At 36.4% G+C, this 136299-nt stretch overlaps 4 protein-coding genes across 10 annotated transcripts; all 4 read right to left on the bottom strand.

The window, feature by feature from the left end:
- Positions 1–4497: 4497 nt before the first annotated feature.
- On the bottom strand, positions 4498–9079 carry LOC127807248 (protein LSD1-like). Its single transcript, XM_052344944.1, has 6 exons — positions 8770–9079; positions 7716–7829; positions 6434–6546; positions 5180–5260; positions 5014–5088; positions 4498–4896 (listed from the first exon to the last, which is right to left on the bottom strand). The coding sequence occupies exons 2-6, from the start codon at positions 7825–7827 to the stop codon at positions 4855–4857; spliced, it is 423 nt and encodes a 140-aa protein (XP_052200904.1). The 5' UTR covers positions 7828–7829; positions 8770–9079; the 3' UTR covers positions 4498–4854.
- Positions 9080–9637: 558 nt separating this feature from the next.
- On the bottom strand, positions 9638–63009 carry LOC127807247 (vacuolar protein sorting-associated protein 52 A). 2 transcript variants are annotated; one of them, XM_052344942.1, is made up of 21 exons: positions 62755–63009; positions 61943–62009; positions 61701–61795; positions 50338–50395; positions 49357–49452; positions 49121–49222; positions 47994–48077; positions 43773–43853; positions 41586–41729; positions 40710–40801; positions 29995–30076; positions 24805–24987; positions 16305–16420; positions 16123–16181; positions 15645–15745; positions 13551–13601; positions 11137–11316; positions 10906–11040; positions 10599–10673; positions 10237–10294; positions 9638–10123 (listed from the first exon to the last, which is right to left on the bottom strand). In XM_052344942.1, the coding sequence occupies exons 2-21, from the start codon at positions 61967–61969 to the stop codon at positions 9819–9821; spliced, it is 2124 nt and encodes a 707-aa protein (XP_052200902.1). In that variant the 5' UTR covers positions 61970–62009; positions 62755–63009; the 3' UTR covers positions 9638–9818. The 2 variants fall into 2 exon arrangements, with proteins under 2 accessions (XP_052200902.1, XP_052200903.1); XM_052344943.1 differs by lacking the exons at positions 61943–62009; positions 62755–63009 and having other exon boundaries at positions 49357–49427; positions 61701–61774.
- A 1368-nt stretch (positions 63010–64377) lies between these two features.
- LOC127808074 (uncharacterized) lies at positions 64378–108605 on the bottom strand. 5 transcript variants are annotated; one of them, XM_052346421.1, is made up of 8 exons: positions 108448–108605; positions 84218–84362; positions 69596–70184; positions 69288–69514; positions 69012–69176; positions 65449–65540; positions 64991–65059; positions 64378–64851 (listed from the first exon to the last, which is right to left on the bottom strand). In XM_052346421.1, the coding sequence occupies exons 2-8, from the start codon at positions 84348–84350 to the stop codon at positions 64402–64404; spliced, it is 1725 nt and encodes a 574-aa protein (XP_052202381.1). In that variant the 5' UTR covers positions 84351–84362; positions 108448–108605; the 3' UTR covers positions 64378–64401. The 5 variants fall into 5 exon arrangements, with proteins under 5 accessions (XP_052202381.1, XP_052202380.1, XP_052202378.1 ...); XM_052346420.1 differs by adding an exon at positions 84823–84901 and having other exon boundaries at positions 69288–70184; positions 108448–108521; XM_052346418.1 differs by having other exon boundaries at positions 69288–70184.
- Positions 108606–123629: 15024 nt separating this feature from the next.
- LOC127808073 (alpha-glucosidase) lies at positions 123630–134387 on the bottom strand. Of its 2 annotated transcripts, none has more exons than XM_052346416.1 (6): positions 134273–134387; positions 127312–127635; positions 126327–127027; positions 125878–126108; positions 125128–125774; positions 123630–124690 (listed from the first exon to the last, which is right to left on the bottom strand). In XM_052346416.1, the coding sequence occupies exons 2-6, from the start codon at positions 127602–127604 to the stop codon at positions 123818–123820; spliced, it is 2745 nt and encodes a 914-aa protein (XP_052202376.1). In that variant the 5' UTR covers positions 127605–127635; positions 134273–134387; the 3' UTR covers positions 123630–123817. The 2 variants fall into 2 exon arrangements, with proteins under 2 accessions (XP_052202376.1, XP_052202375.1); XM_052346415.1 differs by lacking the exon at positions 134273–134387 and adding an exon at positions 130318–130397.
- Between the last annotated feature and the right edge of the window lie 1912 nt (positions 134388–136299).

Raw genomic sequence — 136299 nt, 5'->3', positions numbered from 1 at the left:
GTCTGATTTAAACATTAGAATGTTTGCACGACAACCTCCTCCTGCCCTTTAATTATTTTCTTTTTTGCAAGTTTAGTCGACTTAATGATAATGTTTCCAATTAAATAAATTTATTATTGTATTTCAACAATAACAATTATAATTTAAAGAAATCATAAGTTTAAATCTTTTTAAAATAATTAATTTTGTCTTTTAAATAAGATATTAAAAAGTATTTTAGGAATAAAAAAGTTTGACATGGTGCCACGAACCAAATTGTTTGCTCACTTAATAATGAAAGAATACTATGATAATTTAAGAAATTGACAGGGTTATTTTGTAAATTTACTTTATTAATATAGTTTTCTAACCTCAAAATTTCATGTGTTTCTTATATGTTTCTTATATAATGGAATAGAAGATGCGAGAGCGGCATTTTGAGAATTTAAAACAAAAAATTAACAAGAGTTTGCTATAAACGAGGTAATAAGTGATTTATATTTATAAAATTTAATAGATATACATGTTATTTTAAAAAATATAGAGGCGATTTTTAGTTAAGCGTTAAAAGTAGCATGTGAAATTTATCTATATTAATATATAAATTAAAAAAATATAAGATATACCTATATTAATATATAAATTAAAAAATAAAAAAACAAGAAAATGAAAAAAATATATAATACCAAATATTTAAAATAAACTCGCCAAGGATACCTTGGACAATATAGAGTAAAATACAAATACCAAATAAGAAACAAACTTAGTTGTATTTGCGAAGTGGAATTGAAGAATAAGAAAATGAGGTATGAAAAACAAAATTCCAAATTTAGGGATCCTTATTTTGCATTTAGGAGCGAGAACCTTATTTTGCATTATTAGACTTTCTATTTGCATCTATTGAGCTTAATCAAATTATCAAGTCAAATAGCAATCGTTGATGCCCAAATCAATTATGAAAACCCTAACTTTAATAAATCATAGCAAATCAATGACAAATACACTACAAAAATAGGCAATATTCACACATCAACTACAAAAACCCTAACTTTAGTAAATCCAAACAAATCAATAACAAACACACTATAAATAACTTTAGTAAATCCTAGCAAATCAACGACAAATACAGTACAAAAATAGGCAATATTCACGTGGATTCAAAGAGAAAGATAGAAGATGGATGAAATATCATCTATGCAACACATAGGAATGGACAACAACAACACCACATATAACGGCAACAATTAGATTGTTATAGGACAACAATAAATAGTTAACACAAAGAGAAAGAAATGGGAGAGGGGAATGAGAGATGCATCAGAAAAACGTACCAGGAAGATAGAAGAGTGCGATGTTCCATCGATGGAGATGGAAATGAACAAGAAAATGAAAGTGAGAAGAAGAAGAAAGTAATAAAAGCACTATAAAGAAATTGGAGTCGTCCTCATTTCTCTTTTTCTTTCTCTTACTATCTCTTTCTACAACCTTCTTTCGTTTATCTCTCTCTTAGTCGTCGTCCATGACAAAATCTCTCATCAATTTTGTCATTTTATTTATTCCCATTTTTATCTCAAATTTTTTAATTAAAATCAAACATACAATGAATTTCAATATGCATATAAAAATAGGCAAAACAAGGAAACAAAAATTATAATACCAAATATTTATAATAAATGGATCCACTTAAAAATTTAGGTTTCACACACCAAATATAATATTTACTTAAATAATAAATAGAATACTCGTGGCACTCAGGAAATAGCTTAATGTTTTGTCTCGAAAATATCAACACATTAAATAATGAATACTTATCGAATACTCTAATTTGTTCAATTAAAATTAAAAATAGTAAATCTTACTTGACATATTAAGATTTGGCAAAATGACATATTGTACCCTATATTTCTAAAAATGACAAATCTTCCACATCTCTCTTTCTACAACCCTTTTCCATTTGTCCCTCAAATCTCTCACTAATTCTTCCTCTTTCTCATTCTCTCATTTTTATTCAATTTTTATCTCAAATTATTAATCAAAATTTGACCTATAACATATTTTAATATGTACATAAGTCACGTCAAAAAAAAGAACTAAAAAAAATTATAATATCAAATATTTATAATAAACTCAACAGAGAGTTGGATAGACTCATAAACATTTGTTTACACTTTGCATCCAAGGCATGTATGGATAAATATAGAATAGAATAGAAATACAGAATAAGGAATGAAATTTTTGTGTTTGTGTTTGTATTTGTGTGGCGGAGCGAAAGATTGAAGAAGGGAGGAACAAATTTTAGATTTAGGAAATAGGTTTCAAAGTTTCAAACTTTGTAAAGAAATTTAATAAATGCACTTAAATACCTTAGGAAAGAGTAATTTACTTATAATGGTTGTTATTTGTTATTTCATGGGCAAAAGTTCATTAAAAGATTAAAAAAAGTTCAAAAGCTCAAAATATCTCTTTGGGCTAAAAAATATAAATTTCTCCATAAAAGCGAGAAGGAAAGTTCGCACAAACCCGCAAACTAAATAATTTCGATATTCAAAAATTTCTCTGAATATTTCAAGAATAGAATAAGCAATTATTCATAAAAAATTAAAAATTAAAAAGATTTTAAAATATTAGGATAAATAGTTATCTATAAAGAATTTTAATTCAAAAAAGATTTCAAAATGTAAGAATCATAATGCTAACAAGATTAAGAAAAGTCAATATAAACGTTTTCTGTAAGAATTTTAATATCGGATTATTTAAGATTATTTCACATCTCTTTATAAATAAGTAGACACTCATTACAGAAGAGGTACGTCTTTAATACTGATTTCAATACAATTTTTATAATTTTCAGTGTCTGACTTAAATATTGGAGTGTTTACGTAAGGACCTTCCTGTGGCATTTGACTGTTTTCTTTCTTTCAGATTTAGTTAGTTTGACAATGACGTTTTCAATCAAATAAATTTATTATTATATTTTGACGATAACATTATTCAATAAAAATATTCTATTATATTATTCATGTTATTTCCTTATAATTTAAAATAGAAGATTGCAAATGAAACCTTATCTTTAAAGATAGACATTTGATAGTTGCATTTTAATTTTTTTTAGACAAATTTCAAATGGAAATAAGTATTAGCCTAATGGAAAATTTACTTTTATTTAATTTTGACTTGGAGGTCATATATTTGAATCAAGAAATAAATTTTTTGGTTATTTTTTAAAAAGCATAATATATTATGGCATTTTGAGAAATTCAAGAATTTGTGGACCAAATCTAGTATTTGTTTAAATAATAGAATAGATAATAATAGCATATAATAAAATTAAATAAAATAAATATACATTAATAATTATATAGGTTAGGGAGCTATTTTTGTACACGCATGAATATTTTATCTCTACCTACAACTACTTAATATAATGAAATTTAAGTTTACACCCATCCTAGTTAAACCATATTTTTTAAAGTAGTGTTTGTTAAAATGAGTAAAATAAGATTGTATTAAAATAACTTATCTATAAAGTTCAAGATAACTTATTCAAATGAGGGGAGAAAAATTTATCTGAAAAGTTTAAGATAAGAAGTTACATGATTTATTTTTAAATAAATTTAACAAACATAATTGAAAGTACTTTTGTCCGAAGTACTTTTTCATATCCCATTTCTTTTTATCTATATCTTAATTAACAAACACTACCTAAATAGTTGTCAAATCGAGTACAAATTTAGATAACATTAGCCGCCTTTGTTACCAGGGCTCAAACCTTTAAAGATGAATGCGGTACTCAGATCTTTATAGACTTAATGTGTATAAATTATAAATTATTTTATATGTCTATAATGGGTTTAGTGCATACTCAAATTGGTAGTTGCGAGTCTTATCATTAGAAAAAAATATATTTTTTGCCTTTTACTTACCTGCTTTTTGTAATGGGTAAATGATCAAAAAGAGTACGAAATTTTAACTTAGTGTTAATTTTAGGACCAATTTTTATTCTTTTTTAATAGTCATACCAAACTTATCTCTTAATGTTAATTGTACAACATCCTTCTAATGTGCTAGATTTTATCTTTAAATGCTAATGTGACACAAAGGAAATGGTGACATATTTTAGTTATAAGAATTTAATTATAAGATATATTTTAATTTCAAAAGATATAACTATAAATAAAAATGACAAATTATGGCTGTTGAAAAGAAAAGTTAAAAGCTCAGTTTATAATTAAAACTAACCTTAAAGTTTAATATTTTTTAATAGTTTATCTAATTAACAAGATAAAATTCATATAATTCATCCCCCTAATGAGATTAAAACTTGATCCATCATTTTATTATTGTAACAAAATACTAGAATACAGTTTCCATTAAGAGAAAGAAAAAAAAAACACAGACACAATACTGAATGCAAATTCGTCATTAGACATACTATTTTGCAGAAGAATCTATTTTCTATCATAATCACATCCTAAAACTAATTACCACTATGAGAGCTTACTAGCATCACCATAAACATTTATTTAATCTTACAATATGATAATATTATTTGGTAATATCAAATACCAAATCAATGATATTAATGTTAAGAATATTATAAGACTATTCTGAGAAGAGTTTGAATAAATATGTATGCAAACAATTACTCAGACTGGTTTCAGCCATGATAAATACATATTCTTCAATTCTTGTCCAATGACTATCCTCCCCATATATATTATACACACACACACACATATATATATATATATATATATTACCTGCATAATTCTAATGTCCACTGGACTTTCATATCATTACGACCACCATTTCTCAGATTAATCTTTGCAGCAACAAAACGATGGTTCCTTGGATGAATACCAGAATTTGGTTTGATCATCTTTTCTCTGTTGTGATGCCGACGACAACATTGCTCACCTGCAAAGTTTACATGAAGCCGCATTCATCAAACCAGAGGGGTAAAGCCCGGCAGGAGTTATTTACAGAAAGAAGAAGCCCCGCAGGAGAAAGAAAAATGTAGCAGGAAAAGCATACCAATTTGCCGCTTGCGTCGACAGACATAGGATTCTCAACAACAACAGTTTGGCTATGAGATTTAGTAGGCATTGCCTGCAGCAAATTCAAGTGTCTTAGAAAAAGTAGACATCAAGTGACAGAAGATGACTGCATTTAACATATTACTAGGCAATTTAGAACTTACTTTTGAGGCGGAAGACATTGGTGCAGGCGCAGTTGTCCCATTCGGTCTGTGCATGGGAAACGGAACTCTTGCATTGCCCATCTGGAAGACGCTCAAGAAATTTTTAGAGTAGTTAGATATAAAAGTTGGCATAGTGACAGAAAACAGTAGCAAAGAAAAAACTGATGTACTACTTAATGTGGAGTGTGGGCTACCCTTCCACACCTTGATTGGAAGAGCCACAAAAAAGTGATCATTTCCGTGATTATAGACATGGACCACTCAAAAACACTTGAACGCATGTTTGTACGTAAATAAATGGGATTGCAGCTTGTCTGTTAAGTGTCAAAAGACTCAAACTATTAAATTATATACAAGTCTTATGCCTCCACAGAAGAGAGTGGATTTGAAATCTATTCTACTATGACTTGGAAAAAAAAAATCTATTCTACCATGAATGTCTCAGAAACATAAGCTAATAGGGGATCGTCAATATTAGGCACCCTGCACTGCTTGTCATACCTAAGGATTGGATTCAAGTCTTAGAAAAGAGTTTACTTATTTACCATCTTTATCCACAAACCATGTATCTAGACAAACAAATAAAGCAAGTCCAATTTCACGACAGCTCTTTCTTCAATCATGACTCTAAAACCCCTGGCCCATATCTGCATTTTCTTGACGGAAAACATTTATTTTATTTTTTGTAATCAGTGAACATTACAAACCATCTTGATTAGGTTTTTTGTGCTTTATATCCATCATCATAAGTGGGAGACAAGAACAATATATCACCATACTACAAGTCTAGGAAATGACTAAGAGACCTCCACAAGTATCTGCGGTATTCAAGTGCTTAATGATCTTTTCAAATGTTTTTAAAAAAGAAAAGAAAAATATTTTCCATAGCCATGTAGTTAATTGTCAGAAGGTTGACTTAGCACAACTATTACCAATCAGTTAGAGGAACGATTTGGGAACCAGGTTTTTCTCAATAAATGGTGTTCTACTTCTAAACCACAGAAAAAGGAAAGAAATCAGCCTCTCATATAATTGAATCGGTCAAGAGTAAAGACATATTTAGGCAGCAAATATTTGAACCTCCAAGCAAAGAGATTGTACCATTAAGTGGAAAAGAAAATACTCCACATTTGTCAAGAACACATCACTCTTAGCAATTATTGAGGCAATATCTCTATCCCTAAAATGTATCAGACAATATATCATGGAATGATTTAGCAAAGTTGGAGTGATTAAACAGATGCCTTTACTTACATTAATATTTGTAATGAAGTGGCAAACCGCACATTTTACTGAAGGGGCTCCACATGGGTACATCAACACTGTATGGCAATTCCCACAATTGACATAAGCAAGCTGGTTTGACGCTTTGCATTCACAAGACATCCCAAATCCAGACAAAAATAGTCAGTTAAGGAACTTGGAAGAAGTATGATACAGCTTTACCCACACTAATAAAAAAGCAAAATTATAAATCGAAAAGTGCAAGATGTAACCTAGCCTAAAATGACAAAGCTGTATTCTGATAAGACACGGAGTACAGAGGGGTAGAGGGAGTAAAGAAAGAGAGAGAAAAATAGAAATAATGATGATGATGACAGCTAAATTTGCTTTCAAAATAACATGTCTTAGAAATAGAGAAATATATTATTTTCTTTCCTTCTGGTGGGGAGGGAGGGGGGAGACATGTTTCTATTTAAAGGCTTCAGCCATCAAACTAGGTCAGAATCATCCGGAAAAGTGAAAATGATATAAACTAGAATGTGAAGGGCACTTCATTCTTTTCTATTATTTTCAGTTATTAATGGAAGAGTGTTACATGATTGAGCCACATACTCAAGGGAATGTGTCTGTTGAGTAAAATATTCCAAGGATATAACTCAAAAAGAAGTCATTGTTGTGAAGAAATGTGTTTAATCTCCTCTTAACCATTAATATTAGACACTATCTTCAGAAGCTAATCTCATGGTTCAATTACCTAAAAGAATATAGTCCATTATTTTTCTTCAGGGGCAAGGAAGGGAGAGGAAACTGCCAAATCATAGACCACGCCCTCCCCCCACCCACAAAAAAAAAAGAAAAAAAGAAAAAAAATTTGAAACAAGCTGCGTTAAAGTTCATAACAACATGCAACCAAATTCACTCATGACCTATACATTATAAACAAGATGATGTTATTTACAATGATATATAAATCCACATAGTAGGATTAAAGCATGATATGTTGTTGTTGTTAAGATGATGTGTATATCAAGTATTATAAATGTTCAGTTGTTAAGTATACCTAGTCAACTTCATAGTTTAAACTTAAGAACTTGCACAACTCATTGCATTTGCATATAAGTTACAACTTTTTTCACCTTTACCACTATGAAAAACTAACACAAAAAATCAAGTGGTGTCCCTTGCAAGGATCGTATTTATACGCAGCCTTCCTCTTGTTTTTTCTCACACAAAAATAAATAAATAAAAATAAATTAACCTTGTAGCATGTGTAACAGATAAGGCGATAAAGGGAACTTGTATTTGAATTTACCAGGAGCTGGAACCGAGGTAATTGAACTGCATAATGCACAACAGACAATCGTAGCTCCACTAGGATAAAGAAGAATCCTCCTACACCCAGTGCACGCTAGTTGGCTCTGCATGTCTGTGATGTCACAAAGAAAAATGTTCTAAATCAAGTCACGATTTCATTACCCAATTGGAATGTTTAAAGAAACATAGAAAATCCAATACAAATACTAAAGATATTTAAATATGGTATCTATACAGCAATGAAGTTTATCTAAGTAATCTTAATTAATTGAAATTTAACTCATGTAAAAAGCAGTGGCAGAGTATATTTTCTACCACATTGGTTGGAAAAGTTTCCCAAAAAATGAATCTAAAAGAATGACAACAAATATTTGCGCGCAGCAGTTTAACGAAAAGAAGTCATAATATTGATAAAATCTTAACCAGGAGCTCTGCACTGAGGTAACTTCAACCAATTGAGCAAAAGATAAGGCACAACAAGATAATAGCAAAAGAACGCATTTTGTCAAGCTTAGTAAAACCACAGCAACCTTTGTTCTTTTCTTTCTCTTTCTTTTCTCGATAAGTTTGCAACCATAATGTTACCAACTCATTTGGAGTACCAACGGAGGGTTTCTTTGGAGCACCAAATGTTGAATGATAGTACTTAATGTACAAACTCATTTTTCAGCTAGCTTATAAAGCCTTACAAACTACCAAAAAGCAAGTGAAGTGCAAAATTGAAGAACAGTACCTAATTCTAACTTGTCTGAACATAGGCCTTAACAGCCCATTTGCAGTTTATTTTGTTTTTTATTTACTACCCTTGGACAGTTGAGAACTATTCCTTATCTTCGTGGTCTGCCAGAAACCAGTCATATATATAAGGTGGCACGGAATATGATCAAAGCATAGGGACAAGGTACTTTCAGAAATACAAGATGGCAATTTGGATCTCAGTTCAGAAAGAAAAGAACTGAAATCCATATTCAAACCAACAGCTCTTCAGCTAGAATTAATACAGAAAAACCGAAATCAAAACAAACCAAAAGGCGAAGCAAAAGCAAACGTACCAGTTGATAGACACCTGAATTGGACAAATTGAAAATTAAAGAAGAGGTAGTTACGAGAAGGGATTCAGAAAGTGGAGGGGTTTTGGGGGTACGATTGGTGGGTGGGTGCAAGGAAATGGAATTGAATTTGAATCTGCAGATTGGTAAAAAAGCGATTTGGAATTGGAATATGGTTGTGGAGATATTTTGATTGTGGGATAATTGCACAAATTGATTCCTCTTGACGGTTTCCAAATTCTTTCCTTTCTCCGCGTTGCTGACTTTTTGGAATTCTTCAAGCAGAAAGAATATAAAACATTCTTTCGAGTTTCAACTAAGAAAAGAAAAGTAATAGGGTTTCATTTCACCAGAAGAAAAGCCCAACAAAATTTTTTATTTTTTATTATTTTTTATCTCAGTAAAGTTCTATTAAAAATACAAATTTTCACCTAATAAAGATTAATGTAAAATTTATTCATATTTAATAGCAGGATAAATAAGAATAAATTATCGAGAAAATCAATTACGCATTTGAATTTTTAATTTGATAATGCTTCAGCTCAACCGACAGAGCCTTTCATTTGGTTGACCAAGCCCCTTCTCTTCAGAATATGCTTTTCTTTTCCTTTTCTTACTTTTGTCTCCATTATTAAAGTTATTTTGTGTAAATATGCACACACATACACACACACACACACACACAATAACCAAAATTTGATCTTTAATAATTATGTGTTGATGAATTCATTCCAATTAGCCCAACGGCCGAGAGAGGGAGAGAGAGTAGTAGACTTAGTTTGGATTCCTACATTCTCTTTTCCTATAAATTTTCCCTCCCCAATCTCCATTCCTTCCAAATTCCAAACAAAAACACAAGAAACAAGAATAGTTCGTTCAATCGCACTGAAGCTCCTCATACCACGAGCAAAACAAACATGTATGTATACCTTTAGAAAATACAAAATTAAGCTCAAAACTCTCCGAAAACAGAACAAAAACAAAATTTAAATTTTCTACTGCAAATCTAAGATATTATTGTGGGTGGTGGGTTTTGGGTTCAGGTGATGTCTTCAGAAAGTCCTAGAGTACTTCCTGATCTCGTACATAATGGAGGATATGGAAACAAGATCCTTGTTCAGCGCAGGCCCACCCTCAGTCCTCTTAATGCAATCTGACAGCCTGGTATAGTAAAGCAGCATCTGCGTCAATGCGGCTCTTAATATCTCCATTCCACACAAGAAGTTGCTGAAAGAAGTTATCACATCGTTATGCATAAGCTCTATCGCCGCTTTCCATCGACTTGCAAAGTCCTTTACCAGTGGCTCAACCTCCGATACGCTTATTGGCCTTTCGGAGACAGCTGTTAGGTCCTCGGCTGACAAGTAGTAAGTAGCGGAATAAGTCCCCGTGTTAACATATTAAGATGCCTTTGCATGCTGTTTCAACATGTGTATATATATATATGAATGTATGTACGAGTACACTTACAGGCACTGGGCTTTAGAAACTTGATAAGATTACTGAAATGCTCTAGCAGTAATTCCTCCTGCAATAAAAAGTGAAAGACAAGACATCAAAGGCCAGTTCCCTGGAAATTGAGAAATATCTAATGACGTCTGATATTCAAGACCTGCAACTTGGGTGACAGAATCAAAATTAACAAGTCAAGGGTTTACACTTGGTTAATTAGAGGGAACTAGACGGCAAAGGCTCCTCATCATCTTTAATGGCCAACTCGACAGACATTAGATTTCATAGATATGAAATTCAATTTGAATCTCATCAGAATCCATTTATTGTCACCACTAAGAAGTATTTTCTTTTTGTATATCGTTTGGTGTTTTACTTACAACAAATATTGCTGTGTTGTTCTTCAACAGTTCCTCAAAGTGCAGTTGAATCTTCCCACCTTCAGGACCAGCCTCCTGGAACAAATGATGAGTATTGAAGCCATCCAAGTCCCCAGAAATAAAACAAATTTTGAGCATCTTAATCATTTATATGTTCATTCCATCGGTATGTGATATTTGGAACAAACTTCTTTGCATGGTCTTTCATCAAGCATCGGACATCTGACTACATTGGTCATCTTTGTAGTCAGTGTCACCTTTAATGGATGCAGAGCCAACATAAGAACAATAGATACAAGTTAATTACCTTCAGCACAGCAATTGTCATGTCATAATTGTTTATCAGAAAAACTGTCTGCAGTTTTGGCTTCGGAAACATTTTTGCAAGCTTGACAAGCAAGTCATCAATAGCCATTCTGAGCCTTTCCAAGTTTAGGTCAAGCTGGAATTTTAAAAAGCAGAATTTTAAGTAATCATTCTGATCAAAATACAAGAATAAAAAAAGTTGAGACACAAAAACTTCCAAAGTATGCCTAACCTGACCATCTCCATATTCAACGTTAAGGTGAATAAGTGAGGCAGTAAATTCAGCATAGCGCCGCATCACATAATGAGGATGAACATCATCTTCCCATAATGTCCTCACATTTGCATTTCGCAAGCTGCTCAGGTGCATGTCAAACACTGTCTTGAAACGAGGCCACAGTGAAATGTTGACCTGCTCAGATTCAGAAGAGAATGTTTCCGTTTATATGTACTTACATGATTCCATAGTAAAGGTTAAGAGGATCAAAGAAAGCTGATAGTATTACTTCCCATAAATATCTTGTGCACAGGGAATGCCCTTTTTACTTTTCCATAAATAGCTTTACAGAAAGATGGCTCAGTGCATTGAGAGAACATTATAATATATGGGGAATTTTCTGACTTCTGGTGGAGGGATACATTCAACAAAATCTCAATATAGACATCATACAATTGTAAAGCAATTAGTATGAACAAAAAATCCTATTTGTCGGGTTACAATTTATGCTTATATAAGTATCAATTCTCAACCATCTATAGATGCAATATTCCTCCTGCATGGAATCAGAAGCTAATGGTTGATTGACTAGTTATCACAGTTGTCAAATGCTCAAAGTGCATGAGAAGCAAGGCGTAGGCGACTTTTGGATGCTAGGTGTAAATTTAAAAATCTGTATAAAAATACTTAAATCATTATTTTCAATATATACCTATAAAGATGTAAATGCAAACTTATAAAATAATCAATAAAAAATAATCAACAGAATTTAATAAATAATGGGGTGTTCTATTGTTTTTCTCAAATTTCTTATAATCTTTTCTGATTATTAGTGGTTAATTGATGCAGAACCCAAATAAAAAAAAAAAAAAAGAGTAATCCTGATTACTCAAAACTAATAACAATATTCAATATTATTCATCAAAGTTTATCTTTCAATACTTCACTAAAGGATTATTTATGGACAACTAATAGATAGAAACCTATTCTAACTACGAGTTGTTTGTGTGGCTGGTCATTTGGGGGAAAATTAACACCAAGGATAATTTGGGTAGAAAAGGGATTCCGCAGGGGGATGATCTGCTTTGTGTGTTTTGCACCTCCGTTTCAGAGTCTGTTGACCACTTCTTCATTCACTGTGAGACAGCCTTGTGTTTGTGGCAGCAGATTTTTAGGTGGTGGGGTTATCTGTGGGTTTGTCCGAGCTTGGTTGGGAGGCTATTTGATCAGTGGGATTTTTTTGCTCGAGGTAAAGTGCAAAGGAAGATTTGGAAGTCTCTTTTGTATGCGGCGCTAGGGTTGGTGTGCTAGGTACTAGGCTTGGGTTAAGGCGGTGGAGCCATCTTTCCTTTTTCAACGGACCAGGTTATCATGTCTGCTTCAGCTCTTGGTTGATAGGTTATGAAGTCTGATAGGGTTCGCTGAGTCCTCCCTAACGGCTGGTGTTTTGGGGGGGGGGGGGGGGGGGGGGGGGGGCAGTTGTTTTTCTAGGTTTCTGTTTTTTCTGGTTTGTTGGTGGGTGGGGCCGGTGTTTTCCTAATGTTTGTTGTACAGCTCTTTTGGTTTCATTAATATCATATCACTCCTCACTTATTTAAAAAAACAAAACTAAGATTCCTTGGTATAATCTAATTAAGATTATAAAGGTAATCCCTATCTAGTTAGGATTCTAGGAAATAAGCAAGCTTAGGAAACAAATAACAATAAAGAAACTGGTAAACAATAAATAATATTAATTTCTACTTTTACGCCTAAAATATTGTTTCTTAAAATATTTGTCTCTATGATCTTCATCATTAGGTTTTAACAAGTCCATCAAAAAACAAATAAAAAAAATTACATAGTAGCAAAGGCATGCAACTTGCACCTCAAGGAGAGGCGCAGCTTAACACCTAGGCATGTGCCTCATAGAGCGAGGCACCCTCAGCTGAGCCTTGAGCCTGGCTGCACTTAGGCATGCCTTGGGCGGGCCTCCAACAACCATGTCAGTTATATTGCCACTCTAATTGTTGATAACAGTTATCTGCAAAAATTGCATCCGTTACCCCTCACCCCTATAATTTGATTACACCAGTTCTGAACTTTGGGGTGAGGGGGGCTGCTAGTGAATTCCTCAGTATCATGAAGAAATAAGTGCATTAAACAAATATGGAATGTATATCCTCTAGCACAGAAATGCTGGAGCTAGTTACATAAACCTACAAGCATGAGACAGTGCTATAGCAACCACAGAAACCAATAAACAACTTTGAAAAGCACTGCTAAGTAGGAGGTTACTGAAAAGTTGTATTGATTTGTATAAGTTGCTCTCATAAATAAAAAAAACTAAAATGTAGAACACTAAGGTTATGTACAACAATGAGAGAGATAATATGGACACCATCATGTACAGAAAATGTAATATACTGATGCTTCGAAAGATATGATACCTTATCCAAGTATGAATCCAAGCATGGAATCCGTCTTCGAGACATAGTGAGCTTGAAATGGGAAGAACGTAAAGTGTTAGGCAGTGCAAAATGCTTCTTTGTCAAAAACTTAAACTAGATTCTTAAACAAACACAAATCATTGTGAGGTCAACATTCAAATAGGCCTTGGCTAAATTAATTTGCATAAGTGATTATTGATCACAGATCAAAAAGCAATTACTTGGAAGTACTTCGTATTCCAAATGGCTAATGCAATAGATCACAAACACGTGTATGAAACTGAATATCATCAAGCAAATACAACAGATACAGCAATTTTGAGCTGATTGGCAATCCCAATCAAAGAGCTAAATTTTATCATTTTCAAAGGGAAATGTTAGAAATCAAGGGGCAGTAACATTGTAGTAAGTGGTTTTACAAAGTGAAAATGGGGAAATTTTTATTTATTGCTTTAAAGTTGAATCTACAGTCCAAGCTCGTTCAAGAAAAAAGAAAAACCAAGAAGGAAATTCTTTTTACAACCAGAAAAGGCAGTTGATAGAGAAACATCCAATTTGGGACTATCTAAAGCGGACAAAGACGCTTCTTAGAGGGTAATTTGGAAGGGTCAAGGGGTTTAACATTTAATCCTTACGGTTTGGAAGAGCATAGACAATAAATGACTAACTATACATATATAAAAACAATCTTAGTACCTATATATAAAATATGGGAGACATTCAAACTTCCAACAGCAGAGGGGCATTATCATCTTATGATGCTCAGAGAGAGTGACAAAGCATACTTAAAGATTCAAAACAAGTATTGGATAATCAATTTGAGGGTTTGTGCTTGGGGACAAATATTAAGCAAACTCAGGCAAGGGCAGAGAAAAGAGAAGCATCTCCATGTGGTGTTTATACACTTCTTGGGAACATACAATAAAGGGTCCCTAGTGATTTCATATCATAAACAGCATAGTGAGGACAAACATAGGAGAATCCAGCAATTTTCCTATAATTGTAGGTTTGCGATAAGAATCATCAAGCCCTTAGCTATAACTAAATTATTAAACATCTACAATATGGGAACCGTGAGTCCAACTTAATATTGTTTTACTAGATAAGAAAAAAGGGGAAAGACCATATTAGAATTTGATAAATAGCATTAGAATCCAGAGATATTAAGATAAATATGATAATGCATGGAAAGTAACTTAGTAAAAATCAAATTAGTAATCAAGGAGTATTTTGTTTATGGGCTACACATTACAAAGCACAGAAACCTCGTATAGGATAGCATTCCTGTTTTGGAAACTAATGCATTGGGGACACCCTTTCAAGGGAATTACCCCATCATATTCAATAGAATGGATACTGAAGACGAAATAGAATACTTCAATTTATTATGAAATGCCCCAATTAGATGTATCACTATCAAAAGTGACAATAATGTCAATCAATGAGGAAGGCAAAACTAACTTTGATAGAGATAAGGACATGACATAATGACTCTTGACAGTTGACAGAAGAGCATAATAGAGGAAGATGATCCATTAGAATCAACCCCAATAAGTTGGAAAAATGGGTAGTTGAGTAGAATAGAAATAAGGGCATTCTGTCACTAGTGTCATATGTTATCCACATTATGACAAACATATAGCATAACCTGTGCATGGGAACATGAATAGGCAGAGACCTAGTCATCTTCTTAAATTAATGCCCCTAACATTTGATGATTATAGAGAAAATCACTTGATCAGGAAAAAATGTGCTCTTTTCTGAATGATTAATATGAGCCTCCCCTGAGCCTTGCAAAGCGGGGAACCAATGCACTTGGTACATCCTATTTTCTTTTATCAAAATCAAGATAAAAGTACCTAACGTGGTGAAATACACAAAACTAACATACTATAATGTGAACCAAATTGACACGTCTATCATATGAAACCAGTGTTTATTTTCTCAACTGTTTCCTTGAATGTTATGTAGCTTTCCAAGAAAAACCAGTGCATATTTTTTCAATTATATGAGCACTGTTCATACAAAACCTAGGAGTTAAGACTACATATTCAGAGAGTTCAAATAAAGAATTGACAGATTATCAAACATTACCTGGTGTTGGTGTATAATACGGATCATTAGCATTAATCCAATTGCATCAAAACAATTTGGGAGGATTGAATTGAAGTGTTCATCAATTATCAGAAACGGACCTGATGACATCAAAGTTAAAAGTATATTTCAAAATGCTATCATGGTTCAAATATTCCATATGATCATTAAATGCGTGATAATAAACCCGAAGTGTTGTTCTATCAGAAGAGAATGTGCAGAGGGAATAAAATCTTTCTGTTGTTGCTACACAATATCATAATTGCAACAATTTTTAATATGGTGCAAGTTCTCTTCCTGACCTGATAAATGTGTAAGAAAATCACAAGAAGACAGCAAGACAACTTAGATTCACCAAAATATATCATAAAAAGTAGGCCAACCCAAAATTGCTTGGAAAATACTATGCAACACATTCATTTTTATATACAACAACAACAATCAAAAGCCTTAAAAGGATCATTGGATACACTAGTACCTGCAAATATATCAGAAAACATGGATTTTTCCCCAAAGAAATCATCACAGAAAAGATACCTGTATGATGAGAAAACCAAAGGTGAAAAACAATATCTCTGGTGTATTAAAATCAGTGTTAGGTTATGAACTATTATTGATCAATGTTCACATTAGATATCCAGGACAGAAAGTAGTGTGTACTCTGAACTAGCAGTATCCATAAGTAGCTTCTGCAAGCTCCTAAATAGGACTTCATAAGGATACTTGCGGGAGCTGGCCTCAGCTATATGTGGAATTAAGGCAGGTTCATCAATTTCCTGAAATAGTAGATATTCAACAATGAAACCAATTTCCTTATGTTAGGCCCAACAAAAAACTATACCAAATTTTTTTTCTTTTCCCAATGCTTTTACATTATTGTCCTTAATAAAGACATTAACTGCCCAGTAACAAAAATTTTCTGTAACTCTCCACCATAGTTTCACAATTACACTTACAAACTTAATTCCCCTACAGCTAAATTAATTTTCACGGATGCAAAGTACCCAAAAACTTAGCAGTCATGTGTTGGAAATCAATGAGTGGATTATTCCTTCCTATGGTGGATTCTTTCCTATTACCATGTGTATTGTATCTTGCTGATTACTTGCTGCTTATTGTTCTGATTTGTTTCCTTTGTTTTTGTTCTGATTTGTTTCCTTGTATCTCATTGTATTTTATCTTTGTAGGATCTTTCCTTTACTGTATATTTTTCCTAAGTTTAGGAAACTATCTCTCTTTAGGAAGCTGCCTATTCAGATTGATAGGCATGTATATATATGCTGTACTCTATGATTGAATAGAAATAAGATTGGATTATTTCTGTTCTTCTTTCTAACATGGTATCAGAGCCTTAGGTTCTATACTCAATCCAATTGTTTTTCCCGATTGCTTGAAATCAAAACTTTCTTTGATTCAAACTCGTCCTTTCTCGATTATTTGAAACCGAAACCCTCTTTATTCCAATCTTTTTCATAACCTAGAGCCATGACTGAAAGCGTTGAATCTGGAAGTACCAACGAGGTTCCTTTCTCGGGTAGTTCCAATAGTGGTGGAGTTACCAGTGGAGAATTGCAGAATATACAAGCTACATACCGATTGAATGGTAAAAATTACCTCAAGTGGTCCCAGCTAATTAGGACGTTCCTTAAAGACAAGGGGAAGTTAAGTTGCTTGCTTGGAATTGGGTCAAAGGAGAGTGATCCGGCATTTGCCTCGTGGGATGAGGACTCATTGGTAATGTCCCAGCTCTGGAACTCGATGATTCCAGAAATCAGCGACACAATAATGTTTCTTTCAACTACTAAAGAGATCTGGAAAGTTGGTGAAGATCACCTATTCTAAGGTAAATGATACTGTCGAAATTTATGAAATTAGGACTAAAGTGGCAACCACTAAACAAGGGACTCGGTTTATAACCGAGTATGCAAATTTATTGCAAACCTTGTTGCAAGAGTTGGATGACTATCAATGCATCCAAAAGAAGTGTAGTGAGGATGCTGCCATTCAAAAGAAGTTGTGGAAAATGAGAGAACTTATGACTTCCTTACAGGCCTTAATGTAGAGTATGATGTAGTGAGGGTCCAAATCCTTGGTAAGTCTAAGTTGCCTTCGTTAAATGAGGCAATTTCAATAGTCAAGGCTAAGAAAGGTAGAAGAGGAGTAATGCTGGAGGTACATCCTTTGGAGAACTCAGTCTTGTTGACTCTAAAGGGCCCTAGTCAGGAAAGATTGGCAAGGGTGGAAAGAAAAACTTCAGATCTAGCTAAAACCACAAACAAGGATAATCTATGGTGTACCTACTACAAAAAGCCCAGGCATACAATTGATAAATGTTGGAAACTTTATGGTAAACCAGCTAAAGAAGGGCAATCAAAGGGGCAGGCTTATGCAGCAAACAACCAACAAAGTGCAGATGGTGAGGCTGTAGATGAGGCTGTAGATTAGGCTGATCCAGTAGAACTGAACAAGGAGGAAATAGAGAAGCTAAGGAGCTTGCTTGGATCTCTTGAAAAAGGATTGGGTGCAAGCACAAGTTCATCTAGTTTAGCCTTGACAGGTATAACTTCTACCTCATTTTATTTACATGCTTTAGACATAGCCCATGAACATTCTTGGATCCTTAACTCCGAGGCAACCAACCATATGACACCCTCTTCTACCAAATTTTTTTCCTATAAATTATGTCCTAGTACCAAGAAAATTGGGTTAGCTGATGGATTCTTAACAACCGTGATAGGCCAAGGGGATATTCCCATTGACAACAACCTAACCCTAAGAGATGTCTTACATGTCCCTAAACTTTGCACAAATATGCTTTCTATTCAAAAGTTAACCCATGATGCTAACTGTTGTGCCATCTTCTATCCTTCCCTTTGTGAATTTCAGGAAAAAGAATCAAGGAAGATGATTAGGCATGCTAGGGAAAAGGATGGTCTCTATCATCATGAAGATCTTAGTGGTCAAATTAAGAGGGGGCAGTGTTTTCCTATATCACTTTTAGCTAAACCTAATAAAGATGTACTTTGGCTTCACCATTTTCGTTTAGGGCATCTATCTTTTAAAGGTCTCCAAGTTATGTATCCCTCTTTGTTCAATGGATTAGATGCTAGGAACCTTCAATGTCATGTATGTGAGTTTGCTAAACACAAAAGGGTTTCATTTCCTCTCAATGATAATAAGAGTTCTCATCCTTTTGACTTAATCCATAGTGACACCATCTTTCCCATTTTTTGTAATATGAGTAAGACTCAATTTGGGGCCAAAATCAAGAGGGTAAGGACAGATAATGCTAAAGATTTCTTCAATCACACTTTGTTCGGTTTCTTTCAAGAAAAGGGTATAATTCATGAGTCTTCATGTGTCTATACCCCTCAGCAAAATGAAGTAGCTGAGAGAAAAAATAGGAATTGACTAGTTGTTACCAGGGCTTTGCTATTCCACAATAATGTTCCTAAACATGATTGGAGAGAAGCAGTCTTGACAACAACTTATCTTATTAATAGACTTCACTCTAGAAATCTCAATTCCGACAGTCCAATTCAGCTTCTTTCTAAAACTTTTCCAGAATTCAGGCCCTCTAATGAAATCAGTCCTAAAATGTTTGGTTATATGGTTTTTGTTCATAACCACTCACTTCATAGAAGTAAGCTAGATCCTAGAGCCCTTAAGTATATCTTTGTCGGTTATTCCTCCACCAAAAAAGGATATAAATGTTTTCATCCTCCATCCAAACATTTCTTTGTCTCAGCTAATGTTAGTTTTGTGGAGGAAAATCTCTATTTTAGTAGTTCTCACCCTAAGGGGGAGACTAAATTCTTGGAAGAACCGAATAGGGAAGTGTTTCTCCCTACCCTCTATGAACCTCCCTCAAAGGATTCTTCATCTCAGCCAAAAGATATCTCAAAGGATTCTCTAAATGTGATACACAGGGAAACACTCCAGCCTTATTCTAGTCCACTAAATGTGTATTCAAGAAGAAAGGCTATGGTTCATAACGCCATGCAGGCTGAATTATTTGAATCAAATCTAGACTTCTGTAACCTCAATTTTGAACCTGCTTCATCCCCTGTTCAACCTATATTGTCCCTTAACCTAGCTGCATTTGAACCTGACTCAATTCCTTATACTCAAGTTGAACCTGAGTCTAACAACTTGGATATTCCTATTGCCCTCAGGAAGGGGACCCGGACTTGAACAAAACACCCTATCCATCTGTTTATGACCTACTCTCACTTATCTCCTATCCATAGAACTTTCTTAACCAACCTAAATTCCATCCCCATACCAAAAACCTTGTCTGAAGCATTAAATAATGAGAGTTGGAACGATGCCATGATGGTGGAGATGGCAGCCCTTGAGAAGAACCAAGCTTGGGAGTTAGTTAAATTACCAAAGGGCAAGCAACCTGTAGGATGCAAGTGGTGTTTACGGTGAAGTACAAATCTGATGGAACTCTAGAAAGGTACAAAGCCAGGCTGCTGGCTAAGGAGTATACCCAAACCTATGGGGTAGACTACCTAGACACTTTTGCTCCAGTAACAAAGATGAACATTGTCCGCGTGTTATTGTCATTGGCAGTTATGTATGACTAGCCATTATATCAATTTGATGTAAAAAATATTTTTTTACATGGGAAATTGGAAGAAGAGATCTATAGGGAAATTCCACTTGGATTTGGGTTGCAAACAAGAGAGGAGAATGTTGTGTGTAGACTAAAAAAGGCTCTCTATGGGCTGAAACAGTCCCCGAGAGCCTAGTTTGGGAGGTTTGCCAAAGTTATGCTTGGATTAGGCTATAAGAAAAGTCAAGGTGACCATAACTTGTTTGTTCATCATTCAGTTTTAGGAAGGATAACAACACTTTTGGTGTATGTTAATGACATTATAGTTACCAGGAATGACAAAGAAGGAATGGAGCATTTAAGGGGATGTTTGGCAAGAGAGTTTGAGATCAAGGAGTTAGGGAAGTTGAGATACTTTCTAGGCATTGAAGTGGTTCGGTCTAAGGAAGGAATATTCATTTCCTAGCATAAATATGTGCTGGATCTTTTGACTGAAACAGGCATGCTCAGCAATAGGGCAATTAAGCCGCCTATTGAACCAAATAATAGAATTGGGGCTAATTCTGAAGTAGGGCAGTGGATAAGGGTTCATATCAGCGATTGGTAGGGAGACTTATTTACTTGTCTCAAACCCGGCCAAACATAGCCTATGGTGTGAGTGTGGCTAGCCAATTTATGCATGATCCTAGAGATAGCCATCTTAAGGCCGTGCACAAAATTCTTCACTACCTTAAGGGGTCTCCAGGTAAGGGTGGTCTGTTTAAAAGGGGCAGCAACTTGTCTTTGGAAGCATTCACAAATGTTGATTATGCCGGGTCACTTATTGTTAGAATGACCCTCGGTATTGATAGGATAAAAAATTAGGAACAAATGCTAATCGAAATGAAATGTACAAAAAACATAACACAAACCACACAAGAACACCCAGATTATCCTAGTTTAGATAATTCGTTAGAATGACCCTAGGAACCTCTTATTTATCCTAGTTTAGATAATTCCCTCTACCTTATGCTGCAACTCTTTTGAGTTTAGGGCACCTATCACATCATCTAAGGTTAAAGTGCCCCTGCCATGTTTCAAGATATCCACAAAAGTTTCATACGATTTTGGCAACAAATGCAATAGCACTAAGGCCTTATCTTCATCATCATATTTGACTTTAATATTTTCAAGGTCAAGACACAGCTTATTGAAATCGTCTATGTGATCTTGAAGCCTTTGCCCTTCATTCATTTTAAATGTGAAAAACTTAGTCTTTAGATACAGCCTATTAGACAACGAATTGGTCATGTATAGACTCTCTAACTTAAGCCAAAGTTCTGCCGTTGTCTTCATTTTGGAGATTTCTCGCAGCACCTTGACTTAATATTAATGTATTAAAAGCTTTCTTACCAATTTCTTTCTTCTTTTCTGTGAAATATGAGGCAAGCATTTTGGTTTCCCCCTCTAGTGCTTCTTCCAGTCCAAGATTCCCTAATAAACCCCTCATTTTCATCTTCCATAACCCAAGGTCATTTTGCCCATTGAATTTCACTATATCATATCTAGTGACAAACGCATTTGAAGCCATTATCGTGACTGGGATATGACTCTAATCGATTCTTGGCTTTCCTTGATCTATTAATTGTGCTCTGATACCAAGTTGTTAACTGGGGAGCACTAGAATACACTAGTTTAGGATTGGAAACACACACACACACACACACGGTATTGATAGGATAAAAGTTCAAGAACAAATGATAACCGAAATGAAATGTACAGAAAACATAAAATAAACCACACAAGAACACCAAGATTATCCTAATTAAGATCATTCGTTAGAATGACCCTACATCCAGCTTTCAAACCCCTCGAGAGTACAACTTGATCTTATGAGACTACAAAGAACTACCAACATCTACCCTTTCCTTTCACAGTATTGCACTCGCTAATCATGCCTCTTTAGCGACTACCCCCCTACCCTCTTATTCATAGACATAAGGGCGAATAGATCAATACATTAACCGGGTTAGTTATTACCAGTTTTATCCCCCAATACATTAGTTGCCGTTGGAAGATATAACTGCCTGACTAATTATGCCGCTTTGACAAATAGACTTGCTTCACTGACTCCTAGGACTTACTCGATGCAAACTAGACAACACTTATGGATAGAAAATCCACCTCAGGCTATTGTACCTTCTTGGGTGGAAACCTTATTACTTGGTGGAGTAAAAAACATAGTGTGGTGGTAAGATCGAGTGCTGAAGCTGAGTTCAGATCTATGGCCTTAGGTATTTGTGAACTTCTTTGGATAAAAATTATTCTAACAGATTTGAAGATTCAATGGGCAATACCTATGAGACTTTATTGTGACAAGAAGTCTTCCATAAGTATCGCCCATAACCCGGTCCCCCATGATAGAACCAAGCATGTTGAGGTTGATAGGCATTTCATCAAGGAGAAGCTTGAGAGTGGACCAAAGGCTTACCAGGTCCAATTTTCCACAAGATATTGAACAAGATAAGAATGCATGATATACACTCACTATCTTGAGGGGGAGTGTTAGAAATTAACGAGTGGATTATTCCTTCTTATGGTGGATTCTTTCCTATTACCATGTTTATTCGTATCTTGCTGATTATTTGCTGCTTATTGTTCTAATTTGTTTCCTTGTATCTCATTGTATTTTACCTTTGTAGGATCTTTCCTTTACTGTATATATTTCCTAAGTTAGTTTAGGAAACTTTCTCTCTTTAGGAAGCTGCCTATTCAGATTGATAGGCATGTATATATATGTTGTACTCTACGATTGAACAGAAATAAGATTGGATTATTTATGTTCTTCTTTCCAACATCATACAACATTTCTCTTTAGATAATTTCATTAAGTAGTCTTGATTGCTACAACACTTGCATTTCCTAGACATTTTCAAACCACATGAGGAATGCCTCAATATGGTTCTCATGGATAATTCTAACCAAAAGTTCAAAGATTTATGTAAATTTCAAGGATCATGAAGCTTTAAAGTCATGGTTTACAACTATAACCCCTTATTAAAGTTATGGTATATGTAAAATTATCACCAACTCATCAAAAAATTTAAGCCACTAGAGAGATGAGTAAACTTTATATTTTATATTAATATTTAGAATCTCAGCAAGGCCCCCATAGGTGGTCACAGTTTCATTCAAAACTAAGCAACACACATGCAATTGTTTAAATATTGGATTGGATATGAGATTTTAACACGTAACCTTTTGGCTGCTCCACTACCATGTCAAATTATTGCCCATTAACTCATCTCAAAGCTTAGGCTAACATATACATATATATATAAGAGAGAGAGAGAGAGAGAGAGAGAGAGAGAGAGAGAGAGAGAATTATTTTTTTTGTATTAATATGTGTACTTTCAACAGTTTAGAACCATGACGTCAAGCTAAGCAATGGCTAATAGATTAAGGTTTAAGGGCACCAGATTGGATTGCAATACTACACTTGCAGGATATTGAAAAGAATCATTTGTTCATCAGTTATTATACAGGTCATCATATGCTTTAAATTAGCATCTCAAAGTACTTCTTAACTGCTTTCATCACACGTTACATCTTCCAAAGATTTCCCTGTCATTCCAATTTCATCGAATTCTATAGAAAATATGTTTTGTTTCTGCTACATTTTCAACATTCTTGTTCCACCATGATATCCTTCTGAATGGATGCTTCTCTCTTCATTCTTCAAGAAATTTGGACCCGTTCTTCCTATTCTTTTCCCACATTATATCCACCTCAATCTCTATGCCTGATGCCCTCTTCTAATATTATCTTTAAACAATCTTATTTTTTCCTTTTCAAGTTTCACCACCTAATTCTAGGATTAACATTGTTCATCTGTTTTTTATACACATCTAACAAGGTTGATGCATACTGCCATGTTAAACTTTTTGCATACTCAATCATTTGACCAATTTATAAAGGTTTGGACAATTATTCCCTTCTTAAAAGTAAAACAAGTATGGATAACCCACGAATGGAATATAATAAAATATACGATTGTGGATAGAGATGACTAATGAGCCAGAATCCACCATGTAGTCAATTTCACTTATCCTGTGATTGGATGGGTGGGGGGCTCTTGTTCTTTCTTCTTCTTCTTCTTTTTTTTTTTTTTTTTTTTTTTTTTTTTTGTGGGGGGAGGGAAGGCCGTAAAAGCTTACCCTTGTTCGGGAAGGAATTTCTAAGTGGCAAGGAAGGGACACCCTCCCTCCCTTTCATACCCCATTTTTCCTTCCACCCCAATTTGGGCTATAGGGATAGGGAAGGAGAATGAATCTTACTCTTTGTTATTAATTTGGCAATTTTATCCCTACTATTTTTTGTAAAATTCCAATTATTCTTAACTCAAATTTTACCATTACTTTATCGGGCCTGCATCAATATTCTAAAATGGCAAACATACAAGATGAATACAAGGTCCAAGTAGGAGCCAAAAGGAAAGATGTAGCAAACAACATAAAAGGAGTAACAATTTATTGACAATAAATCATGAAAATAAGAGTTCAAATGCAATATGCTTTCAGGAAATAGCAAAATTGTACATCATTCAGAGTAGTGAAATACCTTTAAAATATTTATCCTCTCTCCAAGAGCAAAAACAGCAGAACGATTCTTCAGAGGTTCTCTTCCTAATGAAAAGAGACCAGCACCTCTGGTTTCAACACCTATCAGATCATTAGGTGTTGCTATATCCAGTTGCAATTTCTCCAGTGCTTGAATATAAGCACGAAAATGTGCACTTAAAACCTGCATATTAAACAAGTAAAAATTCAGATATCCCTTAAAATTCAGATATCCCTTATACTCAATTCTCTAGATAGAACAAAACCATGATCATTTTTCATTGGTGATGATGCGGTCACCAATCAAGACTCGGCCCAAGGCCGACCCAACCAAATTGGAACAATATTACCAGAATAGTATTGCCAGAACAGTATTTTAATACTTCATAAGTTTTAGGATTCTACTTCATATTTCTACTTGATTTAGGATTCTAGTTCATGTTTGATTACAGTTTTATTTTTATTAGAATTCTAGTTGAATTTTACTTAGGATTTATTTCTATTAGGATTCTAGTTGACTTTTACTTAGGATTTATTTTTATTAAGATTCTAGTTGGATTTTAGTTACAAATATTAGATGGATTTGGATTAGCAAAACATTATAAATATACTTAAAAGTTTGGGGTTGTAATCAAGTTTTCTCAATATAATTTCAACAACCTATTTAGGTTTTTTTAGAAAAACAGTCTTGTTTTTGCATTTTCTTGAAAGCCAAGCTTCAACTAATGAAGTTTGTTCTTTCAAGGGTTTATTTTGGTGTGTTTTTTTCACACTCGTGCTACACGTTGCGTCTGGTGGTATCAGAGCAGTTAATTAGCCAATCAGATGGCCAATTTTGAAGGTAACGGTAGCAACCAGTCTCGTGACGGTGATTGAGGATTGCCTGTGGTTTGGAGAGTAATCGAAGAACAACGGGAAATAACTCATACAATGAAACAACAATTGGAGTGAATCTGCAATCAATTGAGCGTTTTACAACGATTTAATGATAATCGGAACCGGACTAATGGCGTGAATCAAGCCGGCTATGTTAAACCGAGAAGACCAGCCATTAATCATGTCCTCATTAATCCTAGAAGACCAATGATGGATGATAGCGACGATGAGGATGATCTTGGTCGTATGATAGCCAACCCTAGTGGTAGAGGGGTTAGGAGGAAAACGAAGCAACACAACCATTGGGGAAATTATGAGTATAAACTAAAGAATGGTTTTTCGGTGAGTTTGGAGCTTGAACTCGAACATTATGTTGTCCCAACAACCTCAACGTTTGCAAACTCAGGTCTAGTTTATACTGCTAACATGATAGAAACTCCAAGGTTGTTGACTCATACTGGGGTATTTTCCAATCCCGAGGGCTCAGGCATTGCTTCGCAATTCAAGGAAAGTGGTGTTTCATCTGATCGGCTTGTGACTGTAAAGGAGATGGAGGCCATGGTAACAAATCCTTCTACAGTTTATTCAGGCTCTAGCATGGTTGAATCGAAGGCAATAGGAACATATTCATTTTTGCGATTGCAAAAGCAAGATGGTCACAAGGATCTCTTTGTGGATAAAGGTGTTGGATCTCCCAGGTTAGTTAACTCGAGTAGTGCAACTATTTTTGGTATTGATCTGAAATTAGATTCCAAAACTAAGAATGTTGTAACAGCTGCTGCTATAGCTAATCCAAGTGCTTAGACCAAAGGAGGTGTTAACCTACAACTATGCGGAATTAACCTTAGATGATATAGGCCTTTCTCAATACTCCCAAATCCTCCCAGTGATAATAGGAATTGAAACATAAAACTTAAGCAATCAAACAGAAAGAAAAATAAGAACAAGAAACATAAAACAAACCACACAACGCAAAGATTTATCCTGGTTTAGTTTCCTTTGAGGAAACCTACATCCAACCTTCAAAGAGCACCCTAAGCAGTCTTATTTATCAAATAAATCCGACCCGAACAACAGCAAGATCTCCCCCCCTATTCCCGAGTACAAACAACTTCTCTCCCAATATTACAAAGCTAAATCAAAACTCTAGCCTTCATCTCAGAGAATAAAATGCACTCGTTACAATAGAAGAGAATAGAATGGCGGCACACACCCCCTTGCACTCTATTTATAGAATGGGTGGTTATCCCTAGAGAAGACATTAGATATTTATAGTTTAACCCCCCCCCCCCCCCCAAATTTCCATTAATTATTGTTTGAGATATAAACTTCTATCTAATTCTTCAATGGCCCTCTAGCACACTGCCATCATTCACTTATTTCATATACTCAAGACAACATTTCAACAGGAGGATTCAAGCATCAATATTTTAAGTGATGGAGAGACTATTGGTAGTCATAGAATAAGCCTATATCCAAAACAGTTGCAAAAGAATGCTTATCCAAGCAAGAAAAATCTACGGATGAATTTGAAAGCTGTTGAAGAGTCAAAATCAAAAAAGCTGATGAAAGGAGAATGACCTATGATAAGATCTATCAAATTAGAGAAGCGCTCAAGATGGAATGTTCAACGACCTCAATCTAACAATAATAATACAATTGAGGCAGAGGGCAACAAACATGGTGATGATTGGACCTATGCCAATGAAGATAGGGCTAAGAGGGGAAGGAATGTCTTTGCCCATGTTCCCTTAATAGAAAAGTTCAAGCGGTTTAGGACGATGTCAAGCAAAACTTGCACAAATAATAAAAAGTACAAGGCGACAGTTAACAAGCATAAGAAGCACAAGGTATTTGAGGTTGGAGATGAAGTCATGATATCCTTGAAGAAGGAACGGATTCTAGCAGGAAAGCAGAACAAACTCAAGCCAAAGAAGTATTGTCCTTACAAGATTACAAAGAAAATCAATAATAATACTTATGTTGTGGATTTGCCTAATCATATGGGTACTTCCAAACATTCAATGTGGCTAATCTCTCTTTGTACTTGTCGGACATGGATTTGTTCTCTGGATCAAAATTCGAGGTCAAATTTTTTCTCAAGTGGAGGTGAATGATGCGGTCACCAATCAAGACTCAGCCCAAAGCCAACCCAACCAAATCGGAATAGTATCACTAGAATAGTATTTTAATATTTCATAAGTTTTAGGATTCTACTTCATGTTTCTACTTGATTTAGAATTCTATTTCATATTTGATTAGAGTTTTATTTTTATTAGGATTCCAGTTAAATTTTACTTAAAATTTATTTCTATTAGGATTCTAGTTGACTTTTACTTAGGATTTATTTCTATTAAGATTCTAGTTACAAATATTAGATGGATTTGGATTAGCCAAACATTATAAATATATACTAAGAAGTTAGGGATTGTAATCAAGTTTTCTCAATATAATTTCAGCAACCTATTTGGGCAAAACAGTCTTGTTTTTGCGTCTTCTTGAAAGCCAAGCTTCGGCCATTGAAGTTTGTTCTTTCAAGGGTTTATTTTGGTGTGTGTTTTTCACACTCGCGCTACACGCTGCATCAGGTGACAATCAAATAGGTATTTCTTTGTTGGCAACCATTTTGGCCACACTAGTTAGTCCGGTGCCCACTCTCAACTGTGTCTTGTTCTAGGTACAACCTTAATTTTGTCATCACTGGTTGACTCAGACATTGATCCAAGGTCATAGGCGTGTTTCAAGGAGCATTTATCACCCTTAGGACCATCAAAAAGTCACTACAGGCCCTGGCATCACTTGTAGGTGCAAAATGACCAATATGAAGCTAGTTGGGAACACAATGACATTCATTAGAAATAAATAATGACATTAATTTCTATTTATCTTTCCATTACATCAAAATAGTAGATAATAATTTAATATAAATATAACTTCAAAGGAGAAATAAAGAGCCAAAAAATATGGATATGATTAAAATAGCTTATCCTCTTGCTTTGATACTACAGATACCTTCCTCTTAAAAATACTATACTTGGAGCATTTTTTTTCTCCATTCCTACTATTACTTGAATGAGAATTTTTTTATCAGCCCATTTCACTAACTAATTGTTTAACCATCATCTATGAGTATCTAATTTGTTGACATTTCTTAAACCTTATTCTTGTTCTCATAAAGAAAAGAAAAAAAAAGGGTTTAGCATGTTACATGAAGGATCTTCAAAGCTCTGGAAATAACTAGCATGTTCTTCACTATCAATATTCTGATTGTCACTATTTCTAGTAATATGGAAAATTTTATTTTGGGTAAACTGCCCCCCAAATCCGTTGCAGTTTGTGCCAATTGCACGGAGACAATAGGTGATTTAAGAATGTCTCTAGAGGTCCCTACGGTTTACATCACCATCATCATCTTCTTCTTGTTAGATGATTGATATCATTATCCATGACGGGTTTTGTTATTTGTTTTGTATTTTTATTTTTACTTTGGTAAATTTATCTTAATTTGACTTCATCAAGGTTTAACTAACCCTGTCTATGACAAAGGAGATGTCCGAGCAAAAAATATAAACCACAGGAACCTCCAAAGACATCTTTAAACAATAGGACATCTTTGTGCAAATGGCCCAAACCATAGGGCCTAGGGGCAATTTACACTTTATTTTACTAGAACCTTCATATCCATTTGTGCTAGATCAAATTTAATGATTTAAATCATACTACTGTTTTGTATTGAATTATTTCAAATTGTTCAGTTGTACCCTAATATAACAGCATGTCTAAGCTTCAAACATGAACTAAAGTAGCATTTGTGAAGTTCTTTAGTTTTTTATCTCCAAACACACTCATTTGCTTTTAATAGTTTGTCATTCCCCCATGATTCCAAATGGTTCCATTTTCAAGCTAACAGAAACAACGCATTAAATGGTATTTTGATCATTGGCAATAACCTAAGCATGAAGTCCTAGCAAGCAGAATCTTTTATGTATTTTAATGGTATGACTGCAATCTAATCATCAAGTGCAGACAATGTGATCTTTAACAATCAAACAAGTTTTACAATGTTATATAGAGAATTCTTCCATAGTAATTTGTATTATCTTTTCATGCCTCTACTCCAAGAATAAGGTGTTTGTGGTTCAACAGAATACAGAGTTACATCATACATAATGAAATTGGTAGCAACAAATGCCGAACAACTTGCCATTCACAATATGAACTGCAAGTGATCCAAGTTCTTAGGAAAGGAATGTAATTATATGTTCAAGTCTCTAAATCTCCACTATATGTTGAAACAGGATTCCAAGCAATTTACCTTGTTCATTGTGTCAATATATGCTGTACGAACCTCAGTATAAACATCTTTGCCATGCTCCTTGAGAAACAAAATAATGTACCTGCATGTTAAAGAATTTAGCACTGATTCCCTCAACTCTAGTTAATCAAAATATCAACAGCGGTAACTAATAACCTTAAGGCTCCACTAATGAAAACAATTGTCACAGAGCAAACAAAAGGAATATCTGTTGACAAAATTAAATAGTCTCCTAAATTCCACTTGCAAGCAATGACATTCTAAATGTAATGCATAAATTCTAAAGATACTTCTAAGCTCCACTTTGGTTAATGGTTTGTTTCTCCAAATGATAGAAATTTTGTACCTATCTATGTAGCATTTGCAATATTTTAATAAAGTGAAATGTGTGTCTTATCTCTATGAAAACCTTTATTACTTTGACTAATCTTCAATTCATGTAATGCTACAGGTCATCACCCGAAAGTACTAGTTAAAGGTGACTTATGGGTTTATGAGACCAAGTAATTTACTCAAGATTTTGCCAGTATACTACTTGTGTGGGATTGGAATTAATGATTAATTAGTTCTGCATTTTAACATTCCAGACCATGCAAGGGATGGGGAGGATGACCAACCTAGGGTATGAAAGATATGCATGCCATCATGTGTGTACTTTTGAAGCATGCTACCTTTTAGTGGAAATTAAATGTCAAAAGTGTACCAAGATTTATATGTGATACAAAATGAAGACAAGGTTATGTTTTTGGAATCGTGATTAAAGTTGTTTTACTTTATATCTTATGAATAAGCTCGATTAGAAACCGAAATTTAGTGTATGTAACATAGGCAGGGAAGGACCAGTTAACTGAAAGTCAACTGGCATGGCAATTGATCAATAGTTGACCAGTAGGTTGACTATGAAAAATAGAAGCCAAGAACAATCGGCTAGTGAATAGGAAATTCAACTTGAGAGTCAATTGTCCACAACTGGGAGGCTAAGAGAAGAAAATTGATTGTTTCCATCAACTATTAAGCTTAAGGGGGTCAAAAATAAGAAGAAACACACTTCCAAACAGGAGGGTATTGTAAGGGCAAGTCTTACTTATTGAAGGAAGGACTTCCCACAACTTCACAAAGCCAAGGATGTACCTCAGCCTAGTAATATGGATCAGTCCATGGGACGTGGTAGGTCACAACCACGTTAATACACAGCAAGGTAAGCCAACAATATGGGCATACCTTGTGATAGAGATAGGGAACCACAAGATTATTGTAATAAGATTGGAGTGGCTCCTATTAAGTTAGTTTGGTTGTGTAAGAAGAAGATCAATAGAGACTTAGGTGAGGACAGTGGGTAGAATGCAAGAAGGTTTAGCAAAAGAGGTAGAAGAAGACTAAGAAAAACTTGATCAAAGACTCGTAGGTACGAATATGAGTTATAAGAGCCTTATAGAAGAAAATGCCACAAACAGAAATGAAAGGTGAACTAGAATTCATGAAATTAAAATTGATATGTTATTGGTGTTAATGTACAAAATTTCAAATAATACACTAAAACAATTATTATACAAAATAATACAACATATTTTTATACTTTCAAATTTTGAAAAATAAAGAGTTATAATTTACAATGATTAATTTTTATAATTTATAGATTTTTTAAAATTTTGGGACCATGGACTGAGTCAGTCAAGCTTAATGGTCAGGCCTGGCTTGGTCTGGTACTATTCACCACAGGCCATGGCAAAGATAGGCGAGGCCACCTGTGGACATCTCTACCCTAAATGAATCACCATTTTCCTAAAACAAAAGAGGCACTCCAACCTAAATATCACAGGCTATTGCTAGCCTAAAGACACTTCTCATTATGGATTTTTCATGCATATAATATCATGCCAAGAGTTTCCAGCTATAACAAGCATGCATTGTATACGATCTATCACAATACTGAAACATAATCTACATATATAATGCTCCACTACCATACTCCCAAGACAATTTCGAAATTATGCATCACTTCTCCTTCTTCATGCAACTAGCAGTTTCTGATACTAAAAACAGAACAGTCTACCAGTTCTGCTGAGATATGGGGGAAAAAAATTAACTACGTTGAGAGAAGTAGTTCTATTCATCCTATACAAAGGAATATTAGCTGCAGTTCTGTTAAGTATTGTTATAGTTTAGTTAAGTTTGTTAGTTAGGACTCATCCACCTATATTTGTACAACTGTCAAGGTTAGTTGTATCTCTAACAGAATCAGTTTGAGTTCACAGTCTATAAAATATTCAACTGCTCTTCTGTTTCTAATGTCAAGAATCATTTTCAGCAAATTTCATTTTCAGTTTCTTTTTCTTCATAGAAGCTCTCACTTCATGGTATCAGAGCCAACGACCTCTGTCAATGGCTGGAAATCAAGAACAATCGAGTTCTTCTTTGAGATCCTACTCCTTTTCTTCTGCCTCGGAATATGGTTTCTCCTCAATAGCAAGAGCTTTCAATTGCAGTCCTATCAAACTAGATAGTAATAACTATCTGTTTTGGAAAGCTCATATCTTGGCAACAATTAGGGCTTTCAATTTGATCTCCTTTATCAACAAATCAGAAAAAACTCCAGTCAAATATCTACCAGATCCAGATTCTGGTGATCCTAATGCACAGAAAGTAAATGAAGAATATCTTGCCTGGCTCAAATCAGATTACTTATTGTTGTGTCATTTGTATTAGATTAGAATAAATGTAAACAAGTATTATTGTATTGCAGCATGGTTCATTTCTGTTGTAGTGTTAGAATTAAATATCTCTTCTAGAAGGCATGTTTCTAGAAGGGGCAGCTGGCCAATTAGTTACTTTCGGTCAGTTGGGCAGTTAGTTAAAAGTCTTGTAACCCATGCCCCTATATCTTATAAATAGGGTTGGTGGGATAGGGATAGGGTAGAGCTTAGTGCGCCTATTTCCGAAAAGGATAGGTTCCGGTTTTCTGTCTTGTATTCTGGATTGAGTGCGAGAGGTAGAGAGTGGCTGGGATAGCTTGTATTCTCTAGGATCCTGTTAGCTTTCAGTGCATATGGGCGAGGTGGGATTCGAGTTCTCATTGTAATCATCCTATGGATGTTTTCAAGATGGTGGATTGATAGGTGCTAAGCAGTTTGGATGCAGGTCTTGTTTCCAAGACCGAATCAGGATAAATCGGTGTGTTTTCTTACTGTATTTATTATCTGTGTATGTGTTTCAAAAATCGGTGTGTTTTCTTGCTGTATTTATTATCTGTATATGTGTTTCAAATATCAGTGTGTTCTTGAATACGGTAGTGAGGTATTTGAGTTGAGAGAATCAAAGGGAATGCTACGAAATACTCTAATAGTTACTCCTAGGGTAGCTTTTCTCTACAATTGACAAAGAAATTCTAGCTGAGGTGATGTTGGAATCCAACCGATAGGAAGGATCTCCAATGGATGAAATGGATTGAATTGCACTTCAGGATTGGAATTACAGAAATTAAAGGTAAGTACAGAAGCAACTGGGCATTCGAGAGGCCCAGAACTCTCCTACAATTACTCCAAATTCTTCACACCCTCTACCTCTCCTCCTACCTCTTTTATATGTTGTTATTCTCCTCTCTCTCCTGCATAACTGTATTTGGTTATGCAGGCATGTCTGCTGGTTTGTTACACAAACCAGCCAAATGTCTATCCTATCCCTCGCGCACATGCTGGTCGAGGCTTCCTCCAACTGTACTTCCAACTCCCTTCAGCTGCTTGTGACGCCTAGAGTAAGTATGCAAAACCGGGGGCCTAACATCACTCCCTCCCCCAACTTTCACCTTGTCCTCAAGGTGAAAACCTAGAAACTACTGTTGAATGAGGTTGAAGGGCTCCCAAGTGGCTTCCAATGGTGGTAACCCTTTCCATTGCAGTAGAACGTCCAAACCTCCCCCATTATTTCCTTTGTCTGGTCTGACTCCCAACACTGCCTCCGGTTCAACCAGCATCTCCAGCTCTGCACTTAACTGATTGGGAATATCTACCACGGCTTGCAATGCCCCCTTGGCTTCTCGCAGCTGGGATACATGGAATACTGGGTGAATGCTGCAAGATGAAGGTAACTTTAACCTGTAAGCTACAGGTCCAACCTCCCTCTCCACCTCAAACGGACCATAAAATCTAGGAGCCAATTTCTCATTAGTACGACCAGCCAATGACTTTCGACGATAGGGAATTAGTTTTAGGTAAACTAAGTCCCCTACATCAAACTTCACTGCTCTTCTCTTCATATCAGCCCCCTTCTTCATGATAGCTTGAGCTCTTTGGAGCTGTGCTTTCAGTTCCTCCAGAATGTGGTCTCTCTCGACAAGCTGTTGTTCCACTACTGAAACCGGTGTGGAGCCCCTTTCAACTGTAAGTATTGCTGGCGGTTCACGCCCATAGACGGCCTGGAAAGGTGTAGTTCTAGAGGCTGTGTGGTATGAAGTATTGTACCACAATTCCGCCCACGGCAGCCACACAAACCAAGATTTAGGCTTGGAAGAAGCAAAGCAACGAAGGTATGTCTCCAATGTCCTAATCAGCACCTCCGTTTGACCATCCGTTTGTGGATGGTAAGCTGTAATGCGTAGGAGCCTGGTGCCTTGGAGACGAAACAGTTCCTCCCAGAATTTGCTCATGAAGATCTTATCCCGATCAGATACAATGGACTGTGGTAGACCATGAAGCCTTACAATCTCCTTGATGAAGACTCCTGCCACTTCTCCAGCAGAATAAGGGTGTTTCAGCCCAACAAAATGGCCATACTTGCTGAGTCTATCAACCACCACTAAAATCGAATCTATTTTTCCTGACCTGGGTAAGCCTTCGATAAAGTCCATTGCAAGGTCTTCCCAAATTTGATTTGGGATCGGTAGGGGTTGCAAAAGTCCCCCTGGCTTGAGTGCCAAAACTTTGTTTTGCTGGCAAATCGCACAGTGGCTTACATACCTGTGAATGTCCCTCTTCATTCCCAGCCAATATACACTTGCCGCAATCCTCTTGTAAGTCTTCAAGAATCCCGAGTGCCCCCCAACATTCCCATCATGACCCTCATGTAAGAGCAATGGGATGAGAGAAGAACCCTTCGGTAGATATAGCCTCCCCTTGCAGAAGAGAAAACCATCCACTAACTGAAAATAGGGTCTGGAAGTAGGATCCTGTTGGAGATCTTTGACCACCTTTTGCAGTCCTTCATTGTCAGCTATCTCCTTAGCTAGCTTATCTAGTTGGAGAATCTGGGGAACGGTTAAAGCGAGGAGGGCAACAGAGTGGCTGATGCGGGACAACCCATCAGCTGCTTTATTCTCTAACCCAGGTCTATAATGGATTTCAAACTGAAACCCCATTAACTTAACCATCCACTTCTGATATTCTGGACTCACCAATCTTTGTTCCATCAAGAACTTGAGACTTTTTTGATCTGTCCTGACCACAAATTTCTGTCCCAAAAGGTAGTGTCTCCACTTTTGCACCGCAAATACGATAGCCATAAGTTCCCTCTCATACACTGATTTCCTCCTTCCTAGCTAATTAAACGCCTGACTGAAGTATGCAATAGGTCGATGGTCCTGCATTAATACTGCCCCCATGCCATGTCCAGAAGCATCCGTCTCCACCTCAAATGGCTTGTCAAAATTCGGCAAAGCTAACACCGGCAGTGACACCATGGCGGCTTTGAGCTGTTGGAAGGCTTGCTCAGAAGCCTCATCCCAGAAGAAATTACCGTTCCTAAGTCTGTCCGTGAGTGGCCATGCTATCTTGCCATAATCTTTAACAAAACGCCTGTAGTATCCAGTGAGACCAAGAAAACCTCGCAACTCCTTCAATGTGGCAGGGGAGGGCCACTCCAACATGGCTTTTACCTTGCTATAATCAGCCGAGACTCCTTCTTGCGATATAATATGACCCAGGTACTCAATTTCCAGTTGTCCGAATGAACACTTCTTCTTATTCGCAAACAATTGGTTAGCTGCCAATACCTCCAGAACCGAGCACAAGTGTTGTGCATGCTGTTCAAAATCTTTGCTAAAAACCAAGATGTCATCAAAGAAGACTAGCACGAAACGTCTCATATGTTCTCTGAAGATATCATTCATCAGTGACTGAAACGTGGCTGGCGCATTAGTCAAACCAAAAGGCATTACGAGGAATTCGTAATGGCCTTCATGTGTCCGGAATGCTGTCTTTGGAACATCCTCAGCCTTGACGCGAATTTGGTGATACCCGGACTTAAGGTCGAGTTTGGAGAAGACCTTGGCCCCATGAAGTTCATCCAGCAACTCTTCAATCACTGGAATTGGAAACTTGTCGGCCACTGTCACCTTATTCAATGCCCGATAATCCACACAGAACCGCCACCCTCCATCCTTCTTCTTGACCAGCAAAACCGGACTAGAAAAAGGGCTGGAACTGGGTTGTATGATCCCTGCTGCTAGCATCTCTCCTACCATCTTCTCAATCTCGTTTTTCTGCAGATAAGGGTAACGATAGGGCCGCACACTAACCGGAATGGTGTCTGGTAGCAGGTTGATGGCATGATCCTTCTTTCGGGAAGGAGGCAGCCCTTCAGGTTCTGAGAATACTTCCTCAAACTCAGCTAACACCTTTTTAAGGAACGGTGGGACCTCGACCGTTTTGTCACTGTAATCAGCTACTATTGTTCCCAACTCAAGCAACATTCCTTCTCCATTCTCTTTGAAAGCCTTCATCATCGCTTTCAGGGATACCAAGCTTTTGCTCAATCTAGGATCTCCCTGCAAGGTCACGGCCAATCCCCCCACCTGGAACTTCATAGTTAAGGCTTTCCAATCCACTCTCATCTTTCCCACCGCCGCCAACCACTTCATCCCAAGAATTACATCCGAGCTACCCAGCTCCAGAGGTAGAAAATCTTCCACTATTTGCAAGTTTTGTAGGTGCAACTTTACCCCCATGCAAATACCGGCCCCTTGCACTGCCATCCCGGTTCCCATGATAACACCATAACCAGTCGTTTCTGTTCGCGGCAACCCCAATTGTTGAACCAACTCTGTCGCTATGAAGTTGTGCGTCGCCCCCCCGTCAATCAGAACTACCACTGGTTGCCCTTCTATGACACCTTGTAGCTTCATGGTCTGCGGTGTTGTTAATCCAACCACCGAATTCATGGAGAGTTCAATGATTTCGCTGCCTTGGCGTACATCCTCTCCTTCCTCTTCTTCCCTCACTTCCGTGGTTCCCCGTTCGGATCCTTCCCGCTCTTTATCGTCATCATAAATCATCATAACGTGCAGTTCCTTGTTCTTGCATCTGTGACCAATCGAGTACTTCTCATCACAACGGAAACACAATCCCTTCTCCCTCTTGGCTTTCCACTCAGCCTCGCTGAGTCGTTTAAAGGAAGCATTACTACCACTCTCGGCCACTGGTAGCTTACTGCTCGCCTGATTCGAGACTCTCGAATAAGAAGTCGGGCTTCGGGATTGAGTGGGAGAGATTCTAACAGTGTTGGAAGTAGAGTAGGTGGGAAATTTACTTCCCACTGGCCCGAACCCTTTACTGCAGGTTAGGATGGCTGCATTTTTATCCTCAATACATTGCGCCATTAGCATGACCCGATCCAATCCCCTGGGTTGAAGTACCCTGATCTCAGCCTTAATTTCAGGCTTAAGACTGTTGATGAAATGTCCTTCCAAAAACGCCTCAGAGACGCCCGACACTGGTACCGCCAACGTCTCAAACACCAGCCTATACTCCTTAACCGTACCTTCTTGTCGCAGAGCTAGGAACCTCTCTTCTAGCGACCCTTCTTGAGTAGGGCGGAATCGGTTAAGAATTCCTTGCTTGAGCCCTTCCCAGCTGCGGATCCCCCTGCGCCTCGACTCCCACTGGAACCAAGGGAGGGCCCCTGCCTCGAAACACAAAGCGGCTGACTCGATCTTCTCGTCCTCCAACAGCTGGTTGACCGTGAAGTATCTTTCCGCCCTGAAAATCCAGTCGTCTGGATTGTCTCCTTCGAAGGTAGGCATTTCCAGCCGCCTACCTCTCCCCTCCGGTCGCCATGCAGCGTTCATGTTTCCTTCCATTCTGTGACTCATACCCGCTCCTGGTGTCACTTCGGAATCTGGGGTCAAATCCGGTGGCCAGTCGTTCCCATGAGCCTTAGCCTTCCGCTCCCGTTCCTGTTTGTCCCACCTTGTGCGCATGATAGCGAACTGCTCCAGCATCTCAGCTACGTTCCGATTTATGGTTTGAACCTCTCCCCTCATCGTGTCAACCTTCCCCTCCAGGTCCCCCACTCTCTCGGTTAAGTTTACCATGATGATCGAAGATGCTCTGATACCAAAATGTTGGAATCCAACCGATAGGAAGGATCTCCAATGGATGAAATGGATTGAATTGCACTTCAGGATTGGAATTACAGAAATTAAAGGTAAGTACAGAAGCAACTGGGCATTCGAGAGGCCCAGAACTCTCCTACAATTACTCCAAATTCTTCACACCCTCTACCTCTCCTCCTACCTCTTTTATATGTTGTTATTCTCCTCTCTCTCCTGCATAACCGTATTTGGTTATGCAGGCGTGTCTGCTGGTTTGTTACACAAACCAGCCAAATGTCTATCCTATCCCTCGCGCACATGCTGGTCGAGGCTTCCTCCAGCTGTACTTCCAACTCCCTTCAGCTGCTTGTGACGCCTAGAGTAAGTATGCAAAACCGGGGGCCTAACAGGTGATTCATTGTAAATCCTCAGCAGGAAAGTTATTTCTTGAGAACTTATATTATCACCAAACTATTGCCAAATCTTTTCAGTTAAAACAACAATTAAGATCTATCAAGAAAGACTCTCTATCTGTGAATGACAATATCTTGAAGATTAAAACAATAGGACATACTCTTGCTGCAATTGGTGAACCAAACAGAAATAAGGATCTTTTATTGGCCTGGATAGTGATAGTGATTATAAAACTGTTGTTAGTCTAGTTACCTATCAAATGGATGATATTAACCTAGTGAAGATTCAGTACTTCCTCAAAGGTTATCTGTTCAGAATTCTTCTTCATCTTCTGCCCTAAATTTTGGATGCATAAAGAATGCAAATGTTGCATCTCACTGGTCAAAGAATGACAGTGGTCCTACTAACAGTAGAGAAGGTTTTTCTAACAGAGGAGGTAGAGGTCAAGGTAGATCTAACACCAGAAAAATATATTGTCAATTGTGTGGGAGAACAGGCCATTTTGCTGACAAATGATACCATAGGTTTGACAGAAATTTTCAATGTTTTCCCAGTCAATTCTGGCATAGAAGGATCATCTCAGTCTAATTCAAAAGCTTATCTTGTAGCTCCTAGTGATCCTAGTGAAGTATTTCTAAGTGAGACTGGTTCTATTCAAGGTTCTCACCATAACAATTTTTTGGATAATCAATTTACTTCTTCAGCAACTTTCAGTGATCCATCTTGGATTGCTGACTCTGGAGCAACAAACCACATTACCTCCAATCTTCGTAACCTTACTCTTCACTCTCCTTACCAAGGCTTTGACAAAGTTGCAGTTGGCAATGGTAAGAAACAATATTTCAAATGTTGGCCTTGATCAACTGTATACTCAAACCAAACCTGTTTCTATTGTTTCTTTATCTTATGTGCTTCATGTTCCTCACATGATGAAAAACCTCAAGTGTTTCTCAGCTTACAAAAGACAATAATATGATAGCTAAATTTCATTCTGATTCCTGTTTAATTAGGGACGGGGGCACAAAGAATTATACTACTCCAAGGTCTACTTAAAGATGGTCTTTATCAATTGATACCTGCATCCAGTTTTGTATTTGCTTCAGCTTTTTTGTCTCATTTATCTGAACGCTATAAATCTACCAAGTTTAAAATGTCAGTTTTGCAATCCCTATCTTGTCATGCCTAGTCTCTGAGTAAAAGCAGAGTAACAAATAAAATTGTCTGATTAGTGGCATGCCAAATTGGGACATCCTTCTTTTTATGTACTGCAAATGATCTTGAATAAAATTCATATTCCTTGTTCCAATTCTTCTCTTTCTTTTTGTGAACCATGCAAACTTGGTGAACTGCATCAGCTTCCCTTTTCTAATTGGGAAATTACAGCCAAGAAAAAACCTTTAAGAATTAGTTTATTCAGATCTTTGGTGTCCAGCTCCTAATTCATCTACGGAAGGCTATAGATACTATATCATCTTTGTAGACGCTTATACCAGGTATACATGGCTATATCTATTGAAACTAAAGTCTGATGCTCTTTCTACTTTCATTGCCTTTCACAAATTTGCTGAATTACAATATCACTCTAAAATAAGGGCTCTACAATCTGATAATGGAGGGATATTTCAAGCCTTCTTGCCATATCTTAAATGTCATGGCATTCAACCTTGTTTGACTAGTCCTCATACTCATCAGCAAAATGGGGTTGCTGAGAGGAAGCATGGGCATATTGTTGAAATGGATCTTACACTGTTAGCTCATCATATGCCTTTAAAATTCTAGGTGGAAGCTTTTCCAACAGCTGCTTATACAATTAACCTTTTACTAGTTTCTCCTCTCAAATTTGTCTCTCCTTTTGAGCTTCTTTATCACAAACAACCCAATTATCTATCCCTTCAACCATTTGGAAGGATGTAAAATTTAATCAGGTAAAACCCAAAAATTTCAAAACTAGGACATTAAGTGATATGGCAGCCATTATAAACACAAAGGTGCAGCTTACTTGTATTTTAGAAGAACACTCTGTTGAAGGATCTGGATATTTGTTTTAGGCTTTCTCAATGCATAAAGCTTCTGAACAATGAACTCAAACACCTGAAATAAGGACACTAGGGAAAATGAGGGCACATGACATGCTAATAAGAAATTAATATTTAATAATCATTTCAGAGAAGGTATCTGAAATAGAATTTCATTAGATATGGTTCAGATAATATCATCAAGCACCCTAGGAAAGATTAAATGAAAATTGGTATAAGGTATAGTTGGATTATAAAATTTTGGATAAATTACCACAAAAAATAATGAATTTTTATCGAGTTTTCAAATTTAGAATGACTTTTAATTTTTTTAATGGCCATACCCAACTTATTAAAGCATTTCAATAATAGACCAACTTCTGACCCCTGTCAATTTTTGCCATTAAACGATGATGCGTCAAGCTGAAATGGATAATGAGGTGGCCAATGACTTGCCACCTAAATTACCAAAAAAATACTAAACTTTTACCATGTTTGCAAATTTAGAATGACTTTCTAATTGTTTCAATAGTCACATCCAGCTTATTACTAATTCAATTGGTTAGCCAAACTTGCCAAGAACATAAATTAGGAGCAACAAGAAGTTAACTCTGAATTTTAAAATGTCATTTCTATTTCAGGGGGAAATTTTGAATAACAGTTGTTTCATTTTTTTTCATGATATCCCTAAAATTCAAAATCAGATTTTTCTCTGATCTCAACAACAGTTTTTTCTTTTTTTAATGCCTAACAAGAAATATGACTTCCATGATGGAATGATGGAACATATAAGTAGCACAAATTTGGAAATAACCAACAATAAACAAAGGCACTTCCTTTTTCTTAATTTAAACAATAACCTTTGAGACTGCTTTCTGCTGGAGTCTCTCTAGCTCAGGTTGAACATCTTTGAGAGCTTTTGAAGTTTTAACTGTAGGATCTATTTCAACAAATTTCAGCTTCTTACTCAGAATCTCAAGAGTTCTCATATATTCATCATTAACCTGAAATGAACTCCATAGCAGAGAGGTTAGTAGGGAATGAAACTACAGGCACAATAATTCCATATTCAATAACCAAATCATTAAACGCATACCTTTTGATTAACTACAGTATATAGGCATATCTAATGAAGATAAACAAAGAAATATGTCCACATATATATGTGTAGCACATGCATGCATACTTAGAGAAACAGAGGCATAGGACGGGGGAGGGGCAAATAAGGAGCATAGGATGAGAGAGAACACATTAGAGAACATAAGGGGCTGTGTTAGTGGAAAATGATTTCTAGTTTTCTATCTCCAATTTTCTATAAAATCTCTAGTTTCATTTCCATAGAAAATTAGAAATACAGAAAACTTATTTTCAATCTAAAAAATTGGAACATATGTTCAAACAAAGGAAAGATGTTTTAATTTCTTTTGTGTAATTCATGTCTTTTGTGTAATTTATGTTAGAGAAGGAGATAGAGATGCTTTGGGAAAATTTTTGGAGAAGTCGTTGTAGGAGTTCTCCAAGTTCGGTTCAATTTTGGAAAACCATGTTTTCCCAAATCTCCATTTTCTATTTGGAATTTTTTGTATTTGAACAAATTTCCTTATTTTCCATTTTCTGTGGAGAAATTTTCTGGAAAACTGGGGCTGTTTTCTACAACTAAACAGCCCCTAAGACTTCCATGCTTAAGCTGAAAAAGAAAATTTCCGTATATGCTTCTATCTAGCAAACAAGAGGATTAAAGATGCGGCAAAGGGGCCACCCACAATTTTTCAATAAGCACAAAAGGCCAACCACAACTAATGGAACCATAAACAATGACATAAATTGTTCAATTGCTAACCACCATTCCATTTAAAAGCTTAAGTTGGTAGACAGAGGATTAACTTTATCTTTTATACTATTATTTTTTTACTCTCAGCATGCCCCCTCATGTGTTGTCAGGTTTCACTGCATGACTCCACCAAACAAGTGCAACAATTTAAATATTGGATTAGCAATGAAGTTTGAACTCATGTCTTTTCCCTGCTCTAATACTAGGTTAATTGTTAACCACCATTCCATCTAAAGACTTAAGTTGGTAGACAGGATTAACTTTATCTTTTATATTATTATTTTTACTCTGAACATAAATTACTTAATCTAGCAAAATGCCTAAGAGATGAATTTGTGGTAATTAGACTGATGAACATGTAGTCCACCAGTGGCTGACACATACAATGTGAAAACAGTTGAGAAGGAGGAATGCTTGGACATCCCTAAGATAAAAGGCAAGGTCTTAAAAGAAATAGATTTAAGAATAGGAACAACTGAAAACAAACATTCTGCAATCTGTCCTTTTTCTTTTTCCTAACAAAAGAAACTTTTTAATGTGTTTCTTCTTGCTTCTGTGTTGTCCCCTTGTTATTGAACACAAATCTCCATTGATGCAAAATTTTTTAATGCAAAAAAAAAAAAAAACAAAATTGATAGGAAACATTTTACCGCATAAGATATGACCTCTTTTTTCAAAATATAAATAAAACCACATAGATATAATGGCCTTAAAAAGGATATGGCCATGGATAGAGATGGGTGGAGGTCCAAAATTTGCATAGCCAACTCCACATAATGGGATTAAGGTTTGTTGTTGTAATTGTTGCATCAACAACAGCACGTGTTGTGAAAATAACATATTAACATGTACAGGTACAAAAAAGGTTGCTAAGCAAACAAGTTACTACTTCTTGGTTAAAAGAAGGTAGTCAAGCTACTATATCAACGCTAGTTGAGAACTTCCTTTACAAAAGATGAGGTTTGAACTATGCATGCAATGCAAAGAATTTTATTTGAGGTAGAATGAACAGAGCACAAAGCAAAACATCCTCTATGCCATCAGTGTCACCATGCTATAGCTTATTAAGGGGTGAGTCATACCATTGTCTAATTTCAATGTAAAGAAAACAATGGGGAAAGATGTCCAAGATACATTAGTAAAAGAGGCTGCAACTTCAACAATATGAACTCTTGTTAAAGGAAACAGTAAACATATACCTAAAAATCAAAAGTACCTCTCCATCAACAATTATGTCAATCATCCTTGGTGGGACAATAATGTCTTCAACAAATTTTGCTAGTTTAGATTCGGCCACCTGTCAAACAGGGATCAATCTGACAAATTATTACATTAGAAAATAAGTAAAGAATATAGAGGGGTGGCTTTTCTGATGGTAGGATAAAAAGGGAAAGATAAGACAATGGGAATAGTAAAAAGAAGGTTGTTAAACTAACACATTATCCCTTACTGGTAGATGGGGTTTAAAAATAGGTTAAAGAAGCCAACAAAAATAAAAAACACATATGAGAATTAAATTAATCGATAAATAATAAAAAAATAACTGGGTAGTAAAGCTTTTGTAACTCCAAGCCTCTTTATAGTGTTTTTCCTACAACTCGACAACAAAAAGGATATGCTAAATTCTTTCTGACGGAAAACAGGAGAAACATAACTTCTTTTTCAGCAAAGTGAGTGAAAAATACAATTCATCTAGAACTACACTTGAATGATTTACATGGTGATCAAAGGTCATTCAAATATGAGAAAGATGAGAAGGCATCTGCTGTCTTTTCTACCCCCTAATCCCAAGCATCACATCAAGAAACAGCAAGTGGAACATGTCCACCTGATATTTAGTTGCTGAAAGTAGAGTCTTTTCATGTCATGTATGAAGAATAACCAAAACCATCAAGGTAATAGTTCCAACAAATTTTCACCACCCAGAAACATATTGGACATTAAAGAACTTTTTAATGGTACGAAAATGAGCATTTTTAACAGTAGAAAGAGGGCGAGGAAAAAGCAGTAAGAGAGAGTCATCCGCTTTACAATTTTTGTAAAACAGGAAGCTGATTCAGGGAACAGAGCCTCTCCTAACCTTTTGGTTTCAGGAAGAGATTGCAGGGACGGCCCCATCACTGATGTAATACCCGAAAATTTTCAAAGGACTCAAAAGTAATTTATCCGGAGGCGAAAATGAAATTATTAGAAGTTTTGGGGTTTAAGTATAATTTCTTAGAGTTATAAACAACCGAATCAATTAAAGGGAATGCCCCAAAACATAAGTATCTCTGAAGGCAAAAAGTACGTTGTGGATGAATATAATATCCCATGTTTTGTTTGGTTGCTACATTGTTTGAATGAGTCTGGGATACTAAAAAATGGCTGTGATAGCAAAATAAGTCGCCAAATCAGCGACAGGGAATGCCTCGGGACTTAGATGTCTAAAAGAAAGGGTATGAAGTCATCAAGCATATCAAAACGTGATTTATGACATTGAAAGAAGTCAAATCAGAGACAGTTTTTTGTACAGCTTCGATTCAGCCTAAATTATCGAATTGTCATAGGAAATCTCCGAGAAATCAACGGAACCCTGAGAGGGTTTCGATTTTTTATAAGGATCAACCCTGAGGTGGTTTTGGGAAGAAACAATAGACCGGTGAGGACTCTGGGGCAAAATCGTTCTTATCGTCATGGAGTTATTAATTTTGCATTTTCGGTATCGTATTGCAAATTAATTTGAGGTTTGAGGATGTGATTGTTATTAGAGATTTTCTCAAGTGAAATTAAGAGGAAATTTAGGGGGGTTAATGTGTAATTTCTTTATATTAATAGTGTAATATATAGATATACATATATATATGTACATACACGTGTGCGTGTGTGCTAGTGGAAGCTGTCAAGAAGCTTCATGGCCGAATTGCTTGGAGTGGTGGCCAAGCTTGCTAAAGGCTACTGGCGGTGCGAAGGCTATAAATAGAGAGAGAGAGAGATTGAGTGGAATGAGGAGGGGAAGTGAAGATGGAGAGGAAGCAGGGAGGTTGAAGGAGATCGAGAGATATAGATGGCAACTGAGAAAGTGGCCGGAGGCAGTCAGAGCAAGCCGCAACAGCAAGCCGCGGCCATAGCTGTGAGCTTGCTGCGGCTGGGCAGCATCCATGGCGATCGGAGCAACCGCGATGATGGCTGCTAGAACGTGGGGCGGCGACCGACGGGGTCGGAAAAGGCCGGTGGTGGCCGGCAATGGCGATAGCAACTGGCGGCTGGCACACACAGAGGGCTGGCCAAGAAGCTGGTTCGCACACGGGAAGAGCAGGGGAGCAAGAAGAAAGAAAGAAGGAAAAAAGAAAAAGAAAAGAAAGAAAAAGGAAAATGGAGGAAAAATGAGAAAATGGGAAGAAAAATTGGAAAAATTAGGAAAAAGGCTTCAAAAAAATCCCCAAAAATTCTGAGGATTAATTTGAGGCTAGAGGAGCATGCCAAAGCCAGGAATTTATTCAGACGCACATTTTGAGGCAAGACACGCATATCGAGAAAGCCTGAGAGGCTAAGATAAGGTGAGTGGTTCTATCCCAAAAGCTTAATTTGGTTTTGTATAAATGTTTTGCCAGAATTACTCTTGATTCATTAGCATGTTGTGCATATCGGATTTCTTGAATATTGCATCAACTAGTTATGTTTATAAAATGCATGGCATGTGAGATTTTCATGACATTGTTATATCTGAAATCATGTCATCGTTATGATATTTGGTGGGACGGGGTGGGGTCTTCTTGAGAATGAGACAAGGTTAATCCCGGCAATCGGGTGACGTGGATGGGCACCTGAGGATTAAGTATGTCCTAGTAAGGTCAATCCCAACGGTGTGTGGAATGAATTTTCAACAGGAGATTGAGTATGCCAAGGAGATTTCTTAAGTTAGATGTGTTGCATGTTGTCATAGTCTGTATATGTTATGCTCATGAACGTACATGCATTCTGTAAGCTGTTTTTATGCCATCACTTAGATGATTCAGCATCTAATCTAGATTATCCCCTAGAACATTCAAACGTTCTAGATGAGGGTTGCGGCAAAGGCAAGGATATGGTCAGTTAGAGCTGATGGAGTACGAGCATGACAGTCGTAGTTTACATTTTTGAAGTCATGTAGTCTTTATTTGATTTGGAGACAATTTGTATAAACGATTGTGGTTATCTATGGTATTAAGTTTTATTATTTTTGCTGCGTAATGATATGCTTTATTTAGCTTGGATTTATTGATCTTGATAGTTAGATAGGCATGGCTGGGATTCTGGGATTTTTGTGAGCACGTGAAGATTTTTCTTTTGTTACACCGTGGGTGTTGATTTTATGTATGGAGAGAAAGAAAATCCTGGTAAATCCCTTATAGTGGCACGTCCGACGAGGCAGGGTGTTACAACTAACAATTCAAAGGAACTCCTGAGAGTTCATAGGAATTTCCCTCTACAATCTACAACCAATCCAATGGAATAATAGGCAAACATGTGCCAGCCTTTGAATTGATCAATAAGACAATGGTGATGTGGATCAAGGCCGGTGAGATCATTAAACTGGAAAAGGAAACAGATTAAAAAAAAAAGAAAAGAAAAGTAAAAAGGAAAAAATAATGGCGCAAAAAATATGCATGCATGACAAGGCCAAAACAACCATAAATCTAGAAAAGCAAACGTGTCAGATGTGAGCATGACAATGCCAACACATCCTTGAGCAAACATGTCTGATGCCAATATCTTGCAATATTCTCACTACTTAGGTTCCATATCTTTTTCAGAGCCTCCAATAAGTATGCAAGGGAAGGGTCATAAGGTCTAATCAAAAGCAGCAATTTATAAAATAATCATCACAGTAATAAATCCCAGAAATATAAGCCATCCTATTGTAGAATTCACTTCTATGGCATCAACGATTCAACTATTTGCAGCTTAGCAACATATAAAGAGCCCAGATTCAGTGAACTGATATTGGTTGCAATCCAAGGAGGACTTCTCATCCTGAAAATGCATGACTAAAATATGTCATGTACTATATGACAGATAAAAAGTAATAATAGTTTTATTATTGACCCATGAAAAAATAGATTGTACTAGGGAAATAAATTATTCCACTTCATTAAGTTAACAACATTTTTTTTTTAGTAAGATGCAGTTAACAACATCTTTTACAGGGCATACATGACTGCTGTTTGGAAAGATTTTCCTTATCTTTTAAATTTTTTTTACAAATTCAGCATAATACAATTTCCATTTCTCACTCATCAGTCTACAAAATGAATTAGATAACAAGAAAATAAGAATACATATATAAACCAAAACATACAAGGACAACAAACAAACAAACAAAAGAATAGCCAATTCAAGTTGGCTTCATAGAAAGAGTCCTAACTACTAATACCGTTTCTGAAATAACATGTGGAGGTTATGTAAAAAAGGTTACCTTACGATTTTTCAGCCTCAATCCCATGTCCATTGACTTCTCCTGAAGAACTTTTATGTCCGAACTTATAGAGCCAATCTCAGCCTAGGACAATTCCTTAAGGAGATTAATTATTTTGATGACACAAGGTCTGAAGATAATGAAAGTAAGCAAGCAAGAATCCCCCCCCCCCCCCCCCCAACGGGGGGGAGAGAGAGAGCATAAAAAAGGGTAGTATAATTCTCCATAATTTACCCCCAAAAAAGCGGACTATCACAGGAGGGAGTGTGAAATTAGAAGAAAAAACATGCATTAGAAACAGAAGAAGTGATATTTATTCTCCATCCAATCCTAACTTTTCCTTGCAGTAGAAAAAACTAGAATTATAGGACCAGTAAGCCCATGTACACTTAGTTCTAGGCATAGCATGCTTGTGAAAGTGAACTAAAATGTATATGAGCAACATGTTAGTCACTAAAGATTTCTCATGGGAGGTCATTCAAGTAACTACCAAAAAAGGTGTCCTTAGTGCACGAGGCTCCCCACTTTGCAAGGGCTGAGGAACTGTCATATTCTTACACAGCCTTCCCCTTCTAGAAGGTCACAGGTTCAACTTTTGGAAACAACCTCTTTGTGAGCAAGGGTTAAGATGCATAAAAAAGCAACCATTCTTCCATCACCATCAGAGATTTTCTTTTCTTTTCTCTCCTCAAGTTCACATAAGAAACATTGGAGCAAAGAAATCACTGAATGTAGGTATCACCCCTTCTGTTTCAAAGTAGGCAGTTGAGACTTTCCCTGACCCCATGCACATATAGCACTAATTTATCAATATTTTTCTCTCTGTCAAGTTGTCAACAAATTTAATTGACAGATAATATTCTAATTAAATAACAATCAATTATGGATCTAAAAGGGTAGAGAAAATTGCAGCAAGGAAGGCCAAGAGATCAAGCAAAACTATTACATGTATATCACACAATCAGTGAGCCAAAGCAAGATAGTAATTGCTTCCAGCTCCATCCCATTTTCAGCATATAGATTGATAATTCAATTGGGACATGCAATCCTACCATTCATACTGCATACCTACCATCAAAAGGAATAATAAAGATGCATTCTATGTAATTGAATATGTCTTAGGATACCTGAAATCCACCTAGTAGGGTTTCCATTTGTGACAGAATGCTATCACAGTCACGAATCTGATCATGAAGTGAGACAAGGTTATCACTTTCCTTTATGTAATCCTGTTATGGAAAAAGAGGACGCTAATTGTAAGACTGAAGATGATATACAATAAATTTTACAAGCACACGCTGGTAATTATAGTAAAAGGGAAAACTATAGCTCCCAATATAAAGTCTGCAATCTGTTCACCAACCTGAATAGAGTCCAGCTCAACTTGCCTTAAATTGTTCTCGACACCCTTAGTGTACTCCCTCAACTTTGTACCTTTAGACAGTATGTTTGCAACAACCTTTACAACAAATATTTGAGATCTTAATGGAAAAGGAATAAACCAGATCTTCAAAACGGCAAATTTTTGTAGAAGAAATAAAAGCAAAATGCTAATCCTAATAATAGAAGTCATTGGCATTATATAAACACACATGCATGTGTATATATAAGGAGAGAGTTTGCATACATGCCACCACTGCTATAAAACCAATTGAAGAACATCGGCACTACATTGGATCAGCTTAGCATTGACTTTTGAGGGCCATAACTTAAGTTGATAAATGCTGCCATGCATTTCATTTTAGCATCTATATAAAAATGAACAATTAACTAGATATAGTTTCAATTCATCAAAACAATTCTACACCAACAAAACAATACAGGTAGGGTCACTATACTTCTCCTGACTACTTCCACCACCAAAAAAGGAATCAGCCACTGACAATGGCTATTCTCATTACATGAATGTACTTATCTCCCTTCTGTTCCTTTATTCCTGTGTTCCTCTTATTTCAACACTATTTATAGATTTCATGTTACTGCACATTTCCTACCTTACAGGTAGGATAGCCTCTCATTAGTAGTAACCGCCAACAAAAATCTAAAACTTGAAATTCTTGAATTGTTAACCAAATAATACACAGCATAAGGATTCCCAAATAAGATCAGTACTTTATTAAGAAAAATAAAAATACTAGGATTCATCTGAATGGGGGAAAACAAACCATTGAATATGTAGCTATAAATAAATCAGTACCTCATTAAGAGCAACAAAAATATTAGAACTCATCTGACTAGGAGAAAACAAACCCAGTGACTATACAATTACATATAAGTGCAAGCAGCAGAAACCTGAAGCGGACAATTATGCATCAGTGAGTGAATAAAGTTATAGTTTTCTTACATCATCACTTTTACATTCTTCTAGCTCTTGCTCTAGTCCTTCAAGTGATATATCATCACTGCAACAACACAACAAAATGCCAACTCAAGATGGAAATGTGAAATTGATAGTAAACAAAGGGACCCAAAATGTAGTAAGCAATGGTTGTGCCAATAAAAGAATGTGCAGCTAGTCATAATATAAAACAACAACAACAATCACAAGCCTTAATCCCACTAGGTAGGGAGATATGATATAGCACAAGCAAGCATAAATTCAAAACAGGGGAAGCAAACTTGAACCAAAAAAGTATGCTTTCCCAACATTATATATATATATATATATATATATTATAACACTAAGAAAGCATGTATTTGGAGCAACTTCACAAAATTTTAGAATTTTTCACATGCTAGATGTTTCATTTCTCAATGAGTTGATTCAGGAGGGTTGATTCTAGGCAAGAGAAAAATCAAACACAATCAGTTCTTGAAACTCTAACCCAAAAGCAAAGATAACTTCTAGAGAACCAAACCAAAGTACCATAAAGTCATAGTTTAGTTTGTTCCAATCATGGGTTCTCATGCTAAGAAGCACTTACATGGGTACAAATACAAAAATGGATATAGTAAAAGGACGCCATCGCCGGTGGACAAGGCTCCACATTTAGTGAGTGTTGTTTTTGTACAAAACAAAAACAGATATAGTGATTTGAAAAAATAAAAAATCAAGTATATGGACATAGCATAGATATGGAAGAAGGTAATTTTTTATATTCTTTATTAGCATGCTTATGAATAAGTAACCAGAAAGTACTAGAGACATTGAAGAAGAACCACTAGGATAACATTCAAGCTGTGAAAATGACAATATAAAAATATTGAAAAAATTACCACAAATCCAACTCTATGTGATACTATCAAATCCATGGTAATGATTGCATAAACATTATTCCTCACTGTAAAAAATTATGTATTCATAAATTTCTTCAAACTACTTTCCTCAAAATATTATATTCAGAACTGCCTCACATCTTAAGACATGTGCAAACCATAAAGACACATGCCTGTTGCACATCATAAACACCAAAAACAATGATATAATTACATTGACCTCCCCTGAGGTTTAGTGAAATTGTTGGAGAATATAGCAACAGATAGTATTTGTATTTGTGTTGCTGCGGCTTGTGCTGCTTGTTTACTTTGTTAGATTACGGTTTAATTGCTGTATAGTTTGCTAAGCTGGTTTGTTATATGTTAAGTAGTGTCCCGCCTTCTTGTATTGATAGCTGGGTATAAACACCAGCTACTTTCTGTTTTATCATTAAGTGATTAATGAGAACTTGATCGAGGTACTTTTAATATTTCTCTCTTTTCTGATCTTCAAATCTCACATGGCATTAGAGCCATGTCATGGCATCCGATCCAAACTGTAGTGCTTCATCTTTCTCTAGATCTTCTAAACGATCTCTTTCTGATTCGCAACTTGAATTCTCCTCGGTTGCTAAAGCACTCAATTACAGTCCGATCAAGTTAGGTACAAGTAATTACCTATCTTGCAAGGCACAAATCCTTGCCACAGTTAGGGCATACGATCTTGCGCAATTTCTTAATAAGCATCCTCCTCCTCCTAAATATCTATCAAATCCTGAGTCGAATTCGAATCATGAGTCGAATTCAAATGCAAAAGATCCAGATGCCTTGGTTCCTAATCCCGCCTACATGAACTGGATTAGATCTAACCAGCTCCTTCTTGGTTGGTTGTTTTCAACAATGGAACAGGAAGTACTCACTCAGGTGATTCACTGCGAGTCTTCATCAGAGGTATGGATTTCGCTTGAGAATTTGTATTCTCAGCAAACAATGGCAAAATCTTTCCAATTGAAACAACAGTTGAGGTTAGTAAAGAAAGATTCTCTTTCTGTTAACAACTACATTCTGAAAATAAAAACTATTGGACATGCTTTGGCTGCTATTAGTGAACCCCTACGAGACAAAGATCTATTGTTAGCTCTACTGTTAACTATATTGAATGGATTGGATCATGACTATGAAACTATCGTTAGCTTGATCACTTATCAAATTGATGAAATTAACATTGAGAAGGTGCAATATCTTTTGCTTATGCATGAGCAACGACTAGCAGTTAAGAATCAATCGGTTCTTTCTTTTGTCAATTTTGATCTGCCTAGTTCAATGAATGTAAATGTTACCTCATATGGATCAAGAGTCAGTGATAGATTAGCTAATAGTTGATGCGGTCACCAATCAAGACTCGACCCAAGGCCGACCCAACTAAAACCGGAATAGTATCACCAAAATAGTAGTGTCATAATGTTATTTTAATACTTCTTAAGTTTTAGAATTCTATGCGGTCACCAATCAAGACTCGGCCCAAGGCCGACCCAACTAAAACCGGAATAGTATCACCAAAATAGTAGTGTCATAATGTTATTTTAATACTTCTTAAGTTTTAGAATTCTACTTGATTTAGGATTCTACTTTATATTTCTACGTGATTTAGGATTCTATTTCATGTTTCTACTTGATTTAGGATTCTACTTCATGTTTGATTAGAGTTTTATTTTTATTAGGATTCTAGTTAAATTTTATTTAGGATTTATTTCTATTAGAATTCTAATTGGATTTTGTTTTCCAAATATTAGATGGATTTGGATTAGCCAAATACTACAAATATGCCTAGAATCTAGAGTTTGTAATCAAGTTTTAATCAATCAAATTTCAGCAACCTATTTGGGTTTTCTTAGCAAAACAGTATTGTTTTTGCGTCTTCTTGAAAGCCAAGCTTCGGCCATTGAAGTTTGCTCTTTCAAGTGTTTATTTTGGTGTGTTTTCTTCACACTCGCGCTACACGCTGCGTCAGGTGGTATCAGAGCGGTTAATCAACCAATCAGATGGCCAATCTTGAAGGTAACGGTAGCAACCAGCCTCGTGACGGTGATCAGGGGTTGTTCGCAGTTTGGAGAGCAATCGAAGAACAGCGGGAAGTAACTCGTACTATCCAGCAACGATTGGAGCAACATAGAAACCAATTGGGCACCTTACTATGAGTTGATGATGACAGGAACCTGAATAATGGGGTGAATTAAGCCGGAGCGGGAAGACCACCCATTAATCATGTCCTTGTTAATTCTAGAAGACCAGTGATTGAAGATAGCGATGAAGAGGATGATTTTAGTCGAGCAATAGCTAACCCTGGTGGTAGAGGGGTTAGGAGGAATGCGCATCAGCACAACCACTGGGGCAATGATGAGCATAAACTAAAAGTTGATATTCCCACCTTTAGTGGAGATCTTGATATTGAGGGGTTCCTGGATTGGATCACTGAGGTTGACCGTTTTTTCGAATACATGGAGATCCCAGATGAACAACAAGTAAAGTTAGTGGCTTACAGATTGAAGGGCGGTGCATCTGTTTGGTGGGAGCGATTAAGAGAAACAAGATTGAGGGAAGGCCGACAACCAGTTCAGACATGGAGACGAATGAAGCAGCTGTTAAGAGGTAGGTTTTTGCCCCCTGACTATGAACAATATATGTTTGAAGCTTATCAAAGATGTGCACAGGGAATGAAGAGTGTGAATGAATATACCTCTGAGTTTCTGCGATTGGCGGAGAGAAACCAATTGTCAGAAAGTGACAATCAACAAGCAGCTCGTTACTTGAATGGATTGAAGCTTGCTATTCGTGATAAAATTGGGGTTCAGATGGTTCTGAGTGTGCAAGAAGCAAGGAACTTAGCTTTAAAGGCAGAGTTAATGTTGAGTGAGAGATCTCGTAATGACAACTATTGTCGGTATAGTGGGAATGAAAATAAACAACCAGCTTTTGATAAAGGCAAGTCGGTTCAAGGAGCGCAACCCTCCAATCCACCCCATACAGTCAACCCTAATAAGGCTACAACAGGGGGAAACATTCGAGTTAACATTGTAGAAAAGGAAGAGGAAGATGTTGCTGAAGAGGAAGTATATTGCGGGCCTGATGGGGAGGATGACAAAGAAGATTATGGACATGAGCAATATACCTGTGTAGTGAGGAAGTTAATGCTATCTCAAAAGAATGAAGATACTACTCAACGGCATAAGCTTTTTCGCACGAGGTGTACGGTGAAAAGAAAAATCTTTGAGTTGATTATTGATAGTGGAAGTCAAGAGAACATCATAGGAAGAGATGTGGTGGCAAAGATGCAGTTAACTCCTGAAAAACATCCAAGCCCTTACATGATTGGATGGATCAAAGAAGTTTGTGGCATACATGTGGATGAACGTTGCAGAGTGCCTTTCTCTATTGGTAAGTACTCCGACGAAGTCTATTGTGATATTGTTGATATGGATGCTTGCCATATTTTATTTGGGAGGCCTTGGCAATTTGATGTGGATACTACGCACTCGGGTAGGAAGAACACATATCAGCTTGAGAAAGAAGGTATGCGTTATACTTTGTTACCCATAGTGGAAAAGAATCAAACCAAAGCTTCTAAAGTGGAGCTTGATTTTGAAGATTATGTTGTCCCAGCAACCTCAACGTTTGCAAACTCAGGTCTGATTTATGTTGCTAACATGATAGAAAATCCAAGGTTATTGACTCATACTGGGGTATTTTCCAGTCCCGATGGCTCAAGCATTGCTTCGCAACCCAATGACGGTGGTGTTTCCTCTGATCGACTTGCTACTGTAAAGGAGATGGAGGTCATGGTAGCAAATCCTTCCACAGTTTATTCAAGATCTGGCATGGTTGAATCGAAGGCAATAAGATCTACTAGATTAGAGAAGCGCTCAAGATGGAAGGTTCAACGTCCTCAATCTAACAGTAATAATGCAATGGAGGCAGAAGGCAACAAAGATGGCGATGATTGGACCCATGCCAATGTTGATATGGCTAAGAAGGGGAGGAATGTCTTTGCTCATGTTCTCTTAGCAGAAAAGTTCAAGTGGTTTAAGAAGATGTCAAGCAAAAGTTGCACAAATAAGAAATATAAGGCAACAGCTGACAAGCATAGGAAGCACAAGGTATTTGAGATTGGAGATGAAGTTATGATCCTTTTGAAGAAGGAACGAATTCCAACAGGAAAGCATAACAAGTTCAAGCCAAAGAAGTATGGTCCTTACAAGATTCCAAAGAAGACCAATGACAATGCTTATGTTGTGGATTTGCCTAATCATATGGGTATTTCTAAACATTCAAAGTGGCTAATCTCTCTTCGTACTTATCGGATGTGGATTTGTCCAAACAGGATCAAAATTCGAGGTCGAATTTTTCTCAAGTGAAGGTGAATGATGCGGTCACCAATCAAGACTCGGCCCAAGGCCGACCCAACTAAAACCGGAATAGTATCACCAAAATAGTAGTGTCATAATGTTATTTTAATACTTCTTAAGTTTTAGAATTCTACTTGATTTAGGATTCTACTTTATATTTCTACGTGATTTAGGATTCTATTTCATGTTTCTACTTGATTTAGGATTCTACTTCATGTTTGATTAGAGTTTTATTTTTATTAGGATTCTAGTTAAATTTTATTTAGGATTTATTTCTATTAGAATTCTAATTGGATTTCGTTTTCCAAATATTAGATGGATTTGGATTAGCCAAATACTATAAATATGCCTAGAATCTAGAGTTTGTAATCAAGTTTTAATCAATCAAATTTCAGCAACCTATTTGGGTTTTCTTAGCAAAACAGTATTGTTTTTGCGTCTTCTTGAAAGCCAAGCTTCGGCCATTGAAGTTTGCTCTTTCAAGTGTTTATTTTGGTGTGTTTTCTTCACACTCGCGCTACACGCTGCGTCAATAGTAGAGGCAGTTTTGGTTCTCGAGGGGGTGGTTATATGAGTAGAGGTAGTCGTGGTCATGGTGGCCAATCTGGAGGAAGGCGCGTGTATATTGCCAGCTTTGTAGCAAACCTGGCCACTTAGTTAACAGGTGTTATCATCGATTTGACAGGAATTTTCAGAGAGTATCTCCTTAATCAGAATGGTGGCAGGGCTAGTAATCAATTTCAGTCTAACAATCAACTACAGCCAGATTATCAAGCTTTTATTGCTAATCCTAATGAATCTAATGAGGCTTACATGGCGGAGATAGGTTCTATGTCACCTTATGGACAAACCTTTGAAACTCAAGCCTTACCTTCTTCTTCTCGTGGAGATGCTCTATGGTTTGTTGACTAACTATTGGTGATGGTAAGAAATTACCTATATCTCATGTTGGTTACAACAATCTATACACTTATACTACGCCTATTTCTGTTCTTAACCTACCTAATGTCATACATGTTCCACACATGAACAAAAGCTTACTTAGTGTTTCCCAATTAACCAAAGACAATAATGTTGTTGTTGAGTTTAACTCTACTTCATGTGTAATTAAGGATAAGGACTCAAGGCTAGTGCTACTTCGAGGAATTCTTAAGGATGGCTTATATCAATTGACATCAGCTTTTGATTCTGTTTTGTCTCAGCCAGCTGTTTCATCAAACACGTCCACATCTTCAAGTGTTGGTGTTACAAGCTCTTCTTCTTCCAATAAATGTAAACAACTGAATCAGTTTGTTCCTGATCAGTTGTCTAGTCATGTAGCTCAAACTAATTTACACAATATTGTACAGCAGTGGCATGCTAGATTAGGGCACCCTGTTTTTCATGTTTTGAAATGTGCTTTGAATAAAATACGAGTTTCTTGTTCAAACTCAAATTTAACCTTTTGTGATTCATGTAAACTTGGTAAGCTACATCAATTACCTTTTTCTCGTTGTCCAATAACAGCAACACATCCTTTAGAGTTGGTTTATGTTGATGTATGGGGTCCAACACCCCTTGTTTCCACTGAAGGGTTCAGATATTATCTCATTCTTGTTGATGCTTATTCTCGATATTCCTGGTTGTATCCTTTGAAAGTCAAGTCTGATGTTCGTTCCACTTTCATTGCCTTTCATAAATTAGCTAAGTTGCAATATAACTTCAAACTTAAAAGCCTTCAAACTAGCAATGGTGGGGAGTTTAAAGCCTTGTTGCCCTATCTACAATCGTGTGGTATACAATCTAGATTTACATGTCCATATACACACCAACAGAATGGTGTTGCTGAAAGAAAATATAGACATGTTGCTAAAATGGGGCTTACCCTTTTATCTCACTCACATATGCCCCTTAAGTTTTGGGTAGAAGCTTTTCAAGTGATTGTTTATACCATTAATTTGTTACCTTTAGTCTCTTTGCAACTCAAGTCTCCATTTGAATTACTTCTTCATAAAGAGCCTAACTATTTGCACCTTCAACCTTTTGGTTGTTCATGCTTCCTTTACCTAAGACCTTATAATCGACATAAGTTTGATTTGCACTCAACTAAGTGTCTTTATTGGATACAATTCAGTTCATGCAGGCTACAAATGTCTACATCCTTCGGGTAGAGTTTATGTTTCTAGACATGTTCAATTCAAAACCCTACCGAGTTTCCTTATCCACTATTGTTTGCTTCCTTGACCTCCAATTCTGTTCAGTCTTCTCCCAAATGTCATTCTACAGATGTTTTCCATTCTCTTCCTTCTTTTCATTCTAAGGTTCCTCAAGTAGCACAACTCTCAACACCTTCATCTCCAGTAACTCAGCCTTCATTGTCTTCCTTATCATCACCTTCCTCTGATAATTGTGGTACTTCTCCAAACCTGCAACCCTGTGTCACTACTCATCCGTCTGCCTCTGCTCCAAACCTGCAACCATGTGTTGCTATTCATCCATCTATCTCTCGACCCAATTCTATTCCTGCACCCTCTATACATCCTATGATCACTAGATCTAAATCTAAACAGCTTCTTTCATCACCTCATGCTCTAATAAGTAACCTAGAACCTAGCTCAGTTGATGAAGCAATCTTAGATCCTAATTGGACTCAGGCCATGAAGGAAGAGTTTTTTGCTCTTCAACGCAATAACACTTGGGAATTGGTTCATTTCTCTCAAGATATGAATTTAATTGGTTGTAAATGGGTATTTCGAGTTAAATACAAGGCTGATGAGTCTATCCTTAAACATAAGGCATGTTTGGTTGCTAAAGGATTTCTTCAAACACCTTGAATAGATTACACTGAAACGTTTAGTCCAGTGATTAAGGCTCCTACTATTAGAGTTTTGTTTTCTTTGGCAGTCCATTTTAGTTGGGCTATTCAACAAGTGGATATTAATAATGCCTTTTTGAATAGGGAGCTTATGGAAGATGTTTACATGTCTTAGCCAGCTGGGTTTGTTGATTCTACGTTTCCATCTTATGTGTGTAAGCTAAAGAAAATGTTGTATGGCCTTAAACAAGCTCCAAGAGCTTGGTACACAAAATTACGATCTACATTACAAGGTTGGGGTTTTTCCAGATCAATTTCTAATACATCTCTCTTTGTTAAACGCACTGGTACAGCAGTGCTCTTTCTTTTGGTGTATGTTGATGACATACTTATCACGGGTTCTGACCCTAGTGCTTTACGAGCTTGTATTCAAGATTTCGATGATCATTTTGCTCTCAAAACCTTAGGTTCAGTCAATTATTTCCTAGGTTTTGAAGCATATAGAGATGCTGATGGTATGTACCTTACACAATCAAAGTATACTTTGGATCTTTTGAGAAAGGCTTCTATGCAAGATTGTATGCCATGTGATATACCTCTGAACTCTGGGTTTAATTTTACTGATGAGGGAGAGTTATTTTTAGATCCCTCTTTGTATCGGACTATAATTGGATCTCTTCAATACTTAACTTATACTTGGCCTGATATCTCTTTTGTGGTGAATAGGCTAAGTCAATTCCTATCTTCCCCTAAAGTACAACATTGGTTAGTTTGCAAACGTCTTCTCAGATATCTTGAGGGAACTATTGATTTGGGGCTAATGTTTAGACCTATGGCTGGTGATCTCTCCTTGATTGTGTTCACTAATGCTGACCATGCTGGGTGTAAGGTTACACGACGGTCTACCAGTGGAGTTTGTGTATTTCTTGGCCCCAATTTGATAGCCTGGAGCTCTAGGAAGCAGTCGGTAGTTGTTCGGTCTGTGGGAGAAGCAGAATACCGAGCTATGGCTCAGGGTGTTACTGAGATACTGTGGTTACAATCATTATTTTCTGAATTGGGTTATTCTCTATGTCACACTCCTATTTTGTGGTGTGATAATATGGCAGCCAAAAGCATTGCAGAAAATCATGTTTTCCATTCACGCACTAAACACATTAAAATAGATGTACATTTTGTTCGGGAAAAGGTTGAAAGCGGTGCTATTGAGATTAGATATGTGCCTACTTTGCATCAGGTGGCTGATATTTTTACCAAGGGTTTGCCTCGTGATTGTTTACGATTTCTGTGTAACAAGATTGGTCTTCATGTTTCTCCAATAAAGTCACAGTTGCTGAAGCCTAAAATATCATAACTGGGAGGTCTAAACTGAGGGGAGATGTTGGAGAATATAACAACAGATAGTATTTGTATTTGTGTTGCTGCGGCTTGTGCTGCTTGTTTACTTTGTTAGATTACGGTTTAAATGCTGTATGGTTTGCTAAGCTGGTTTGTTATATGTTAAGTAGTGTTCCGCCTTCTTGTATTGATAGCTGGGTATAAATACCAGCTACCTTCTGTTTTATCATTAAGTGATTAATGAGAACTTGATCGAGGTACTTTTAATATTTCTCTCTCTTTTCTGATCTTTGAATCTCACAGAAATTACATACAGAACCCCGTGTGTTCAGAAATTACAGCAATCTACCCTAACTTTATTGAAGCCATTGCACTTTCCGCCTTACTATTAGAAAACATCAGTTAAACTTTTAAAAATACCCAAAATACCCTCCAAACTAACCTATACTATCTCCTTTCCCTCTCACTCCTCCCACTTTCTCTCTCTAAACTAAATATATATATGTAAAATTTATTTGACAAAAATATTTTTAAGTTACAAGAATATATTATAACTATCAATATATATTCTAATTATAGAAAAATATTATAATTATACAAAATATATTTTAAATTACAGAATATACTTTTATTATAAAAATGTTTTCTAATATTTATATATAAACTTAAAATAATATCTAAATATATTTTCCAGGCAAATATTACATACAATATATGAAAATATAAAACAAGAACAAAAAAAGTTCCGGCAGTGACAATCCACCACCAGGATACTGCCATATTTTTTATTTTTAAATATTTATATTTATTATATTTTTTGTAATGTAGAAAATATATTTAGAGAGAGGAGAGAGACAGGCAAAAAGTCTTCTTATTCGGTTTCTTAACAGCAGGGGACGTACCTGTCATTTTCAAAAACACAGGTATCCACATGTAATTTCACTAAACCTCAGGGGAGGTCATCGTAATTATCCCAAAACAAAAATAACAAAAAGTTAAGACACTAGCCATACTGTTATTACACGGACACACCCAAGCAATGGCTAAAAGCTCAAGTCCACCAGGATTCCCATGGCCCAATCAGATGGACCCCAAATGCATTATGTGATACCATAATAGTGATAAACCTTTCAAGGTATCTCAATCTTAGGCTAACATGCTACACCATGTACAGGTATATTGCAAGTCAACCACATGATTCAAGCCCTGCCAAACGTAAACCTCCAAAAACTACAGGGGAGGTTTTAAGAATTAGAGTTACAATCTAACGTCCATTCTGGTACCAAACCCCAAGAAAGAGGAAAGCTATAAGGTATAAACAGTTAGAAACTCGTCAATTTTAAATTGCACAAACTAGGATGACAAAAAATCAGGAAAAAAGAAAAACTAGCTTGGCAAGATTCAATGTTTCAATAAAAATATCCAATATCTTGAAGCACAGGTTCTTGTTACAAATTTTGATCTCCTAATAAATCAATCTAAAGGATCACATAGTAATTTCATAAAAAGACTGCTACAGTGACCTAACTTTCTTCTAGACTTTCAATTTCCCATATCCTGTCATCATTTTTAAAAGGCTAGATGATTAATATAAGTTATTCTAATTAGTTTAGCTGATGAAAAGGCTAGATGACTAAAATAAATAATTCTAATTATTTTAGGTCTGCTAAACTAATTAGTAGTATCTAGAAATTTCAAATACCTCTTCCTAAAGCCAAGACAATAGGGACACATGATACTGTACCATGTTCCAGATCATTAGACACTTAGGAGTCCTATGAGATTCATTTAAATGTCTATAAAGGTAAGATTCTAAACTATCTTCACTGTATCATAGCAGCAGGCAGATGAAACTCTCATCCAGTGTGTTGTGCCTAGACAATAGAGTAAATACCATCACTTAGAACTGCAACCATGTATCCTAGCTAGGATGTGATGAACTAACACACTACAGATTTGTGGAGGAAAGATCCTTACCCATTTCCATCCTCCTCAACAGTCAAATCCCCAACAAAAGCACCCAACTCAAATACCAATTTCTGGGTATCATCTGTCCCACCATATGATTGATCCTACAGAACACATGTCGGGAAACATGCACGTTAAAAAACGGAGAGCAGCAGGTTGAGAAAAGAGCTTATACAATGACATTTGCAAATGTGCTGCCTACATTGATGTATGAAATCAAAGGATACACTAGAAAGGTGAAAAGGGTTTACCACTTTGGTTGTTGCAACTTCAGACATCTTGTTTGACCACTCCAATACTTAACAGTTCTGCCTGTATCTACAAACATTAATGAGGCAGAAGGAGGAAAGAGAGAAAGATTAGAAAAATGTACGAATTCAGCTGAACATAAGAGCAACAATCACCAATCGAGAAGGCCAAAGGCTAAATTGTCAAATCTGTCGGAATTGAACTATGGCATCACACGGTATACTATTTCCAAAAAAATTAAGATAAAAAAAAAAAAACAAGTTTGAATAGGTAATCGTTCTCCATATGCAGAGGCAAAAACTCGTTAATAAATTCATCCACATAGCAAACGAACGGCTCATAAATCCAATAGCTAAAAGCATTAAGGCATCAACTTTCTTTTTAGGATTATCCGCGAAGGCAGAAACCACGAGGAAGCAATGAATTGGCACAAAGCTAGGACAGATCCGATAGACAGCCTAATTCGCCAAGCAAAAATACATGCAGGTACTACGAGTCCTCTCACTACCAACCAGCAGACATTATCTGGCTGGGTCTTGCCGGTATCAACAACGAGAAAAAACCAACCAAATGAAAACAGCAATTAACTATGGCTCTTGGCCCAGACAACGTCCTAGGCGTAGGGGAGATCGGAGCAATTGGAAACGCCTAGACGACGTTGTTATTCCTGGGCTGCAGTAAGTAGATCGAGAGGTCGTTCCGCCCCTTGTCCCCGAAAATGGGTAATATATTCTCATACAATGTTGCCCCAATCTGAGCTAGCTGGCGAGCAATCCCAGTTCGCGACAGAGAACAAGACAGCAAGCGAGCGTACCTTTGTTCGCGGCAAAATCGAAGTGGTGTAAGGCGAGATCAGGGTCTCTCGAATTGGCTTCCGATTGAATTACCGTTCTGCGTCATAAAATCACTCGGAAGAAGCCTCAACCTGTAGACGCGATTTGATGGGCGCTGCTGCAAATCGAAAATATAAAGAGAGAAAATTGCAATTAGGAAGAGAAAATGCGATTACTGAGTGAAGCACCAAGTCGCCCACATAGCACTGCGTTTGGGAGGGGACGGAATGGGAAAGATGAGAAATGTTAGAAAGCCCGACGGCTTACCGACGGGCTTACTTAAAAGAGGGCAAAAAGTCAATTTTGTCCCTACACTTACTTTCTTCTTCTCCCTCCCATGGATCCCCCTGCTCTATGCGTCTCCGTCGTCTCTTCTCATCGCCGTGCCTCATGGCCGTCGCCTCTCAACCATGGCCACCTCGCCATTGCCAACAGTCGCTGCATCGACTGTTGGCGAGGGCGAGGCGGCTATGGCTGAGAGGCGAGACGACAGTCGTGAGGCGCGGCGGCGGGGCGAGGTGACGGCTATGAGGCGCGGCGGCCATGGCAGGCGGACGCACAAAAAGGAGGGGTGCAGTGGCCCGCTTTGCAAATTTGTAAAGCGGGCGGGAAAAAATCGTCTTTTTTGCTCCTTTCTGTGAGTCGCTCTGTAGGCCCGTCGGGCCCTATAAAGCAACTCGGGAAAGATTCATCAATTTTCCAGAGATAATACTAATAGAATAAAATAAAAATATATAGAAATATCTTCACTCCAGTTTTCTTTTAAGGGTCTTATTTTTTTTTGTCTTCTCAGACAAAACAGATGGAATAAAATGGATGGAAACTTAATTTCATATAATATTTTGTATTTTCAGTAGAACTTGACTGAACTCCATTCCATTTTTAAGGTGATTTTATTAATTATTTTTCTTAATTTGTTTCACAATATAGTTTAAAAGTTTTATCAAAACAGCTTTTGTAAATCATAATATTTTCTTGAGCCATGTATTTTAGTACACAAAATTTTGGTGCGATTGTATGAATTTTGAAAGTGAGACTTGACACTTATTGGGTGCATTAGTTAGCTACTTTTAGCTTTGTAATCAGATGGATTGGATCTTGATAATTTGAGACCCAGTTACAATCAGCTTCAGTCCCCACTCGCAAAGAACCAACCCACAGGCACCAAACTACTAGAGTGACAGTATTTCGATTTTCATATTTTTTTTGTAATTTTCGATTGTTCGATTAATCACTTTAAAACCACATTCCAAGTAAAAATTAATGGAGGCAATACCAGTCACAGGCACTGTAGCACATCGCTGCTCCAATTGGTTCTATATATCATTTCACATTTTGGAGTATAACCAAGTTGTCAAGCTTCGTTTCTCATAAAACTATTTCACAATTTTTTTTTTATTTTTTTTGTGCTTCGCTAGTAAAATGGAGACAGAATGCCTATGTGACCACACTAATTTTCATGCCGAGCCGAAACAAACGGTTTAGAATTCTGAATTTCCTTCTTTTTGGGCAGCTGAATTCATAATCAATATAGATGCTCGTAACTTCTGAATCTGAAACTCAAGAGCCCAACATTCCGAGCAACAAAGGCAAAAGCTGTCATATAGCGAGATAAAAAGCTGCATGCATTAACTACTCAAATGTAACCCCAAAGTAGAGGCATTAGCAGCAAGTAATGAAATGACCATCCAGCATTGGGAGCTCAAATACCAAATATATACTGCTGCAGCAACATTCTTCCCATGAACTAAAACAGCAAATCTAGAAGGCAAAACACAATTACCCCGACCAAGTATGATCAGGGAAGACAGTATTATGGCATCGTGCAGCAAAATGTAAGCAAATCTCACGGTAAAACTAGGAAAATATCCCAACGGGGTTCTCAGAGACCTAGTCCGACAGTTCGGCCATCTCTTCGACGAAGTCCGGCAATGTATTGCTTCTCCAAATCCAGCTGCATTTCCTTCTGCTTCTCGGCTCGGAGGCCACTGCTTTCTTGACTCTCCGGTTTGCTTTCCGTTTTCAGCTCGCCCTTCACACCCTACAATTGGCCATAGGTACCAATGCAACCTCAGACTCTAAAAGTGTGTTAGTAGGCGGGAACACATTATAGATTAACTGACAACTCAATTAGGAACGAGCAACAAAACTGGAAGGTACATCACTTCAAGTTTCCTTGGTAGTGTAACAAAATAAACCAGAGGATTAGAGAATTACCATGAGTTTCTTGAACTTCTCTTGCTGTTCCCGATCAGAAAACATAGCACTATCCCAGTGATGACCAGACTGTAAATATTTTAAGAGGTGGATTGAGCAACGAACATAATTAGTAAAGGTGGTCAATAACATGGAACATTTGATAGCCTGCTGATAGGTCACAAGATTGTGTAGGTCAACGCTAAAATACTGGTTGAACTTGGGAGATGACCAAAATGAATTTGGGCCATCTGATTTGTATTAGTAATCCAAACGCATTACACAGCCAACATGACATCACAGAATTATATGATTCAATATACAAATTAGCATAGTCTTGCTTCATTGGATCTTAGGTTTAAGCAATTATAGTTGCAACTTTGTCCACATTATCCTTATTCATGACATGAAATAGAGATAAGACAACATCAAACGTCAAATGTATAGAATAGAACTAAAAGATTACTTTAAATAAATACCTCTTCAGCAGCAGCATCCTTTTTCTTCCCCCAGAGCAGCTTCTTCTTTTGATCAGTGGACATGTAACCCGTCCCAATGAGATTCCTATTAACTGTGTTTTCATTCCAGAAAGGGGAAAGTGGGAGAATCACAGAAAAAGAGTGGTAGACATGAGAATACAGCCTTTAGGTGAATAAAATTGATTGAACGATTATATAGCTACTCCTTACCAAACTCAAGTAAAAACAACATTCTGCCTTCTACAGAAGCTTATGTAGAAAATTGGAGCAACTACAAGAGAGGTGAAGTATGGAAATGTAATTCAATGCTAAACTAGTAATAAAACTGACCATTCAACTATATTAAATCCAAAAATATAATTCAATGCTTGACTAGTAATAATAATAATACAGAGCATCAACCATATAAAATACCAATCCCCTACCAAAGGGAATGAGTGTGTCAATTTGTTATCCACTATTAGATTTTATTGGTAGGATTTTTATGGTAGAAGTATGACTTTAGTATTAAAATTTCAGAATTATTTAAGTATGTCTGTTGGGTTCAGGCTTGTGATTTTGTTTTTGCCGTTGGGTTGAAGAATAGGTTCGAGAAGGTTTTCACAAGTTTTGGCCCTTCTGAAATTGTCGACAGCCACAACCACAATGGGGTCTACAGAATCAGGCCCAACAGCAACAGATAAAAAATATAAGAATCCATGAGATTAGAGAATATGGCTCAAAGAAATTGTTCAAATAAAGACAAGTTCTACCACCATGATCCAAAACCATGACACCAAAAAGAACGGTGGATACTGCGTATGATGTTGTGCACTGTGGTGGGCTCACCTTCTTGGCACTAGCAATGGCTCAAACCGAACATTTCCCAGCCAGGAAAGACCCTCATGGTCACACCCAAAAGGGCTTGCTGCACTGATTGCCTCACCTTCCTCTGTTACCAAGCAAAAAAGAAAAAAGAAGTTTTTTTCCCTTCTTTTTTTTGGGGGGGGCGGGGGTTGGCCAGAGCTTCCAGATTCTGTTTTCAGATTTCATTTTTGTGTTGTTTTTTCATTTATAGTTTGATAACTTACAGTAGTTCATTTTTAGGTCTGCAGCTGATTTTTTGTTTTTTCTTTTTCCTTCTTTTCTTTCCCTTCTCCTTTCCTCTGCCAGTGGACTAGCCACACTGAATTCCACTGGCAGTCATCTTAGGCTCTAGTGGCCCCCAGAAAAGTCTAGGAGTCCAGTCCCGGATGGAGTTGCAGGGAATCTGGCAACTCCTCTGGCAAAGTGGAGGTGGTGAAGGCAAGCAAGGGGAAGAAAATGAAAATTATAAAAGCACTTTTTTGTTGTTTTCTTTTCTTCTTCTTTTTTTTTTTTTTTCCAAAAGTGAGAGCCCACACATAGGGAAGTACTTACATATGTCAAATGAATTTGACTTGTACACCTAATATACTTGCACTAAAAGGTCAAGTAACTAATATATGGGTAGGAGGGTTGATGCAGAAAGGCCATAAATCCTAACTAGAAGATAATTAACCTTTACAATTATCTCAACAAAATATATAAGAGATAAAATCTAAATGAAATCAGACAAATAACTAAATGTTCTTATCATAATTATCCCAGCTATAGTAATTATTCTAACAAAAATAGTAAGTCATAAAAAACCTTCAATCTAAAATTCCAAAATACAAATAAAACCCAAATCCTAATATTGAACATTAAAATTTAATAATTCTAATTTCTTTCTCATCAAGGGACTCTCCAAACTACAGAACTAGGCATATTTTCAAGTTTCAACACAAAACAATATTTTATCTCTGGTATCAGTTTTTTTATTTTTTCCCAGCAATTCCTGGTGTTCTCAACATACTACTAAGAAAAGTTTGGATGGATTATTCCAACTGCTAGGAAATCAGGCCTACAGTATTAGTTCAGTGTTTATCTATCCAATATAGTCCTGAGAAGTCACCTGAGTAATCCCACTTGTTACAAAGCAAATGTCTCAAAAACCTAACCCAATCAGTTCGTCCATTATCCTATGGTGTCCTCTAACCACAGTAAATTATTAAATGCATTATTGTATGGGTTAAGATAGCACTTTGAAACTTCAAAATACGTCTCCATCAAACAACATGGCATGTGAATGACAAATTTCCACCCAAAGAGATCCCATGCCATTGTTCATGACATTAACATATTAGAGAACAAAATTAACCATAATTCTGAAGTTCAGCATCAACTATTTCATAGCACCGGTCAAAGGGTCACAATTTTTTGAGGGATATACAAGAGAGGAGAATTCCAATAAAGGAAACAGACTAAAACAAATAACAAAGTAAGGAAAGGAATATGAAAAGGAAAAGGAAAAAAAATAAGAGTGCATATCATATTGACTGATGTGAAGCAGGGATAATAAAAAATGATTTTCATAATTGCTCCTAATCAAGCATTGAACTTCACATCTATCTCGAGAGACTGTAGAGGTGAATTTCAGTTCACTACTGTGTGGGATGAGTTGTTTAGTCAAGTGAGAATTCAGAAAGGATCGTATAAGAATTCACATGAAAAACAATTTGATTTCTAGTCTTTCTTGTAACCGACATTAGAATGTCCAGTAGAGTAAAGGGTGCCCATATTACAAGGGGCCAAGGTTCAGCAGGCTCGCCCTTGTTTTTTTTTTTTGCAAAGAAACAATTTCAACAACTTAGAACCCATGACCTTCCAGTCACAAAGGAGCATGCATCCTTAACCATTGCAACTGCTAGCTCAGTGGAAAATATGCTGGAGAGAAGGCACTGATGATTGACACATTCAGATAAAAAATAAATAAATAAAAATGAAAACACCAATGATGTGTGCAAAAAAACATGACATCTAAGGCATCGTTACTTATGAAGAACTTTCAGATCCACCTCTGCTGATGTTAAAGAGTATAGGAGCCTTTTCAAAGGAACCATTCGGCACAAGAAAAAAAGGAGACTACAATTTTCATAAGCATGGAGCTCTAAAAGTAATTTCCAGAATTCCAGGAGTTTGCTGGATTAATTTGAGCTCACTCAACATGTGATATTCCCAACCTCTTCAATAAATCCCATATGCATTGTTCAAGATATATTAAAACAGATCCATCTCAGCGAATTCCAAAAATATTTGGTTCTATTAGACATAAGGAAGCTAAGACCTGCCATTTCCAAAAGCATGGAGCTCCAAAAGTGAAAATTCAGGGAGTAGAGAGCGCTTAGAGGAAACAAAAAATGCTACCTGCCTAATTTAGTGTCCATTAGCATGAATAGTTTTTCAAGTCCTGGAGAAACCATCAGAAGCACCACATACATTTCAACACATGGATGTGTAAGGTTCATATCAGCCATACATGCTAGCACTCCTTGAAGAATCAAACTAAGCATGCAAATGTCATACATAATATAAGCCTCACGCTTTACAAACAAGACTCATTAATTTAATTTTCCTTCAAGACAACATCATAAAGATATCAATAATCCAAACAAATTCTGGCAACTGCCAATGAAAAAAATGAACCAAAATGGCAATAAAACTAGAAGAAGATGCGGGAATACCTAATTCGGCCGCTTTCATAGCAGCAACTTTTGCAGCATCTATATCAGGAACAGCCTCAGAGCATTTTGCAGAGGCCTGCTCTGGCGTGACCTTACCAGCAAGTTCCTGGGCTTGCTTTGAACTTGAGGTCTGGCTTTCATCAGCCGCAGTTGTAAGCTTTGGAACTAATTCATCAATAACACAATTATGAGAAATGATAAGAACTATATTGGGAACAATGAAGATAGTACAATTAACCATAGGTCAAAACTTATAGAAGACAATATAACAATTACCATCTTTCCCATAATCAGTTCCCATGCTTGACTTCGGTTTTTTGGCAGCAGATTCTAGATTTTCACTGGTAAGATCCTGCTCCCCTTGTTTTCTATCATTATGGTCCTTGTGTCTGCTTGTTTCCCTGTCATCATATTTCTTCTTTTCATCCTTGGTATACCGTTGTCCATCCAATTCTCTATGACCACTTCTTGAAGCTTCTTTCAGACGATGTGCACCATTGTCCCTATATGAAGAAGAGTCATTCCGGTGTCCCCTAGAATCTTCATAAACAGGTGAATGATCAATCTTGGAATCCCGCACATACCTCCTATAGTCTCTCTTTTCATCTTGACCATCTCCCTCTCCGCCATGCTTGTCCTGCTCCCCATACCTTATATCTTCAGCATTCAAGTCAGAGTACTTCCTGCTAGATTTAGTCCTATCAGATAATGACTCCTTGTCTTTATACTTCTGATACTCAAGTGATGAAGTTTCTCTTTCCTTATCCCTGCCTCTATGCACTGAACCATCAGATCTATCTCGAGAGTATTTTTCAGTACCTCGCGAGAGGTCTCTTGATCTGTAATGCTCAGTCTCTCTTCTTGAATAATCAGAATGAGAGCCAACCCTCAACTCTCGACCATAACGAGAGGATGTCCTAGAATAGTTTCTCTCTTCATCCATATTCCTGTCACGCCTGCTGTAGTCATCCCGCTTATGGTAACTACGAGAACCCCTAGAGGAATGCTCATTAAAATGCCTATATGAATCACCACTTCGGCCATGGGGATTCCTGCTAGAATCCCTATCCAAGTCCCTCTCATCATCCTTCTTCCGACGACGGTCAGAATCTCTAGCAGAATCTTCTTCTCTTGAATGGACTGGACTAGTGCTACGCTCATCTGTAGGACTACCTGTTCGTGCACGTGCACATGTAATTTATATGAAGACCATAATTTTGAACCAATCGCAATGAGAAAGAACAAAATACCACCATCAAACCACCCCAAATTCATGACAGAAAAATATGGTTCCATTACTCAGAAAGCATCTCACAAAATTTTGTTTCTGCCTAATACTATCAATTAAGATGCAGCACAAGCTGTAAATTTATACGGCATAGGCACAGCCTGCCTTGTGCAGATTAGGAAACTACCAATTCTAGGAAATGCCAAATCCAGAAAGAAAAATAAAGGAAAGCTACAGCTACCGAATATAGAAAGAAATATACAGAAAAGATACAAGACATAATATACAATCAAATCACTCAAATAAGGAAAGCAAAGCAATTAAATAAATCTCCCGTGGATATGAAGCAATAGGAATCAGCCCCATAAGGAATCAATAATCAATATGAATCAGCCCCATCTTCTAACACTCTCCTTCAAGATGGAGAATGGATGTCATACATTCCCATCTTGCGTAGAAGCTTGTAAAATATGCTACCTGAAAGCCCTTTAGTAAATAGATCGGCAAGTTGTTCGTCGACAGGAACAATTGGAGTACAAATCAAGCCACCTTCAAGTTGCACTTTAATGAAATGTCTATCAACTTCAATATGTTTAGTCATATCATGTTGGACTGGGTTATGGGCAATATTGATAGCAGATTTGTTATCACAATATAACCGCATAGGAGCTGTCCAACGAATATGTAAATATGCCAAAATTATTTTGAGCCGCAGTAACTCACAAATCCCCAAAGCCATAGATCTAAATTCAGCATCTGCACTAGATCTAGCCATCACATTTTGTTTCTTACTTCTCTATATGATAAGATTACCACCAAAAAACGTACAATAACCTAAGGTTGACCGTCTATCAACAAGGGATCCAACATAATCCGCATCAGTGTATGCTTCCACGGACATGCGACCACCCTTTTTAAATAAAATTCCTTTACCTAGACTGCCTTTAAGATAATGAAGAATACGATACACAACCTTAAGATCACTTTCTTTGGGGCTATGCATAAATTGACTAGCTACACCCACGACATAGGCAATGTCTAGCCTTATATGGGAAAGATATATTAGCCTCCCCACTAACCGTTGGTAGGATTCTCTATCAACAGCCCCTTATTCGAGGTCAGCACCAATACGATGATTTTGTTCAATTAAAGTATCAATTACTCTACAACCCAACATACCAGTTTCCTGTAAAAGATCCAGCACATATTTTTGTTGTGAAATAAAGATACCCTCCTTAGATCGAGCCACCTCAATACCCAAAAAATATTTTAGATTGCCTAGCTCTTTTATTTCAAACTCATGAATCAAGCATCTTTTCAAGGCGTCAATACCTTCTTTATCATCTCCTGTCACAATGATATCATCAACATACACTAATAGAGCAGTGAGTTTACCCATTTTAGAATGATGAATAAAAAGTGTATGATCTCATTGACTTTGTTTATAGCCAAAACCAAGCATCACCTTTGTAAACCTTCTAAATCAAGCTCTGGGAGACTGTTTCAGTCCATAGAGAGCTTTCTTCAACCAGCATACAACATTTTCTCCTTGATTAGTCAATCCGAACTCAGGAAGAACTTCCATATAAATTTTTTCTTCTAAATCCCAATGTAAAAAGGCATTTTTAACATCAAATTGATACAACAGCCAGTCTAAAGACAACAAAATTCTGACAGTATTCATTTTTACTACGGGAGCAAACATCTCAATGTAGTCCACACCATATGTTTGTATATAACCCTTAGCCACTAATCTACCTTTGTACCTTTCGAGAGAGCCATCTGATTTATATTTCACTATAAATACCCATCTACACCCAACAATTTTCTTTCCTTTAGTTAGTTGGACCAAATCCCAAGTTTGGTTCTTTTATAGATGTAGGGGACGTTGAGTGCAGGCTCGGGTTCCTTTTCTTAGGGTAATTGGGATGTCCAGGTCATCCAAAATTGGTGTAGACGGCTGAGTGTTGCTTGGAATAGGTTTGGGTATAACAGTAGGGATTGCAGGTTGAAGTTGGTTAGGACTCTTAGGTGAATCAAGTTGAGGGCTGCACTAATCTACACAAGGATTAGAGAATTCAGCATGCTTAGAGAAAAAATTGGGGCATTTTCTCCTTGAATAGACTTGCAGTGGGTGAGAAGAAGAGTGAACATTCTCTCTTGGAATCGAATTTAAGAAATCCTAAGGATGATTTGAAGGAGAAGGAGAAACTGAAAAAATTGAGAAATAGAATTCCCTTAACTGTTCATCCAATAAATTAGTCTCCCCCTTAGCCATATCAAAATATGATTGGTCCTCTACAAAACTTACATTAGCCGAAACAAACAACTTCTTGGATGGAGGATGGAAACACTTATAACCTTTTTGAGTGGAGGAATATCCAACAAAGATACTTAAGGGCTCTAGGATCTAATTTCCCTCTATGAGAAGAATGATTATGAACAAAAACCAAACAACCAAACACTCTTGGCAAAGATTTGTTGGAATAAATTATGGGAAAGCCTTAGTAAGAAGCTGAAGAGGACTTTGAAGGTCAAGATTCCTAGAAGGAAGCCAATTGGTGAGATAAGTAGATTTCAAGACAGCTTCTCCCCAATAGCGTATAGGCACATTATTGTGGAATAACAAGGATCTTGTAACTGCCAACAAATGACCATTCTTCCTCTCAACTACTCCATTTTGCTGAGGGGTATAAACACAAGAAAACTCATGAATTATACTCTTCTCTTGAAAGAAAAGAGATAGAGTTTGATTGAAAAAATCTTTAGCATTGTTAGTTCTCATTCTTTTAATTTCAATATCAAACTGATTCTTAATCATGGTATAGAAATTAGGAAAAATGGTGCATACTTCTTATTTGTTCTTTAGAAGATACAACCACACAACTCGGGTACAATCATCCACAAACAACACAAACCATCGAGCATCCGAAATACTAGGAATAGGAGAAGGACCCCAAATGTCACTATGAATTAAGTTGAAAGGAAGTGTGCATCAAGTATTATTAAGAGAAAATGAAACTCTTTTATGCTTAGCAAATTGACAAACATCACAGTGAAAATCACTATTATCTAATCTCTTGAACAAAGAGAGATACATAGACCGAAAAACTACAAAAGATGGATGTCCTAAGCGAAAATGATGAAACCATAAGACATCCTTATTGGATTTAGCTAAAAAAGATACAGGAGAAAAATGTTTTCTATCACTCAACCCACTAGACTCTTCAAGGTAGTACAGCCCCTCTTTCACCTTAGCATGCCCAATCTTCTTCCTCGTGTCCTTTTCCTGAAATTCACAAAGATTTGGATAGAAGATGGCACGACAATTAGTGTCTAGGGTCAGTTTTTTAATAGAGATGAAATTGGTGTAGAGTTTTGGGACATGAAGAGCGTCTTTCAGAATTAGGTAATTGTTAACAAGGATATCCCCTATTCCAGCAATAGTAGTTAAGGATCCATCAGCCAACACAATCTTTTTAGTACTAGGGCATGGTTTGTAGTTTAGAAATTTGTGTGAAGATTGAGTAATGTGGTCGGTTGCACTGAAATCAAAAATCCAGTGTGATTTAAAATCTAAATCTGAAGCATTTAAGCAACAAGAATTGAAAGTAATACCTGTGAAGACAAGATTTGAAGTACTAATTCCTTGCTCTTTTTCAAGAGACCCCAATAGGTTCCTTAACTTCTCAATCTCCTCCTGTTTGAGCCCCATCAACTTTGTTAGTCCTATTTCTTTGCCTTTTGTATGCTATTGTGTTAATTGAGAATTATTCCATGAATCTTGAAGATAAAGCTTAATTGATTAGGAAGTTGATAAGTTCTCTGGATGCATGTATTAAGTCTCTTAGGAATTTGAGTTATTACTAATATTCTAGTCCACATTCATAGCATTAATATATTACGTTACTAGTATATAAATGGCTTTGTAACTCTCATTTGATTGCAATGGAAAGATGTTTATGTTTTAACAGAGAAATCTGGCAGAGTTGTATTTTCTCATTTTTGCTTGGTGTATTTGCCAACATATTTCATCTTTAATTGACAAGTGGTATCAGAGCCGTATTCTTGAGGGATCTGTTCATTTAACTCCAAAATGTCTTCAAGTGAACAGATTGGGTCTGGTCCTCCAAGGTTTGATGGTAACAACTACCATTTATGGGCTTTCAGGATGGAAGCATATCTCGAAGCCCTCAATCTATGGGAAGTAGTGGAGCTTGATTCTAATCCACCTCCTCTACCTGCAAATCCTACTCTCAATCAAATTAAAATTCATGATGAGGCAAAGCAAAGGAAACCAAAAGCTTTGACCTGCATTCACCAGGCTGTCTCTGAGGCAGTTTTCACAAGAATTATCAATATTAAGTCTCCAAAGGAAGTGTGGGACAAACTGAAGCTGGAATTTGAAGGCAACGACAGAGTGAAGTCTGTCAATTTAAGAACTTTAAGGAGGGAATTTGATCTCATGAAAATGAAGGAAGGAGAAAGTGTTAAAGAATATACTTCCAGGCTACTTGATGTGGCAAACAAGATCAGATTTTTGGGCCAAGATTTTCCAGATGAAAATATTATTGAAAAAATTCTTGTCAGCCTACCAATGAAGTATGAATCGAAGATTTCAGCCATTGAAGAGTCTATTGATCCCAAGACTCTTGGTATTTCAGAACTGATCAGTAGGCTCTATGCCTTTGAAAAAAGGCTAAGCATTAGAGATGAAGAAGATGATGTCGAAGGAGCATTCCAAGCAAGGCACAAAGGCAAGCAAGACAAAAGATATGGCAAGAAACCTGCAAAAGGAAGTTCAGACAAAGGGAAAGGCGTGCAGATTTCTGCAGATTCAGACAAAAAGTCAAGCTATCCACCATGCAAACATTGCACTAGAACAAACCACAAAGAGGAAGATTGCAGATACAAAGGCAAGCCTCCCATTCAATGTAGGTTTTGCAACAAGGTGGGCCATTTTGAAAAACATTGCAGACTGAAAAAAGCTCAAGGCAAAGGGGGGGCAACTCAACAAGCAAATATCACAGAAGAAGAAGAAGATGAGCCCGAAGCAAAGGTATTTCTTGCCTCTCAATTATCTGAAACTGATTCTCATACATGGCTGGTTGATAGTGGTTGCACAAGTCATATGGCAAAGAAGGAGAGTCTATTTCATAGCCTGGACAAGTCTGTAAAGATCAAAGTCAGACTTGGAAATGGTCAATTTGTTGAAGCTGCTGGAAGGGGAACTATTTTGGTTCAAACCAAGGTTGGGCCAAGATATATTAATCAGGTTCTTTATGTCCCCTCACTCTCTCATAACCTCCTAAGTGTGCCTCAAATGCTAGTGAATGGTTATTCAGTTTTTTTCAAAGGAAATACATGTTACATCTATGATAAAGAAGGCTCTTTAACTGCAAGGATGCCTATGATCAACAAGTCCTTCATGTTAAATTTTAATATCCAAAAGGAAGATGCATGTAATGTAACTGTTGATGAATCCAAGTTGTGGCATTGTAGATTTGGTCATTTTCACTATAATGCTCTTTCTAAATTATGTAAGGAAGGCATGGCAAGAAATATGCCAGATGTAATGATCCCAAATGAAGTGTGTGGGGTTTGTCAAATGGGGAAGCAACACAGACTTCCATTTCCTGCTGAAGCCACATGGAGAGCGAAGAACAAGCTTGAACTCATTCACAGTGACCTTTGTGGTCCCATGAAGAAGGAATCCTTGAACAAGAATAAATATTTTGTCCTTTTTGTGGATGATTATACTCGGAGTACCTGGATCTATTTTATCAAAAGTAAGTCACAAGCTTTTGATGTTTTCAAGAAGTTCAAAAGGATGGTTGAAGCTCAAAGTGGTTGCAAGATCAAGGCTCTCAGAACTGACAACGGTCTTGAGTTTAACTCCACAGAATTTAAAGAATTCTGCAGTAAGTATGGTATTTCGCATCAACTCACAACTCCATATACCCCGCAACAGAATGGTGTTGTGGAGGGAAGAATAGAGTTGTCATGGAGATGGTAAGGTGTATGTTGGTTGAAAAGAAGCTCCCAAATGAATTCTGGGCAGAAGCTGCTTACACAGCAATTTATCTTATAAACAGACTTCCTACTTCAGCCTTAAAGGGAGTTACACCTGTTGAAGCATGGACAGGTCATAAACCTTCAGTAAAGCATGTGAGGATCTTTGGTTCTAGATGTTATGTTCATGTGCCAGCAATCAAGAGATCCAAATTAGATCAAAAGTCTCGACCTGGGATACTCCTAGGTTATGCTCCTATGACTAAAGGTTATAAAGTCTATGATGTGCAAGAAGGAAAGGTCCTTATCACTAGAGATTTGGTGATTGATGAAGGCTCGTATTGGAGTTTTGATGAGAATGAACTAAAGCCACATAAAGATATCATTTCTGAACCCACTCAGGAATTGCAATTTCAACAGCAAAGCAATGAAGATGCAGATGCCAAAGATGAATTTGATAGTCAAGATGAGCCATTAAAGCAAAAAACCAGAAGTCTTACTGATATATATGAGAGCTGTAATTTGGTCATTTCTGAACCAGATTCATATGAAGAGGCTTCTCAAGATCCTAGATGGATTCAAGCTATGGAGGAGGAGCTGTTCATGATCAACAAGAACCAAACTTGGAGTCTTGTAAGCAAACCTAAAGGAAGAAAGCCAATTGGTTTGAAATGGATTTACAAGGTGAAAAGAAACCCAGATGGCTCAGTCAACAAGCTAAAAGCAAGATTAGTTGTGAAAGGATATGCTCAAAAGGCTGGTTTGGATTATGGGGAAACATTTGCTCCTGTTGCAAGGCAGGACACGGTTCAACTGTTGGTTGTTTTAGCTGCAAAACTTGGTTGGGAAATCTATCATTTGGATGTAAAATCAGCGTTTCTCAATGGTGATTTGAAAGAGGATATTTATGTGGATATTCCTCAAGGTTTTCCAGCTGAGGTAGAATGTGATAAAGTCTTGAAGCTTCATAAGGCTTTGTATGGGCTGAAACAGGCTCCAAGAGCCTGGTATGGAAAGATTGATGCTTATTTGTCCAGATGTGGCTTTCAAAGAAGTCTACATGAGGCAACATTATATGTCAAGAAGGGTTCTAACAACAAAACTCTTGTTGTCTCTATGTATGTTGATGATTTATTAATAACAGGAGATGATAAGGATGCACTTCAGCAATTCAAAGCTGAAATGAAAAAGCAATTTGAGATGTCAGATCTTGGAGTTATGAACTACTTTCTTGGAATGGAGATCATGCAAACAGAAAAAGGTATTTTCATGTCTCAATCCAAGTATGCTAAAGATCTGTTGAAAAGATGTAACATGGAAGACTGCAAGCCAGTCTCAACTCCAATGGCTTGCAATGAGAAGTTGTCCAAAAATGATGAAGGTGAAATGGTTGATGCAACCTTTTTCAGAAGCATCATTGGAGGTCTTCTCTTCCTCACACACACCAGGCCAGATATTATGTTTCCTGTGAGCTATTTATCAAGATTTATGCATGATCCATGTGAAAGGCATCTTAGATGTGCTAAGAGGATTCTGAGATATGTGAAAGGAACCATAAATTATGGTATTTGATTCAACTCCAGAAATTCAGGGGAGTTAATGGGATATTCAGACTCAGATTGGGCTGGAAATGAAGCTGACAGCAGAAGTACTTCAGGTTATGCATTTACCCTTGGAAATGGTGTGTTTTCATGGCGTTCAAAGAAACAAGAAATTGTTGCTCAATCCTCTGCTGAGGCAGAATATATTGCAGCTGTAAATGCTGCAAATCAAGCTATTTGGAATCAAAAAATACTTTCAGATTTGGGCATAAATGTCAGTTCACCTGTGGTCTTAAATGTGGACAACAAATCTGCTATTTCTCTGGCAGAAAATCCAGTTCTTCATGGCATTGCCAAACATATTCGGGTCAAGTTTCATGCAATAAGAGAAATGGTGACTAATAAAGAAATTAAGCTAAATTATTGTCCATCTGAAGCTCAAGTAGTAGATGTCATGACCAAAAGTCTTCAAAAGGCAAGATTTGAGAAGATGAGAAGCATGTTGGGAGTACATGGAACAATTCCCAAGGAGGAGAATGTTAATTGAGAATTATTCCATGAATCTTGAAGATAAAGCTTAATTGATTAGGAAGTTGATAAGTTCTCTGGATGCATGTATTAAGTCTCTTAGGAATTTGAGTTATTATTAATATTCTAGTCCACATTCATAGCATTAATATATTACGTTACTAGTATATAAATGGCTTTGTAACTCTCATTTGATTGCAATGGAAAGATGTTTATGTTTTAACAGGGAAATCTGGCAGAGTTGTATTTTCTCATTTTTGCTTGGTGTATTTGCCAACATATTTCATCTTTAATTGACATCTTGGTCGTTGTAGTTGGTCATATGAGATGTCTATTGACCATTAGCAGTATAGTCCTGCACCTTAGACTTAAGTTGTTGTCCTCCTTTTGTTGGCTTCCCATTAAGCCTCCAACATCTATCAACTGTATGCCTCGGCTTCTTACAGAAGGTGCACCACAAACTATCTTTGCTTGTGGTCCAACTTGTTTCCATGAATTTTTTATCTTCTTTAGTCCCTCTTTCACGTCTAGCTCCTTTTAAAATCAATAGAGCTGAACTCTCCAAGTGACCATGTTCCAACATAACTCCTCTTCAGCCTTCTTTTACACGTACAATAGAGATTACTTCATTTAAGGAGGGTAGATCAGGCTTACCAAGAATCTGAATTCTAACAGCATCATATTCTAAATTTAGTTCAGCCAAGAAGTCATATATTCGCTATTTCTCTACAAATCTCTTCTGGATTGCTCCATGTTCACTGCATTTCATTTGGATGCACTGATAGTGATCCAATTCTTGCCACAAGGTCAGCAACAAGTTGGAATATTCGGTGATGGACCGATTCCCTTACTTGGTTGTTGCTGCCTTGGTTCTAAGTTCATAAATCTATGCGGCATCATGCACCTTTGAATAGGTAATCTTCACCGCCTCCCATATCTCCCTTGCCGTTGTTAAGAACATAACGGTATCACTAATCTCTGGATTCATGGAGTTCCACAGCCAAGACATGACTAATGAATCTTCTTCATCCCATGCACCATACATGGGATCATTCTCCTACGGTCCAGATCCCTCCAAATGACTCAATTTTTCCTTGCCTTTCAAGAAAGTCTTGATAAGCTGGGATCACTTGAGGTAGTTCTTGCCATTCAACCTATAGGCTACTTGGACAATCAGAAGTTCTCCTCCAATACTATGACTGATCGGAAGTTCTCTCCCAGTACCTTGACTGGAACTTTCTGTGACATTAGTCATGCCTACTGATTTTTCAGTTTCGACCACCATCCTATGGGTCAAGGGAGACTGACTCTCGGCTACACAATCTCGACAGGCCTTGGAAAAATCCTATGGCTCAGATACTATGTCAAGAAAACAAGGAAAAACTAAAGTTCATATTACGATGCAGCACAAGTTGTAAATTTATATAGCATAGGCACAGCCTGCCTTATGCGGATTAGGAAATTACTAATTCTAGGAAATACCAAATCTAGAAAGAAATAAAAAGGAAAGCTACAGCTAGCGAATATAGAAAGAAATATACAGAAAAGATACAAGACATAATATATAATCAAATCACTCAAATAAGGAAAGCAAAACAATTAAATAAATCTCCCGTGGATATGAAGCAATAGGAATCAGCCCCATAAGGAATCAATAATCAATATGAATTAGCCCCATCTTCTAACAACTATAAAAGCCTTTATTCCAATAACAGATTAAATTTATGGTGGGAATCAGTATGCACATTTTATCCACATTGTGAAAATAATATTTCCAAACAAAACAAATTCAGCACGAACAACGACAATAACATGGTTTCTTATCAACATCAGTAGCCTGAGAAGCATGGACACTTCTATAAGATGCCAAATTGTGTTGGGTGTTCTGACATCAACACTCAGCAAAAACTTCTATATGTGTGTCAGACACTATTCCATACATGTTCTGTTATTTTTAATTCTTTTACAACCATATGAACATTTTGGAGACACCAATAAGACCTCACTGCTTTAAACTTTTTAACTATAAGAATCTGGAACTCCAAAACATTTTATACATACCTTTTTCTAAATTATTTTAGATTTTTATCACTCTTACTTGCAATTATGTACTATTAAGTTACTTTCATCTATACATCAACATGTATAACTTATATTTCACGTGTCCCTAACCTGACGCATTTTAGATTTTTTGTAAACTACTGTGCCAACATGCATGTCTCGTGTGTATCTGTCCCCTCTCAATCAATAACCATTAAAACTCTTAACATAGTAAAAGAAGAAATAGGAACACTAAGTACAAAAACTTGTCACCATACAATAGAAAATAATAGTCAAAAAAGAATACCTCCATTAAAACTCTATGAAACACACTTTAGGACTGTAAGTTTGACAAATATGTTCATAATTAGAAATATAAAGAGATTACCTACCTAAAGTGTCACAAGAAGTAACCCCAACATCCCCATTAGGATTCAGGTTCAACCCTACACATACTCTACAATTTGTATTTTCTTCTTTATTCATGATTGACAATGAACAACTCTTCTAACTGAACTTTATATTAACAAGACTCACCTTTAACAGTTGCTCCTGACTGCAGTTTCATGATATTAGTCCACATCTTTACAGCAATGGAAAATATCAGATTTAAACTTAGAATACTTTCATTTTTAACCTATATAGGAATAATCACCTCTTTTTTATTATTCCATTATAACAACCTACCTCCACATAAGCATTACTCAAACCCTCAACGCTTCTAAAGTTGAAGGCCTCCTTTTAACATTTCAATCCGATGACAATAAGGACTGCAGATAGCAACCAGTGTAAAAATCATCAAGTTTTTTAACTTAGATTCAAACATAAGCATATTTCTTTGGGGCATAACCCTCTCAGCAATACATTATGCTACCAAGTGGAGTGGAAAATGGACTAGGGCCACAACATCAGCACCCAGATGTAGTGATAAACTCACAACAGCTTGCATTTGACCAAAGAATGCAAGAAAAGAAGCTAGTTGAAAACCACTGGCTCAGATAGGATCATAAAATTTTGAACTTTAATAGGAAACCAGCAGAGATAGCAGATGTGATGATTGAAAGAAGAATCAATATTATTTGCCTCCAAGAGACAAGACAGATTAGTAAGAAGATTAAAAATCTTATTGAGTCATGATACAAACTTTGGCCCTAAAAGAAGGAATTTACAAGAAATGGAGAGGAGATTATTATGGATAAGACTTTAAAGGATAAGGTAGTGGATGCGAAGAGTTTAAGAGATCAGATTATCAAAATTAATATTTTACTAAAAGAAGAGACTCTAAACATTATCATTGCATAATACCACAAGTCAAACTAGCACAATAGGCAAAGGCAAAATCAGGGAGGAATTAGAGGCTTTATGGAAGAAATACTTGAATGAAATAAGATCATTATATGAGGTAATTCAAATGATCATGAGAGCAGATAAGTGAACAAGGGTAGAGATGTGCATAGACGTTCTGACTTTGAAGAAAGAACTAATGACTTGAAAAACTATTTCAAATTTTGCCACAGCACGTGAATTAAAAATATTTTCAAAAGGCAAGATTAACATTTGGTCACATGTAAAAAAAGTTCCAACTACCCAAATAGACTTCATTCTTAAGAGGTAAAACAATTTCTTGTTTTGTAAGCACTGTAAGGTTATATCGAAAGAGTGGCTAGTCACTAAGCATAGGTCTACAGTCCTTGATATAAAAAATGAAGGAGAAGAATGATGTGTGCGTGTGTATGTGAGCCCAAGAATCAAATGGTGGAATTTAAAAGGCAAAATAAAACAAGTAATTTTAAGGGGAAAAAAAAAAGCATAACAAAGAAGAATGAATTGTGAAGGGTGAATGCTAACTCAATGTGGAATGAGATTACTGTTGCAACACAAAACACAACAAAAACTGTTCTAGTAACGTCAAAGGAAAAAAGCTGGCCCAAATCTAAAGAAGTCATGGTGATGGAGGTACAGGAAGAAATCACGACAAATAAATCTTGCTACAAGGCTTTGCACATATACCCTAACTAAGAAAATAAATATGTATATTTTGGGTAAGAAAATTTATCAAATTTAGTAAGCAACACTTTAAACAAAAAAACAGAAAGAAATGCACAAGGTGGCTAAAGAAAGAGAAATAAACAGGGGATTTGAGCAAAATAAAATGCATAAAAAAGAACAAAAGGTGCTGTAGATAAGGGGACAATCAAGGAGAGATGGAAGGAATATTTCCCCAAGCTATCCAATAAATATGAAGAAACAAACATTACATTCAGACATCTTGGTAATTTTGAAAAAGATGACTACTACATATTTTCATTAACTCAAAAGTAGTGAAGCGAGTCAATAAAAAGGTAAAATGAATGAGGAAATGGTTTACCAGGATGATGTCCCAATAAAAGCATGAAAAAAGAAGGCATTTTATGTCCAACGAAATTATTTAACATGAACCTCAAACAGAAGAAAAAATAGTGAGGAGTGCATTCTCACAAGAATAAAGGCGGATACACAGGTGCAGAGATTACATAGGATTGAAGCATAACTGTTATTATAAAACTTTGGGAAACTGTGATTGAATAAAAGTTAAAGAAGATAAACTCAGATCCTCGAAAACCAATTTGACTTACGTCTAGAAGATCAACACTGGCAGCTATTTACTTGCTGAGATGTATGCTGGAAAAGTCTGGATATGGACAGAGATTATACGGCATTTATAAACTTGCAAAGAAGCTTATAATAAAAGCCCGATAAAATCTAGAAAATAAATTTGGAGAAAAAAGGAGTCCATGTTGGTTATATATAGGGATGTCAATGGGTAAGGTAAGGGGGGAAATTCATAACCCGCCCCATGCACATTTAAAAGCCACCCAATTTGCCCCCACCCCACTTAACCTGCCCCCTGACAACCCAGCCTCACCTTACCCATATATCCCCTGCCCCGCCGCGCTCCCACCAACCCACCATTAAGATGAGAAATTGAGAAATCATAGCAGATTTCCATAGCAGCTCAAATGAGAAATCATAATCTTTTTTGCTTGGCTTTACTGGTGAAATAACTTTGTAACTAAAACATGAGGATGTAACAGGTCCCAACAGATTTTATGGGGGATACCCACAAAACCCCATCACATTTACCACCCAGTAAAGAAGCCAAAATGGACTCAATGGGGTAGGGTTGAGTTTACCCTTGCCAAATTGCCATCCCTAGTTATATACAGGTTAGTAAAGACGTATCACAGAATTTCAAAGCGTCAAGACATGTGGAGGAGATATACTGCAGAAGAAACCTACATTACACAGAATTTCAAATTCACATAATCAGAAACCAACATGTCAAATTTGGGAGCATAATACCGCTGAAGAAACCTAAAAGAGTCTAATGGTGTTTAATAAAATTTTAGCACCTGAACATTCCACATATGCTCCGCAAAAGGTGTAAAAAAGCAATCAATTAATCAAAGAAAGTTAATGACCCAAAGAAATGAGCAGAAAGGTACTGAATTAAAATACCCCAGTTTCAATATCAAGATCCTCATTTAACTACAAGCCACAAGATTCCTCAATGATCTTTCAATCAATGAATATTACCCACAAAAGAAAGATATACAAGTATAGAAGAGGAAAGAGAACAGACAACCATGACTTGTCTAAAATGAATCTATGACTGGAATCTCAAAACTTCTCAACCAATTCAATCTGGGAAAAGGCCTCAGCAGAAAGGCTGAGAAACAATATCAATATCAGGCTTTTTAAGTAATGGAATAAATAAATCAAGAAACACTTTACCAAGAGAGAGTATGCTATTAAAACTTTGTGAATATTATCGACTGAGTAAATCTTCAAAACACTACTAAGTTTGAAGAACTAACCACCAGATGAGGATGATCCACCAACTGGAGACCGCCGCCTGTACCGCCTGTTAGCTGCATCATTAGAAGGCTTATGAAATGTTGCCTTTGCATCAGCTTTATCTGGTGATGGAGACAGTGTATTCGACTCCATAACTGCTAAGTCCTAATAGGGACAATATATTTAGAATTAGCATATAAAATGTGTTGATGGAAGATAAAATGAAGATATGAAAGTTATATGTTGCAGTGTGTGTTTGAATAAAAGCCAAAAGGAAATGAGATGATAAGGAGTATTTGAAACTAAAGAGATAAGAAAAATGAGAAGATAAAGAGGAGATGAGAAGATAGAGATAAAGTTGGTCCATAAAAATAGGTTAAAACTACCACTTGAGTTTAAATCCTACCCTAACTGCTTTGTAACATATTTGAACTCGTATTTTGTATCCTATCCCTGTATTTTAAGCGCAAACCGTGGCCTAGCTCATGCATAAATATTCATTCTAAACTCAATTCAAAGTGAGAAAACAAGTGCTTTGTTAGTCTCCAATTCTACCTAAAGTATTCCTACTTAAGTTATTTAATTTGTTCATGGTATCAAAGCCACCAATCTAGTGGTTGAATACCTTATCCTTCTCCTTCAACAAGCAGTAGCATTCATGATGGCCAGCAATCCACCAACGAGTGAAACCTCCACCACTGGTCCTACAACCACCAAAACCACACAAGTCACGACTATTCCAATTTCTCTGGACAGCCATACCCTTCAAATAACACAACATAAGCTGAATGGGACTAATTTTCGAGAATTGTCTCAATCAATCCTGTTGGTTATCAAAGGGAAAGGAAAAGTGGGATATGTTACCGGTGCCACTCCTATGCTAGATACTGAAGCAGCAACCTATGAAGTCTAGGATGTCGATAACTCAATTGTTATGGCTTGGCTTATTAATTCTACGGAGCCAAAGATAGGTAGGACTTAAATAACTAAATAACTTAAGTAGGAATACTCAGTGAGAACGAGAAGAATCTCGTGAAGTAGAGGGAAAGAGAATTAGAGAAATAGAAAGAGAGATAGAGAAGGCTAGAAGGATTGAGAAGGGAATTGAGAGGGAATCAAGATTTCATTCAAATTCTGGATGATTCCAATAGTAGGGTCGGCCACAATTTATAGCCTTCCCTCACATGCTATATCTCTCGCCCGAAATAACCACCTGAGTATCACACATCATTACTACCCCCATACAATGGTTTATAGCGCCTATTACCACTAAGTTCTATTTATTACAGTCTCCCCCCCCCCCCCCGGGGGGATCGTACATGACATTATGTTACAGGAGTAGCATGTACTCCCACTTCATCTAGGTTACATAACAAGTTCTGTCTTTCTACTGTCTTAGATATCGATATATAGCTATGGCACAAATGATTAGGTCATCCTAATTTTAGTTATTTGAAAATCTTGTACCCTCATCTATTTATCAATAAAGGGAGTGATTCTCTCCAATGTGAGCAATGTATACTTGCTAAACAAACTAAAGTCTCACATCCTATTCGTTCTTACCAACCCTCCAAGTCATTTTATTTGGTGCATAGTGATGCATGGGGACTGACAATAATTCCTAACCTAACCAACACCCACTGGTTTGTCAACTTCATAGATGATCATACCAAGGTTTGTTGAGTTTTCTTAATGAAAGAAAAATCTGAAGTTTACACCATTTTCAAAAAATTCCATCAAATAGTGTGTACTGTTTTTCAATTTTCAATCCATATCCTTCAGTTAGATAATGGTAAGGAATACTTCTCAAATGATTTTAATAACTATTTGGGTGAACATAGTATTATTCATCAGAGTACTTGTCCCTATAATCCACAACAGAATGGAGTGTCTGAAAAAAAGAATCATCATCTCCTTAAAACTACTCGATCCTTAATGTTTACCAACTCAGTCCCTAATTCCTATCGGGGGGAGGCAATTCTTACAGATGCCTATCTTATCAATAGACTTCCTACTAGAGTTCCCAATTTTAAAAATCCCTTGAGTACTTTTCTTGCTAGCTACTCGCTTCATACTAGGATGCTTAATTCATTATCACCAAAGGTATTTGGTTGTACTACGTTTGTGCATGATCTTTCTTCATTTCATTCCAAATTGGAACCTAAGTCTATAAAATGTGTGTTTGTTGACTATTCTCTGACACAACAAGGCTACAAGTGTTATTGTCTTAACACTAGAAAATTCTTTGTCTCCTGTGATGCCTCTTTCCTCAAGAATCAGTACTTTTATTCCCCCATATCTTTGCAAGAGGCGACCACTAATGCAGAGCAATGTTGGGATACTTCCTTTTTCTATCCTGAAGCAGTTACTATAGTTACTCCTACTCCAACTTATGTAACAAATCAAAGGGGAGAACAACAGGTCCAAGTTCTTGAAAAGCCACCCTTGGTTTACTCTAGAAGATCTCGTGATCCTTACCAAGGCCAGTTGTCACCTCACAAGGCAAGTTCATTGCTTGAAGAGGATGGACAAAGGGAAGTACGAGAAGAGGTTGAAAGGGCAATAACTAAAGTGGATGAAATAAAGGCAGTACCTAAAGAGGATGGAAACAAAGAAGCACCTACAGAACTTTATGATTTGGATATCCCAATAGCCTGACGGAAAGGAGTAAGGTCATGTGTCAAGTATCCTATATCTAACCACCTATTGTATTCCAGATTATCTCCACAGTTCAGGGCTTTCACCATGCGTGTTGATGAAATTGAAATTCTTGAGGATATACATAGTGCTTTACAAGATTCACAATAGAGGAATGTTGTAATGGATGAGATACATGCATTAGAAAAGAATGGCACATAGCAGATCGTGACCTTACCTAAATACAAGAAAATGGTCGGTAGCAAGTGGGTGTTTACTGTTAAATATAAATCTAATGGGAGTCTTGATAGATACAAGGCCAAATTAGTAGCCTAAGGATTTACCCAAACTCAAGGATTAGACTATGAGGAGACATTTGCTCTGATTGCTAAATTGAACTCTATACGTGTCTTGCTCTCAATTGCAGCTAATCTGGATTGGGAATCACACCAACTTGACATTAAAAATGCATTTCTAAATGGTGATCTAGAAAAAGAGATCTACATGAAAATTCCTCCGAGTTTTGAGACAAAAGGTAGGGAAGGAAAGGTTTGCAAGCTTAAGAAGTCTTTATATGGACTTAAATAGTCCCGTAGGCATAGGGCTTGGTTCAAGCGTTTCAGTGCCACTTTAAACCAGCTAGGGTATAGTCAAGGACAAGTTGATCATACGTTATTCATTAAACATGCAACAGATGGCAGGAAAACTATTTTAATTGTTTATGTGGATGATATTATTATCATTGGTTATAACATCCAAGAAATGGAGAAGCTTAAAGAGCAGTTACAGCAAGTTTTTGAAGTAAAACACCTAGGATAGCTAAGGTATTTTCTAGGAATAGGAAGTGGCCAGAAGTAAAGAAGGCATTTTCATCTCTCAAAGGAAATATGCGTTGGATTTACTAAAGGAAACATGCAAGCTTGCCTGTAAACCAACCAGCACACCCCTAGAGCTAAACTGGAAGAATAAAGAAGACGGAACAGTGTACGGTAAATAGAGGAAGATACTAGGAAAATTGATTTACCTATCCCTTACACAACCTAAGATTGCATATGCAGTGAGTGTAGTGAGCCAATTTATGCATTCACCCATTAGCAAACACCTCAATGCTGCCTGTCATATTCTCAGAAATCTTAAAGGTACACCTGGAAAGGGGTTGCTATTTAGAAAGAATGAGAATCAAGGAATAATGGAATTCATGGATGTTGATTGGGCCGAATCTATTGAGGATAGTAGGTATACATCAAGTTATTGTACTAAGGTATGGGAAAACCTTATTACAGGGAAAAGCAAAAAAAAAAATGTGATTGCTCGAAGTAGTGCAGAGGCAGAATACTGAGCCATTGCTCAAGGTATATGTGAAATAATTTGACTGAAAAAACTAAAGAAAGATCTAAATATACCTATATCTACTCTTACAAGATTGTACAGTGACAGCAAATCGGCAATAAGCATTGAGAATTGTTAACCTTAGGACTCTTAGATTACAACCTTAGGCGTGAAAACCCTCTCATAAACCAGACAAAATCAGAATGTAAACAAGAAATACAGAAAGATAAACAACAAATCAAACGGAGACAGAAGTTATCCTGGTTCGGAATGCCTTTGGCAATCCTACATCCAGCCTTCAAACACCCTTGAAGCAATCTTTATTTCCAGACAGAAGATCAGTACAAAACTCAAGCTCTCTCTCAATCCTATCGCTCAAGTACAACCCTTGTTCACTACAAGAAAATTCAAGAACACAATACACATGCCTCACTTTCTCTAGAACAAAGAATACTCACAATAGAAACAGAGAACTTGACAAGAGAGGGGAGTTATTAGACTGCTGCCTTGCCCTCTTATTTATAGAGGAGGCAGACACACTTAGGCAACTAACTAACTTAGGGAAATTACATATTAACCCCAACAAAATGTACTAATTACACTTAACCCCTAGCTGCCTAATTTCTTCAGCCAAAACTACTCTTTTATACTCCTTCCGGTTCTGCTATCTTCTAGGACAAAACTCGAGGCAAACTTCAACAAGAATAATCTGGTACAACATGCCCAGATGAAACATGTGAGAATTGACCAACATTTTGTTAAACAAGAAATTGAAAATGGAGGAATTAATCTCACCTATATCCATACTGATTCTCAAGAAGCTGATATTCTTACCAAAGCTATGACTAAATAAGGGTTTGAAGTGATCAGAGGTAAGTTGGGAATGAGAGACATCTATTCACCAGCTTGAGGGGGAGTGTTGAAGGAAGATAAAATAAAGATATGAAAGTTATATGTTGTTGTGTGTGTTTGAATAAAAGCCGAAAGGAGATGAGATGAGATAAGGAATATTTGAAACAAATGAGATAAGAAAGATGAAAAGATAAAGAGGAGATGAGAAGATAGAGATAAAGTGGGACCATAAAAATTGGATAAAACTACCACTTGAGTTTAAATCCTACCCTATCTATTTTGTATCCTACCCTTGTATTTTAGGAGCAACCCGTGGCCTAGCTCATGCATAAATACTCACTCTAAACTTAACACAAAGTGAGAAAACAAGTGCTTTGTTAGTCTCCAAGTCTACCTAAGGTATTCCTAGTTAGGTTATTTAATTTCTTCAAAATGTTGGAAAAGTTAAAAGATAAATCCAGATTCTCTCTATCATGGCAAAAAAATCAAGTGAAAAGGTTGTTGGGTGGTTACAAGAAGAAGTTATAAGAGATATACAAACTGAAGTGATAAGAGATAAAGAGATAAAAGTTGTTCCAAATAAGAGATAAGAGATAAGGTTGTTCCAAAAAAATAGGAAGGATCAGTTCAGCAAATTTAAAATTTCCCTGATCATCTTTATCATCTAAGTCTAGTTTACATTTTTTTTTTGTATTTATACCTGTATTTTAGGAGATATTTTTAGGAAATCTCATGTATATATAACCCATCTTGAGTTTAATAGAAGATGAGAAAACATGTACAATTAATCGAGTAAGTTTTCCTTTCTACTCGACTAAATTCTCCAAGTACTCAAGATAATCCTTCTATTTACTTGAGTAAAACTTCCATCCCTCAGCTTGTTTCAATTTTGTTCATGGTATCAGAGCCATTGGTTCTATGGCTGAAATTTTTTTCCTTTACCCGTCAAACTGTAGAGTTCTAAGTTGCAAGTAATGACCGAAAATCAATCAGCGGTGACAACAAGTGAAACATCTACCACAAGTTCCATTCCAATTAGAGCTACACAGATGCATATTGTTCCAATATCCCTTGACAGCCATTCTCTTCAGATTATTCAGCACAAACTAAATGGAATCAACTTTAGTGAATGGTCTCAATTAGTTTTGCCAGTAATCAAGGGCAAAGGGAAATTTGGGTATCTCACAAGAGCAACACCTATGCCCGATATTGAAGCAGCAACCTACAGTATTTGGGATGCTGAGAATTCCATTGCCATGGCATGGTTGATCAACTCGATGGAGTCAAAGATTGGTGTAAAACGAAATGATGTTTGACTATCTGTCGTATATTCTCTTATGCTATGTTGCGACTGCCTTGTATTACTGTAATGTTGTGTTGTTATAAGCAATGATTAGATTAGTTAGGTAGTTAACTGGTTGTTGCAAGTTGCAACAACTATTTGTTATCAAGTATAGCTGAGTATAAATACTCAGCTATACCTTATCTCCTATATTGATTATCATTTTATTCAGTAAAGGATTTTCGATTTACTTTTCCTCCTCTCGCATTTTCTTTTGATTCATTGTGAAGCGCTTGCTTCAATTGGGAGGCCGTATCTCTTCTACAAAACAGCTAAAGAAATTTGGGAAGCAATGCAGGAAATTTGTGAGAGTATAGCAGGCTTTTTATTGTATCTTTATTGTTATGTTGTTGTATTATGTTGCTGCTTCTATTGGTTTATTGTAGTTAGGCGGTTATAAGGTGTCTCGGTGTAAGGTACCTTTAATAAGGCAGCTGCTATATAAATAGTAGCGTCTCTTCTTTGATTATTGTGTTGTATTCATTTTTGATTCACTGGTGAATATTGAGAATTCCTTTTCCTCTCTTTGTTTTATGCCCTAAGTTTCCTTTCAAGCTCTTGTATATTGCTTCATGGTATCAGAGCTTCTGACGTAAGTAATGGATCCTTCGCCCGTTCAAGGTGCTTCCTCCTCTTCACCACCTCGTTCATCATCTACCTTTTCTCTCTCTTCGCAATCTGATTTTGGTGCAATTGCGAAGGCCTTCCAATTTATTCCTATCAAATTGGATTATGGAAACTATATTTTCTGGAAGGCGCAAGTTTTAACTACAATTTGCGCCTTCGATATGTTTCCATTCTTGAATAAGGTTTCACCACTGCCTAAGTATGTTGCTGAGCCTAGTGATAAGAAAACTAGAGGACCGATGTTGAATCCAGAGTATATGGCGTGGTTGCGATCGGATCAGCTCCTCCTTGGCTGGTTGTTCTCTACAATTGATAAAGACATACTGGCACAGGTAATACACTGCAAGTTGTCAGCTGAGGTATGATCTACACTTGAGAATTTGTATTCAAGACAAACTATTGCTAGATCGTTTCAACTTAAGCAGCAGCTACGACTAGTTAAGAAAGATGACCTGTCAATTAACGACTATATTCTCAAGATTAAGACAATTGGGCATTCGCTAGCCGCTATAGGTGAACCTGTGGATGACAGAGAATTGTTTCTTGCAATTCTTAACGGTTTAGACCATGACTACAAAATTGTAGTTAGCTTGGTGACATACCAGATGAATGATGTAGATTTGGACAAGGTCCAATATTTGTTAATACATGAACAGAGGTTAATCTCTAAGAATTTACCACAGTCGATGGTTAGTTTTGACTCAATCACACCTTCTATGCAAGTTAATTTGGCAGATTATAATCAAAGAGGAGAAGCTATAATTTTCAGAATATAAGAGGAGGTCACAATCAGAGAGGAGGTGGTTTTGGTACACAAGGAGGATGCAACCGAGGCCGTCAATCTAGTAGACGTTTTTATTGCCAATTGTGTGGCAAACCAGAGCATCTAGTTGATCGATGTTATCATCGTTTTGATAGGAATTTTCAAAGATCCTCCGGAACTGTTTCAAGTCAGAACAGGTTTGGTAATTCACCAGTGAATACACAGTCAGATTCTAGAGCTTATATAACCTCCCTAAGTGACTCTAATGAGGTCTACATGAGTGATGTTGGTTTGGTCCAAAGTGCTCACTATAATCATTTTCCTCAACAGCTTTTAGATCGACAACCTTTTGACCGTAAACTACCTGTTTCAAATTAGTCGTGGTTTGTTGATTCTGGAGCAACAAACCACATCACCACCAATCTTCAAAATCTCTCATTGCATACCCCTTACAGTGGTGGAGATAAAGTGTCCGTTGGTAATGGTAAGAAACTCTCAATCTCAAATGTTGGCCTTGGACAATTGTATTCTCATTCTCAGCCTATGTCTTGTATTACCTTACCTAATGTTTTACATGTTCCTAACATGCGGAAAAATTTAATCAGTGTCTCTCAATTAACTAAGAATCATGACCTTGTTCCTGAATTTGATTCTCGTACTTGTGTGATTAAGGATAAGAGTACCGGACAAGTGCTACTCAGAGGACAGTTCAAGGATGGGCTATATCAGCAATGCTATGTTGCCCACTGGCGGGCAACATAGCATTTGCCCGTTAGTGAGGGGGGCGCAGGACCCATGCACGTGGGGCCCGCCTTTGCACATAGGCCCCACGTGCATGGGGCCCACGCCCCCCTCACTGACTGGCAAATGCTATGTTGCGCGCCAGTGGGCAACATAGCATTGCTGATATAGCCCATCCTTGAGCTGTCTTCTGAGTAGCACTTGTTCGGTACTCTTGTCCTTAATCACGTGCATGGGGCCCGCACCCCCCCCACTAGTGGGCAAATGCTATGCTGCCCGCCAGTGGGCAACATAGCATCACTGATCAACTGAATTCAACTATTGCTTCTGCTAATTTCAAGCTTCCAGCTCATTCTTTTAGTCCTAGGTCTCTTGTACGCAATACATCTCCTTCAACATGTAATCGTTTTTCTTTTCAAAATTGTAAACAATCAGCTCCTTCTAATTCAAGATTGTCTTCTACTATAAATGTAAATGTTGCCCAAACTAATAATGCTTGCAAGCTGTGGCACGCAAGACTGGGACATCCTTCACTCAATGTACTGCGATTGCTGTTGAATAAAATTCAAGTTCCATTTTCTCTGTCATCTCTTTCTTTTTGTGATTCTTGCAAAATTGGTAAGTTTCATCAGCTTCCCTTTTTCTAATTGTGAAATCACAGCAGTTAGACCACTTGAACTAGTCTATTTTGACCTATGGAGGCCTTCTCCCGCTTTATCAATTGAAGGATATCGCTACTACATTGTCTTTGTTGATGCCTACACTCGCTATACTTGGCTATACCCTCTAAAGTTAAAATCTGATGCTTTGTCAGTTTTTATCACTTTTCACAAACTAGCTGAACTTCAATATAACACTAAGATTAAAGCTCTACAAACAGATAATAAGGGGGGGGGGGGAGTTTAGAGCTTTTCTACCTTATTTACATTCACATGGCATTAAACCTCATTTTACCTACCCTCATACCTCTTAGCAGAATGGTGTTGCTGAAAGAAAACACCATCACATAGCAGAAATGGGACTCACTTTGTTAAGTCATACTGCTATGCCTCTTAAGTTTTGGGTTGAGGCTTTCCAAATTGCAGTTTATCTTATAAACCTACTCCCCTCAACTCCTCTCAAGTTTCAAACACCCTTTGAGATTTTGTCTCTTAAATCACCCAATTATCTCATCCTTTAGCCTTTTAGCTGTGCATGTTTTCTCTATCTTTGCCCTTTATGCCAAGCATAAGTTCAGCTTTCATTCAACCAAATGTATCTTTATTGGGTATAGTCATGGTCAAGCAAGCTATAAATGTTTGCATCCTTTTGGGCGTGTCTATGTTTCTAGACATGTTCTCTTTAATCCAGATGATTTTCCTTATCCTAGTTTGTTTCAGTTTGCTTCTTCTTTATCTGGTGTTCCTTCTACTATTCATGATTGTCCATCTACTTTGTTCTTTCAGTCATTTCCTTCCTTTCCTTCCTCTGCAGTAGCACAACATTCGGGTTCTTCCTTCTTATCTTCTTCTGCAGCTTCATCTCCTGCTACTTCTGCTTCTCAACCTTTACCCACTCAACCTCATTCTCCTATATCCTCGTCATCCTTGTCCTCTCCTTCGTTGGAGCCTCCCTTGGTATCTCCAGCAGCCTCTCGTGTTCCTAAACCTTCTATCCTATGGTTACACGATCCAAGGCTAAACTTCTTACCACTTCATGCCCTCATGCCTTAGTGAGCTCTTTGGAACCTACTACTGTTCGTAAGACCTTCTTAGATTTACAATGGGTCAAGGCTATGGAAGAAGAATATATTGCCTTACAACGTAATCACACTTGGCATTTAGTTCCTTTTTCTAAAGACATGAATGTTATCAATTGCAAGGCAGATGGTACAGTTCTTCATTACAAAGCATGTTTGGTGGCCAAGGGGTTTCATCAAAATCCTGATATTGACTATGCCGAGACTTTCAGTCCTATTGTTAATGTCCCAACAATCCAAGTGTTGTTTTCCTTGGCTGTTACCTTTGGCTGGGACATCCAACAAATGGATGTCAACAATGCCTTCTTAAATGGTGATTTGAGTGAGGATGTCTTTATGTCTCAACCGGAAGGGTTTGTTCATTCTCGGTTCCCCACTCATGTTTGCAAGTTGAAGAAATCTCTTTATGGGTTAAAACAAGCACCTAGGGCCTAGTATACCAAGCTAAGAGTTGCCCTACAGTCTTGGGGTTTCATTAGAACAGTTTCAGATGCCTCCTTGTTTGTTAAGAGAACTGCTAAGTTTGTGCTATTTGTTTTAGTCTATGTCGATGACATACTAATTACTGGTTCAAATACTTCAGCCATTAGAGCTTATATTCAGGATTTGAATACACATTTTGCTCTCAAAACCTTGAGTTTCGTCATCTATTTTCTTGATTTTGAGGCTCTCCGTAACACTGATGGACTTTACCTCACTCAAACTAAGTATACAATTGATCTATTAAAGAAAACAGCCATGTTAGATTGTAAACCTTGTGAGAATCCAGTTAACACAGCAGACTCTTTTGACTGATGAGGGTGAATGTTTCTCTAATCCTTTTCTCTATCGCACTCTGATTGGATCCTTGTAATATCTCACCTATACCAGACCGAATATTGCTTTCATTGTTAATCGGCTCAATCAATTTCTTTCAGCTCCTAAGCAGCAACATTGGGTTGCTTGCAAGCGTCTGCTTCGATATCTTAAAGGTTCTCTCGGTTTGGGGTTGTTCTTTTCTCCCTCCTCAGCTGATCTCTCTCCCACAGTGTATACAAATGCTAATCATGTCGGTTGTAGGGTCACTCGCCGATCTACCAATGGGCAATGTGTGTTTCTTGGTAGTAATTTGATTATATGGAGTCCTCGTAAGTAGTTGGTTGTATCTAGGTTAGTAGAAGAAGCCGAATACAGAGCAATCGCTCAAGGTGTGACTGAGATTGTGGTTAAAATCCTTGTTTTCAAAGCTTGGCTATCCGTGTGCTTATGTTTCCTGTTCTCTAGAGTGATAACCTAGGTACTAAAAGCATTGCTAAGAACCCTGTTTTTCATGCTTGCACTAAGCATTTGAAGATTGACTTTCACTTTGTGCGGGAGAAAGTTGAGAATGGGGAGGTTGAAATTCGCTATGTTCCTACTGACTATCAGATTGCAGATGTTTTCATTAAAGGCCTAGCTAGAAGTCGTTTTCAGCTTTTATGTGATAAGCTACGTCTAAGGATGTCTCATGTTCAAAAGCCAGATCTTCCAGGAGCTTCTCTCAAATCAACCATCAAGGAGTAGCTTATTTGTTGTTGGCTTATTGTCTGTTGATTCTCCAAGCAGCTCAAGGATCTCAAGTTCTTCCTCTATGGGGTCTAATTTGAGGGGGAATATGAGAGTACAGCAGGCTTCTTATTGTATCTTTATTGTTATGTTGTTATATTATGTTGCTGCTTCTATTGGTTTATTGTAGTTAGGCGGTTATAAGGTGCCTCAGTGTAAGGTACCTTTAATAAGGCAGTTGTTATATAAATAGTAGCGTCTCTTCTTTGAGTATTGTGTTGTATTCATTTTTTATTCACCGGTGAATATTGAGAATTTATTTTCCTCTCTTTGTTTTCTGCCCTAAGTTTCCTTTCAAGCTCTTGTATATTGCTTCATTGTTCGTGTTTCAGTTTTGAGTTTTGACTTCATTTTCAGTTTTGTATTTTGAGTGTTTGTTTTCAAATCACTGAAAACGAGTTCTTTTTATCATTCTGAAAAACTATTTCTCAAAACTAAAAATTAGAAAACGAGATCACTTTAGAATTTTGAAAAAATTTATTTTATGATATTTTATTCAATGAATTTGATTATTCATTAAATTGAAACAATTTAATGCTAATATATTATTAATAATATATACATTTTAAAGTTAGTGAATTTGCAATATTTTTTTCCCGTTACAAAAGAAAATACAAACAATAAATAAATTAACTTTAGCAAAAAATATGAAATATAGAAATCAAAATTAAAGATAAGGCCGTGATCAATTGATGGGAGACCACTCTTATCATTATAAACGAGGGGTTTGGTCCTCTACCTACTCAACATCATCAAAACAATTACAATCATATTTTATATCCATCATTACGGCTGAGGTGAAGGGGGGAAAACCAGATTTCGATGTTTTCATTATCAACAAGTAATTCTCTTTACGACTTAATTTCTGATAGATCCAAATACGCATTTGATTATTGAATTACGTGAATTATATAAATTTTACGATTTATAGACATAATATTTAATTATATATTATTATTATACATACAATATTATAACTTACTCAGAGCCTACCTTTAGAAAACTCTTGTATTTTCCGTTTAAAGTTATGTTTTCTGTATTTTATGTAAATTAAGGGTTGTTCTCGTTATCGTTTTCAACTCATTTTCAATTTTCAATTTTTCAAAATAATAAAAACGTGTTCTCTTTGTTATTTTCAAAAACGCATTTACAAAAACAAGAAAAAAATTTATAAAGGAATTCCAAAACAACAAAAAATCGTTTTAGCTGTTTTCAGCCCAAACATGCTGAAAATTTGAAAACGCAAAAAACGCTCAAGCAGTGCCTCCTCTCTTTCTTCTCTCTTCCAGACTCCATCTCCATTTCATTCTCTCGAACAAATCGGACTCCCTATGCACTCGCTCCGCTCTCTTTTTCTTCTCGCTTCCAAATCTTCCTTGTTGGTCGTCGACCACCATCTCTTTCCCTCTTTCAGATCTGACTCCATCTCTTCCTTGTTGGTTGTCAATCGATTGGTCTTCCTAGCCATGGCAGATACGCCGTCAATTTGAGCACAATGAAAAAGACTTGTGACTGGAAATAGGCCATGGCAAACACATATCCTCGTACCGGTGACGTGTGCAATGTAGAAGAGGATCTGTGACTATCGTCAGTTACTAGAAAAAAAAAAACGACCCATGACCGGCATCCGCGTAAGGCGATCAGAAAAATCGCAGTAGCAGCTAGCCCGCGACAGTCACCGCCGTGCGAAGAACAAGAAACGATGGCCATGGAAGAACACATAAACGCACGACCACCGACATCGCACCGTCACTGGCAACGTGCGCGACAGGGTAAATCACTTTTTTCAGACACCCACTATGCCAGTTCAATAATCCCCAGTGTTTACTGTTCTTTTTTCTTTATTTTCACACATAATTAAGGGCATGTTCTCTTTGTTGTTTTCGGACCATTTTTTGTTTTTAGTTTTTCAAAACACATTTACTTACCCATTTTCAAATATGCATTTTCCAAAACACAAAAGAAATTGACACACAAAACTCAAAACGCAAATATCACGCTTTGGCTATTTTCAGCCAAAACAACCACTTTGAATCCAAAACGTAGAAAACATCTCTGGTCCTTCTCTTTCTCTTCTCTTCAAGGCTCAGCCGCCACCGCCATCCATGCTTGCCATCACCATCACTGCCATCCACGCCCGCCACCACCATCATTGCCATCCACGCCAACCACCGCCCTCACTGCCCCCCGTCGTTCGATCGCCAAACAGCTAAGCATCGCACCAGCAACCGCCACCGCTGTCAACCGCCCCCCGTCGCTCCCCTTACATCTCGACCGACAACCCCAGCCACCGCTACCATTCGAACTCGCCTCCCCTTCACCAATCATTTCTTCCTTCTATGATTTGATTTCTTACTGCTGCGACTCATCATCTTTAGGTTTCAGATTTGGGGGTTTATTTACGAATTAAGATTTGGCCAATTTTGGAATTAGGGTTTAATTTGATGGTTTATAAGCTTGGTGTGGTTGTAATAATTGTGCAATAGCAATGAAGGAGAATCATAAATATGTACGCAATTTTTTTTTTATTTGAATATTAAATTAAATATGTAATATGATTTTTCTGTATTAATTTTCTTTTTTAATGATATTCCTAAAATTTTGGATTATGTCTATAATAACTCACTGTTCTATTATTTTGTGATTTATAATTCATTTCTTCATTGTCTCATGTTGTGGGTAATCTAAATCTCGGAATTAACATCAAATTTTTCTTTTTAATGATATTTCTAAGATTTTGGATTTTGTCAATGATAAATCAATGTTTTGTTATTTTGTGATATATAATTCCTTTCTTCATTGTCTCATGTTGTGAGTAATCTAAATCTTGAAGTTAACATCAAATTTCAATTTGTAGGCAAAAATAAATTTATCATAGAACAAATAGTTGAGCCAAATCAAAAATTGCTATAGAAAGCACTTTGCAATTTTAATGCATTACATATGATTAGATTATCAGTTATCTCTTATATTATAATTTAAAGCCTTTGAATCAAATTTACAATTTACTAATAAATGTTTACAATTTACTTTGAATCAAATTTATTGAATAAAATATCATAAAATAATTTTTTTCAAAATTTCAAAGTAAACGCATTTTCCAGTTTTCTACTTTGAGAAACAATTTTTCAAAATGACAAAAAGAATACATTTTCAGTAATCTCAAAATAGACACTCAAAATATAAAAAAAAAAATAAATTCAAAACTCAAAACTGAAACACGAAGAGAGCATTGCCTAAACTTCTGTAGCCTATGGGCAGCCAAAAAAACGAGAATCATGTTACCTTTGCATTACAACTTTAAAGCCACACAAATATATAGCCTTAGAGCAACACAATTTGGAACATTCACAATTCCTCTCTCAATCACTATCCCAAAATTTAAGGAGGAGGAAGAAAAACTATCCTTCTAACTACAAAAAAAAAAGTGATTCGATTCCATGTGATTCTTATCTCTCTCCTATGGATCCAAAAAAACCAAGCAAAATATCAGACTATGATGTTAGGTTTCAACAAAGCCATAATACAATAGTAAGAATGGCCTCTAAACAAAAAGTAGGCCCCCTTATTTCACTTGTTAAAAACACAAATGAAAACTAATGAACTTAAGGAGATAAGAAGCTTTGGACAAGTTATCTGGTCGATAAGGTAAAAGCTTTTATGAATTGTATGTGTGTAGAAGTAGAAAGGAAAGAAGGTGAAGCAACAAGATAGCAAACCATAATCCCAACAGGTGGTGTTGGCTAAATGAATTCTACCTCGCCAATCATTTCTGTCATATGGCCATATCTTCTAAAAGGAAAGAAGGTGAAGCAAATAAAAAAAGAATAAGAAAAATTGCATTTGCTTCTAGGGTGGAAAAAATGGAAAAGAAAAAGAACCAACATCTCAACCCTAAATCCTACTAGATGGCACCTGACCCATGTGGATTCTAACTCACTAATCATATCCAGCTATGGTCATATCATCTATATGGATTCTAACTTCCTAAAACTTTTCCACCAAGTTTTTCTTGGTTATTCATTTACCCTCATTCTCGTCCCGTCCATTCTTCTCGCAAGAGTATGTATCAATCTTCTTCTCACATGACTAAACTATCTTAATAATCTCACCAGTTTCTTACAGAGGCATCTATCACAACCCCAACGAATTCCCAAGGATACAATAGTCATACATATTACATGTTTTCCTTTCCATTGTATTTCTATTATAACCATTAGCACCTTTAATTGTAAGCCTATAAATAGGCAATAGTAGTTAGAGGATGGCAGCTTATGAATGATATTTGAATTCCATTTCCCTCTCTCAATTCTCCTAACTCTCCCTCGGTTTTTCTCTCTTCTCCCTCAATTCTCTTTGTTTCTGCTCTTTCTTTCCAATGCTCTTCTTAATTTCCTTCTTAAACCCTAGGGTCGTAATATTTGGTATCAGAGCCGACGATTCTCGACTATAATTTCAATCAATTCTGACGAGGCATAATTTCCAGTGTTTCAGGCAAGTAAAATTCAACTGATAATTGAAGCAGATTCAGGCGAGAAGGATCGACGCCAATGATTCTTGGCGAATTGTAGGCGAAGCTGGTTCCGTAATCGGATCTGACTTGAATATTGAAGGTGACGGTCCTCAACTGTTAAATTGGTTCTAGACGATTCAAGAAGCGAGACATTGGAGGTGTTGGACAGTGATTGGGTGAAGTGGACAGTGATCAGTAGCTGGTATCAGGACTCAGCGAAATTGAGAGTAGGCGGCTCAAAATTGGAAGGCGATCGTTGAATCACTTCGATTCTGGCGACGATTCGAAATTTAACGTTGTTGTTCCAACAATTCAGAAATTGAAGCGTACGTAGGGAGCAAACATTGTTGTTTCGACGATTCGAAAATTAAAGCGTACTAGAGGGACGCTTGACGACAAAGAACGTGATTGGAAGAGACACGACGTGGAAGCAAACCAGGCGAGTCCTTCAATTAACTTTTGGTTTGACTTGAAGTCGCATAATAGGTATGGGCGAGCGTGGAAACCCAACGATTTCAATTGAGATTCTAGTGAGTAAGGAAGGTTGTCGATTACAGATCATTTGCAAGTGGCGAAGCTAAGCAAAGCAATTTCGGGTCAGAATTGAGAACGACATGAATCGAGAGAGTTTCGACAGTGATCAACGAATTTTGATCAATTTCTAGCAACCACAAAAATCGATCGTATCTGTGAAGTCATTTGTATTAGATTAGTTTTTCGTACTTAGTTTTTCCCTTATGTAATTCTGTTAGCATGTTTTCTCATTGTAAATGAGGGTTTTATAGTTTAGGTTAGGCTGACCAAAAGTTGTTTAATCCGGTCAAGATTGGCAGTTTGTTGTAACTGTCTTGCCCACCTCTATGGTCTATAAATAGGGGCTGGGAGGGCTCGGAATTATTATGAAAGCAGTGGATATCTTGAGAGAGTTGAGCAAGAATGTGCTAGGCCAAGATGAGGGTTGTTATGTGTGTTCTCTTGGGGTGTTCTTCTCTATATAGTCTAGGGTTTTAGACTGTGGGAAAGAGAGATATATTCTAGTGCATGTAATTGCTGTAAGGATTCAAGATAATGGAGTTTTCATGGTGTCCAAGGCAGTCTGGATGTAGGTCTCATTTATGAGACTGAACCAAGATAAAATCTTGTGTTTCTTGTATGGTTTTATTATTGTTTTGTATTCCTATTCTTCTGATTTCTTTCTTTTCGTGTGCTGTCTGATTAAGTCTAAGAGGTGTAATCGGTGAGTTCTTGGAGGGATAATAAGCTGGATGTGTGGTGATCCTAAGTACAACAGTATCTTTAGAAAGACTAAAGCAAAGTAGGATCGTGACAACTTAGCTACGATAGATCAGGTGGTCCTCGGCAGATCAATGAGCATCGGAATTGCAAGCAACGCAAGGCGAGCGACTCTCAAAACTGACCTAGGTCACTACATGTGACCAAGGTGGGAAGAAAGGCGCAATCGAAAACGGTTCAGAACTGAATTCCGCAAGCGATGATTCTCAATTGCCTTGATTTCAATTATGATTCTCACCTCAGATTTGGAAGTTGTGCGAGAGATGAGTTCTAGGAAAATTCTGACTTGATTCCGACGAATTTTATGGGTTGTAGCAAAATCAACCAACAGAGGTGGCAAATTTGGAGCTAAACCAGGTTCAAAAATAGCAGGCGAAGCAGATTCTTAGAAGGTGGATTTGTAGCAGTCGATTCTCAGCAACTACATTGTTACTCAAGTTTTGCGGCTCGAAATTGGGATGGTCAAACCACCGCAGGTGATGATATGGATCCGGCAATGATTCTTGAAATTCCGACAAATTCAAGAAATTCAACGAAGAAGAATCGGACCTAAAGATTGGTCTTGGTGGCGATTCAGGCAGTTATTAACAGTTGTACGATTCGATTTTGAAAGAGACTCTGAAACAGATTGATTCTTGATTGTTGCAATTCAAATCAGGTGATTATCGAAGGTTGTTTAGCAACTGTTGAACTTTGGAGGTTGTTTCTAAATTAGAGATTAAGGAAGATTGTACAAAACAACAATCAATGGAAGATCGATTTTCTGAGGTTGTTGATCATTTTAAGAGGTGGAATTCTGAAGCTAGGGAATCTAAGGTAATGCAGAAGGCATTGACCCACAATCGAGAGGATAGTGCGACCAACAAAGCAAACATGCGTTGGGATCTAACTGTCTCTCAAGAAAGAGTGCAGAGAGATTTGGAGAGGCATTGAAAGACAATAGAACAACATGGCCAGCAGATCCACAGCATGTTCAACATGTTGTCTTCACTACCTCAAGTCCAATGATCACCGAATTTTCCTCCCTGAGCAGTAGCTAATCCAATTCTGCCCAACCATGGTATCCTCTCTATGACCTATGGATTGCAAGAGAGAGAGGAACTACCAACCTTCGAACTGGAATTTCAAGTAAGAGGATCATTTTACCACACTCCCTGTAACAACCCACTTCTTCAGGGCGTGTTATGCCTTGGGAAATTTGGTTTATTTTTTTTTTTTTTATCTTTACATTATCCCGAAATTCCCTAAGACCTTATCTAGTGCGAAATATCTACACTAGAAATAAATACAAAGCGGAAGTTGAATCGAACCTGCTCATATAATAATAACTAAACATGACATTCATTACAAAGTTAATTCATAAGCGTCTGACAATAAATACAATGTACATAATTCTTAGACTACTAACATAACATGGTACATTTACTCGCTTTTCGACGTCTCGCGTCACCACATATCCCCAATCTCGGAATCATCTCTGCAAGTCCCGACTAGAACGTTGAATGTTCTAGGGGCGAACCCAAGTTAGATGATGAACCATCTAAGTAAGGGTACATAATGCTATGTTATAAGTATATGCAATGTCTTTCATCGTAGGTATCAACTGCACCCCTCATGCTACCTACCATTTTAGCGGCCACCTCTTTCGAAGCCGGGGTGTATGGGTGCACCCTTGGTAAGGCAGTGGCGCCAGTTCGTACTCCCTACGGCCTCATATGCGTGTGATCGATGATATCAACGTGTATTTTTGCATTTCATAGTCATGTATGCAGTCTACGTGATGGATACATATCAGGGCATGTCAATATGATGAAAACATTTTCGATGAAGTACCACTTACCTTCTAGAGCTTATCGGGCTACCTCGATATTCGTGCCTTGCCTCCTACATCGCCTCGATTTGCGTGTCAACCTCAAAATTTGCACACGTCTCTTCAACTTCAACCTCAAAGTACCCTAATCACCATAATTATTTAAATAAACATTAAAACCTATTTTTCCATAATTTCTAGCATTTTCTATCATTTTTTCTCTATTTCTTCTTAATTTTCCTCAATACATCCAAACTAAATATTTCTAAAAATATTTTCTCAAATATTTTACTACGACAATTCATAAAATAATATTCTAGAATTTCTGAAATTTTCTAAGGGTTTTACTCACCTTAACTTAGCATCCTCAGTTTCCTCGGTATGCGTGCCATATTCCCGAAAAGTGTGTCCGAGCCATTTTTTTCACCAAAATCTCTGGCATGTTATCGAATTATAATTTCCTATCTTTGAGATTTTTCCAGGATTTTTTTCCGACATTTTTCCCATTTTCTTTTCTTTTTCTTCCTTTTCTTTCTTTTTCTTTTCTTTTTTTTCTTTTCTTTCTCCTCCCTTCTTCTTCTTCCTCCTTTTCCCGCCTCCTGCGCCTGCAACTTTTCTTCTTCTTCCTTCTTTTCCTTCTTTCTTCTTTTTCTTCTCTTTTTCTTCTTTTTCTTCTTCTTCCTCTTCTTCCTTCTCCTTTCTTCTTCTCCTTCCTGCTCTTCCCACCTGCGCACGGACTGCCTTCCGCCATGCGCGCACCAGCGCCTCGGCCAATCGCCGCACCACCGCGATCCCAGCCTCGCCGCCAGCCACTTCCGCCTCTCCCAGCCGCTAAACCGGCCGCACCGACGCCTGCCACCGCAGGCTGCCATCGCGACAGCTCCTCTGCCTCACGTCCAGCTTGCTGGAGCTCGCGCTCGAGCTGCCATGGGAGCTTCTTGCTTCGCCTCTCGGGCCTCCATCGCCGTCACCGGCCTTGCTGGCCATTGCCAGGGCCGACACCTACAGCTCGCGTTACCTCCTTGTCGCGATCGACCTCCTCTGCAATGCTGGCCGCGTCGCCCACTTGCTGCCATGGCCGAATTTGGCCACTGTAGGCTGCTTCCATTGCCTCCATTCTCTCTCTCTCTCTCCCTCTCTCTCTTTCTCTCTCTCTCTCTCAATCTCCCATTGGCTTGCTGCTCTTAATCGACCAAAACCATTGCCAATTTATAGGCAGCCATTGAGGCTTTCCACGGCGTATATACATCACATTAATTATACAATCCCTCAAAATTGGCTGCCATATCCCCTTAAATCCCGCTGCCATGCGCAAATCTCGCTTGGCCATGAAAATCTTGCAGAGGATGGCTGCCAAATCTCTCCAATTGCGGCCAAAATCTCGGCCACAGAAGATCTCACGGGCTGCCTCTGCGAACTCACAGCAACACCCATATATATATACTATATATTTATATTATATTTTACACTTAATACATATATATATATATAAATTACGCATAAATCCCAAATTTTAGTTTAAATTCATTAGAATAATTCTCTAATTACAATAATATTCTCAAACATTGACTTAATTTGCATTTCAATACAGAAAACGCAAACTTAATAATCCAATATTTACTCGATAAAGACGATTATGTCCCAATGCCCTCACCGGGCTATCGATTCATCCTGAAACCACTGAAGGGTTGCTCGTTATGCAAAACCGGAGCCCCCCTAGGCTTCCGTTGATTTTTCGGGAGTCTTCTACAACGATTCGGTTTTACAGCCTAAATGACAGCTGTATTTTAGCTGTACCGAAAATTGTTCCCGATCCGATTTCTTTCAATACCATAAATCTTATCTCGGAATGCTCGTCGAGACCATATAATTTTCTTTAGACAATTTCACTCCGAGGCATTCCCTGCAGTTGATTCGGTACCTGAAATTGCTATAAAATCAATTTTTCGGCATTCTAAACTCATCAAAATTACGTGGCATCCTCATACGAACATGGGGTATTACACTCCCAATCATACCCTAATGTCTAGGAAGGGGGAGATTAGGTGGATTGGTTTTGCTGGAAATTTACATGACCGATTTGGGGAGAAGAACACAATTATTGTGACAGAGGAGTTCAACAAATTAAAGCAGGAGAGATCGGTGACGGATTATCATGCCAAATTTGAGGAGTTAAGAACCCTAATGAGGAGTGCCCAGCCAGCCCTGATAGAGAATTATTTTGTATCAAGATTCATTACTGGTCTTGACGATGCGCTAAGGCTTAGTGTGAAGATATCCTGCCCTACTACGGTGGAACAAGCGACCAAGAAAGCGAAGCTACAAGAATTGGCACTAGAAGCCATTTGCAGAAAGCATGGATTCCCATCGGAAAGTTATCGTAAGAGCAGCTCGCAAGTTTGTAACGGACCACATATAACAAAGGAAGTTGATACTGAACACATTTACAATGGCTTTAAGGGAGTTGACACCGAAGCTGATGAAGTAGCAGTGGAAGATGGGGATGGAGTTGCGGATAGGTTTCATGCCACTGATGAAAGAGAGCCCTGTAACGAGGACTTAGACCAAAGAAAGAAGCGGGAGACTGAGTACATACAATTGAAGTTGACTAAACAAGAGAATAGCCATGCGGTTCAAAAGATGATGGAAAAAGAGGCTACTGCCAAATGATTCAGGAGTTCGGATATTGTACAAGGGTTGTATCCTTTGGTATCAGTTGGAGAGCTACAGCATCAAATCCAATTTTGGCCTACAGAGAAGTTGGGATTCCTTTCTATAATTGGAAATGATATAATTGCAGGAATGACGGATCAATTGGAACCATTTTCAATGGCAATAAGGAAGAGGTGGATGGCTAGACTTGGCGTTGCAGCAAGTCATAGGACTATTATTACTGAGGAAAAAGAAAAGGGAAATAGGAGATAATAACAAGAAAAAGAGAAGGACAAACCAGATGGCGAAGATGGAAATTGGATTAAGAAGTAATGGCTCGATTGGAATAAGTTTCTTGGAGACAATAAACTTTTCACAGAGAGGGATTGCCACGACCCCAAGGAATTCCCAAGCATACACTAGTCATATATATTACATGTTTTCCTTTCCATTGTATTTCTGTTATAACCATTAGCACCTTCAATTGTAAGCCTACAAATAGGCTATGGTAGTTAAAGGATGGGAACTTATGAAGGATATTTGAATTCCATTTCTCTCTCTCAATTCTCTTAACTCTCCCTTGGCTTTTCTCTTTCTCCCTCAATTCTCTCTGTTTCTGCTCTTTCTTTCCCACGTTCTTCTCAATTTCCTTCCTAAACCCTAGCCAAACCCTAGGGTCGTAACAGCATCACTCCAACTTTATGACAATATAACCTTCTTATAAATTATATCTTTTCTAGTATGATCACACATCCATCGTAACACCATGATCTCTGTTATGCTTATATTATGCACAAATTGGTGATTTACTACTCAATGTTGTATGCCATATAACAAAGCTAATAAAATTCTCTTTTAGCTTTAATGTGATTTTACTATAGAATAAAAACTATACGCACTCCTCCATTTTAACCATCCTGCCTTAATTCTATGAGAAGAACCCCCAATAATCTCCCCCTCATTTTGAACAATTGATTTAATATAACAAAAATATGCTTTCTTTTCTTAGAATGACTTAATCTTGAAGCATCCCCATAACATCATTCGTACTTCTATTTTACCAAGCTTAAGTTCCATACATTCGATTGTCGATTTGCTCAACTTGCCTTTTGGATTCTAAAGTGTTTGTCCATATCTCGAGCTTATTGTTCACACCTTCTTTTATCTTATCCACCGTGATCATGTTATCTACATATAGCATACGCTAAGGCACCTTTCTTGAATGCATTTAGCAAATTCATCCATCACTAGGGAAAAGGAATAACAAATTGATGCAGGAGGATATTATTTCATTTATTAGTGTTTTCATTGTTATTTTATTTGTGTAGTTATGACTCGTATTTAGACAACCCCACATAGTGGGATAAACGCTCAGTATCTAGTAGTAATTATTTATGGTTAGCATTTAAGTTATTAGGATTTAGTTAATATTCTTATTAACTCCAATAAATAGTTATGTGACTAGCATGTGACTTTTGATGTGATGGATGCCTAAGATTACAGGGATTAGACTTTTAATGTGACTTTAACTTGCATCTCTTGCATAACTTACTCCATCGTCCTTCACATCTCTTGCATAGATATAATGTCGATAGTCGTATTGAGGTAATGACGAATATGATAAATATGAGGATGTTAACACATCACAGAATACCATGGTTCACAACCAACTTGAACGTGGTAGACTTGAAGCTAGCAAGAGCATAATATTCATGGTAAGATGCATGCAGAAGGCCTCATTGATTGGGACTCTAATATAGAGAATTTATATTGAGTGGACAAAGATGTCCAAAGAGAGAAAAGTGTTGTTTGTGAAACTGAAACTGGAAAGAATTGCATTTCAATGGCGGAAAGGAGCTATAAATTTTCACCAATTCCACTTCGCTAATATACACCTCAATATAGAAAAGTCTAAATCTCCAGAAAATATAAAAACTGTTTTGATGATGGAGCTCGACTTAAAATAACAATATGCAACTTATCAAAATTAAAAAGATTCAAGAAAATCGATTTTCAAGCTTTCACTCGCTGGCCTAGTCAGTGAGCCAAGATATAATAAGAGTGAAAAAGTTTTCACCAATTCCAATCTAATCACGCAAAGTCCTCCAACCAGAATAGCAAGGAATTCATACCAATCCGAAATAAAACGACATTAATAACAGCGGCGAATTTCAATAATAGGAACAAACAACAGAAAAATTCAAAGAGGACCGCAGCAAAAACATCATACCACTTCTTGCCCACTCCAAAATCAAATGCACAAATTACAACAGAAATTACAAGATATGGATCAGCTTTAAAGTTACACAGTCTATATGTGAAAAGCATGAATTATATAAGCCAATGAAATGGAAGACAAGGCAGCTCACCTTTCCCGCTGCCGAAGCTTCCAATCGCGTCGCCGCGGAGATCGTCGGTCGCCAAGCAGCGAAAAGAGAAATTACTCGCCGAAATGTGTGGATAATATGCCTTCGTATGACAAACTAGGGCACAATTTTTTGTTTTTATTTACTCCTTACCTAAAACTTGTCTTATTTTCAGATTTTACCCCCCCACCCCAACTATAAATTTAAAAATTATATTCAAAGCCTCAACCGTACCGTGGCATATTGGGGTAAATCTGGTTCTGCCGAGCCCCATCGCCTGCGAGTCCCGACGGTCTTGCAGTTAATATTATACAGTACCTGCCACGGTGGATCTTGGCCCCAATCAAATTTGATTTTTTCTAATTAAATCGGGTTTGAGTTCATTGGAGAAAAATTCGAACCGCAAATACCCACCCGCAATTAACATTATATATATAATATAATATTTTAAATCAAAAATTATATTTTAATTTATAAATAAGTTATTAAACTTTTAAATGATCAAAATATATTTTTTAATTTCTAGAATTATTAATAATCAACTACTTGAAAAACAAGTAGAACATTAAATACTATATTATTTATGATTTAATTTTATTTAATTGATATCGTTACATCTATTCTAAATTTGGACTATTTAAGTTGTTAAAAATTGATAATAAAGTAATTTGTAACGCTTTTAAATAACGAAAACTCTTTGTGAAAGCTTTAATAATATATTTTTTTCCAATTAATTGGGGTTTGAGTTGATCTCTTGTGATATTTATACAAATATTAGATATATTCTATTTTACATTGTTTTATTTTTAGGTTAAGAAATTAAGCATCAATCATTAGTTTTTTTTCTCTCTCAAAATAAAAATAGACAAATTTTAATAAAAAGTTCAAAACTAAAAAATAATAAAATAACATAAAATTGTTACAAAATTTTATTTTCAATACAGTAAAAGAGACAAAATACATTGTTGGCTAAAGTTTTATAATAAAAATTAAAATAAACCAAACGTTTAGTTAGTATAAACAAATTATATATAATAATATAAAGTAATACAATACAAAAAGAATAACATATTACTGATTATACTTAAAACGCACAAACAAAATTATAAAAGTTAACTTTATTTTCAATCTCGTCAATCAACTTCCCGTCGTCAGTAATTAGATGGAGATATTGTAGAGTTTGACTATAGATATACGCATCACATGAGAATACTTTAAATGCTTGTAAATCCTTAATCATAATTCACAATAAATTCTCCACATTTGCATGCTCATTATGGCCCAATAATATCATGTTGACGACAACAATATAACCCAACTTGATAATATCCTTTGCATCAAGATCATGTCTACTACTGAGTTGTACTGTTATGTCATCCCCATACACCACATGTTGCAGTAGGAATAGTCGTTCCCATAAACTATCCAACCCAACGAGTCTAATTTCAAAACTTTATTTATTAATCAAAGTCCAGTAATTATAATAAACTCTTGTTTCCCATACGTATATGGCACGCTATCAATCTCAAACTATATTTCATCGTGATAGGAATTAGAAAATGTCACATCCTTAACTAAAACTTTATAGATCAATTATGGTACAATCAAATGAAGGAATAGAGGGATCTGTAAAAAAATTTCCCAATAGGTCATGCATTAATTTATTCAACACCCCATAACGGTTGGGAGCCTCATGAACTAGTCCAATGTGGTTGATCCCATTATGAGTATTACCTCGTGTTTTAGGCAGTACTACTTGGTAAGCATGAACATAAAATAAATTACCCCATCTGCTGATCATCCATCTATAGAAAAAAGGAAAAAAATAATATAAAAATAACAATTGGATTAGAAAGTAAATCGAATTTCTTCTTGTGACGATACTTAAGATGAAACCTGAATCAATGAAACCCCAAATCACAAGTCTCACGATAAAACTCGATGCGAGTTTCATCGCGAACATTCATCTTCACGTCCATGAATGCTCCACAAAATCTCATCATAAACTTGATTTTCAACTCTAAATCACATCCCAAACTATATGTAAATGGATAATATAAAATAAAAAAAAATCACACAAAATAAGTGGAGGCTCGCGATGAAACCTCTTGTCATCAGTGGATATGATGCAATCATAATCGCACACAGAAGTCTTGGTAGCACACGATGGTCACAGCGACAGTAACGATAATCATGGCATAAGACGACGATCTCGAGTTTTATGAGGAAGAATATTGGGTTTAGATAATTGGTTTGAAAGGTTTTATGGGTTGTTCTTTAATGGTAAAGGTATTTTGGTCTTTAAGTATTTTCATTTTCTTTTAGCATGCAATTAATTTGTTTGACCTCAAATGTGCGCCATTTTACGCACGCTGCTTCGTAAAAAATGAGGGGTATAATGGGTTCTAAAATCTCAAAATTTGGGGAAGGGGGTTGTAATCGGTCTTTTTTGCAACTTGAGGGATACAATATGTCTCCCCTTAAATTAAAGGATATAAATAATTAAACGAGACAAATACAAGAGATGGGTATGTTTTTAGCCTTCATGGTTGGATTATCTATGCATGACCGACAATTGCAAGTCAATAAAAGCAATGTTTTGGAGTGAATTTAATATTCATATTTTGTTACTTGTCCCCTACCCCATCGACTACCTAAATCTTTTAAAATTATTTTTTAATTTTCTACCTTTGCAAAGTTGTTTACCCACCCATTGTTTTCCCTTACTCCCCCTTTTCTCTTTTTCTACCTCATGGCTATCTCTCATTCTCACAACTCTTATCACTCTCATGACCGTCGCCCCCCCACTCGTCGGCCATGAAACCCATCCCTCTCACCACTGTCTCTCTCTCTCTCTCTCTCTCTTTCTCCATGTCTCATGACTACCGCCAGACATGAAACCCACCCTCAACATAACGACGATCGAAGGCTTGGCTAGACAATGGCTGGGTGTGACGCACCTAGTCAGGAACGACGACCAACGGCTTGGCCGAACAGTGGTCTGATTTGACATGCCTAGTCAAGAATGATGACTGATAGCTTCCTCGAACACGATGAGAGCTTTTATATATTTCTCTTCCTCTATTTTTCGTGTGACAACTTCTCCTGCACCTTTGGCGTCCCTTGGTTCGTTCTCGTTCTCCAACGTCTGTTGTCGTCCTACGTGCACCTCCTCTAACATCTCCTCTCATCCTCTAGGATCACATATTTGGATGGACAATAAGAAGTATAAATGTAATACGCGAGACTTTCGTAAGCTCTGACAATTTAATAAATAAAAAATGTCCAAAGAAATCCCGAGAGTCCGAGACTAAAACCATTATTCTAAGAAGAATAAAATAAAGACGTAATTTCTCAAAATATTGGAAAAACGTTTTAGAATATGCTAAATGATGAAAGGAACCTCTTTTAAGAACTCAGGGATTAAAATAAGAAGTTACACTAGTGGTTTAAATTTCAAATGTTTCAGGGGTCAAAGTGTAAAAATACCAAACTTTGGGCCAAAGCGTAATTATTGAAAACCTTGAACGGAACTTTCTGGAGTAACTAAACGGCCCAACTACCTGCTGGAATGGCCATCATGAACCCTCAAGCCTAGGCATAAGGTGGCAAGGGAGGTGAAAGAAGGAGATTGTAACACCCCGCTCTTCTCTTACCGAGCGTGTCACTGTGCTGGGGCCCAAAATATACATAATTTATTTATTTTTTCTTTCTTTCCCAGTACATAACTTAAACCTTAAGTACCAAGTCCCAAACAAAACCCCCAGCAAATCATTAAAAATGCGGAAGCGATAATCGAAACCTGATATGGTACGTAATCAACTCATTTTATTTATAACATAAGAATTCGTACCATAATTAACATCATATCCTCAAGATTGAAGTACATAAATACATGGAGATTCCATAATATTCTAACAAGGCTAAACATCAATAAAGCATAAGCTAAAATATATCCAAGTCAGCTCGCTGAATCCATCGGCTACGCCATCACGTGCCGTCATATCTCAACCTGCTCCTTGCCCTAACTGCAAGTCTAAAACTGGAACGTGGAATGTTCTAGGGGCATAACCCATTAGAAGATGAAACTTCTAGTGAGGGTCCAAAACATATATACGAATGCATGATGTAATAACGTGAACGACATTTGCCCTTAGTGTAACTTCCCTGGCCCGCAAGCCCGGCTAGGAAACTTAGGCAAATCCCGAACTTCTGTAGGATAAGCCTAACGTTATTCCCTCAACGCCCTTGGGAAATTACGGCTACACTCTGGGGGCGACATCCCATTCCCATGCACAGATATCAATATGACAATAATATCATACTATGTAATTATCACGACTTTCAATGCAATATGACAAAATGAACATAACATTCATAAATAGCATGCATATAAACAATTATATCATAATTATAAGTTCTTGTGAGAAAACCACTCACCAAATCATACTTAGGATAGAAAAACTTGATATTTTACTCTTGTGTTTAGTTTTGATGATGAAAAATTTCAAATGTATTTTTCTCAATCAAAGCATATGGTTTGGAAACAAAAATCAATTTCAAAGTGCTTTGTTAAAATGATCTATGATCTTTTATATTAGTTGGAGATTAGCATTAACAAGTTTTAAGATCTAAAAAGAATCTCCTTGAAATCGTTGGTCTAAATAATTCTAAGGTAAAAGACCAACTAGAACATGTTTTTGAAAGTATGTTTATTTTAGAAAACTATCTCCTAGTATTTTGATATCTAATATCTCTTAGTAATGAAATGGTTTTGATGAATGTCTATATGAAAATCAATTTCTACTATGTGGATTATATGAATGAGAAAATGAATTTTTAGTATATAAGTTTTGAAGCAAGATATGAAAACTTATAGAAGAAATATTGAGTATGGATGAAAGATTGATTTGTTAAGAATAATTTGTTTCAAATCATACTTTTGATAATCTCAACTTGCTTTAAAGATAATCAAAATGAGTTTTTAAAGAATCGAATAAGGATGTATTGAAAATTCAAGATTTTCTATAGAATAGTCGACTATCAGGATCATTCTGTCGACTATACTTCAAAATAGTCGACTATTTTTTATGTTCTGTCGACTATTTAAGCATCTGTTGACTATTTTAGCATCTGTCGACTATCGAGTAAAAATAGTCAACTATGCCTTCTGATCTGTCGACTATTTTTGTTCATAAGTTTCAAAAATTTCTTCATATCTCAGCATCTGTCGACTATTGGAATGTGTCTGTCGACTATTGAAATTTTGTGTTATAAAATGGTCGACTATTCGTTTTGTCTGTCGACTATTTCTTACTTTAGTTGTAAAAATAGTCAACTATATATTTCTTCTGTCGACTATTTCTTTTTGTAGAAAGCTCAAACGGCTATTTTTTCAAATCCCAACGGCTCCAAACGGCTATATTTCTCTTCAACTTCGTGGGACACTTATATATACATGTCATAGATGATCAAGAGGAGGCTAATGGATGGGAACGAGTTGATCTAAAGAGTTCAAATCATTTTTACTCGAAGCTTACAATCTTTCCGCTTTCACTGTTGTATTTTCTATCCAAGGCTTTGTTGTTCTATCATTGTAAATTTATTATTAAGCCTTGTTTTCATTGTGAGAGAACTTATAACTAAGAGTGTTAACTCTTAGCTTCTCTCTTTCATTTATATCGTTCTTATTTTCCTAGCTTTGTGCTAGAAGACTTGCTTGTTGAAACAAGTGACTGTAATTCCTAGCTAGGTGCTAGAGGGCTTGCTTGTATAAGCAAGAGGTTGTAATTCCTAGTCTTGGACTAGAGGACCTACTTAGTTTAAGTAGGGGGTTTTAGTGGATGGTTTGAAAAATCCTTAGTGAGGAGCTAAGGTAGTGGATTAGGCTTGGGTTAAGCTGAACCACTATAAATCCTTTGTGTTCTTCTCTTGTGCTTGTGGTTTTATTTCATTTATTATTTCAAGCAATTCAATAATCCTCACTTGCATCGAATTTTCTATCAAAAGGATTTCAAAGTTCTATCAAAGGTTTTTAAAATAACCAATTCACCCCCCCTCTTGGTATGTGCCATAGAACCTACCTGTTCTAACAAAACTCACCTTGGCCCTAAAGACCGCGACACCTCGAAAAGCGCGCGTCGCCTCGATATGCGTGCCCGCATCGATTTTCGTGCAAACTCTCAAAAGTTGCACCAATCTCATTATCTCGATCACCTCAAACATAAAATAATATTTAATTACTAAATATCCTCAATATTCCATTTATTTCCTTTTATTTCCTATTTTTCTTCATTTTCCTTCATTTTTCCTTCTAAAAATCTCAATAATTACAACGAGACTATTTCTTCAAATCTATCTTCATAACAATTCATAATATGCTATAAAATTCAAAGGAAAAATACTAAACTTACCTAGATGGTGCATTTTTACGTAAAACGAGATTCTTTAGTGCGAAAATCGAGACACCAGAAAGTCCAAATCCAAAACTAATTGCACACACTTCAAGATCTTGAATTTCTAGGATTTTACAAATTTTTCCAGATTTTTCCACAGTCGGACGTGCCCTCACGCGCTACCCAAAGCTCTGTCACGCACCTGCGCGTGAAGCCAGTGCGTGTGACGCACGCGCTTTGTCTTCTCCAGCGAGCACTTCGCCGGTCGGTCACCGGAAATCAACCCCGACTCCACCACTTGATAGACCTCTTGAATTCGATCACTGGGGTACCTCTTGAGCTCTCAAAGGACGGCCGAAAGGCCTCTGATTTGACAGCCAAACTCTCGGTCACGTCTCCCGCCTCCAAACTCCGGCCAAACTCGAAACCCACTCAAATCTAGACCAAAATGCATCAAATTCTCCAGAAATGCTCTATACCTCATGGGCTTCAAAAGCCCTTTATTCTTGATCCTCAATTCGTTTGATTTCGAGGCCGATTTGAAGCTTCAACTTGCTCTGAAATCGGCCATCATAGACGCCTATTTATAGGCATTTTCGGGCATCCAAATGCCCTTGGCCGAGCAACCCATTGCCTTAGGAGGCTCGACCTCCCCTGGATCGACGTCGAGCGAGCTTTAGATGACCACAAAATGAATTTGCAGGCTTTTGTCATTTCAGCCGAATTCTTAGTTGGATTTCTTCGATTTCTGCCCACCATGATGACTATTGTCGACCCATCCCTTTACCAAAAATGTTCCTCGACCATCCCTCATGAAAACCCAGTGCTTTAGATGGCCAAAATCGGCCATGGCCGACCAGCCATATGCTGGCCATGCCCAATTTTTGAAAAATTGCAATTTAACCCCTTAACTTTTGGTATTCTCTTTTTGGCCCCTTTCCACTTAGCCCATGAACTTTTGATAAATGCTTTCAAGACCCTCAAGTCCTAAAACATCAATTTGACCCTTGAGGATTCCGAAAAAATATCGTTTCGGCCTCCCTCTAGCAATTTCCAAAAACTGCATTAGGCCCGAATCTTTGTTTTAGCCTCAAACCTTCTCGTTTCTTCCTGAAACCACTGAAGGGTTGTTCCTTATGGAAAATCGAAGCCCCCTCAAGCTTTCATTGACTTTCAAGAAGTCGTCTATAACAATTCGATATTGCAGCCAAATTGGCAGCTGCTATTTTTGCTGTACCAAAAATTATTCCCGATCCAATTTCTTTTGGCACCATAAATCCTATCTCGGGGTTCTTGTTAATGCCACATCATTTTATTTTGGCATCTCGGCTCCAGGGCACTCCCGGTAGTCGATTTGGTCAATTTTTTGGGCTATTCAGAAACCAATTTTCTTTGAAATCCCATTTCTCTAATAAATTGCTTCTTTTTAATTAACCCAAATTTCTCGGGTATTATAGAGATTGGCCCATTTCTTCTATAAATTTGGACTTTGGGATAAATATGAAGGAAACGCAAGGGATTAAGGCAAATCCAGGCTGTTTTGAGGGGATAATCTTGTTCTTAAGAGGGTGAGGAACTTTCTGAATGCAAGGTTGAGTGTTTTCACCATAAAATAAGGAAGAAAATAGGTTACCAGAGTCGCAAGAACACTGGAAGGAAACAGAGCATGGGTCACCTGAAACAGCAAGATAAGTTAAATTTTAAGTTATAATCCTATAGATGAGAGAAAGAGGGAGTTATAGGTTCAAACGGGAAGCAAAATGGAGTTAAAATGAGTGAGAAAAAGGCAAAAAACAGAGGGTTGGTCGTCATTGTGTCGAACACTACCGAATAAGACAGTAGCGCGTGCAGTGCACGCACCAAATCTGCCTGCCCGTACAGGCTTGTGAGGGCTTATTCTAGGGGGACGTGCAAGCTCTGTTGTACCTGAAAATTTCTAGAAAAATATATATAATTATTATCTACAATCTTATGTAAAAACATTTCACATTTGGTTCACGGAATTCTATGTTTTATGCAAAAAATCTCAACACACAGCTGTGAATGGTATCGGGTCAAGTAGCTGAAGTGAGTGACTTATGTTTTGTGAACTCTCGCATCTCTTGCGTGTTGTACCTACATTTGGGTGGCTCGCATCTCATTTATTTCCTTTTGTGTTGCATTTTATATACTTGAACACGCATCACCACATTCATAGCTAGTGACTTGAGATAGGCTACATCATGTACGTGGTCTTGGACCACACCATTCCAAGTCAGGAATGGCTATGGCTTTATGATAACACGATGGCCAGCAAGGGTGATTGCAACACTCTAGCGTTACTACCATTGGGTTACTTTATTTCATTCTGCATAATGCATTTGCACGCACGATAATATTGAGTCATTTCACTTAGATATTTATATATAATCTTAGGTGTTTTATATCCTTGGAACATTCAACGTTTCAAACGCAACAGATGTGACAGGTACCTCAGACTCAAGCAAAGACAAAGGAAAAGCAACAACTTAATGCTATTTTTATTATGTTTTATAAAATAAGCTATTATAAACTAAGCTTCTTGTTTTTCTATAAAGTTCTATTTGGGTGTTTGTGAGATTTATTCATTATAAGAAAATTAAAGAATTTAAATATGATAATTTTTAGATAAGTAGTGTTTTCATGATCTACATTCGAATTCTAAAAAGAAATATTATTAAATCCCAAGTCCATTTACTCATGTGTAAGAATAAAAATAAGTTAAGATTATTTTCACCATTTTCTATTAAATAGTTGGTCTCTAGAAGGTTCACTTCCATAAGGAAACATGAAAGGTTAAAATATGATAAATTCTTGGGTGAAATCATGTACTTACAAGATTATTCTTGTAATCGTCAATATTAAAAGACCTGTGGTTCATATCTTTATACGTTGGGTCTTACATGTTTAAACACCAAGTATATGGACATGTGAACTTATAATGTCTTTATTATAAAGAAAAAAATAGAGATTTTTTTAGGTAGTGTTTGGTCAATTGAGTATAAATTATGGAATCACAAGATACATGACAATAATGGGTTTTGAAAGTTACCAACATATATTATTCTTTTCACACATATGGATCCAAGACTTACTATTCAAATTTAGGGAGGTAATGTTTCTTAAACTATTTAAAAAAAAAAAAGCAAATTGAAATTCATTTTTGAGATTAATTAATGCCTCCTACGTTTAAATTTCAAACTAAATTCACTGGGACTTGCAGGGCGTTACAATAAATGTCTAAAAATAATAGTTTACTAATTGGTTTTGATGAGCTCACTCGCAAAAACAGATTGATGGAAGGAAATACATAAACAAACGACATAAGAAAAGCATTGTTAACTTAATCTTCCATGAGGAAATTCTATTCATATAATTGAAATATGATGTGTTAAATTAAGCCTAAGTTGTTTTAGACTTCCATGAGAAAATTTTGAACAATTTCTACCTAAGAAACATTGAGAAAATTGAGGATTTGATTATGTAGTAACAAAGTTGAATGACCCATGATTTGAAACAAGCATAATGAGTGATAGTAGTTGTACTAAATGTGTGTTTGTAAGCAACATGAATGTAACTTTCCAACTTCAAGATGACCATGTCTAGTTGTGTTATATCATTAGAAACAATTCTCAAATGGATCAATAGTTTATTTCGAAAACGTTTCAAAGAATTTTACCAATAAAATTAAAAGATTTCTTTTAGATTGTCTTGTATTTAAATTCAGATGATTCAAATTAAAAATATCATAGAAATCTATTTTTTTGTATACAATTCAAAACTATTTTATTCTCTACCTAAGTATAGCCCTTATTATTAACATTATAGAAATACGTTTTTTGTGCTTATATTTTTAATTTAAAAAAAATAAAAGCAATAATTAAAATTGAAAATCACACTAAACAAACTTGCAAAATGGAAGGAGACATCACATGGCAGCAAAGGGGGCTGGTCTGAGTATGGTGAGAGAGACAAAAAGTAGGCAAGGGCCGATGGAGGAGACGCTGACAGCAGCAATGGGTAGAGGAGATGCTGGCAGCAACAACAGAGAGAAGAGACAACGATGACAACAAAGAAGAGAGGAGACGCTTATGACAGCAATAGGTTGAAGACATGTCGACGACATCAAAGATGGCAGATTCGAGTAAGTGAGAGAGAGAGAGACTGAGAATAGGCGAAGGATAAGTGGAGGAGAAGCCGATGACGGCAATAGGTGGAAGAGATGTCAGCGACAACGACGGGGACATGCATTGGCCGACGAGTGAGGGATGGATTTGGGGGGGGGGGTAAATAACCTTGCAAAAGTAACAAATTTTTAAATAATTTTAAAAGATTAAGAGGGGAGGATTAGCAAAATCCTTAATAATTATCAACGAACAATATCAACATAAAATATTATAAGTTTTTGATTTCTTTGGACGACAGTTGGAACAGTCGGTCACTTCGTCTGGTGACCAACTATTGTCTTATGAGTATTATATAAAATATATCCTTTTTATTTATTATAAGAAATAATATAATTATCTCATGGGAATCTTCACATTGTTAAGCAGGGAGGGTTGGAACTTGTATTTATATAAAATATTTATTTTAAACAGATTATTTCCACAAATTAAATTCATATTTTTGAGTTATGCAATAATAATCTGATCATTACCTTTTTAGCTTGATTAAAATCATGATTTAAAAAATGATTAATCATGAAAATAATTTAATCATTTTTTATAAATTTATAATTTTATCTAATCATTTAAAATTTGATAATTAAGTTTAAATTGATTTAATTGAGTGTGATTTTATTTATCAATTTAGAGAGAGTTCATTCACGTTGACGCATCTCAAGTGTCAAATAATAATAATATTTATAAGTCATACAAATATTATTATTATTATTATTATTATTATTATATGACATTTGACATACCAAATCAAATACATTATTTTTAAATCAATTTTACATGTTGGATAAAATAGCATTAAATTAAAATAATATAAACTTAATTGTCAAAATTAAAAAAAAATGATAAAACTATAAATTCATTAAAAATATTAAATTATTTTCATGATTAGCACTTTAAAAAAATCTTATATTTAGTTTTATTTTAAATTAATAAGATGTACGAATATGATTCTTGTTCAGTCTTTCTTTTTTTTTTTAATTTCCAAAGACAATCTTTACAAAAGTTTTATTTTAAATTATTTTTTATTTCCAAAGACATTCGTGCTCAACCAACTTAGGGATTTTAGGGGAAAAATTTATCGGGATCATCTTAAAAGTATTAATTTTTTTGTAAAAAATAAATGATACATATTTCTATGAAAAAATTTCATCATTTCATTGAATTAAAAAAAAGTTAAAATTTAATCAATTACAAAATATGATAATCTTTTAACGATAGTGAATTTTTAATTCAAATATAATATTAGATCAAAAGAAGTCAAACAACCTACAACAATCTTCACCTTATAGTCTTCATCGAAACACAAAGTAAAATAATAAAAAGTGAAAAATATAAACTTACCTTATAGTGATACAGTTTTCAGAGATTACTCGCCAATTACGAAAAAATATCAAAGATTCAAGAAAAATGAAACAAGAAGAACAAGAGTATATGATAATTGTTATTATTTTTCATTAGAAGTTTGTAATTGAGAGATTTTTTTAGGGCTGCACTTGAAAGATTTATGATCAAAAATAAATTTATTGTCTTAGAGTTTATGGGACATTCAAGAATAAATGATAAATATTAAGAAGAGAAAATTGGAAATAATGGGAAGAGAGAATGTGAAAATTGGGAAAATAAAATAAAAAGCCAAAACGTTGTAAATTGATTGTAGGATTGAGTGTCCGTGTATCTGTGTGAAATTTGGACTGAAAGTTAAATTTTATTTTGAGCTCAATTTTTTTAATAAAATATTTATTATTAAAAAATAAAATATATATAAATTAAAAAAAAATTGGACCTTCGCAAACACGAGACCTTAGACAGCTGCTTAAATGACTTCATAGTCGAGACGACTCTACATTAGCTATGAGATGATGGGAGAGTCAATTAAATATAATTTAATTTGTATTTAATTAATTTAATTCAAATCGAAATTTTAATGCCTATAAGACTTAAATTTAGATGATTATCCAAATCGAAATTATTAAATCGACACTTAGAAAGTGGAGCGGAAGATGAAGAGCACTATAAGATTGGAAGGAGAAGACGATCATTGCAGGATGAGCACAATGAAAAGATCAAAACCATATCTCCGAATCAAGACCATTGCCTAGATAATATAACTGAAATCAAGACAACAGATGATGGAAGATAATATAACTGAAATCAAGGCAGCCATGAAGACATCTGGAAGAATCAATACCACTGCCTAGAAATTGTCAAAAACTACATTAGAAGGAGGAGGAGGCAAAGAGGATCCTCCGAATAGGATTTTCAATGTAATTGATTTTTGAGTTTTGTTTTGATGAGTGTAAACCAACATTTTAAATGTACTTGATCAATGAAAGTTCAAATTTAATGAAATTGCCTTCCTTTCAAGTTGTCTTATGATCTTTCTCAATATTCAAAAGGAAACAATCAACTATAAAGTTCATTAAATTAAGGGGAGTCATGTGCAATATCTCTCTTTTTGTTAAGGAGGCTCTTTTGCTAATGACAAAATGAGGGGGAAGAGGTAACACCCTAATAAATAAATAAAAGAGAAAAACAATCTAATAAAAAACTCTTAAGTTTTTCATCAATCAAATTAAAAATTAAAGTGTTCGTCAATCAAATTAAAAATATCGTGTTTTGTCATCGTAAAAAATGAGCTCATCAATCAGAAAAGAAGAAATGATTAAGTAATCTATTAAGCTATTAAAGTTTTGATTGATGAGAAAATGAAAAAATTCTAGTACATGATGATGACAAAAATAGTGTGTTAAGGTTAAAAATGCTTGTAAAAATAATAAAGTAATATATATATATATATATATATATATACACACATATATTATGTCAAAGTTTTTAAATGAGCGTTATCTTACGTTAATCGAGTAATAAAGTAATATTCTTAAATCAAGTCAAATTATAAATTCTTATGATTGAGTAAAAAATTTTATGTACTCGAGTAATTGTCTGATTCAATTATTGTATCTGAGTAAAATTCTTTATATACTTAAGTAATTTTCGTGTCAAAAAAGTCTTAAGATAAATTTAAAGTAAGTTTGTTTTTATAATCGAGTGCATTTTATCTATAATCAAGTAAACATAAACTATTCAAAAGGCAATCGATTACAAATCTTAGTATATTTGAGTAAAGATCTAATGTACTCGACTAAATAAGCATTTGTATTCAAGTAAATAATATAAGTTTATGGCAATATAAAATTAATTGAGTATTTAATTTTTGTAATCGAATAATGATTCAATTTTGTAATAGAGTAAATATTTATTGAAAATTTAACAAGTCTTTGGACCATAAAATTAATCAAATACTAAAATTTATAATTGAGAAAAATCTTTGTGTACTCGAGTAAATAGAGCATTCCAATCGAGTATGTATTGAAATTTTTGTGTGTCAAAAATTTAATCAAGTAAAAGATAATTTATACTCTAATAAGCCATAACAATAGTTGACTAAAAAACATATATACTCGAGTAAAGATCAAAGTTAGTCGATTAAACACTCATTTGTACTCCAATAACATTTGTCATAATTTAAAAAATATAGTTGTTGTGGAGCATTAAATGAGACATGTCTTTCATTTTCAGAACATTAAATGCTTCTCAGACATAATGCACATAGATTTTGATGTTTTTAAATGAATTTTAAGATGTTATAGAGACAAAAAATAACAATTAAGACATAAAGAATATTCTTTCATCTTGATGAACAATTCAATAGGTACATTGGATGGTAGAACACTATATTTTAAAGAGAAAGTAAAACTGATCACTTGAAAACGATATACTCCTGAGTTTAAAAACCTTTCAAAAAGAGTGTTATGGCTTACATTCATCAAAGAAAAGAAAGATTAAGCTTTCATCTTACAATCCATCTATCTCTTTGTAAATCTAAGAAAAGTGTTTATAATCTTATACAACTTATACCTTCTCTTGTAGTTTTCACTCACATATTTACTATGATTTTGTAAAAGATATTGGTTGTGCATGATCCTACTTGAAAAAAAACTATTGGTTGTAAACGTTTGTAGTTAAAACTATTTTAAAAACTATCCAAATAAGTTTAGTTGGATAAAATACTTGGTGATGAGCTACGGTAGTAGAGTAGGTATAGTCGAATCACTATACATTCTATGCGATGATTTATTTTATTGATTTATTATTTTATTTATTATGATGACTTAAACTCATTATTTTACAGGATTTCACCAGTGTAGATGGGGATACACAAATGTTTCTGATGTTGAGGGGGGTAGTTTCTAGCTACGCCAAAGCTGGAATTCCTCTAGAGGTTATGTGAACAGATATTGATTACATGGATGCTTATAAGGATTGTACACTTGATCCTATTAAATTAGGTACAAGACATCTACACAAAGGGAATAAAACTTTGTGGTGATCATAAAATAATGTGTGGGAGTGAATTATTTTTACAAAATATTTTTAAATATATAAATAAATTGAGTAACAAATACTTGACAATGATGAAAGTCCATCAATCACTAGAATGGAGATACGGAGAACCAAAAAAAGAAAAAAAGAAATTCATGCACAAAGAAAAAATATAATAATCTATTATCATTCTTAAAGATAGTGATGATTATGGTGGCAACATACTTCAATTTCATTTTATTCAACCCAAATTAAAATATAAAGCATATGAGTTTTATGGGGAGAGCCGATGGTGAGTCCTTTGCGGCTTTGCGTGAGAATCTCAAATGTTACAATATTACAGTTACATTTATCATTGGCCGGCGATTTGCTCACCTTTCATCAATTCATCGGTTACTAACCAAAATTCAGTGATAGCTCAAACTGCTCTCCGATTAGCACTGACATCCCAGACATCTCCATTGTAGCAAACTGGCCACCTCGATCAAACCTCGTCGACATGCTAGAGTTTCCAAGCATTTTTGCTCTCAACTTGTAGCCTTTGAATTCTCTAAATTTCCCCAGCCCTACAAATGTTACTCTTCCTATGATCCACTTCTGACTCTGAGCAAAATCTCCATTTACAACTTGAGATTCAACTTTCACCATCTTCCCTGCAACTCTGCCATTAAATCTCACCAAAGTCCACCTCCCTCCTTCCTTTCCCATCTCAACTTCCTCGCCATCGTCCAGGAAGACTTCTCCGGTGCTGTTTTCGCTGCTGCTGACTGCCACCAAGAGCTCGAATGGTGTCTTTCGTGCTGCTCGTGTTGTCATTGCAGAGCCTTGCATGGCCAATATATTGCCTTCACGGAGATGTGCGTTTACATGATCAGATGGCGTCCTGAGAGAGACATATTTGCCCGGATTTACACTCACAAAATTTGAATAGTTGAAAAGGTCAAACCAGTTTCCAGCCGGGAAGTATGCATTGACAGAGACAGTTCCAGGCTTCAACGCTGGTGAGACCATTACTCCTTTACCGATTAGGAATTGTGAGCTTATGTCGTAAGTTTTTGTGTCTTGAGGGAACGAAAAGAAAAGGGGCCGTGCAATGGGGGTTCCTTTTGTATGTGCCTCGTACATTAGCATGTAAAAGTAGGGCAGTAGACGGTAGCGCAGCCCAAGAACCTTCCTTGCTGTCGCAGCGACTGAATCCCATAGATAGAGCTCTTGACGGTTAGTATTCTTCGACGAGTGATCTCTTGCAAAGGGATAAAAGGCCCCTAGCTGCATCATCAAAATTATGACATAAACAATGCCCGCAATTTTTGTAGGAATTACACACAAGCTGCATTTCAGTACCAGATGGTGGCATCAGACAATCCTATAAGGATAACAAAACTCCACTCGGTGTCTAGAGATGAAAGAAAGAAGAAAAAATTAACATGGTATCACTCCGAAAAATAAAATAGAGAGACAAATATACGCATAAATATAGACAGTATCACAAGAAATAGAACAAGAAGATTGAATGCACCACCCGACACCCAATCCAGGTGGGTCAAAGAGAAGAAACTCATAAGTGAAAATTGCCCAAAAGAATGGAAATTCTAATGCTGCATAATGAACAAACAATCCAACTTTGTATTGTAGTATAGTGAAAGAAAATCAATTCACCGTGCATTGCAACACAAGTATCATTCGGAACTAGAAAGAAATTTTACCTGAATCCAACGTTGGCAGAGCTCTTCAGTTGTGTTGCCAGAGAAACCGCATATATCTGCCCCAACCATTGGAATCCCAAACAGTCCAAAATTCAAGATGCTCGGTATTGAGTATGCCAAGTCACTCCATGTGGCAGCATTGTCCCCGGTCCAATGTGCAGTGTACTTGCCCGAGCCCACAAATGTTGACCTAGCTAGTAAAAAAGGCCTTTGACGAGTCATATTCACTAAGGCCTGATTCGTGGACATGGATTCCAAGAACCCGTATAAGTTGTGGGCATTGTACTCTGTGATGTTAGAAAAGTGTAGAGAGCTCGCAGGAACAGTCCTTTCATTTATAGGCTGTTGTGCCCCAGAATTGTTGATCTTATAGGGAGGATTATCAAGCGTTGAGGATGGAGTTGGGGAAGAAGAAATAAAATTTGATAACTCATTCATGTCAAGCCATAGGCCATCAAAAGGGAGAAGATTTCGAAATCTATCGATCTCATCAGCCCAAAAGATTCCACCAGCTGGATTTAGAAAATCTGGGAAGTAGACTGGTCCAGGCCAAACCTCCCCGCGATAAGGCACACCATCACGTTTGATGAAGATGTCAGCTCGCATCCCTCTTATGTAGGTCTCATACGTATTGTTTATGCTAATCCCTGCGGTGCAGGCATCATGATTGATGAATTTTCTAGGAGCCGATCGTCATATCATATAGCATATTGAGAGTGGAGAAAAGGAATAAATAATAGAACAAGTTACCAGGGTCCAAGATGAGCACATATTTCTGACCATTTTCCTGAAGTGTATGGACAAAATTTTTCATCTGGTTAAGGGGGAAGTTAATAGGATCAAGTGTAAAATCCTTATAAGCATCCATGTAATCAATATCTGTCCACATAACCTCTAGAGGAATTCCAGCTTTGGCGTAGCCAGAAACTACCCCCTCAACATCAGAAACATTTTTGTATCCCCATCTACACTGGTGAAATCCTGTAAAAAAGAGATTTTAAGTTATCGTGATGTGATACGAGGATTAATTTGGAAGCCCAATTATGTTGCGCATCTTTCCACGAACGAGAAAAAGTACTTTCTATTACTTTTCATTGCCTCGTCCTCTCCAAACATAACCAGCAAGCAAGCATGATAACATACTAAATAAAACTTTCCAGCAAAGGATAAATAATGGTGAGACATATTCCTATACATACCAAAAGACCAGTATGGCATCGGGGCCGGCCGGCCGATGAGCTCCGTGTACTGCTCCATCACCATCATCGGCGTAGGCCCAGCAAAGAAATATAGATCAATAACACCCCCAATCACCTTATAAGTAATCCTGTCACCGGTATACACCACGTCCATACCATTGCTGTTGAGCAGCAGCACGCCGTGGGTGGTTCCCGCCGCCACTCTTCCCCCGGGATCCGACGACCTGATATCCATGTAGAACGGGTGGGACCCATATAAATTGAGGTCAAGATTGTTGCTGCCGATGTCGGCGTTCCAGAGGGTGAGTGTCTGGTTGTGGGTCAGCTTGAAGGAACTCTTTGTGTGCTCGCCGAGGCCGTAGAGGGAGGACCGTGCCGCCGGCAGGGAGGACGAGAGCTGGAGGTACTGGTCCTTGAAGACCAGAAACGTGCCCGAATCTGAACCCTCCGGCGAGCCGTCGAAAAGGGTGTCGCCGGAGGAGCGGCGGGCGACGGTGAAGCCGAAGGGTCTGGTGTTGTGGACAGTGAAAATGAGGTCTGAGTTGGAAGTGTCGGAAAGGACGAAATGGTTCGACTCCAGCGGCTCTTCATGAGTCGGCAGCGGCGAAGGCGGCGGGCGGGGTAGGATCCTCTGCGGGACCTCCCATCTCTGCTTCTCTGCATCCGTTATCCGGATCCTCAGCCGATCGCTACTTTCCAGACTGCAACATCCCAAAAAGCCTGGCGTTCAATCAGCTAATCGACCATTAACATAATATTCATAAAAATCAAACGAATAAAGATAATTAACCAACCAAACACAAATATACATAGCCAATGACCACTCAAAATAAAATAGATCGATTACGAGTTGAAATTTGAAAGTTAATCAACAGGACTGCTGGACTTTGGTGACTAATAAACTGGGACTTTGACCAAGTCCATCAATCAAAATAATAACGATCAAGCCCCAATCCGAAAATTTTTCTCACGATAAGTATTTTACCTTGCTGTCAGCTTGAGCTTCTGGACATCTGGTCCGAAAAGGGATGATTTCTTGATAAGCTGAAGATCAGCGGTCAGTGACTTTTTAGAAGAATCGGTGCCAATCCTAGTGACTCTATATCCGTACCCAATTACCTGTTCTTCGTGGGAAATTAAGACAAAGCAGGATAGAAGAAATGCAGATAGAAGCAAAGACAGAGAGTAATGACTCTGCCGGAGAGATGGTTTTGATCTTTTCATTGTGCTCGTCCAGCAATGATCGTCTTCTCCTTCCAGTCTTATAGTGCTCTTCATCTTCCGCTCCACTTTGGATTTGGATAATAATCTACAGACAAATTGACCATGACCAATGTTTCTGTGATTATGAATGACGTGGACAGGTTCCAAACACATGAATATGGATAGATTCTTGCATTATTTATAGGCATTAATTTTGTAACGGGTGAGAGTTATACAAACTTTAGGGGTTATTCTATTTATATTTTAATTTTTAAATTTATTTTTAATATCTATTTTAAGATCTCTAAAAAAAAGTTCTTTTTATATATAATATTTTCTTTGTTTTAAAAATTTTAAACTTATTTATGATAAAAAAAAGTCAATTTTTTTATTATTTTGAATTTTCTATATAATTTTTTTATTTTTGAAAATAAATTTTTAAAAATATAAAAATAAATACATTTTAACTATTTTAAAAAATTAAAAATGACCCTAAAAAAATAAAGCAAACAGTGTCTTAATCTTTAGAAATTATATTTATACTCTTTGATTTGTGTTATTTGTATAATATTTTTTTATGACTTAAAAATTGCTCAGCAATTTTTTATCGTTTAAATTTTTGACATGGATATTCCTTTCATCACAAATTAGGTCAATTAAACATTAACTAATTAGTTGAATTAAAATAATTAAATAATATTTAATTATATCTCTCATCCCCCATAGTTGAGTTGGCCGTGGGGAGTGCGATTAGTTTAATTAAATTTAATTAATGTCTAATCAATATTCTTTGTGACGGAAAAGATGTCTATGCAAAAAATTTAAATCACAAAAAACTTTAAAGTCATTTTTAAATTATAAAAAATATCTACACAAATAATCTAATTTATAAAGAATCCTAATGTAATCTATCTAATATTACACACTACGTTCTCACCTTTTATCAAAAATATTTATTGTCTTTTTTACTCAGCATGCACATATTGGCATCTTAATAATTTTGGAAACATTTATAATGAATATCTTTAGAAAGAAAAAAAAAAAAAAAAACCGTACAAGAATCATCTTCACACATCTTATTAATCTAAAATAAAACTAAATATAAGATTTTTTTAAACAGCTAATCATGAAAATAATTTAATTTTTTAAAATTTATAATTTTATTTAATTCATTTAATTTCGCTACTTAAGTCTAAATTATCTTAATTGGGTGTATATATAACCCGACCTGAGTTCAATATAAGATGAGAAAACATTTACAATTAATCGAGCAAGTTTTCTTTCTACTCAACTAAATTCTCTAAGTACTCGAGATAATCTTTCTATTTAAATAGCGTTTGTTAAAATGAGTAAAATAAATTTGTATCAAAATAAGGTTTAAATACTTTTCGAACTAAGATATAGAATTATCAAAATAAAATTGATAAACATTTTAAAACTTTTATTAAACTGTTTGTTAATTTTTTTTAAATGCACTAGAAGACACAAGCGTAATTTTATTTTATCTAAGGACCAATATATGCTTGTCTTGAGAAAGATGGCAAGCATATTTGAAAAAATTCAGATAAAAAGTCGCGTGAATTCTTTTTCAATAATCGTCAAATAAGTTTAACAAATACATTAAAAAATAACAAATGTCCAATATACTTTTTATATTTTATTTTTTTCGATTTATATTTTAATTAACAAAGATTACCTTACTTGAGTAAATCTTCCATCCCTCAACGTGTTTTAATTTTGTTCATAAAATAATTAAATAACACGTAAAAGCACAAATACCAAACTTTCTAGACCTTAATGTAATAATTCGAAAATGAAAATTGATATAAATAATGCTAAACATTTTGGAATCACTTCCATGACAAAGTAAAGACCCTAAATTAACCAGATTACACGTATACTAGAACATGACAAATTTTATGTCATGCTACAAACATGTTCGTGCATTCATGACTAATAAAAATCAGAGAACTTCTAGAAAGCAAGTCTAGGAGAAGAAAAAACGTCCTCCGCATCCATGGCCTTGCCTTCTACTTTCAGAAAAGAAAGAAAGAAGACATTTGGAAGGACATAACAAAGCGAAGCCTCTTGTTCCATATTTTTCAGAAAAACATTATAATCAAATGAAAATGTTATACTGAGCAGTGAGGACCCAACCAATAAATAGAAGGTTTAGGTTACCTACTTGGGAGAAGGTAGAAAATTAGTGGCACCAGTAGTAAAATTTCACCAAACAAATGATTTCTTCTTTTTTCATTTTACCTTATTTTCTATTTGAGGTTTTAGCCAACAAATATCCTATTAAATTTTTGCTCTTACATTTCATGGGCAGCCAGAAGGAGAAAATCACGTATCGCATAGGATATATCAAATAACCCCCTCCCCTCCCCCAAAGGAAAAAAAGAAAAGAAAGGGAAAGTAACTTTCAAAGCAAGACTAAATGATGTTAGATTAAATTTGATTGTCTCATTTCTCCTTTGTTTCCAACAAAACCAAGTGGAGCATCGAGTTATAATATTAAAGCATAACAAAGCCCCTATGCAAAAAGAACAGGAACAAATAAACTAACTAACTAAAAAAAAAGGCTCTTTCACATTCACTTGCATAAAAAAGGGGAAAAAACAAATTAAGCTACAAACTAAGCAGATTTCAAAATGTTATTTTGTTAACATCATTGGAAACTTTTCATAAAGTAGGCATGATCAGAACTTGGGAAATGGAGGAGGAAAACAATGGAAGTAAAAACTTCTGTAGCCTATGGGCAGCCAATAAGAGAGAATCATGTTACCTTTGTATTACAACCTTAAAGCCACACAAATATATAGCCTTAGAGCAACACACAATTTGGAACATTCACAATTCCTCTCTCAGTCACTCTCCCAGAATTTAAGGGGGAGGAAGAAAAACTATCCTCCTAACTACAAAAAAAAAAAAAAAAAGTGATCAGATTCCATGTGATTCTTATCTCTGTCCTATGGATCCACAAAAAACCAAGCAAAATATTAGACTATGATGTTAGGTTTCCAAAGCCATAATACAATAGTAAGAATGGCCTCTAAATAAATAAACAAAAAGCAGGTCCCCTTATTTCACTAATTAAAAACACAAGTGAAAACTAATGAACTTAAGGAGATAAGAAGCTTTGGACAAGTTATCTGGTCAACAAGGTAAATGCATTTATGAATTGTACGTGTGTAGAAATAGAACGGAAAGAAGGTGAAGCAACAAGACACTAAGCCTTAATCCCACCAGGGGGTGTTGGCTGTAGACATGGCCACGGTTCATGAACCGTCGATTCCGGTTTATGAACCGCCGGTTTCGATTCAAGAAATCTTTGAACCAGAACCGAATCGCCCAAGGGCGGTTTGGGACGGTTCGGTTCCGGTTCCGGTTCGTGCCGATTCGGTCAACGGTTTGGACCGGTTCGGTCAACGGTTTGAGCCGGTTCGGTCAACGGTTCCGGTTCTGGTTCAAATCGAATTTTTTTAATTTTTTTAAAATATTGTTGTATTCAATTTTGGATATGGTAACAAGTAATAAATAATTAACAATATAATTGAATAAATTGATAAATAACAAAATGAGAAGATTGAAGAAATTGAAATTGAAATATTAAATGAGAGACAAAATTGAGAGAATAATAGCTTGAGACTTGAGAGAGAGAGAGAGAGAGAGAGAGAGAGAGAGTGAAAAATGAGTGGGGGAGGAAGGGGTATATATAGATAGGAATTATAAAATAAAAAAAAAATTAATAAAATTGGAATTGGACCGTTGGGGGGGGTGCTGCACGGGGGGGAGGGGGGGGTGGTGGGGGGGGGAGGGGTGCTGCACGGGGGGAGGGGGGGTTGTTCCGGTTCCGCGGAACCGGCGGTTCCGGTTCCCCGGAACCTTGAACCGGAACCGGACCGAATTTCGCCGGTTCAGTCCGGTTCCGGTTCGGCCGGTTCCGGGTCCGGTTCCGGCCGGTTCGGTTCCGGTTCGAACCGCCGGTCCGGTTCAATTTTGGCCATGTCTAGTTGGCTGTATGAATTCTACCTCGCCAATCATTTCTGTTTATGGCCATATCTTCTAAAAGGAAAGAAGGTGAAGCAAATAAAAACAAACTAAGAAAAACTCCATTTGCTTCTAGGGTGGAAAAAATGGAAAAGAAAAAAAACCAACATCTCAAGCAGACAACCTACTAGATGACACTTGACCTATGTGAATTCTAACTCGCTAATCATCTCCAACTATGGTCATATCATCTATATGGATTCTAACTTACTAAAACTTTTCCACCAAGTTTTTCTTGGTTATTCATTTGCCCTCATTCTCGTCCCATCCATTCTTCACATAAGAGTATGTATCGATCTTCTTTTCACATGACTAAACTATCGTAATCATCTCACCAGTTTCTCACATAGGCATCACTCCAACTTCATGACAATATAACCTTATTTCAAATTATATCTTTTCTAGTACAATCACACATCCATCGTAACACCCTGACGTAGCGGAAGCCTTCTAATAACCTGTTGATTCATTTACTCACGAATGTCGGGTTATATGACTCAATCAATAATTCGTTAATTTTAAATAATACTGAAAAATTGAAGAAAATTATGGGAAATTTTCAATAGAAATTTTATTGATTATTCCGAAAGCAACCACAAAAACATCCTATAAACATAATATTTATAAGCTACAACTCCCAATATGATTAGGAAAATAGAAAACACCCCAAAACCCTAAATCCTGAATCTTACCAAAAAAGACAAAATTGAGTTTTTATTATAGGATCAAAATTAGATGGAAATAAATAAAATTCCCCAAAACAGCATATCAAAATTCACTTCCTAACGGAAGTTATTCCCAAATTAATTATTTTCTAAAATAGCCAAAACGTTAATTTCGAGGCCTAAACAAAGAAATTTGCCCGAAAAAACACGGACCTCACCAGCAAAGCTGGTGACTTTGAATTCTCGGCCCGATTCCATTGAAATTAGCCTCTAAAATCACCCAAATCGCACACTTCAAACTTGCCAACATTTATGAAACTTTCCTTGCATCAATTCTCCTCCCACCTTTCATAAAATGCTAAACCATCTCATCCACATCACACCCTAATCTCTGTTATGCTTATATTTTGCACAAAGTGATTTACTGCTCAATGTTGTATGCCATATAACAAAGCTAATAAAATTTTATTTTAGCTTTAAGGTATTTTACTATAAAATAAAAACTGGACGCACTCCTCCATTTTAACCATCTTGTCTTAATTCTATGAGAAGCATCCCCAATAATCTCCCCATCATTTTGAATAGTTGATTCAATAAATCAAAATTGTGTTTTTTCTTAGAATGACTTGATCTTCAAGTATCACCAAAACATCATTTGTACTTCTATTTTACCAAGATTACATTCCATACATTCGATTGTGAATTTGCTCAACTTGCCTTTTTGATTTTAAAGTGTTCATCCATATCTCGAGCTTATTGTTCACACTTTCTTTTATCTTATCCACCAAGATTATGTCATCTATAAATAGCATACACTAAGACACCTTTTCTTGAATGCATTTAGCAAGTTCATCCACCACTAGGGGAAAAGGGATAACAAATTGATGCAGGAGAATATCTTTGATTTTTGAGTGTGCTTTTTTTTTATTGGTCTAGTTATGGCTAGTATTTAGCAGACCTTGCATAGTGAGATAAACGTTCAATATCTTGTTGTAATTATTTGTGGTTAGTATTCAAGTTATTAGGATTTAGTTAATATTTCTATATTCTTATTAACTCCAATAAATAGTTATGTGACTACCATGTGACTTTTAATGCGATGGATGCCTGAGATTACAGGGATTTGACTTTTAAATTTTAATGTGACTTTAACTTGCATCTCTTGCATAACTTATTCCATCGTCCTTCACATCTCTTGCATAGATATGATGTGGACAGATGCATGGAGGTAGTGAGGAAGATGATAAATATGAGGATGTTCACATATCACAGAATACCATAGTTCATTACCAACTTGAACGTGGTAGACTTGAAGCTAGCAAGAGCATATTTCGGAATCCAGAATCAAGATTGTAGTTCCAAATTTTCATGGTAAGATGCATGCAGAAGCTTCATTGATTGGGAGTCTAATATAGAGAAATTATTTTGAGTGGACAAAGATGTCCAAAGAGAGAAAGTGTTGTTTGTGAAACTGAAACTAAAAATAATTGCACTTCACTGGCGGAAAGGAGGTATAAATTTTCACCAATTCCGGTTCGCTAATATACACCTCAATATAGAAAAGTCTAAATCGCCAGAAAATATAAATACTGTTTTGATGATGGAGCTCAACTTAGAATAACAGTATGCAACTTATCAAAATTAAAAAGACTCGAGAAAATCGACTTTCAAGCTTTCACTCGCTAGGCCTAGTCAGTGAGCCAAGATATAATAAGAGTCTGAAAAAGTTTTCACCAATTCCAATCTAATCACGCAAAGTCCACCAACCAGAATAGGCAAGGAATTTAATACCAATCCGAAATAAAACGGCATTGATAACAGCGGCGAGTTTCAACAATAGGAACGAACAACAGAGAAATTCAAAGAGGAACGCAGCAAAAACATCATGCCACTTCTCGCCCACTCCAAAATCAAATACACAGATTACAACAGAAATTACAAGATATGGATCAGCTTTAAAGTTACACAGTCTATATGTGAAAAGCATGAATTATAAGCCAACGAAATGAAGACAGGGCAGCTCACCTTTCCCGCTGCCGAAGCTGCCAATCGCGTCGCCGCGGAGATCGTCGGTCGCCAAGCAGCAAAAAGAGAAATTACCCGCCTAAATGGGTGGATAATCTGCCTTTGTATGACAAATCAGGGCACAAATTTTTGTTTTTATTTATTCCATACCTAAAACTCGTCTATTTTCGGATTTTAACCCCCCCCCCCAAATTAATTTAAAAATTTTGTTCAAACCCTCAACCTTAACCGTGGCCTTAGACGGTCTCCAGCTCTAATTCATATGAATAATACTATTGGTACATTTTTGTGTATATCTTAAGTTACACAAATATATATTAATGACAAAAATATCCCTCATAAAGCGTATAGAGGTGCATGAGACGCATGAAGACGAGAGGTATTTTGATCATAATACTTCTGTATGTAGCCTATGATGTACAAATATGATGTACATCTAGCATGATTCAATTCATATTATGTTCTCTGCTATACTATAAATCATTTATTTTTTATTTTTTAATCTTAAAAATTATAATTATTTTAATCACATTTATTATTCTCCTTACCAAACGTGATAATGTACTCTATCATAGTAGATTTGGCCTAGACCAATTTACTTATAAGATTTTTTAAATCCAAATTGTCGAATCTTTTGGGTTTATTAGATTGATAGATTTTGAAATCTTCTCTCTTTTGATGATGGCTATTGCTTAGCATGAACGAGTTATCGATTATTTTTATCTTCCGCCTAAGATTAACATTTTTATGGCACATTGGCCTATAAATTAAATTACTATTCTTGTGACCTCGTTACATTTTTCTAAGATCACATAATATAATACTCACAATTTATACGAGTTCTTGGAATCTATGTCTGTGAATCAGGCCTTAATGAATATGACTCGTCAAATACGTTTTTTATTAACTAGGTCAACATTTGTGGGCTCTAACAAGTACACTGCCCATTAGATTGAAAACAATGTTGTCACATGGAGTGACTTGGCATACTAAATACCAAGCATCTTAAATTTTGAACTGTTTGGGATTTTAATGGTTGGAGCAGGTACATGCGAGTTCTCTAACAATACAACTAAAAAGCTCTGCTAATGTTGGATTCAGGTAATAATTCTATATATTTTTGAATGATATTGTGTTGTAATACACAATGAAATGAGCTTATTTCATTGGCCTTTTAGCATGAAATTGGGTGCAAATTTATCTCGTGATCAAAATCGATTGGAGATACATGTGATTTTGCCCAAGTGACATGTCATTTAGCAATTTTAGTGCCCCCACATTGACTGTTGTTGGAAAACATAAATCAAATCAAAACAAATGGACAGATCAATTGAGAAGACAAATGGCCACAAATCTAGGAGATGATAAGAAGTTAGTGCCCAAGGCGAGATGCAAATCGTTAGCCATGGCAGCCATCAGCTATGGGCAAGCCCGCGATGAATCGCCAAGACAAAGACGGTCATGGCAACCCATCGCCATAGTCATAGCCATGATGTACTCACGATGGTGAGCCACGACCCATGAGGAATCGCCTATTGTTGTAGACGATCACTATGGGCTTGGATCCATAAACCGTCAGGCATGAGAAATATGCAAGGTTACGATCATAGCAAAACTGACCGACCATCGGCCACGGAAAAGATGCAAAGTCGTGGACATGACGATGAAGAATGTAGGAGAAGAGGGCAACTGGCAGTGGAGGAATAAGGCTACAGTTGTGTAGAGACGAGGCAAATCAATGAATAGAGGAAAGATGGGTCTCGACCCAATTAATTTGATTTGATTTTTTTAATTTTTTCAACAACAATGAACACGAGGGTCATTCAAATTGTCAAGTGACGTGCCACTTATGCAAAATCACATGTCTCTCTAATCAATTTTGGTTGCAAAATAAAATTTCACATAATTTATTAAATCGGGTTTTTATTGTTAAAATTAAAATTTTTGAATAAAATCTCAAAAATACAAAAAAAATTGATGCTGAAAGGCCTATTTCATTATACTCCAAAACAAAGTTGAACCATTTG

The sequence above is a fragment of the Diospyros lotus genome, chromosome 8 (assembly GCF_014633365.1).
Source record: "Diospyros lotus cultivar Yz01 chromosome 8, ASM1463336v1, whole genome shotgun sequence".
Taxonomy (NCBI): Eukaryota; Viridiplantae; Streptophyta; class Magnoliopsida; order Ericales; family Ebenaceae; genus Diospyros; species Diospyros lotus.
The sequence above is the reverse complement of the archived record's forward strand: the minus strand, read 5'-3'. Positions and strand labels throughout refer to the sequence as shown.

What these genes read in the sequence shown, in the direction of transcription:
- LOC127807248 (XM_052344944.1), bottom strand. Translation starts at nt 7,827, where the DNA reads ATGCAGAGCCAACTAGCGTGCACTGGGTGTAGGAGGATTCTTCTTTAT. An exon ending in ACTTCATTACAAATATTAAT is followed by an intron (nt 5,261 to 6,433) that starts GTAAGTAAAGGC and finishes AGCGTCTTCCAG; the next exon opens with ATGGGCAATGCAAGAGTTCC. An exon ending in TCGACGCAAGCGGCAAATTG is followed by an intron (nt 4,897 to 5,013) that starts GTATGCTTTTCC and finishes TAAACTTTGCAG; the next exon opens with GTGAGCAATGTTGTCGTCGG.
- LOC127807247 (XM_052344942.1), bottom strand. Translation starts at nt 61,969, where the DNA reads ATGTCTGAAGTTGCAACAACCAAAGTG. An exon ending in TTGAGCTGGACTCTATTCAG is followed by an intron (nt 49,223 to 49,356) that starts GTTGGTGAACAG and finishes TTTCCATAACAG; the next exon opens with GATTACATAAAGGAAAGTGA. An exon ending in AGCAGAAAGCAGTCTCAAAG is followed by an intron (nt 40,802 to 41,585) that starts GTTATTGTTTAA and finishes TCCTTATTTCAG; the next exon opens with GTGTTTGAGTTCATTGTTCA.
- LOC127808074 (XM_052346418.1), bottom strand. Translation starts at nt 84,350, where the DNA reads ATGGAGTCGAATACACTGTCTCCATCACCAGATAAAGCTGATGCAAAG. An exon ending in AACTGATTATGGGAAAGATG is followed by an intron (nt 69,177 to 69,287) that starts GTAATTGTTATA and finishes TTGATGAATTAG; the next exon opens with TTCCAAAGCTTACAACTGCG. An exon ending in AGGATGCTGCTGCTGAAGAG is followed by an intron (nt 65,060 to 65,448) that starts GTATTTATTTAA and finishes AAATATTTACAG; the next exon opens with TCTGGTCATCACTGGGATAG.
- LOC127808073 (XM_052346415.1), bottom strand. Translation starts at nt 130,382, where the DNA reads ATGTTCCAAATTGTGTGTTGCTCTAAGGCTATATATTTGTGTGGCTTT. An exon ending in AAGCTCAAGCTGACAGCAAG is followed by an intron (nt 127,028 to 127,311) that starts GTAAAATACTTA and finishes GGGATGTTGCAG; the next exon opens with TCTGGAAAGTAGCGATCGGC. An exon ending in TGTGCTCATCTTGGACCCTG is followed by an intron (nt 125,775 to 125,877) that starts GTAACTTGTTCT and finishes CCTGCACCGCAG; the next exon opens with GGATTAGCATAAACAATACG.